This window comes from Lontra canadensis, unplaced genomic scaffold (genome assembly GCF_010015895.1).
Source record: "Lontra canadensis isolate GAN:19392208 unplaced genomic scaffold, GSC_riverotter_1.0 scaffold51, whole genome shotgun sequence".
In the NCBI taxonomy this organism is placed as follows: domain Eukaryota; kingdom Metazoa; phylum Chordata; class Mammalia; order Carnivora; family Mustelidae; genus Lontra; species Lontra canadensis.
The window spans coordinates 12209497-12353675 of record NW_022631045.1 but is presented as its reverse complement, the minus strand read 5'-3'; the positions used below and the strand labels follow the sequence as shown (position 1 = coordinate 12353675).

Sequence of the window (144179 nt, the reverse complement as noted above, 5' to 3'; positions counted from 1 at the left end):
AAACGCTGAATTTCTCCTCTTTAGGTCCCTGTGAGCAAAAAGAAAAATCCCGAACTATTTGAGAGGAGAGGGAACTTGTAAATGGGAGTAGAGCACCATCACTGAACGTGATGAGCCAAAAAAGCAAAGAAAGAAATTAGAAAGGAATCAGAAGAAAGGAAAGGAAAGAACATGCAAAGCAAAACCTCCGTTGCCGTGGATCAAAGGAACCGAAAACATCACCCATTTTGTGAGGGTTATGCAAACACTGTGGCTTATATTGACCATTGATAAAGGCTGAGTTAGACTAGCGGCTTACACGTGTTACAATGGGTACGGTGTAACTGAGTTAAAAAAAAAAAAAATGAGAAAGGAGTTGACAACCAGATTGGGAAAGGAGAAGAGGAGGATAGACCTAGGAGCTCCAGCAGGCAGGTAAATCATCAAAAATCCAGTTCCTGCAACTAATGAAAAAACCAATCTCACTGTAGTCCAGGGAAAATGGTTCTCTGACGCAAGCCTGATGGTGAGTCTATCTGTCGTGTTTCTTTTCCGGACTATCAAAAAACTTATTTCGAGAATCAGCCAAATGTTTTGACTGGGAGACAGAAAACGGGACGAAGCGTTTCCTGCTGTAACGCCCGGGCCGCAAAGCGGCCCAGCGCAGAGCGCGCCGGGAGTCGCGCGCTTCCCGCCCGGGGCTGCTCAGTACGGACGCTCCCCCGCGCGCTGGGAGAACCGAGCCCTAGGTCAGCTGGCGGAGCTGTTCGGGTCCCACGTGGGACCTGCACTTCAGCCTTCCTTTGGAGGAAAACTCCTTTAGTTTTCTTCTGGAAGGGGAAATGGGCGCAGCTCTTCAAGAACTATCAAGATTCCCAGTCGCCTGACAAACTTGGAAATTGTGGGAAGTTCTAAACTGAACTTCCCCCATTCCCTGAGTCCCTTTCTGTCTACTTTACCGGGACTAAACGGCTGCTTGCCGAGGGGTTGCTCTTTCAGATGAGTTTTTCCACGTAGACTGGAGAAGGGCCGCCGCCCGCTCCGAAGGCTACTGGTCGACCTCAGAGCCCCGGGCTCGGCGCGGCGCACCGCCAGCCTCCCTGAGCCAGCCCAGCCCCGCTCGCGGAGAGAGCCCGAGGGGGGGAGTATCTTCTCCGCGGGTCAGAGCTCCATGCCAGAGAGGTCTCCTGACATAATGCTGTCCAGAGGGGCCAAGACGTGCACTAACCAGTGTTTGGCTCTTCGGCTACCGGGCCCATCCCCATTACCGCCCGCATCTTCCTTGAAACCAGCCCCCAATTGCAGAAACCCTCCCCTCACACCCCCCTCCTTGGTCCCCGCTTTCCCGGCCCTTTCCGGGATCCCACACCCCTACCCCGCTTCTCCCGCCCGTCGGGGCCCGAACACAGGCACCACTCCCCACGCCCACCCCGCCGCGCCATTTAACCCCTTACAGGTTTCCGCAGTCGAGGGAGCGCTAAAAAGAGAATGCTCAACCTCCACACCTCACCCCAACCCCACCTCCTACCCTACCCCCACTTCGCCTGGGTCCCCGCCTAACGCAACCTGAAGGGAGGGGATTATGAAATGAACCAGTGCGGGGCGGAGGTGGGGGACATGCCACTTCTGGATTCTCGAAACTTTGGCAAAGTCCGGGGAACACTTGTGCTCCCCCAGGACGGTCTTCTTTGCCTCGCGTGCAGCGCGGGGTGTCCGAGTTCTTTGGCACTAGCTGCGAAGAGCCTCTTCCTTTTCCCAGCCCCTTTAAGGACATCTGATCTCACCCTCAAGCTTTCTCCTGCAGTCTAAAAGCTTCGTCCGCCGCCGAGAGCGACCCCAGGCGAAGCCGGGAAGGGAGAGCCCTAGTGTGGGGTTAACCCAAACCAGGGCGCCCAGAGGTTGGCTGAGGCTCTGCGGGTCAAGGCCCCGCGCACTGTTTGCTGGAGGGAGCCCCCAGGGATCCGCACGGGGCATGTTGCCACGCCTGAAGCAGGCGTTCCCTTTTCCAGATCATATTCCCCATAAAATCTAAAGCCAGATGCATCGCTTGGGCAAGTTCCCATTTCACCGCGAAAAGCACAGATTTGTTTCCAAACTGGACTCCAAATCGAGGTTTCTGGTGCGGGTTCCAGTGGAGTAGGCAAGGTTGGGCTTTCGATGGCTCAGGGAACTGCCCGGGCCGATAACGTTTTAGGTGCTGCAGTTTCAACCTAGAGCAGGAAATGTATTATTTGGGTGTGAGGAGATTTAAAAGAAAAAAAAAAAAAAAAAAAGGAGGATGGCGGAATAAAGATAACTAGGGCTTTCAAAGCCGTGCATGTACTTTTTTATTTAAGTAGAGGTGTAGATTAGACCAACTTCATAATTACAGACGCCCAGGTAAGCAAGATAACCTGATGGAACCTCTGTTTCACAACAATAAGTTACGAGAGGAAAAAAACTTGCAAGACAGTGAGAACAGTGGCCAGGTATGAAGCCAAAGGGCGAACATGGTGAAAGACATTTTTATCAGTCTGTTGAGTCAAAAACAGCTTCTGATGAATATTTTTTTAAAGAAATAGATGACTCTTTACAAAAGGGTAGCCTAAGGGCCGATAAACCTAAGGGTCTATCTCACCTGTAGCTCGCTTCTCAACATTGTATAAAGAAATTTGGGTGGAGTAGGCCGTCTTTTTTTTTTTTTTTTTACAGTTACAACTTTCTGGTATTTGCACTTGTGGTGAAAAATGAAGGAACAAAAAACGAACTGCTGGTCTGGGATTGAGTACTGCCTGTTACCAGCAAAACACTAGCAAGAAACCAAAATTGCCTTCCCGAGGCTCTCCCAAGCGAACTCAGTTTTGCATCTTTAAAAATTACAGCTGTTTTAAAGTCACTTTGGTGAAATGAATAACCAGCAGTGCAGGATCTAAAAGACGCAAACAAATACACAATTCCAAGTCTCTCTATTTAAAGAGCGAAAAAGCGCTATGCGAAAGCGTCTCTGAACAGCTAGAGATGTAACAGTGGTGGGCTGTACCGTGCACTAGGTGCCGGTGAGAGAAAGCACAGACCCAAATCCTCGCACAGAAAACTGTGTTTCCACATTCGACTCATTTAGGATCAAATGATTTTTTAACACTTGCCAGAACTCACAGATATTGCTACAACAAATGCACCATTAAATAGAATAAAGTTAGTGGTTTATTAGGGTAAGGTGGTGCTTTTCTGCCGTTTGGCATTACATGTATGTACCGGAGTGACAGAGCAAGCCTCTAGTAGGCCAGTCTTCCAGTGTTGGTTCACTGCGGGGATGGATGGGGAAGCGAGGACTTAATTTGGGACCGGCTGCCAACCCTGAGAGAGGGCTGTGGGGGATTACCTTCACCTTGTGAAGATATTCTCAAGCCTCCACTTAACTGAAAAAGTCTGCGGCGGGTAAGGCCGCCCACACTGGCCGCGCCTCATCCCAATCTGCGCAGGCCGCCTTTGTCCCCGCGGTGACTACCGCCAGGGAGGAGGGCGGGAGCAGAGGATGTCACCAAAGTTTCCTGAAATCTTTTCACCACGCAGAACTCTGGTATTTGCGGGGAGTCTGGGTGTTTATCCAACGTCAGTGGATCAACAATTCTGTGGGCCTCTGCGGCCTCTGTGCGCACTCGCTCGCCCAGGCCTCTCCCCGGGATCCGCCTCCAGGGGCCAACGCTCGCCTCCGCGCCACACTCCTTGGCCTCCGCGTCCTCTCCGCACAGCCCTAATCAGTCTCGAATTTCAACTCCAGACCCAGGCCAAACTTTCCCTTCTGGACTGGCATGCGCTTCTCCCAGGGGAAGAAAGAGCGCTAGGGCTCATGGCAGCCCCCGGACGCCCTCCGGAGACCACCCCCGACCGGGTTTCCGCACAACTCTGGCGCCCACCCTCGCCTTCCCCACCCTCGCCTTCCCCACCCCAGACCTTGGCCTCCCGCGGCCGCGCTCAGGGAAACCCAGGGAAGCCGCTGCGACTGATGCGCCCGGGTGCTTTCGTTTTACTTTCGCTCCCCTCTCTCCGCAGCTGAAAAGACTGCGGAAGAACAAAGTGGGGGTGAAAGGCACGTGTCCCGATAAAGTGGCGGGGACACCGCGGTTTGGTCTGAAACGCGAAGGGGGAAGGAAGGCTAAGGCTCCGGCCTGGACACCCCGGTCATTTACAGGGGCGGGAAGGACCAGGAGGCCCTGGCTTATTTTCTTCCTGCAAAGAAACGTGGTTTGTAGGTATGGATCCAACAAAATTGGCGCGGAAACGAATTCGCCTTCATAGGCAGGCTGTCTTTTTCAAATACAGAAGACAAGGCAGACTAGAAAGGCAGGAAGAGGGGTGGCCTGGACCTTTCACTAACTCAGAAGAGAGAGGAGGCACGAAAGCCATAACATCAAGAGTGAGTTCCCCCACCAGACTCGAAGACCCGTCAGGTGTCAAGGGACCTACACGTCGTCCAATTTGCAGAGGGTCTGCTGAGCTCTGTTCTTTGCAAATCCTGCAGCTACTGTACAAGTTTGCTTTATTTCTTCTCACCTCTCTTTATGGCGAGCCAAGCGCACGTTGCTAAATTGATGAACCCATATCCCAAGTTCTCCCCCTTAAAACAAACAAACAAGGCCCAAACCAGGAACGGTCAGTCAAATAGAGGCATACTTATTGTTGTCCCCTGTGGCCCGCGCGAAAGCGCTCCTAGGTTTGGACAAGCAAGAGTGCACCGCCAGGAAGCGTAGGTCGCGGGCGCGGGCGGGTACAGAGGTCTCGCCCCCACTCCCCTGGTCCGCACTTGAGCCAGAACGAGACTGAACGCACGTGTACAGTCTCTCCAAACTCCTCAGAAAATAACGTAACCCTTCCAGACTGTTTACCACACTGTCCAGCTGCCCGGAAAGGTCCAACGCATTTCCTGCACTCGTCCCAGCTCAGCCTGGGCTTTCCTTCATCCGTGATCTGATGGGCTAAAATATTTTACTCCGACTCAGTAAAGTTAAACCGCGATCTAAATAAATAAGTTAAGGAAGAGGCCAAAATGTGAGAAGGTAAATTACACTCAAACTAGCTATTTGCACTTGGTATTGTTCTAAGGCCTTCTTCTCGTATTTACCGCCCTCCTTGTTTACATCGAGCTCAGAAACAGAGGCTTTAGGCCGGCGGGGAGTTCAGTTTCATTTCGGGGATATGGCGGGGCCCATCATTTCATCAGGTTTTGAAGGAAAGTTCCAATGTTTGTGTCACATATCTAACTTCCAGTACCTACTTAAAAACCATATTCCCCCACCGACTGCAGCTTAGGTCTGCAAACCGGTCGGTCCCTAGTTGTCCGGGAAGCGGTAAGTGAATTCGCTCAATGCCTCGTTGCACCTGCGGAGTAGAGAGTGCGTCTCCGTGCGTCCTGAAACGGCCGCACCGCGCTTCCCGCGCTCTGCGGACCAGCTTGAGAGCCGCGGCGAGCCAGCTCCGCAAGTCTCAATCCCCCGCCCTCAACCTATCGTGCCGGGGAAGGTGGGGGCGGGCATCCCAACGTCTGGGGACGCGGCTGGGCGAGGGACAAGTCAGGCCCATGACTCCGAGGCGAGGCCCGAACGCGCGCACACTTCGCGACCAGGGCGGTGGCGCTCCCAAATGGGGGGGGGTGGCAAGGGGGGGAGAGGGAGGGGTGCTTGTGAAGGGCGGAAACGCCGGACGTTTGTGAGCACACCCTGGAGCCGCGGACCAGGGGTCCTCGCTCGGCGGCTAAGACGCGGGTGCCCACGCTGTGCGCGACGCTCGGGCTTCAGCCGGACCCCACGAGCTGGGCGCACAGCTGAGCCGAGCAGCCGCGGCCGCCACGGAGCCTGGCGGGCAGCGGGGAGCCCCGGGGAGCTGGTTTTCCCGGGCGGGCACGTGATGGGGTTGGCAGCGCTCTGGCCCGAGCTAAGAGGAGGGGGAAGAGGCGAGCAGGAGGCCGGGGGCGGGCGGGCGGCTGGCTCGCTGTGTACTTAGGTCGTGTGCTGGGGCTTTTCTCTCCCAGGAGCCGGCGGAGGGAGGGGGAGGGGCCACCGCTCCGCCTTCTCCTTTTCGCAATGTTGACGCAATCTATAAATAGTGGAACAAAAGGACCAACTTCCTCGGAGCTTTGCTGAAACTGCACAAAAAATCGAGCCGGGGGGTTCCCTGGTCCCTGGCGACGGGGCGGGGAGCGCGGCGCCAGGGGAGGGGGCGGGCGCGGTAGCGCGGGCCCGGCCGAGGGGGGGGGGACACCTGGCTGAGGCACAGCTGCCGCCGCACCGCTCAGCGCGAACCCAGGGCTCCGGTCCCTGCGCGGGCTCGAGAGTTCGCCCCGAACCGGGGTCTTCCTTCTCCGCCGTTGACAGGTCAGTTCGTACCGCCCCTTTCTACACTGGGTTTTCTTTTCCCTCCCCCAAGCCTCTACTTTTAGAAGGGAATTGAGGGAAAAAAATAGAACAAGGCGAAGCAGTGACAGCCACCAAATCTGCAAACCCAGCAGTCCACGGCGGGGTGGCCGAGGGGGCTCAAGAAGGCGGTCAGCGCCTGGCCCCTCGTTGTACGGCCGATGCCCGTGTCGCGGCGGGAGACGAAGACAGGCAGGACTAGCGTGAGCCCAGGCAGCAAGGAGAGCGGAGGCGGGAGCGCTGCGGAGGCGCGGGTCGAAGGCTGGCTCCCGGTTGCAGCTCCCGCCCGGGGGCCGACCCCCCGGCGGAGATATGCCAGGTCCAGGAGGCCGCCGAGCGCGCCTCGCCCCCTCCGAGCTCGGACCTGGCGTCTCCGCCTCGTCCTGCGGCTGCTGTGGGAGGGTTGAGCGGAGGAGCTGTCGCCACACGCTGCTGCGCACCCTGGCTCCTGTGCCCACGCACCCAGAGTGCCAGGAACTGGGGGGCAAGGTGGGGTCAGGGAGCAAGCTCTCACTGGGAGCCCGGGACCTGTGCGCTAGCGCTCGCCGCGCCGCCGTGGCGGTTACTCAGGGAGCGGGGGAGGGGGCGGAGCTGGCGCTGTTGACAGCAATGCTGGAGCAGGGAGGGCGAAAGTTGGGGAGAAGGGGCGGGGGAGAGGTGGGAGTCGGAGCTGGGGGAGGGAGGCGCGCGCGGGATTTGGCGGGGAGGGGGGAGCTGGGTCACGTGATGGACAGACGCCCCCGCTACAGGTTAACTGTAGGGGGTGACGTCACCATCCCCTGACTGCAGGGGGTGGCACTTCCGCTCCCTCCCCCATCTCTTCTTCTCCAGCTTCCAGTTAACTGCGGCTGCAGCCATTTCGAAGCGTGGGAGTGGGCGGAGGGTGGACAGGGGTTTTCCTCACTGCCCTAGCCCCTGGCTGCTTCCCCCGCAATCCAGAGTCCCGGGCCTGGACCGGAGTAGGAGCCGTGGCCACCCCCTCCCGACGCGTCCCATTGTGTGAGCCGCCGGCGCTGGGCGGAGGCTGGTGCCGGCCCCCCACGGCTCCCAGCTCCGGAGGGGGCGGGGCGGCCCCGGAGCAGTCAAGGCCAAGTCCCGCTGCGTCCCGAGAGCGCCGTCCGAGCGCCCGAGGTCCCACACTTTCGACTCCGGGTTGGGAATTTGGCAGCCTTGCCCGCGTTCACGGGGCGCCCAGTGGTTGGGGACCCGCTCACTGGCGCGGCCCTACAGTCCTGCGGGTGTGTGGTAGGAGTCGGTCACCGTTCCAGGGGACGCGATTCCAGCAGTCGTTACAAGCTATTTGGGGAAGCTGGGGTTTTCGTGACTCAGCGCGGTAAGCGCTATTTATAAGTTGATGCGTTACTAGCAGGGCAATACACTTCACTCAGATCCGTCCGCAGGAGGAGGGCAAAGAGCTCTGTTAGAAACAATTTTAAAAAACAACTTTTTTTTTTAAAGAAAAAAAGGTTTGACTGTTAGAGCCTATGCTGTAAGGTCTCACGAGTATACTAGTCAGAACACGTTTTCTCTCAAAAAGTTGGAACATCTTCCTGAGTAGATGGACAAGTTTAGGAACACGTCGTGATGGTAGACTCTTCTGGTGCTGCGTGAACCAGGAGCCCTCCTAGCAGGTTACAAAATATCAGAACTGCATTTTTACAGGATTTCTTAAACAATACCTAGCACTGCAGTGGCTAGGCAAAAAGTAAAGGAAAATTGGATGATGCTGAAAATTCCTATACAATATTCTGTAACAGGAAGTTGTGTGTGGTATTTATCATCAAAACTGCTAACAAATATAAATTACACATTTACCATCCAATTTCTTCCTAGAGAGTACTGTAAAAATGTATATTGCAGCCTAGAGTTTTACAGTGTACAAGTGCCACAGAAACGATTATCAGTCCTTGCTTGTTTTACAGGCTTTATGGGGTTTTTTTTTTCCTTTTCTCCCATCCCCCCCCAACTACTCGCACCCAAGTTCTGAAATCCAGAGGGTAAATGCTAAAAAAAGAGCAATTGCTAGGCCACACAGTTTTCTCTAGGTAGCGTGATCTGAGGTGTTTCTTGAAAGAAAGAATATGGTCTTCTGGATGGTCAGGCTAGCTAGGAAATGAAGGGGATTCCTAAACTGAGAAAGCAAAGCAGAATATATAAAGGCCTGGAACCACAGAGAGAGAAGTACAGCACAAGAAGGAAGTAAAGACATGTGAGAAAGGAACCTGGACAAAAGGCCAGAGGAGTCTGAACTTTATCCTGAGAGGTACATGTTTTTAATCTTTTTGTAGACAAGATACCCTTTTGAGAACCTATAGGAAGCAATGTGGCCTCTCTCCAGAAAAATGTGCCTACAGATCTATACTACAGTTTTACATACATTTTCAGGGGGGTTGTGAGTAAAGGACTAATGGGCCTCAGGATTAAACCTATAGGAAAGGGAAAACCAAGAAAGGATTTTTTAATAAAAATGCGTGATCCGGTGTGAAAAGATTACAGGTCTTTAAAAAGATGACATTGGCTGGGGTCCTAGAGACTCCAAGATGGAATGTAAAACAACCTGTATTCCAAGTAAGAATGGATTGGGACCACTGCTGTGTACCTAATGACAGTGGGGATAGAGAGAAGAGGGAATCAAGAAAAGTAATTAAAATGATTTGGTGGAATGGAAAACTGATTGGTTTTATGAGCAAGGGCAGGAGATCCCCAGGTTTCTGGTCCAGTGCATGGATTGGGATGAGTGCGCCTTAGATCCAGGAGGAAGAACCAACTCTATTCTGTTCTGTGGAATTTGAGCTATCAGAGAACTGGCCCAGGAGCATTGGAAGTAAAGTCTGGCTCTCTAGAGTCAATAAAATGTAGGTGGTACCTAAAGTATAAGATGAACCACAAAGTACAAAAAGTGAGAAGAGGTCTGAGAAGAGAACCCTGGGGAGTGCCCACATGTAGGGGAAGGGGAGCCAGAGGAACCTTTCAAGGACACTGATGAAAGTACAGGACACTGATGAGTAACTAAAGCCAGAATGGTGTCCTTAGTGTGTAACTTTGGGTCAGTAAATCCTGCTTCCTTGATCAGGAATGAAAATATGTTGCAGGTTTGGTCCCTTCATGAGATTGAAAAGTCTGTATTCTTTTAGGGGAGTAGGGGGAGCACCCTTCCAAAGATTTGAATTCAGAAGAGATGAGGGCAGGAGATGATTAAATCTTGCTTTCCCCTCTTTTTTGAAACTAGGGATACCTAGGGGAGAAGAAAAGGGGAAATAGACTCAAGCTTTCTCTTTTCCCTGCTCAGAGGCGAAGCCTCCGAGGAAAAGAAGTTTAGATAGGTCCCCATTATGGTATTTTTTTGGCCCCCGATGGCACTTCAAAACCATACTTAATCACCAATAGTTAATATTAGTAGGTGCTAAGGTCCCAGTGTGGCTAAGAAAACAAGGAAAAGTGGAGGGAAAGCATTTTCTTTTGCTTCCTCCATCTCCTTCCTACTTGTTACACCTAACCTGAGCTAGAACTAGTCCCTGCAAACAGGAACTCAAGTACAGAACAAACTACCCCAGAACCTATTCATTATTTTACTTGAATATGCAATCTGGGTGGGGCTCTGCAGGGATAGCTTGTTTCTAATCCCCTTGACCGCCTCTGGAGCAGCCCATAGGCTGGAAGCTGGTATCATCCAAAGGCTTGTTCACTTAACGTATCTAGTGATTAGTACTCACTGATGACTGGGACCTTAGCTGGGACTATCAGGTCAGAACACCTTCACAAAAACCTCTCTTTCTTAAGGTTTGGGCTTTCTTACAACAGGCTTGCTGGGTTCCAAGTGTCCAAAGACTGAGAGCCAAGTAAAGCTGTATCACCTTCTATGACATAATCTTAGAAATCATGCAGCATCATATCCATCACATTCTGTTTGTTACAGAGAAAAATCACTAATGCCATACATATTCTAGAGAGGGGAATTACACTCCTCTTTTAATGGAAGGAGTGTCAAAGAATTTGCAATGTGTTTAAAATCACCATACCTATTAACTTCAGATAAATAGATTTATAAACAAAATACTGTATATTAAAAATGTTTAAACATAAGAAACCAAACATCCTCTTTTGATATCAGAATGAGATACAAAAACCCAAACATTCCATTGTTACGGCAAAGCTAATTCTAAACCAATCCAAGTAGGCAGTTTGTCTCATCTTTTCCTCCTTCTTTTCTTTCCTGACCATTCTCCCCACTCCAGGTCAGGTCTCCTATACACAGATACCCCCTCTCTCCTAAACCAAGTAGGATCCCCACAGTGGCTATACCTTAAAGATAATCAAGTCCTAAAAGTTTTTTCTGTTCCTTCTCTGAATTATCCCTGATTTTGTACCTCACCAGATCATTGGGAAGGCCATCAATGACATGTCTTTACTTCTCAGAGTTAAAAAGCAAAATGCTATAAGGGGACTATTCCAATAAAAATTTTATAACAAATTTCATGTTACATAATTAAAATGACACTTCTTTAAAAGAGCTATGTAAGTCAGGATCTTGACTTAGGCTTGTTTATTCATAAAACTCAGTGATTCTAAAAGGAATGGTTGAGATTTTATGTATTTTATAAGAATTTGTATGTTGCCTTGAAGATGATATACCACTTGATTATTAAAATACAAAATTTAAAATGACCCTTCTTCCATGTTTACAATGCACATTACATTATTTTTCTTTAAAACCAGTACACAGGGGTGCCTGCGTGGCTCTCAGTGGGTTAAAGCCTCTGCCTTCAGCTCAGGTCATGATCCCAGGGTCCTGGGATCGAGCCCCACATCGGGCTCTCTGCTCCATAGGGAGCCTGCTTCCTCCTCTCTCTGCCTACTACTTGTGATCTCTGTCTGTCAAATAAATAAATAAATAATCTTTAAAAAAATTAAAAATAAAACCAGTACACATAATTATTTGGTTGGTAAAAAGGCTCAAGAGTTCTCTTAGGAACTGAAAATACTACCTTTCTTTGAGTAATCACAATAAAACAATCTTTTCTTATAACCTGATATCTTTTTAAATTCTCCTAAAACTGGTATTATTATAATTTACACATCTTCGATGTTCTCTTAGAAAGATTTCATTTATGACTTAGAAATAGTGCTTTCTTGGCTTAGAAATAGAATTTTAATAATTTGTACTTTCCTAAAGGCTAATACCTCTACACATTTTGGTCATTTTGCATAATCATTTATAATTATATTGAGTCAAAATCATACTGTGAATCCATAGTATGGAATACAAGTTTAAAAAATGAGTACATCTAAAAGAGGAGCAAACACACATTTATGAGCCCTTTGAGTATTTCTTAATGATTTTTGAAGAAGCATATGTGTTTTAAAAAATAAAATGAATTAAGTATATCTTTGTTTTTAAAGGTTCTTATATAGCAGTGATAAAAAAAACTTGACAGAGCATTCACATTAAACTAATAGACTTTGTTATCAGGCCCTAAACTGTTCCTAATTCTGTGACTTCATAGCTACCATGGAGGCAGCCCAAAGGAGCTTAAGTAAACACTTTTAAATTACATAATGAAGTTCTGAGGGAGGAACAGCCCCAACCAAGATGTGCCATATAGTTTCACAGATGCTATTTTTCTGCATGCCAGAATGCTTATTACCCTATCTATAGAATGACTTCATAGTAATGATAACATGAAAGAAAATTAAAGTAGGCAAGTCTGTTTCTACGCACTGGGAATGAAAGCAGAGTTGAGGCAATTATTTCAAAGTAGTTACCTAGTGAATGTTTTTCTTAACCTTATAAAAACTAATAAGCATTTAGGAAACATTTTGGAAAGTGCTATCACGAAAATGGCACATTAAGCAATAAATTCAATATGATTTCAATAAATTCAATAAATAAATATGGTATTGCTAGCTTATTGTAATAATGCTCTATTTACCACAACATTACGAATGATATACAATCTTGGGGCACCTGGGTGGCTCAGTGGGTTAAGCCTCTACCTTGGGCTCAGGTCATGATCTCAGGGTCCTGGGATCGAGCCCCTCATCGGGCTCTCTGCTCAGCGGGGAGCCTGCTTCCCCCTCTCTCTGCCTGCCTCTCTGCCTACTTGTGATCTCTCTCTCTCTATCAAATAAATAAATAAAAGAAATCTTAAAAAAGAATGATACACAATCTTACCTTTTTTTACTAAGTAAAATAATTTGGATCCTTCCTTATGCTATTTTTCTTCACCTTTATATGTGTTCAAAATATAATTTATTTTAAAAGAAAGACTGCCAAAGTCAATAAAAAATACATTTCTTAACTAGCTGAGTAAGCATCATAGAGAAGACAAAGAATATTAAGTCCTTGAGGTAGTAAAGTTATTAATATGAGTATACATGCAAAAATGCAATTTTATCAAATTAAATTACACAGGAGTCTCCCCATCAGATTGACAAAGATTGAAAATAAGTGTTAATAGCTAGTGTTGCTAAGAATGTGTTCACATTTATAATCACATTTAATATTTAATACTGTATTACCTTTCTGGGGTCTTAAAAATGTCCAAATCTTTGATACAGTAGTTCCACTTCCAGGAACCAATCCTAAAGAAATAAATACGAAGTCAAGATTTTTTTTTTTTTTAATTTAAAGATTTCATGTATTTATCCGACAGACAGAGATCACAAGCAGGCAGAGAGGCAGGCAGAGATGAGATCGGGGGAAGCAGGCTCCCTGCTGAGCAGAGAGCCTGATATGAGGCTTGATCCCAGGATCCTGAGACCATGACCTGAGCCGAAGGCAAAGGCTTTAACCCAGAGCCACCCAGGTGCCCAAAGTCAAGATTTATATATATACTCACTACAGTATCTATACAGAGGAAACAACCTGAATATTCAACAGTAGAGCAGTGGTTAAATGGTACATCAATCAAATGGAATATGATGTGATATCTAAAAGTACTTAATGCCACAGAAAAATATTAATAGTAATTTAATGCACAGTTAAATTTTTTAGGTTATAAAACTATTTCTCCTCATTTATTTGAAAATGCACCTATTTATATGCATAGACAAAGGATGGGGAAAAATATATCAAAGTGTGTTATATGTGGTTATGATAATTTTTGCTTTTTCTTTTTTAAAATGAGCCAAACTGGGTGCCTGGGTGACTCAGTCATGGGATCGTGCCCCACACTGAACCCTGCATCAGGTTCCCTGCTCTGCAGGGAGCCTGTTTCTCCCTCTCCCTCTGCCTTGCTGCTCCCCCTGCTTGTGCTAGCTATCTGTCAAATAAATAAATAAAACCTTTTAAAAAAATGAGCACAAATTATCTTAACAATCAGAAAAAAAAAACCCACTAAAATTCAAAGATCTCCTCCTAAATATGTAAGTCAAATGACATATATTTACATTTTTACACTAGGATATTTCATAAAGTAACACATCATTTAAGTTATTCTTTGTAAGTACTTTTTTCATTTTGTATATTTGTAATAATGCCTACCAGTGAATAATCTCTGCTTTCTAAAATTAAATTAGATTTTTATAACAGTATGTTTAAAATTTTTTATTTTAAATTGTAGTAAAAAACACGTAGCATAAAATTTACCATCTTAGCTATTTTTAAAAGTATAGTTCAGTAGTACTAAGTATATTTACATTGTTGTGTATAATAGTGTTTTTATAAAAATAACAAATGTTCATAAAAGTAATACATGTTCACTTACAAATATTTTAAACAATATAGAAAGTTACAGGAACGTTTTAAAATCTCAGATCCTAGATCTTACCCTCAGTTTTAAATGAACATCATGATAGGCATTTCTACGCATTTATACAAATAAGATAATCTTATTTAAGATCAGAATGTGTACATTACACTTAAGTTAAAAAGTATTAAATTTAAATTTATTTTAATTTGGTAGTGGTAAGATAACTGAAGGAATTGCTGAACTTTTAGGAAAATGTTTCTTTACCACAAGAGATCTTATTTTCTAAAATACCTGAAATTTAAATAGGAGTTTGGAGACTTTTTTTTTAATCTATGTTTCAAACTTAGAAATGCTAACAGACTCTGCCATGAAAAATGTATTTTTACATCATCATTTTTACAAAGTAAAGGTTTTAATGTTTACTTCTGATTTATAATTCTAATTTCTTTGAACACTTGGTCTTGATCTGTATCTTAATGCAGTACTCACAACATGGCTTGATTCTCAATATCCTAGTTATTAATTTTGATTGATCAGTTATCTGCTCTTCACTAATTTTTTGTTTTTTGCTTTTTTCTACATGGATCCATGGATGCTGTGTTTGCCTTTTTCATCAGTTCTCAAATGACACTTACTCAAATATAATAGTTTGGGATCATGCTGGCTTTGCCTCAAAACTGTACAGACGTTTTTCCTTTGTTTTCTTGCTTTGAATATTGCTTAGAGGAAGTCTAAGGCCAGCATGATTTCCTCCCTCTTGATAAGTTATTTAGTTTTCTGCCTGGAGGTCTGAGAAGTTTTTCCTTCATTCTTTACGGTTAGTAGCTTAACCAGGATATGCCTCAGTTACTGAATATTAGGTGTCCATTATTTTTCTGCAGGTTCAGTTCTTTCGTTATTTTGTGGAAATTCTCTTCTGTTACATCTTTATGTGCTTTTTCTGATTCATTTGTTGTATTATGTACTCAGGAAGATGAATCAGGTTTATTGTGTTATCTTTGTCTCACTTACATGATTTTCTTTGCAATTACTTTGGTCTACTTTTCTCCTACATTCACTGCAATTTATTAAATTTATTTGTCACCTGGAATTTATTGAGTACCAGCACAGTGGTAAATAAGATATTCTGCCTTGATGAAGCTTTTAGTTAACAATAGGGGAGGGAGAAATAAATAAACTTGTAACAATGTCAGGTAGTAATATAAAGAACCCCAGGTAAGAAAGTGGAAGGGTGGGGGAAGGAATTGTGCATTTTAGATGGAACATGAGAGCAGGCCTCTCTCTGTGTAAAATGACACCTGAGAAGAGATCTGAATGAAGCCAGGAAAAGACCTGGGCAATCCAGACGCAGAAAAGAGTAAATACAAAGGTCTTGTAGTGGGAAAGTGATGTGTTCAAGACAGAATCATTAGAGCCAAATGAGTAACCAAAAAGTGGCGAGAGACGAGACTAGAGAATGGATAGATCAGATCACAAAAAGGGTTGTGAGGCGATTGAATTTAAAAAGTGTAATGAGGGTGCCTGGGTGGCTCAGTGGGTTAAGCCGCTGCCTTCAGCTCAGGTCATGATCTCAGGGTCCTGGGATTGAGTCCCGCTTCGGGCTCTCTGCTCAGCGGAGAGCCTGCTTCCCTCTCTCTCTCTGCCTGCCTCTCTGTCTACTTGTAATCTCTCTCTGTCAAATAAATAAATAAAATCTTTAAAAAAAAAAAAAGTGTAATGAGAAGCAGGGAGATGATGTATGCTTCAGAGGAGTAATTCAGGTTGCCCCTAAGTATTTCAGTAGCAATAACCGGGTATAAAGAATGGTCAGATAAGTGCTGTAGAACAGAAAATGCAAAAAGGGAGCACTAAAATAAGATAGTAACTTCAAGAAGCAGCCACTAAACCTAAAACTCGATAAACACAAGGGAGGCCTGGAGTTTTTAGAACCCAGAAGCTAGAAGGGGAGACTCAGCAGAGCTGGAACCCTGGCCTCAGAAGACAGGTTGCTGCCCATTTGCTGCTGATACCTCTGACAGGGTACGTTGGGTATGCTGGAGCTGGTTCTAGGAGAGGGAAATATTTGAAATTTGGAGCTGACTGCCACTGTGAGGATGAAGGTCCATAACTGGGAAACCCTGACATGTGCAGAAAGATAACAAGGAGAGAGTTCTTCCCCCCTCTCTTCTTGACTTTCAGTCTTTCTCTGCTACACCTTATTAACAGAATGCGGCAAGGATTCAGCTGCCAGAATAGAAATGTAGTTTGCAGAATCCCATCCTATCAGGACAAAAGGTTATGAGTGTGGAAGGGTTTATAATTAAGAGATAACACCTTAGTAACTGGCACAGAAAGGAATTAAGGATGACTTCTAGATTTTTGTCTCGAGCAAAGGGATGAAAATAATGTCATTTATTGACCCAGGGGAAAACCTGGAGAGAAGTAAATTGATGGTGAGAAGAAAATTAAGAGATTGGTTTTGAATGTGTTAACTTTGAAGTCCTCGCTGGACATCTGAGTGCAGTTAGTTCCTACGTTGGCAAATGGGCATAAGTTCAGAGTTCGACAGAGATATGAAGGATAGAATACAAATTTTAGAACATCTGCAACATTAAAAAAGGAAAAAAAAAAACTTGATGAGATGACCCAAGGGAAAATAAATGTTGATAGAGAAGGAAAAAAGTAGTGAGGAATATGCCTGCGGTCCCAAACATTTGAGAAGAGGAAAATGATGTGACAAGAAGTTAATCGGTGATTTCAATAAGCCCAGTTTAGGTGGGACTGTGGAAACAGTAATCCTAATTGAAATGGACTGAAGGGATGATGTAAAGCAAGGAATTGGAAACTGCAAGCACAGTCTTTAAAAAGCTTTATATAAAGGGAAGTAGAAAAATGGGCTCACTCAGTAAGTAGAGGGGGAAAAGGTGGTGATGGTATATTTAGAATGGGAAACATTATAGTATGTTTACTGATTAGAATAATCCAGTAAAGAGAGAGAAAATGAGGATGCAGGAAATGGAGGAAATAATCACAGGAACACAATCCTTGAGTTTACAAGATAACACAGAATGGGGACACAGCTAGGGGGTATGCCTTATTTCAGAGAATAGTTGATCCTTCATAAAGGAAAACAGTATTAAGTACAGAAGAAGAGAGGTTGGTAAACAAGGTGTAAGAAAGATGAGTTTTTCTTGTGACTGCTTCTATTTAACAGTAGCACAAGAGTTTGGGGGAAAGAGGGGGTAAATAGAGATTTAGTAGAAGAGATGAGGTGTAATCATTTAGAATAGAAGAATGAATTGACTAGGGGAATGTGTTGGGATTGTCAGTCTTCCCTTTTGCTAAGAATTTGATTTCCAGGCATATTTCATTTCTTGGTATTCAAATGTATTGGTTTTGAAATAATAGTATTATTTTGGTCTTCACCGGCTTAGGTTATAGACATTTTTTGTTTTTAAAGGAATTTTTATTGTTGTTTGCTTTTCCTATATTGTAAGTTTTTTGTTTTGTTTTGTTTAAAGATTCTATTTATTTGACAGAGAGAGAGATCACAGTGTCAGAGAGAGAGGAGGAAGCAGGCTCCCCGCCGAGCAGAGAGCCTGATGTAGGGCTCGATCCCAGGACCCTGGGATTATGTCCTGAGCCGAAGGCAGAGGCTTTAACCCACTGAGCCACCCAGGTGCCCCTATTGTAAGATATTTGAAGAGGAAGACTTTGTGGTCTGCCTTTACTCCCCATCTTTATCTGGAAGTCTAGAATGTTTTTAAATAGCTTGCACTTCATATTTTTTCAGCTCACCCTATATATAGGAATATACAATAAGATGTCACAGTAGTATTATATAGTATTATAAGAGCCACCATTTACCGAATGCCTGTGTGCAGTGCATGCTAGGAACTTTACATACATGACCTCTAACACTTACCACAAGCCTACAAGGTAAGTACTATTGCTAGTTATTTCCACAAGAAACCTTTTTGCTAGTGACATCAGATCACAGAATCTTACCTGAAGCTCACAGCTGACCAAAATAAACAAGGTAAGAACAAATTTTTCTCTTTTGTGTTTTTAATAAATTAGCACATAAGAGACCCTTCTTTTTGAAGTACAACATAATAGTTTGCAAAAGTGCACCACACAAACTAAGAAGAATTTTAGGGACAGCTTTTTGACATTGTAATATATCATCAAACCCTTGGTGGAAGAGGTGCTACCTGACAGATTCAAGGAACTTGATAAATTAATTGAGGTGCCCTTACTCTAACCATCTTCATCATTCGTGAACATATTGAGAAGCTACTATGTTAAAATCATTACTAAACTATATTAAACCATTATAATTTTACAATTTATAGGAGATATATCAGTATTTGTTTTGGATACTCCATAACCAGTAGTTCTTTTATTTACATGCAACTGACTGTTGAGGTTGACATATTTCCATGTAGTTTTTTAAGCTTAAGAGATTTAAACTACTTGAGTACACTGCCTTTTTTCATAACAATATACCAGAAATGTTTCCTCAAGTTATTTAAAAGTCCTCAAAAACATTTTCAATGGCTGCATAACATTATGTTTTTGAGTAGTATTTCCAGCTCATTTAAGCTGTTTTCCTTAGTTTCTTATAAGTAATGCTGCTATGAACTTTTTTATGCTTAAGTCTGTTTTAGCATTTCACGTTATTTCCTAAGTTAGGACAAATTCCTAGAAATGAGCTTAAAAGGCCAATATTTTCTAAGATTCTTCATCTGGTAAAAATTTTGCTATAAAAAATCTTTTAATTTTCTACACCTTTTATACTGAAAATAAGTCTCAGGAGAAAAATTTACCTTTTAAAACTGAGACTAATATTTAAGTTTGGGTTCAGTGTTTCGGTTTTCATTTTAATATCTTACCTTTAAGGAAAAACCCACTCTTCAAAATATTTACTTGTTTTTGTCAGGTTCAAAAGTTACGCTTACTTTGAGGATGTAAGTTTAAATATATACTTATTTCAGCCTAAGGTATCATCATCTCTCTTTTCCTATTTTCAGAAATGCTCACCTAACAGTGTTGTCTCCCGACTCATCATCAGTTTAATCTCACATGTACACCACTAATTCATGGTACAGATGTACACATTCATCTGTGCTTGGAAATCTAAATAAAATTGCAGGCCAAGGTTATTTCCAAACCGCAGATTTGGCACAAGAGTTTTAAGAATGCCTAAACTAATACTATAAAACAGTTCTGTTTTAACAGTTAACTTTAAACAGTTAACAGTTTAAACAATTCTAGGCTGAAATACAGAGCATATGAACAAAGCAGTTTCATCTAATTCTAAAATTAATTTAGACTGGTGATGGAACTGCAAAGCTTGAGAAACTATCCAGAAGAAATCTAGTCTAAGTTAATACAGGATTACTGCTTCTTAGTAGCTATGATTCATTCACTCACCAAATACTTCGTGATTTGTGTGTCAAACACTTGCTGGGCACTGCAGTCAACAGAAAAAAGATATAGGCCCGTCCTTCTGGAAGATATATTCTAGTGGAAGAGGCAGACAAAAGCAGATGAAAAAATGAATAGTCCTAAACTGTAATCTAGGCACTTCCATTACCAGTATTACATGAGACAAAGAAATGATTTGGGTTCTACACCAAGAGTTTTTCAAGTTGTATTAAGCGTAGGCCTTCAGCTCAGGTCATGATCCTAGGGTCCTGGGATCAAGCCCTGCACCTGGCTCTCTGCTCAGCAGGAAGCCTGCTTTTCCCTCTACCACTCCCCCTGCTTGTGTTCCCTCTCTTGCTGTGTCTCTCTCTCTGTCAAATAAATTAATAAAAATCTTAAAAAAAAAAAAAGATTTAGAATCCTAAATTTCTAATTTCCTAATTAGAATCCTAATTTCCTGTATTAGGAAATACAGATATCTCTCTACATAGATACCTCTACAATCTTTTATGAATGATCATTATCATCCCCTTCTGCTCTGTACTCCCCCTCCAAAAGAAAGGATAGACGGGCACCTGGGTGGCTCAGTGGGTTAAGCCTCTGCCTTCCGCTCAGGTCATGATCTCAGGGTCCTGGGATGGAGCCCCTCATCGGGCTCTCTGCTCAGCAGGGAGCCTGCTTCCTCCTCTCTCTGCCTGCCTCTCTGCCTACTTGTGATCTCTGTCTGTCAAATAAATAAATAAAATCTTTAAAAAAAAATAAAAAAGAAAGGATAGACTAGGATATCTAGACTTTGGCCTTCCCTTCATTACTCTCTCTACTGTGTCTGACCCCATCTCTGATGTAGCATGTTATAGTAGAAAGTAAAATATTCCAAGTATGGGGAGTTAAGAAAACCTGTTACAGCAACTGGAAGTGCTAAAGGGATTGAAACCTTAGGTGAGACATTTCATTCTCCAGAGTATCAGTTTCCTTCGCAAGATGATGGATTTTGTCTAAATGAACTCTAAAAATCACTTTAGGTTTTGAAATTCACTGTCTATGCATCTTTCTGTTAAACATCTCTTTCATTATGCTCCTATTTATATGGAGGATGAAAAGGAATAAGATTGAATCCTGTTTAATAGGGATAAAGGATTTATAGTTTTTAATGACCATTTTTCATGTTATTGAATATTTTTACAACATGCTTTTCACATCCATATATTGGAATGCACAGCATTCCAATATATGGATATACCAAAATGTACTTATCCATGCCCTTATTTTAAAGATTTTTTTCCCCAATTTCTGCAGTATTGTAAAGGATATCTTAGAATCTATACTTATCTACTCAAAATACTACTATAGGCTTTCTCTTTTGTTTTATTCCTTTTGTTTGGAAAAGAAAATCACTGTGATTCTTTCTTAGCTACTCCAGCCTCTACATGGCTTTTTATTAATATAAGAACTCCACTTTGGACAATGTTATAAGAGCCTGTCCTTTCTCCTTTCTAAAACAGCATCATCCCAGAGTAAGGTCCATATTTCCGCAGCTTCCTGCAGTAAAAGAATGTGAAATAAAGCCAAGTCCATGCCAGCATCAAGTCTGGATAATGTATAGTTTAGCTTTAACCAAAGTTGAAATCCATGAGATTAAAACCCCAACTGCAGACAAATTAGCAAAGATTCACTTCTGTTAGCTATACCAAAAATGTGATTTAGTGTGCTAATTATGACAAAGGTAACTACGACTTCAGTGATTTTGCCATAATCCTGAACTTGCTATATTAGCTGTTGGTACATTGAAACATTGGAGCATAAATATACGATTAGGAGAAATAAAATTTAAGGTTTTAACTACTAAATTCAGTGAATAACTATATACTCTACTATTTAATTTTTTACTTTTTTTCAATATATGATATGATATATTATTTCAATAGATACCATATTCTGCATTAGCATTGGTACTTTTCCACCCATGAGCACAGAAATCAAAGAGGTGACACCCACTTTAAAATTACCCTAAAAAATATGAGTTAGATACCTTTTCTAATTTCCTAATTAGAATCCTAATTTCCTATATTAGGAAATTATTTAGGAAAAGAATGGAACCTCTCTTGTGCCTCTTTCATTATGAATTGGTGTAAGTTAAATACCTTTTTAAAAAACTTCCAGGAGGGGGGCGCCTGGGTGGCTCAGTGGGTTAAGCCTCTGCCTTTGGCTCGGGCCATGATCCCAGGGTCCTGGGATGGAGCCCTGCGTCGGGTTCTTTGCTCAGCGGGGAGCCTGCTTCCTCCTCTCTCTCTGCCTGCCTCTCTGCCTACTTGTGATCTCGGTCTGTCAAATAAATAAATAAAATCTTTAAAAAAAAAAAAAAAAAAAAACTTCCAGGAGGGGCACCTGGGTGGTTCAGTGGGTTAAGCCTCTGACTTCAGCTCAGGTCATGATCTCAGGGTCCTGGGATTGAGCCCTGCATCAGGCTCTCTGCTCAGTGGGGAGCCTGCTTCCCCCCCACCCCTGCCTTCCTCTCTGCCTACTTGTGATTTCTCTTTCTGTGTCAAATATTTGACCTCTATAGAATCAATTTGGAATCCAAAGGAACACTCACATTAACAATTATTTCTACCAATAGCTCCATAGCTATTGACATATCAATTATGTCAACTGATATTATATCAGTGACATTATAGCAGAATTTTAGTGATGGGATCTTTGAGGTCACATAACCCAACTCTCATCTTATAGATGAGGAAAGCAAAATTTTGTGTGATTTTTTTTTTTGAGTAATTTTTATCATTCACAGCAGTAAGCTTGGAGTGGGTGAAGGCAGATGAGGGATCCTAACACACTCTTTCAGCCTAACGCATACCAGACGGTATTAGGTTATAAGTATAGTAGGTAGCTAACAGATGAACAAATCTAAAAAGAAATTCTGATTTGTATCCTAAATACACATTTTCCCCTTAAGATTCTTGTTGGATGATGCATTCCACCTCAGTTTATTAGCACAGATACAAAATTATACAAACTGATGCTTGTGTGCAATAAAAACCAGGAGGGTAGCTGGAGTTAGTTTGGTAGAACTACATTGTTGCATAACTCCTGGGATAAAGATTTAGGTATATCCATATGTATACATACCTGTAGCTTCTTAATCCTGCTTCAGGAAATGCCATTTATATACATTACAATGTAAATAATGCCCAATGGAGTTGTGCATCATAGGGACACTGCAAATACAAGTTTTGTATATTAAATTAATTAGGGTAAGCTAATTGCCATACAGATCAATCCCAGAATGTATAATAGCTCAAATTATATTTGCTATAATCAAGTTTCTTGCTAAAATAAACAAGAAGTTCAGTACTTAGTTTCCAAGGTGTTCTGTTACCTAGGCTTTCAGTACCAGACTTCCAAGGTCTCCTGTGGGGTCTTGTCTATTCCAGTCCATTAGAAGAGGAATTTTTAGGAGACTCAAAAGCAGTGCATATAACTGCCATTCTTTTTTTTTTTTTTTTTTAAGATTTTATTTATTTATTTGACAGAGAGATCACAAGCAGGCAGGGAGGCAGGCAGAGAGAGGAGGAAGCAGGCTCTCCGTAGAGCAGAGAGCCCGATGCGGGGTTCGATCCCCAGATGCTGGGATCATGACCTGAGCCGAAGGCAGAGGCTTTAACCCACTGAGCCACCCAGGAGCCCCTATAACTGCCATTCTTATTCCACTGGCTCTAACTTGGTCACATGCTCACATAGATAATAAATAAGTTTATCTATGTGGCCAAAAAGAAAGGAGAACATGGATTTGGATGTCTGACTAAGAGTTATTGCTCACTTGGCTGCTCTCTCTTTCTCTACACACACACACACCCACACAAAATCTGAAGTGGACACCAAAAATTAAACTCACATTATTATGCTTCAGATAGAACAAATAAAGAGGCTTTTATTTAAGAATTGCATTCACCTCCACCTTTTCCCTCCTTCAGGTGGGACTGTTAATTAATGCATAACAATAACCAACTGGTAATTGACATCTGAAAAGGAGGGAAAAAAGCAAATTTTTTCAAGTATTACCCTTACATACATTATATATGTGTATGCGTGTGTGTGTGTATGTGTGTGTGTGTGTGTGTGTGTGTTTCAGGGACACAAGACTACCAAGTTCCCCTTTCTAACTACACTATTAGTAAATGATGTTTGAAAAATATTCAACAAAGATAGCAATTCCACCAATGAAGGCAGTAGTAAGTTTAGTGTCCCCCCCCACCTTGGATAAGTTGTCATTGTAATCCTCACACTGTTCTCAGTCACTCAATTTTTAATAGAAGCACTGCATGGCTGCACTTCTGAAATCATAAACAGGAAGTGTGATATATAAATGTCAGTAAAACTAAAACTCAATTCTGTGGCTTGATATTTTCATGTTAATGTTGATTTTGTATGTACTTAAAATGATTACATGAAGGCAAATAGTAATATTACTTGATAAGTTTTCTTTGGCAACCTAACACTTTGGGGTTTGGGGGAAATATATAGAGTAACCCATGTGTTGTAGACTTTCACAGAGAAAGAAATGGGAGTGACTCAGAAACTATTAGTTTGGCATCCTCAGAAACTGCTTTGTTATATAGGTTGCCCAACTTTATTGCCAGAAGACAGTGTAGATGGAGAAAGAAGCAGACTCTTAATCTATTCAAAAATACATTATAGAAAATAGTCTTAGACTTTGTATATTCTTATTCTGACACCTCAGTAGTTCCTTCAATGTGTTCTACTACATTAATTCCTTCATGAGACAACTAAGGAGTAGATTAAGTACTGTAAAACTCAGGATATCTCTGTTTCCTCTCTGAAAAAATTAGGGGTCTTTTTAGGATTGGTGATATTTTCTACAGAATACTATTTCAATTTCTTTGCTGCATGGACATCTCTGTGGAAATGACAAGAAGAGATGCAGTGCTCGCTTCAGCAGCACATGTACTAAAGCTGGAACAATACAGAGAACATTAGCATGACCCCTGTGCAAGGATGACAGGTAAATTCATGAAGCGTTCCATAACAAAAAAAATAAAAAAGCAGAAGAGATTCAAACTGACCAGTCCAGAATTTTATATTACATTAAATATTTCTAGAGAAATGTACCAGCATATGGATACTTCTATAACTTTAAAATGTTTTTTCTTTAGGAAATGGTTCCTTAATTTCTCCTTAAATTGAGCACTGAAGGAATTTTACTGAAAGTCACATAATACAGGAGAAATACCAAAAACTAGAACCTTTCCAGTATCTAAACTCCCTTTCAAAGTAGATCACAGTGATCCAAGAATGTCTTAAAAGGAGGTAGCCTGCCCATCTATTGAGTATCTAGCTTTCCACAGCGCCTGAGGCACTGTTGAGCAGCATATATAATATACAAAATTTGAGTTATTTTTTTTAATTATTATTTTAAGATTTATTTATTTTAGAGAGAGAGGCTGCATTTGAGTGCAAGCAGTAGGGTGGGGGAGGCAAAGGGAGAGGGAGAGAATCTCAAGCAGACACCCTGCTGAGCACAGAACATGATATTGAGTTCAATCTCAGGACCCAGAAATCATGACCTAAGCCAAAATCAAGAGTTGAATGCTCAACTGACTGAACCACCCGCGTGCCCCAAGAATTTTAGGTATTTTTTGAAAATACAGCATATGTAAAAAGGACTTGGAAGTATTTAAAAAGTAACATAATAAAGAGTATCTTAATCAAATACAAATTATAAGTAATTGCTAAGAGGAAGTGGAAAATGAAGTGATTTAAAACTAGATTGATAATGGATAGAAGTTTACTGGAATAGGCATATTTTCTGACAATTTTTTAAAGTAGTAATGGATTTTGCCAGAGAGAAAAGAACCATTCATTCGTCAAAGATTTATTGAGTGTTCACTATGTGCCGTGTGCTAGACGCTGTTCAAGGCACTAGAGATAAGGCAATACACAAAAACTATTGCAGAGCAGGAATAGATATTTCATTGCCCAGGAGGCTTTGATAATTTGATAGGAACAGAAAACACAAATATGACAGTAGAGAGAAATGAAAGAGAAAGGAGAAGAACTGGTAATGGGCTTGTAGTAGAAGACCTTCTAAATGGGAGTAAGATGTTTGGTCTGAATTGAACTCCTTTGGTCACTGCAGTCAGAATAGACTACCTTTTTTTCCACCTACTGTCAGTCAGCTCACCTAGCCTTTTAGATAACTTTGTAATAACGAGGATAACACAAAATATATGCTGCACATATAAAGATTCCCAGCTGAAGTATGTGGAAGGCAAAAAGGGAAAGAATGGGTGGCAAAGTTGAATTTTATGTCTCCTTTTATCTTTCCAATGGCTATTATATATTATCAGTCCCTTTCTAGCAAGTCTTGTGATTCAATCCCTGAAGGTTCTGCTCTTCTTCTTTCCTTCAAGGTAGAATCACTGAAAGGAAAGGAGATTCTATTTAAATTCCCTTTTTCTAGTAAATCAGGAGTTCCTTATTCACCTAGCAATACTTATCTATAGAGTGTGTGAAGAGAAGTATTTTGTGTTTTGTGTAGGATGGTGAGAAAAGGATAAGACAAGATGAGGGCTAGGGAGAATACCAAATGCAATATAATATAACAGCCTAGAATACAAACTTGATAATTAAAAGCGTGGGTTAAATGGGCAGTTTTAAAAATGAAAAGAGACATATCTGAAGCACACAATAAAGAACAACTATAACAAGTTTAACCCCTGTTTACCTATGGGAGGATAAGAAAATAAGGAAATGAATGTAAGATTTTAAGTTTGAAGGTCTGAAAATTTGTGTTGTCAATAAGAATAGCCAAGAAATTTGAAAGAAATAGCTTGAAGGAAAAAAATGAACTTAATGTCAGATCTAAATGAGATGTCACCAGAATATAGAGGACTTAGACTTTCTTGATAAGCTACTGGACCTATTGATGTACACGTGTAAGTTGGTACCATATAGAAACTGATTGAAACTCTATGGATTAATGAGGAAATACAATGAAGAAGATCAAATGGCTATGTATGAACTTTGTAAGGTGAGGTATCAATTTCAAAGAAGGTAATCTAGCTTTGGAACTCTTTCCTTCAGGTCAAACAAAGCTGTCTTTTATTAAACATCATCTCTTCATTTTGACTGACCCCTTAGTAAGTGAGAATAACAAAACAAATGAATAAAATTGAAAGACTAATTTTTTTGGATTATCTCACTGGAAGTTCTGGATTTTTTTTGTTGTTAAAGATTTATTATCTGAGAGAGAGGGCAAACACACAAGAGAGTGGGGGTGGGAATGGCAGGGGTGGGGAGGCAGAGGGAGAGGGAGAGAGAGAATTTAAAGCAGACTCCCAGCTGAGTGGGAGCCTGATTCCGGGCTCTATCTCAGGACTCCAAGATCATGACCTAAGACAAAATCAAAGTCAACACTTAACCAATTGATCCACCCAAGCACCCCTGGAAGTTTTGATTTTTAATTGAATGTCCTCCTAGCCAATTCATATGAATTATGTGCCTTAAGATACAACAAGCAAAACAAATATCTGCAACTTTTCTTTGACTGTATACTTTCCTATGAAGGCTATGGCTTAAAAAATATAGAATTTTTTCTATAATTTAATTTATAAAATTAATATTATAAATTATACAATTTTATTATAATTATATTTTATTATTATATATTAATATAATTATATTCTATTATAATTATTAATATTATCATAAATTATATGATTATATTATAAATTATAAGAATAATAAAATTTACATCAGCATAAATCATTCAAACTAGTTAGCTGTTAAATATGGAGTTTGTTTTATATAAAACTGTCAGAGTGAACATGAATTTCCAATCCCAAAGCAAATCTCAGTTATGGAACCACATAAATAGAAATTTACCTTTAAAGAAGATTCAATTATAAAATGCACTCAGCTACATATTTCTTTGAATAGGAAAGGATCAAGCTTGATACTCCCTGAACTAACAGTTTTTAGAATCTATTTGATATTTTCTGTACACAGATCACATGAAAATAATTTCAGCATTTCATGATTATCTAAACTGGCTTTAGATTTCTCTATTTATGTAGAAGTACCTTCATAGTAGCTAGCAGTGGAACATTTAGTAGAGTACTTTCTATATGTTTTACACTATGTTAAGTGCTCCAATATTTACTATCTCATTTAATTAACATTCACAACTCAATTAAATATTACTAACCCATTTCACAGATGGGCAAAACTGAACCCCAAGTTATATCTGCAACGTAACATAGCTGGTAAGTGGGCAGAGCTAGGATTTGAGTTCAGATGTATCTTGATTCCAATGTCACTTTTCTTAATACCCTTTGCCCCCAAAATTCACCTAAAAACATTTTTATTATAAAAGTTTTATGTCTGTTGAATTCATTCAGTATAAGGGAATACCTTTTTTCCTTTTTTTTTTTTTTTTTTGGCAATTTGGAAATGTTTCTGTGTTCTTGTTTACTCTCATGACTTTAACCAAGAAAATCTTCTTGGGTGCCACTTGGACCACATATCAAACCATATCTCCCAGATTAGTAACCATAATCTAACACACACACACTCACAGGAAAGGAAGATTTCATGGAAAAGTTAAAAAAAAAAATCCTCCTGTTCAATTTTAGGGATATAGGAACACATCTATTTAATTCTACTTATAGAAGTACATAGATAAATTACTGGCTTTAATATTAGCCTGAAAAAATCCTCCAAAGTCACAGATTCAGTTTCCTAGTTTCAACAGACACAGCTCTACTATGAATACTGAAAAGAGAATTGTCAAGACAAAGCAACAAATAATTTTTGAGTTCTTACTTGCTCATCAGTGTAAAACATATTCTAATCTATAGTCAACAAACGTGCCAGACAGCTCTATTAAGTGGTAAAAGGCATATGGAAGAAGTGGACCACATAGTCTGAGATCTTAGTTATCTGTAGTATTATACCATCAGTCCTGCTATTGAACCACTGAATGGAAGCAATCTAGTATAGAAGAGTGTATATTTTGGAGTAGAACAAATCTGAGTTTAAATCTTGACATTACTTATAAATTCTGTGATCCAGAAAAAGTTACTGCCTTTGTGGGTCATAATTCTTTCATTTTGTAACCTGGAACTAAAACTCTGTAGCCAAATGGATGTCATAAAGATCTATCAAAAGAAGAGACTTCCCAGGTTAAAATCTCAACTCCGTTGTGCAGAAGTTGTGACTTAATACCTCCTTTTCCTCATCTGTAAAATGAGGGTAATAAAAGTCCCCATACCTCAAAGAGTTGCAAGGATTTAACACCTTAAAATATTTAAAGTACATGTAACAGAGCTTGGCACATAGGAAATGATATATTTACATATACTGTAATTCTTACTTAAAGTATCTACCTAGTTCTTGCCCCTTGGTATATTTCTAATAAATGTTAATTCCTTTTTATATTTCAACTGAAATTATTTTCCTTTCTTTTCTAAGATTTTATTTTTCAGTAATCTCTATACCCAATGTGGGGCTCAAACTTACAACCCCAAAATCAAGAGTCATATGCTCTACTGATTGAGCCAGCCAGGCACCCCTCCTTTATTTTCTAGATACATTTTTCAGTGTATTAAGCTAAGGTATAACTAATATTCAACAAACTGCATATATATAAGGTGTATAATTGATAACTTTAAACATGTATAGAATTGATTGAGTATACAATTGATAAATGTTAACATGTATATACCTGTCAAACCATCACCAGAATAAGAAGTGAATATATCTATCAACCCTAAGAATTTCCCCTGCCATTTTATAATCCTCCCCCGGCACTTCTCTCTCCAGACAACCAATGGTCTGTCAGCCCTTTGTCCCAATAGATCTGTTTGCATTTTCTAGAATTTTATATTTTCTTTCTTCACTCACAATATTGTTTTGAAATTAATCATGCTGGTGCACAGAATAGTTCATTACCTTTTTATTGCTGAGTAGTATTCCATTATATGAATATATCACAATTTATCCATTTATCTGTTGGTGACGTTTGAGTTGTTTCAAATTGGAGACTGTTAAATATAAAGCTACTATGAATATTCATGTACAGATCTCTGTAGAAACATGCTGTCTTTTCTTGTGGAATTACCTACAATGAAATGGATCATATATTGGTGTAAGTTTAACTTTTCAAGAAACTGCAAAACTGTTTCCAAACTGATTGTATTATTTTAGATTCCTATTAGGAGTGTATAAAGTTCTAATTTCTCCAAATCCTTAACAACACTTTTCATTTTAGATGTTCTAATAGATGTGTCTATTTTTTTTTTTTTGGTATATGGATATCCACTTATTCCATCATGGTTTTACAGTATGTTTCCCTAAAGACCAATGAGGTTAATAAAGTTGAACAGCTTTTCATATGCTTATTGGCTATATGGGTTATCTTCCTATTGAAATCACTATTCAAGTCTTTTGCCTATTTTTTGAGACTTTTGTTTTCTCATTGTTGAGTTTTGAGAGTTTGTTACATTCTTTTATTTTTTAATCTTTATTTATTTTTTACATGATCTCTATACCCAATGTGAGGCTTGAACTCATGACCCCCAAGATCAAGTGTCACATGCTCTAGCAACTCAGACAACCAGGCACCGTGAGAGTATGTTACATTCTCTATCAAGAATCCTTTCTATCAAATCCTTTATTACATGTTTCTGTCAGGCTGGAGCTTGTCTTCTTTAGCAGTATATTTTAAAAAACAGAAGTTTGTAAAAATTTGATTAAGTCCAATTTCTCAATTTGTTCATTTATGGATTGTACTTTTGATGTCACATCTAAGAAATCTTTGTCTTAATTCAGAGTCACAAAAATTTTCTTACATTTTCTCTAGAAGTTTAATAGTAATGTCAGGTTTTACATTTAGGTCTGTGATCAATTTTGAGTACATTTTTGTACATTGATTTATGAATCAAATTCCTATTTTTATAGGTGGAAATCTAGTTCTTCCAAGTACAATGTATTTAAAAAAAAAACAAAATTATTCTTTCTTCACTGAATTATCTTTGCACTTTGTCAAAAATCTGTTATCATTATATATGTGTGTCTATGTCCAGACTCTATATTCTGTTCCATCAATTTGTCTGTTCTTTTTTTATATAAACATTTTTTAAGATTTTGTTTATTTATTTGAGAGAGAGTGAGAGAAAGAGCACAAGAGCAGGGTGAGGGGCAGGAGAAGCAGACTCCCCACTGAGCAAGACGCCCAACGTGTGGCTCGATCCCAGGACTCTGGGATCATGATCAGGACCTGAGCAGAAGGCAGACACTTAACAGACTGAGCCACCCAAGTGCCCCTATTTGTCTATTCTTAATTAATACCACTCCGTTTTGATTACTGTAGATATTTAATAAGTCTTGAAATCAGATAATATCAGCCCTCCAACTTTGTTCTTCTTGTCAAAGTTAATTATTCTGGCTATTACAGGTCTTCACATTTCTATACGAAATTTAGAATCAGCTTATCTTTCTTTTTCTTTTTTTTTTTTTTTAACTTACTGGGATTTTGGGTTGTGTTGAACCTATAAATCAATTTAAGGAGAGCTGGCATGTTAATAATATGAATGCAATGAGCCAGGTAAATCTCTCGGTTATTTAAGTTGTTTTTACATCCTCTCAACACTATGCTGTTTTTAGTGTACAGATCTTTCATGCCTTTTATCAGATTTATTCCTAAATATTTCATATTTTTATGCTATTGTAAGTGCTGCATTTTCGGTTGTTTGTTGCTAGAACATAGAAATACAGATGATTATTGTATATTGATCTTGTATCCTGCAGTTTTGCTAAATTCACCTGTTAGTTCTAGTAGCTTTTTGTAGATTCCACCAAGTGGAACAGATGGATAATTATGTCAGTTTTATTTCTTCCTTTCCAATCTGAATGTATTTTTTTTCTTTTCTTGCCTGACTATACTGGCAGAACCTCCAATGTTGAATAAAAGCAGTAAGAGCATGGGCACCTGGGTGACTCAATTTTTCTGTCCAAGTCTTGATTTCAACTCAGGTCATGATCTCAGAGTTACGGGATCCAGCCTAGTGTTGAGCTCTGTGCTCAGCATGAAGTCTGCTTGGGATCCTCCCTCTCCCTGTGCCCCTCATCCCACTCACACTCTAGATGAATGGATGGATGGATGGATGAAAGAAATCTTAAAAAACAAAGTGGTAAGAGCAGGCATCATTGTGTTGTTCCTGATCTTTGGGGGCAAGCATGAAGTCTTTTACCAGTAGGTATGAGATTATCTGTAGGTTTTCTGTAGATGTACTTTATCTGGTTGAAGTACCCTTCCATTCCCAGTTTGCTGAGTTTTTAAATAGAGAATGAATATCGGGTTTTGTCAGATGCTTTTTCTGCATCTATTGAGATGATCAGCTTTTCTTTTTTAGATTAATTTGGTGAGTTACAATGATTAATTTTTGAATGTTAAACCAGTCCTGTATTCTTGGGATAAATAGCACCCAATAAATAATATTATCTTTTATGTATACTTGGATTTGATCTGATAAAATTTCGTCTAGAATTTTTTACATCTGTGTTCATAAGGGAAACTGGCCTGAGTTTTCTTTTCTTGGGTATCAGGGCAGTGCTGGCCTCAAAGAACAAACTTGAAAGTATTCTTCTCTTCGCTTTTCTGGAAGAGTTTGTGCGATTGGTATTTTTTTCTCTAAATGTTGGAAGGATTCACCAGTTAAATCCTGTGGACCAGAACTTTTCTTTATGGGAATGTTTTAAACTAAAAATTCAATTTTTTTGCTGGGGCACCTGGATGGCTCCGTTGATTAAGCGTCTGCCTTCGGCTCAAGTCATATCTCAGGGTCCTGGGATCAAGCCCTGCATCAGGGTCCTTGCTCAGCAGGGAGCCTGCTTCTCCCTCTCCCACTCCCCCTGCTTGCTCTCACTCTCTTTCTCTGTCTTACAAATGGATAAATAAAATCTTAAAAATAAAAAATAAATAGAAATTCAGTTTTTTAGAAATGGGTATGTGACCATTCAGTTTATCTATTTCTTCTTGAGTTAGCTTTGGTAATTTCTGTCTTCCAAGGAACTTGGTCATTTCATCTGAGTTGTTAAAATTTTTGCCTAAAGTTGTTCATAATATTCCCTTATTATCCTTGAAGTATCTGTAGAATTTGTAATGATGTCACCTCTCTCATTCCTGATATTGGTCTTCCTGATAAGTATCTTCTCTCTCTCTTTTTTTTTTTCCTAACCAGACTGGCTAAAGGCTTATCAATTTTGCTTATCCCAAACAACCAGGTTTTGATAACATATTCTCAATTGATCTTTGCTTTCTATTTCATTGATTTCCACTTTGACCTTTATTTCATTTCTTTTGGTTGTGTTTAATTTGCTTTTCTGTTCTAATTTCTTAATGTGGAAGTTGAGGTCATTGCTTTGAGACTTTTTGTATTTTTTAACATAGGCATTTTGTTTATGTGAATTCTGATATATTGTATTTTTATTTTCCCTCAGATCAAAATACTTTGTAATTTCACTTTGGATTTCTTCTTTAATCAGTGGGTTATGTAGAAGCATGTGATTTTGTTTCCAGATATTCAGGGATTTTCCAATTAGGTTTGTTATTGATTTCTAATTTAATTCCACTGTGGTCAGAAGACATACTCCTCATGACTTAAATCCTCCAAAATGTACTGAGACATATTTTATAGTCTAAAACAGAGACTGGCAAACTTCTTTAAAGGGTCAGACAGTAAATATTTTAAGCTTTGTGGGTCACATACAGTTTCTCCTGTCACATATTTTTTCCCTTTTTTTAAGAAACCTCTCAAAATGCAAAAACCATCTTTAGTTTATAGGCCATAAAAAACCAGGCTAGATTTGGCCCCACAATCAATAGTTTGCTAACCCCGGCCAAGAATATGGTGCCTCTGGGTAAAAGTTTCATGTACTCTTTAAAGAGAAAGTGTATTCTACCATTAGTGGAATGTTATGAAAGTTGGGTAATATTGGTGGATGGTGTTGAGTTTACTATATCCTTGCTCTGTTTCAACTTATCCTAGCAACTACTGAAGGGGGAGTATTAAAATCTCTGACTATAATTATAGATGTGTCTGTTTCTCCTTACAGTTCTATCAGATCTTGCTCTACATATTTTGGACCTTTTTATTTGGGGCATAAACATTTAGGATTGTTATATCCTCCTGATTAACTGATTCCTTTATTTATAAAATGACCTTCTTTTACCCTGGTAATATTCTTTGCTCTGAAATCTTACTTTGTTTCTGTTATGTTAATACAACCCCACTAGTTTCTTTTGACTAATGTCAGCATCAGCATGGTATATCTTTTTCCATCCTTTCATTCTTAACATTCTTAAAGTGTGTTGAGTCTTGCTTTCTAGCCAATCTGACAATCTCTACCCTTTGATTAGGGTTTTTTAGGTCATTCACATTTAATGTGATTATTGATATAATTAGATTTAAGTGTCTCATCTTGCTATTTTCTATTTGTTCATTTGTTCTGTGTTCCCTCTATTTGTTGTTCCTTTTTTTCTTTTTCGGCCTTCTTTTGGATTATTTTATTATTCCATTCTTTTCTTCTCTGTTGGCTTATTACCTATAACAGTTGTTTTATTATTCTACTGGTTGCTTTAGGGTTTATAGTCTACATAGTTATCACAGTCTGCTTTCAAGTGAATTTATGCCACTTAAGATATAATAAAAGAACCTTATAATATCTTATTTCTATTTTTCTCCTCCTGGTCTTCATGCTATTGTTGGCATATATTTACTAATGCATGTTGTAAACCCCATAATACATTGCTATTATTTTTGTTTAAACAGTTGATTAGCTTAAAAGAGAATTAAATGTAAAAAGAGCTTAAACATTTACCCTGCAATTACCTTTTCCAGTGTTCATCATTCCTTTATGTAGATCTGTATTTCCATCTGATATCATTTCCCTTCCGTCTGGATTACTTTCTTTAACATCTTTTGTATTGCAGTCTATTGGCAATGATATTAAATTTTCACTTCAGAGTCTTTGAAACACTCTCAGGTTCAAAGTAAGTAATCATCAATTAATCTACTCCCTACCATACACTACTATAAATAGCCTGGGCTAAAGTGTAAAAGAGAAAACTGAAAAGGAGCATACTGTACAACCATCAAATAGCCTAGAACTTTGCTCTAAAAGTCCAGTTTGAGACAAAGGAAACTTAGTATGCCAGGGTGCTAAAAGCTACTGAATAAAACATGAGGCATCTTCTTAGATATTAATTTTACTCAGGGATTTTAGAAAAAATTTATAAGTATTGTATTTATACTAAATATAGGACTATTATATATAATGCAACATTTATATTAAATTTCAGACAAAACAAGAAACTTAAGAAAATCCCAGTTTGGGGGATACCTGGGTGGCTCAGTTGGTTGGGCAGCTGCCTTCGGCTCAGGTCATGATCCCAGCGTCCTGGGATCAAGTCCCACATCCGGCTCCTTGCTCAGCAGGGAGCCTGCTTCTCCCTCTGCCTCTGCCTGTGCTCATTCTCTCTGACAAATAAATAAATAAAATCTTAAAAAAAAAAAAGAAAGAAAGAAAAAGAAAACCCTAGTTTGGGATCAAGCTTCTAGGGCACTTTTTTCACTTTTCTGTAGTATGAACCACACTTTTGTGAAAAAGTTCGAGAAGCCATGAACTTGATGATTATTCATGATTTACTAAAACCTCCCCTAAAATTGGATGCTGTCACAAATGTAGGTTATTCATAGAATTTTTTAATTTAATTATAATATGCATTTATGAACTGACCACTATATCCTATTATTCAGGTTATGAATCATTTCTTATTGTGCTCATGAAAACTACACTTAATTCCAAGTTTTTTAAATACCCATCATTATTCTTATAAAGGGCTTTTACTTACCAATTCTCACTTTGTGGCTATCAGCATGCCTACATCATTAAGTACCTACAATACTGTCCAATTTTCTGATTCCCATGCAGGACAGAATAGGAATACACATTAATAAGCCTGTTAGAAATTAGCCAAAAACAAGAAAAATAGGCTGGCTATAAGATCCTACTGGAAGTGCTCGCTTCGGCAGCACATATACTAAAATTGGAAAGATCCTACTGGAAAATCCACTTGTAAGTCTGCATCCTAAGGAAAAAAAGCAAAAATGTAGTTATTAGATTATCCCATTTACAAACAGAAAAACATATATATAATGTACCCCCAATAAGAAACTGCTTAAATTATGGTATGTACTTATTCTATTTGGAATACCTACTCAGCCATTAAAGGATATTATAGCTGAATATTTATTACTAGGATGAACAACAAACAGGTATGAAAATGTAATAAAAGGGGGTTAATAGTGGTTATTTCTGGGTTTGGATTTTTTTTTTTAAGATTTTATTTATTTATTTGACAGACACAGATTACAAGTAGGCAGAGAGGCAGGCAGAGAGAGAGGGAGAAGCAGGCTCCCCGCTGAGCAGAGAGCCTGATGTGGGGCTCGATCCCAGGACCCTGGGATCATGACCCGAGCCGAAGGCAGAGGCTTTAACCCACTGAGCCACCCAGGCGCCCCCTGGGTTTTGATTATTAATTTTTTTCTACATCTTGTTCATCTTGTTGTATATTCTTTAGTAGCAACTGCATATAACAACAAACACCCAAAGTTTCCAAAAATACTAATTCAATATGAATACTTACTCAAAATGAAGAGGTCATCATTTGTCTATCTATTAATCAACAATTATTTGCAGTATTAAATAAGGCAAGTCCTTGTTCTCGTGACACTTGATTTGTGAGGGCAAAAAGGGCATATTCAGCAATCTTGGAATTCATTATTCCTCTTTTTCATTCTCATAACTTAATTGCCCAGTCATTCCCTCCCTTATTTATAGAGGACTTTGGCACCCGACTTCCAGTATCTGCATTTCCTGCCATCGTGTGCCACTTCAGTGTCCACATGGACAACCCATCCAACAACCTTGAACTCTGACTCCACCAGCTTACAATCACTTCATTCAGTGATCCATACCCAGACCCATATTCTCAACCTTTGATCACTAGGAAATTGTTCCACAGCCTTAGACTTCAATACTATTGATCTCAGACCACAATCACTTATTGTTCCAATTTTTTCACTCCCTTATTCCTTTAACACCTGCTTTCTTATTTTAGCCTCTATTCCTAAACTATTCCCTTTTCTTTTTTTCAAACCACGATCTTCAGCATGACTTCATATCTTTTCCTGTCTAGCTTAGTCTCTCTTAATAACTTTGCCCCCTGGCTAATTCCCTCTCCCATTCCTTAGAGCATATATTTTTATGCCACTTTACTACAATTCAAACGTGCTACTTCACCTATGCCCTTTTCTTTAACACCTTCTTTATTAGAAAAAAAAAAAAAAGTCAAAACTGTAAGCTGTGAACCTCCTAACCTTCTTGTTCCACATTTACAAGTTATACATGTAACTATCTTTACTTACTTTCTTCTCATCTCAGGGAGGAGTATCCTATCTCTTTTTCCAGGTCAATTTCTTTACTGCTCCCTTGATCCCACATTCCCTCATCTCCTACAGATCTTTCTTTATCTTTATCCCTCTTCTCTTTAATCTCTTTTCTTCCTCTTCTGCTATCTCTGCCCACATTTTATAAATAGTAAACTTTCTTCACTGGAGAATCTCCTCCTCAATTCTACAAACTATTCTCTATAGTGATCTGTTATTCCTGTTTTGAAGAAGAAGTAAAAAGCCTTGAAATAATATAAATCTATTGTAACTTTTCTCAATTTAAAGTACTTTTCGGGATGCCTGGGTGGCTCAGTTGGTTAAGCATCTGCCTTTGGCTCACAGGATCCCAGGGTCCTGGGATCGAGTCAGTCATCGGGCTCCCTGCTAGGGAGCCCCCTTCTCCCTTCTTGCCTGCTGCTTCTTCTGCTTGTAAACTCTCTTGCAGGCAAATAAATAAATAAATAAATAAATAAATAAATAAGATCTTTTTAAAAATAAATATAATACTTTTCAACCCAACACAGAATTCTGCCATCATCAACACAATGAAAATATTCTAGCAAACATTACAATGACAAAATTGCCAAATCCTATTATCTTTTTCAATTTACTTGACCTATCTGTATCTTCTGATCCTCCTGACTCCTTTTTTCCTGAGTCCTCCCATTGGCTTCTAGAACACTGAGCTCTGTTGGTGCTCCCTTCCACCCTTCTGTGATTTACTCTTAATTTTTTTTTTTCTGCCTTCTGTTACTTTGCCCATTTACTAATGCTGGTTTTCATTTCCTCTCACTATATTCAGTTTCTATGAGCAACAGCATCCAATTCCCCAAAAATTTCAACTACTACCTTTTTAGTGATATCTGCTTCAAGCTCCAACCTTTCTCCCAAGCCTCAGATGCACATGATGAGCTCCCTACTGAACTTCTCTATATGGATATCCCAGTGACAATTTTCCATATTCAATATGTCTTTATTGAGTTTCTCATCTCCTTCCCCTTTCCCAGTTTTCTATTCCACATCCTTATACACACATACTCATAAGCCAAAATCCCTGTTCTCCATTTGCCTCTGTCCTGGTTAATTTTACCCCTATTGTACTCTATAACCAAGACAGGAACTAGAAAGTCATTCTAGATTCTTCCTCATCTCTATCCCATCCATTACTACCCTAGTCCAAAATCATCTTATTTGCCCCCATGACTGTAAAACCATGTGAAACTACTTCCATTTACTTAAGTAATAATTATTACTATATATAATAATATGTGATGATAATAATAGAGCATATTTTACATTTCCCCTAGGATTTAAATTAAGAAATTACAACCATGTTACCATATTAACAAACCATAAAGGCTTACACAGAAACATAAATAGCCTCCACTATTCCCAGAGTTCAGAAGCCTTGTTTATACCCCCATGCCAAAGTTTTTATCACACAGCAGTTACTGCTTTACTATCTGTTCACTTTTAAATAAGGTAAACGTGGCACACTTAAAGGTAACCATAATAATCATTAAGCTGCATATTAAAAGTTAAATAAATAGTAGGATTCATATTAAGTTTATATAACAAGACATAACTTTATACCTTGTTAGTTCACCAGAATTTCTTTAAAACATATACCACACACATACCTATAAACATATATCACATTAGGAATTAGATAAAATAACAAACTGAGTTTTCCCTATAAATTGAGCTTCCTTTCATATCCTATTCTACTGTTTTAAACAGCACTCAACCTATCCATGCTTCCAAAATTATGAAAGTGAACGCACCCCCATAGCCACCCTTGTAGTAAAGTTAGTGTGGCACAGGTAGAACAGAGGGGTCCCACTGCCTCCCCAAATCTTTTCCACTTTGCTTTCTGATGCCTGGAAGATGGAACCACCTATTCCACAAGATACAAACTGCAATTTTCCCGAAGAAGGAAAACCAAGTATAATATATAATAATGCTAAATGAATAAAATTCAATAATACCAAGAAACGAAAGAGTCTTCCTTTGTCAGTTGGGAAAAGAGAGTAAAGTGGGATATTGTTAAGGGGCCTTCAGAAACAATGCCTCCCAAATCATTCCTGATTTTTTTCAATATTGTTTAATGCCCAAGTATTTTATAACTGGGGGGATGTTCAAAAGTGAGTCCACAGACTCAGACACAGGTCTAGTGTCAAGGGCAAATAGAAGTATTTTTACATCAAGTGATTTATAAGAAGCTTTGAACTCTATCATAATTAACAACTGTATTAACTAACATTTTTTATATCTAAAGGGTTAAATTTTAGGAAATTTCAATTTTACATTCCTTTCCTTTTAAAGGAAATATGTGTATAAATAAAGGTCAATGAGAGGATTATTAGGTTTGGTCACATGCTAAAATAATTTCTTGTCAGGGGGCATCTGGGTGGCTCAGTGGGTTAAAGCCTCTGCCTTCAGCTCAGGTCATGATCCCAGAGTCCTGAAATCGAGCCCCACATTGGGCTCTCTGCTCAGCGGAGAGCCTGCTTCCCTTCCTTTCTCTCTGCCTGCCTGTCTGCCTACTTGTGATCTCTGTCTGTCAAATAAATAAATAAAATCTTTAAAAAAAAAAAAATTTCTTGTCAGGAAAAGTTTTGTATCCACCGTAATATATTAGTAGTTTTGCAGTTTATTAAAAATATTGCAGTTAAGTCACATGAGCTTTTGGTTGTTTCCCTAATGGCATAAATATCTAATTTTTTTTTTTTTTTTTTTAAAGCAGAGAGCCTGATGTGGGGCTCGATCCCAGGACTCTGGGATCATGACCCGAGCTGAAGGCAGAGGCTTTAACCCATTGAGCCACCCAGGCGCCCCAAATATCTAATTGTTAAAGAAAACCCTATGCTTATAAAATACATTCTCCCAAAAGGGGAAAAAATTAGTATGTATGATACTTCAAACCACTTCTTTTTCTTTAAGAGTTTCCTTAAAATTATGTATATGTATTGTATATACCGTCCTGGGCTCAGTGGATCAAAAGTTAATAGAATAGGGTCATCAAGTAAATTACATGTTAACAGCAAAAATTAAAGAACTTAAATTAAAAACATAGGGCCTAATCCTATGATGAAGAAAAAGTGAGGAAAAAGTGTTCCCACAAGAGCCGTAAACTGTTCACCTATTTAAAATAAATTACTTCTTCAGAGCTGCCTTAAAAAGTTAATTTGTTTTAAACACATAAGCATTTCTATGCCAGAAAAGAATGTGTTACATTTTATTCTCATTTCCCTATAGATTTGTGCTACAAGGAAGAAATAATTTTTTACACATGAAGAATTGAAATATAGCATGAAGTTCAACTGTCATAGAGAACTCATCACACATTAACTCATCACACATAGTCGTATCTCCTAGAGACCAGAGGGTCTCAATTTTACTTCTGTTTACTAAAAATAAATAAGAAATGAATGATAATAGATTCCTGGTTCATTGTCCTCAACTTTCAGGACAAGGCTTGCCCCAAGTCGTCAAAGTCTCTGAGAAGGTCATGAGTTAAAACTTTTAAAAGTTTTTACTCAATGTGAAGTTTATTATATTAAAACCCTTCAATTTTCTTTTGATAAAGGATCAATAGAGATCCATTTCTATTATTTTCCAGTCCTTTTTATTATCTTAAACTGTTCCCCAAATACAAACATTTTAATGGCTAGGACAGAAAGTTAACTAACACTGGGTATATTTCAGACCATATATGGTATATGATTTACTGTTCTGGGTGTGTCACTTTTTGAGAGGGGGCCCTATTAAAATGGCGCATAACCAGAAGAAAGCCAAGATGGTGAAGGGTTTAACATCATAGAGCCAGTAAGGATGTTTGGGGGGCAAGGACTCAGCTGCCTTCATGGTTGAAGATAATAGTAATCTTATTTATTTATTTATTAAAATATTTTATTTATTTATTTGACAGAGAGAAACACAGTGAGAGAGGGAACACAAGCAAGGGAAATGGGCAAGGGAGAAGCAGGCCTCCCGCTGAGCAGGGAGCCCAATGTGGGATCAATCCCAGGGCTCTGGGATCAAGACCTGAGCAGAAGGCAGAGGCTTAATGACTGAGCCACCCAGGTGCCCCCATATTTATGTTTTTAACCTTCTTTATTTTTTTAGTAATCTCTACACCTAACATGTAGAACTCACAATCCTGAGATCAAGAGTCTTGTACTCTTCCAACTGAGCCAGCCAGGTGCCCAAATAGTGGTCGTATTTAAAAGGTTATCACACATAGATGGGAATGAATTTATTCTCAGTAGCTGCATGGGGTATTTTGAAAATGGGTAGCAGTTACAAAGGACATGTTTTAACTACTAAGATTCTATGACTCCAAACCTATTATTTTTAAAAACATTCCAAAACATTGTATTCAATATTTCATCTAAAGACAGCATGTTCACGAATTCTTTAGAAAGTAGATAACTGCAATCAGTTGGTTTATCCTTTTCCAGGTATCCTTATTGGTAAAGAGAGTGAGGGGAACTCATACTTCTTCAATAAATATTAACCATTATTAACTGTAATTGAATTTTAGATCAGCCTTATAATCTGTGCTCAAGACTATAGAAGTAAAACTGTTCTTCATATGGGGAGAAAATCCTTTATACTTCTCTAACCTTAAATCAGAGTTGAAAATGCTATGTATGAATCTGTTCTGACTGCTTCCATAATACTCACTCATAATACTATTTTTTAATTGAAATAAATTGATATTTGCCTAATTTTCTTAAACATTACAAGAACTTAAAGTATATAGATCATTCCTACCTAAGCTGTAATAGGATATGTCTGATTTGCTAAATCATTCTACATTTAATTTGTATCTTTTTGGGGCTAAAACTCTGACTTCCTGGTAAAAAATGCCAACTCAAGCAAGTTAGAGTTACCATGCCAGGCACTGAAGTTAATTATCAGAGCCCCCCAAAAGAGGTGATCTTACAGACATATAACCCAGATTCAAATTACACATAACTTAATTCTTCCATGTACCACTAAGATTATAGCTAATTTTCATCACTACTTAGTTCATTTTGCATATCTCTGGATACCTTAAGATCATACAGTTGGATTTTCCATATCTCTCAAGTTCTACAACTAAAGTCATGCTAACAACTGGGATCTAATTTTTTATGAACGAGAGAAACAAATACTTTAAAAAATAGATTTATAAGAATTATGTGATCCATCAGTCCATCAACACCCTCCAGTCTCTCTTTTTTTTTAACATCCTCCAGTCTCTTAACAAGGTCCTCAATTACTGATTTTAAAAAGTAAATTGGTAAAAATGAGATAGATGGTGAAAACTTAAAATTACTTTCACTTTCAGGTTTTGCTTTTTCAAATATTCATTAATTTTTTAATGTATTTGTTTCCCTTCTTTTGTTAACTGTGTATTTGTTAATTGTTCTATTTTTCTTATAGACTTATCTCTTTGTACATTGAGTATATTAACCCATTATCTGCTTTATAAGTTAAAAAATATTTTTCAGTTTGTCATGTATCTTTTGTATTAATAGTGAACTTTTTCCTGTGTATTTATTTTTTGTGTAGCTACCAGACAATGTTCTCTGAGATTTTGTGTTGAACGTCTTTATCACTCCACATACCTTGGTGACCTCATCCAAGCCCATAGTTTAAATGACCATCTATAATTGGTCAACTAGTAAATCTATAGACAACATGCAAACCAGACCTTTCTCCTAAATTCCAGACTTGTAAATCAAAATCCAATCCTGCTATCTAGTTATCTGTAAGTAAGGATGGGAAGATGTACTTAACCCACCAGGCATCTCAAAACCAATATATCAAACCTGTTCTAGTTTCTGTATCTCAGGAAATGGCATCCATCGCCACTCAGTTGCCCACACCAGAAACCTAGGAGTCCTGTGACATATCTCCTCCTCTCTTCTCCATAAACAAAGCCTCCTAAACCTTCTCTGTAGTCTAACCTTCCAACTTTTTCCATCTTTACTTACTCCGCTCTAGCCACATGGGCAATGAATTTACCAGTCCTTCCTGCTCAGGATGATAATATACACTCTTTGCTTAGAATGTTCTTCCTTTCTTTTTGGCCTAGCTAATTCCTAAGTCTCAGCTTAACCATTCCACCTTAGGAAGGCCTTAGTTAAACCTCCAGTGTTAGGTCTCCATAGTGTATGCTTTCAATGCATCTGTGTTCTTCTAGTACAGTACTTACCACAGTTGTAAACTGTAAAACTATTAACTTAAACATTGTTTCTCTCATGAGACTATACCACAACAGGAGGAGCCATGACTAATATGCTCAATACCTTGAACAATACCTGACACTTTGTGCTAGTTACCTGGAAATACCTACATATTAATATTGAGTAAATTCAATCCCTTTGTACTTGATTTCACTCCCATTTCTACTTCTTTAGTTCAAGCACTCTTTATTGTTAGTCTGGATAACTACAATAGCCTCTGAAGGACTCAACCATTACTCTCACATTTTTTCATCTATTCTTCAGTATCCTCGGATTTTTGGGGGGTTTTTTGTTGTTGCTGTTTTTGTTGTTAAGATTTTAGTTATTTATTTGTCACAGAGAGAGAGAGAGAGAGCACAACCAAGGTGAGTTACAGGCAGAGGGAGAAGCAGGCTCCCTGCTGAGCAAGGAGCCGAATTCAGGACTTGATCCCAGGACCCTGGGAACATGAGTGGAGCCGAAGGCATATGTTTAACCAACTGAGCCACCCCAGCATTCCTCCAGCATCCAGTATCTTACTCACTGGTTTGAGATTTTTCAAGTGCATTTTATAAAGGTGACATCCAAGACCCTTCATTGGTTACTTCTATCCACTTGATTAGGCCAAACCTCCTCAACTCCTCCAAAGTCATGTAGCAACAAATCATATAAACTACCTGAATTTTCTTGAACATGCAGGTTCTTCCTGACTTCTGTCTTCTTACAGTGCAACGATTATATTTAAAATGCTTTCATTGGCCTATGTCTACTCTCTTTCACACTCGAATAACCTTAGTCCCTTTAGGTTCCATCAAGATACCTCTCAAGATACAGCTCTACTGGGGTGCCTGGGTGGCTCAGTGGGTTAAGCCTCTGCCTTCGGCTCAGTTCATGATCTCAGGGTCCTGGGATTGAGCCCTACATCAGGCTCTCTGCTTGGCGGGGAGCCTAATTCTCCCTCTCTGCCTGCCTGCCTCTCTGCCTACTTGTGATCCCTCTCTCTGTGTCAAATAAATAAATAAAATCTTAAAAAACAAAAAAAGAGATATAGCTCTAGTCCTAAAAAGCTTTTCTGAGCCACTTATTCCTAATCTGGTTTAAATGCTCTTTGTCTATTATTTCTCTAATTGTCATTTTTAGAGAATTTATCTATCTTTCATTGGACTTTCAGTTTCTTCCCAGCAGGGACTACATATTTTTCATCTCTATATATCCAACCCTGGTTTGGGCTTTGGTAACTGTTTGATTAAATGTGTTTGCCAAAACATATCAAACCCATCAAAACATACCTACCTGTGGGAACTGGTATTCCCACCTCTGGGAAATCTTCTAATAAATAAGCAAATAAATAAGAAAGTCAGTTAGAAAAGGTATATGTATAAAAATGTTCACTTCAGAATTATTTTTAATAGCAAAATATTGGAAACAACCTAAATGTCCAGCAATAGAAGAATGGTAGAATCTGCTGAATGACATGTAGCATGTTTAGCAATTTAGAATGAAGATTATAAAATGATACAGTAACTCACAGATGCTAACAACATGTTAAGTGGAAAAAGATAAAACTGATTTCACACTATGACCCTTTAAAATTTATATGTATAGATATTGACTAAAAGAGAACATGAAAATTGTATGAGTGGTTTGTGTGGATTGTGATTTTATTGCCTTTATTAAGAATTTTGTAAATTGCTATGGCATCTTCTCAGTTATAATTATAATGAAGATAATGTAAAATGAAGCCCATGTCATTAATATATGTGTGTAAGTGTATGCACATTTGTTTGTATGTACATTTTTGTTTGTATATATAATATTCTGTATGTATGTATATATTTCTTAGTGCAGTCATATGAAAGATCCAAGAAGCAGAAACACTTCATTAGCATGAGCATACCTATCCTTGGTCTCTAGTACCATTCTGTACTAAAAGGAAACAGGACTCCTTAGAGAAAAGGCTAATTCCAGGGCTGGCGCAGAGTAAGGACAAGATGAACATGGAACATCTTATTATACCAGAAAATAAGGAAGTGCTCAAAAAAAAAGGAAATGATGTAGGCATATCACAAAGACACAGTACCCAAACTAAAAGTGCTCCCACTAGCTTAATCTGGGACAATTTAAATACCAAAATAATTAAATACAGACTTAAATATTTAGAGGTGAAAGGTCATGACATAACAACTTACCTTCAAATGACTGATTTTAAAAAAGTGTACAGGGGCACCAGGGTGGCTGAGTCATTGGGCATCTGCCTTTGGCTCAGGTCATGATCCCAGGGTCCTGGGATTGAGCCCCACATCAGGCTCCCTGCTCTCCAGGAACCTGCTTCTCCCTCTCCTACTCTACCTGCTTGTATTACCTCTCTCGCTGTCTCTCTCTGTCAAACAAATAAAATCTTTAAAATAAATAAATAAATAAGTGTACAAAATTATAGCTAGAACTCAAGAAAACAAAAACAAATACACAATGGAAAAACAGGAATTCATAAGTTAATGCAGATAATAAACAGAGAAGAAAGGGCTCTTTGTTCACAGTGGAATGCTGTGGACTACTTGGTAGATGTGGAGAGAGTATTAGATTTGTTGAACCATTTTGCAATCATTATGGCAAAATTATATCAGCAATAATCAATGCTAAATTTAAACGGGGATTTTGATGATGAGCAGGATGTATCTTCAAATCTCTCCCCACAATTTGTTTTTTTTAATACCAGGAAGAAAAAAAAAAAAAAGAGTAACTATACAATGGAAAATTTGGGCCACATATGGACCAGGTGATCAAAGTAGTATCACCAAGGAGGGACAGATGGATCATGTGCTTCCGGAAGTGATACACTACACAGGACACAGTATCACCTGTGCAATACTCCAGTTGAGAGTATATATAACCCCACTTTAATCATGAGGAAACACCAGACAAAAACAAAATAAGGAACGTTTTATTAAAAAGAGTGGTGGAGGCGTGCCCAGGTGGATCCCACAGTTAATCCAGCTCAGGTCATGGTCTCAGGGTTGTAAGATTATCAGCCTTGGGCTCCATGCTCAGTGGGAGTCTGCTTCTTTTCTTCTCCCTCTGCCCCTCCTCCCACTCAGGCACTCCCCCCGCTCTCCCAAATAAATAAATCTTTAAAAAAAAAAAAGAAAGAAAGAAAAAGTCCAATGGAGTAAAAAGCTATATTCTTTAAAAAGGTCAAGATCATAAAAGATAAAGGCTGGAAATGTGCCAAAATAAAGGAAGCTAAAGAGTCATGACATCTAAATGTATTCCCTGACCCCAGAGTGACTCCTGTACTGGAGGGGGAAATGCTAGTAAGGATCAAGCTACAAAACTGGAATATAGTGGTAGACTGAAGTATTATTTCAATGTAAATTTAACCCTAACCCTAGCCCTAATTGGTAGGAAATACTCTTAAGTGTTCAAGGGTGACAGGCCAAAAGGTATGTAACTTAACCTCAAATGGTTCAGAAAAAAATGTACGAAAGTATACATGTATGTGGTAAGAGAGGGACCTTACACAAGAGCAAGCAAATGATAAGGAAGTTCTTTGAACTATATTAATTTTTGCATTTTTTTATAAACTTTAAGTTATTTCCTTTTTTATTTATTTGAGAGAGAGAGAAATGTGCAAGTGTGGAGGGAGGGGCAAAGGGAGAGAATCTCAAGTAGACTCCCCATTGGATCCCAGGATCCATGAGATCATGACCCTAGCCAAAATCATGAATGGGACTCTTAACCAACCAAGTCAATTTAAAATTATTTCTAAGTCAAAAAGTTTTTTAAGAATTAAGTCCACCTTGGAGAAACAAGACCAATAAGAAATGGGTTACTTTAAAACCCATCAAAGCAAACTGTCTTTTTTTTTTTTAAGATTTTATTTATTTATTTGACAAAGAGAGAGAGCACAAGTAAGCAGAGAGGCAGGCGGAGAGGGGGGGCCTAGCAGGGAGCCTGACCTATGTGGGGCTCGATCCCAGGACCCTGGGATCGTGACCCAAGCCAAAGGCAGAGGTTTAACCAGCTGAGCCACCCAGGCGCCCAAACAAACTGTCTTTAAAACATTCTCCCATGTATACTAAGTTTTCAAGTTACTGTTCAAAATGTTTTCTTCAAGAGTCTTCACTCTTTTGTAAAAGATGAACAGACCTATAGCTTTCACAGTTTTATCTAAATAAGTTAGTATGTTGAAGCCAACATTTCATCAGTTGTAGCTTACTCATTAGAAACAGCAAGAAGGCAAGAAAGCATTGAAATTACAAAACCTCTGTTCTCCACACTACCCGTATTTACCATTCATTAGCTGGTGATTGCATTCCAGTCTCCAGGTAAAACCTCAGATTTTAAATTATAACTTCAGTTCTGTTGTTATGACAAGTAAAGTATGCAGAGACACAAATGGGGTAAGGAGTGGGGCTAGGGCTAATGAACTCTTCCCCATGTTGAAGATGAAAGAAAGCTGAAAACTTCTGCCCTAATTGAGTACCTAAATAACTGACTTATTCATTAAGTACATAAATATGTGGAGTATTAAAGTTTGGGGGAGGTATTCTTACTAGTTTTTACCTGTGAATTTGATAATTTGAAGTAAAAAGCACTTTTTTTCCCTTTAAAATTCAGCTCAATTATTTGCACCCCCTTGTGGTCAAATATAAACTGGGTTTTCAAAACATTTTTCCAACTGGGCTTTTTGTTCAGGCATGGCAACCATGTTACTTGATTTTGTTTTCTCCCATTTTGGTGAATTGAGAAGATTTATGAAGGGTTTTTGGTTTGTTGAATTGTATTTTAAACCAAACACGGCTTAAATCTTCTAAAAGTAACCACCATATAAACTTTAGTCTGCAAAATGGAGATGAATACACCAGCCCCAAGTGTTATTATGAGGTTGAATTCAAGGGGAAATGCATATACATGCTTAGCTGACACATAGTAGGAACTCAGTAAATGTTACTTACCAACAACATCACCATTTTAGAATTCTCCTGACAGAATATATCTAAAAGGGGGCTAGATCAAAAATTTACCAGTTCATTTAATTCAAGTACAATCGTGCAAATAAGTTCCTCAAATATACTTATTCCAGACTACCTCTAGCCAATTCTCACCACAGATACGTTTTTAAGGAACAAAGAATATGTATTTATGTCTGGATGATAGAAATTTGGACAGTCTTTACTTTATATTTTACTTCATATTTTAGACTGGACTGATTTTCCCCTCCCCCCTTAATTTTAATAATTAGAAAAAGCAAAACTATTCCATTTCCGTATGATACTCTTATGAAATGATAAGACAAATTAACATTCTTACTCATCTGGCAGAAACCATTACTCATATTTGGCAAAAATAATTTGTCAGGCTGATTTGTCATTTTAAGGGACTTTTGTTCTTTGTTTTTGTTTTTTTTTAAGAAATATTTTATTTATTTATTTAACAGAGAGAGGCCCAGCAAGAAAGGGAACAAAGTAGGGAGAGTGGGAGAGGGAGAAGCAGGCTTCCTGCTGAGCAGGGAGTCTGATGTGGGGCTTGATCCCAGGACCAAGGCAAAGGCAGACGCTTAAGGACTGAGCCACCCAGGCGCCCCTTTAAGGGACTTTTGAACACAACAGCTTAACTCCTAATGGCGCTAACTTAAAACTTTTTAAAACACAAGAAGCTATTTTAAAAGATCAGTGTTAATGGCGCACAATAACATTTACCAATACACCAAACACTGTTCAAATGCCTTTACTACATATTAGCTCATTAACTTCCTTACAACAACCTCATGAAATGGTTACTCCTTTTCAAAAGATCAAAGTGAGAAAAAGTAACTCACAGAGGGTCACAAAGCTAGTTAGTAAGAGAGCTGAGTTCCAAATCAAGGCAGTTTGGTTCCAGAGTCCACACACCTAACCAATGCACAAAAGTACTATAGAGATGTAAGACAAACACTACTCTGCAATGTTACTTCTTGATGATCTCAAATTACTAAAGTCCTTTTCTTTTCTAATTCTACTTCAGTAATGCAAATTATGCTAGCCTTCTCCCATTTCCTTACTTAGTAAGTCACTTTGAATATCCATAGTCTTCTTTAACCCTCATAATATGTTTTTATATACTCCTACAGTTAAGGTTCATCACAAGTTTTGCAACAAAAACTGGAAAAAAATGTAGCAAGACCCCAGATTTCAAATTGTTGGATTCTTTAGAAAATGTATTTTAACTTGGGATCAGGAAAAAAGTAACCAAAAATAAATTTAAAATGTCATGATTTAGAATCAATGGCAGTGGTATTGTTTTCATTTTCATCTTAACTAGCCTGGTGGCGGGTAGGATAACGCTCCCAAGCATATGAATGATTCAAAGACGTTTTTAAGGAAGGTGTTAAAATACTGCCTATTTTATTATCATTTATTGTCCTGTCTTAGCGTCCAGTTTTTGAAGGTGAGCACAGATCTGTCTAGGTCTTGTGCTTCTACTTACTAGTTATAAGATTTAGGGCCAAATTTCTTAATCTGAGTCTCGGATGCCTCATGTGTAAAATGACGATAATACCTTCTTAATGGGGTTGTTGTGAGCAGCAAACAGGATCAGTCCGTAAAGCATTTATTTACTACCGTGCCCAGCCAGAGTACAGTCAGTACGTGATCTCTATCTATTATTTTATTAATGTGTCGCACAGTGGAACCCCGTCTTTGATAGTTTCAGTTCCTTTTACCACCCTTAAAATACACACAAACACACTCACACACACAAAGTGATGGCCAAAGACTGCTCATTTACCCAAAACAGAGCAAAACGTTTAAGAACAAGTGAGGCTGTAAGAGAAACTGGACTGGATGAAAGCACCGACTCAACAGGCAGTCTAGAACCGGGAAGTAGAGCTCCAACACACTTAAATAATCCTGAACGCCGGACGCGCGCGCACGCATACACCGCACACATCTCTCTCTCTCTCTCTCAAATTCTCAAACACACACACACACACACACACACACACACACACACAGTTGTTGAGCAGGGGAAACCACGCCTGTGTGAGCTCAGGTTGCATGGCACAGCGGGATACAAAGTGGCCCAAGTTCCAGAATCTGACAGATGGGGACTCATCCACGTGCTTGCTGCCTGTGTCTCCTAAGGCAAATTACTTAGAAGTCTCTGAGCCTTGCTTTCCTGGTCTGCAAACCGATAATAATAACTGTACCTACCTCATAAAGTTGTTCTGAGGCTTAGGTGCAATAACTCCCGTAAAGCGTTGACATACAGCAAGTGTCTACACACACACCGGGCTGTTTTAAGTACACGTGTATCCATACACAATTCCGTTGTTTAGGAGTTCAGACACTGGCAATAAAACGTGTTTCTTTTCGTCTAAGCTGCACCCTTATTTGTTTTCCTCGAACAGTAGAATAAATACCTACCGACTGACATGTCATCTATGGACCCCCGGCCCACAACCGCACGGTTCCTCCACGTCTGCGGCTGAGCAAAGGAGTTGCACGCACGCGCAAGAAAGGAGGCCGGAGGAGTGAGACTGAGGAAAAGAAGTGAGAGCGGCGAACAGCGACGATTCTGCGCATGTTCAAGGCGCGGATATTGGGGTAGGAGTTTGCGCATGAGCAGAAGTGTAGGGAAAGCTGGAGAAGGGTTTGGAGGCGGTATTGACAGCTGTGTAGGCAGCCCGCGTTCCCGGCATGCCCTGGGGCGGCGGGGTTGGCTCTAACGAATTTGAATGAGGAGCCTCAGCGCTTTCGGCGCCATTTTCGAGTGATGCCTGATCTCATCAATCTAGCGGGAGAGACGGGATAACCTGTCCGAGATTATAGCGCTACTAGGACTCCGCCGAAAAATCTCTAAAAAAATCGCCAAAAATTACTTCGACCAAAGGGCAGTCCGTGGGGCTTCGCCAGGGTTGCCGCAGACGGTAAGAACCTGAAGAAGTAATAGCGGGACCTGGGAGGTGGCAGTGGTGGGACCGTCAGGCGTTGGGGGGGTGCTGGGAGTGGGCACTGCGTCCGCCCTCATTTTAATTGCTAAAAATGCGAGGAGATGGGTTGGGGGTAATTGGGTGTCTGGGAGTGGGCGGCGGCGGGCGGAATGTGGCGGGAGCGCGGAGAGACGGGGGCGTGGGGGGAGGGGAGTTGCAGTTTGAGCGGGACGCGGACGGGCTGCAGCGGAGCAGCCGCCGCCCAGCGGATCTGTCAGCCGGACCCCCCGCCCGGGGCCGGGCCCGGGGCGCGACGGGGCTCCGCAGGCCGCGGCCCCTTGACAGGAGAAGGGGGACCAGCGTCCCCTCCCCCATTTGCCGAACCGAGCCGTCTTTTATCGCAGTTTCCCCGGCCGGGGCTGAGTGCCGCGTTCTCGTGACATGAAACTTAAGGTCGGCAGAAAATTAAGAACCCGGAGTGGCGGGTGCCTCCAGTCCGTCGTGTGGACCTACCTTCTGCAGGACCCAGCACTGTATATTGTGCTTGACGCCAAAGCGTGGGGTGCCCTAGGAATGTTGAGTTTCACAGCGTAGCCCTCCGGCTCCGCGCTCCTGGGTCCGGACAGGGGTAACCCTGACGATGTCTGGCTTTTCCAATTTGGGTAAGATAGGGCGGAGGCAGACTTTTGAGGTTTTAGCGGGCTCCTAGGAAGGATGCTGGGCTTTCGCTTTTTGCTCGGGATTTTTGTCATTTGCTCTCACGGTGTTGGTTTTTTCGGGGGCGGGGGGAGACAGGGCTTCGAGCTTGCAATTTCCTTCACCCAGTTGCACTTTTCTTAGAAGACTTTTTCCTTCTCCAGTCTTTGAAACATGTCGCAAGGATAAAAGCAATCTGTGAAACTATTGATGTTTTCCTCCCGAAAAGTCTTAGCCCGGACAACTTAACGGTAATTTTGTAATCCCCACCTTTTCTCGGGAACTCTCTTGACTCTGAGGCGGAGGGAAGAGGGCTGTTATTTGTCTTTCCCTTTAGTGGTTTTTTTATCCTCGTAGTTTCTACCAATTCTTAGCCGACAACTCTTGAATGATTTGGGCCGGTGACGGCTTTAACTTTAAGTAGTACTTTATAAATAATGGCATTTGTAAAAATTCCTCATTAAAGATATATTAGGTTTTGAGTCTTTTTCTGCGCTGAAGGCACCACTGATTAACCCTTTGCTGGTGTGGTGTTTTGCGTGTGGGGCGCGCGGCTCTGGGTTGCGAATATGCAGGAGATGGGTTTTGCAGCAGCAGTTCAATTGTTCGCAAAGAGGAATAACGCTTTCTGGGAACCCGCAATCTTACATTCTTTAGGACCACCTGCCTAAAGTGTTTTTCCTCCTGGAATTGTTGTAACGATTGATCGATTTCTTATTTCTATTAAGACTAGAGGACCCGCCCTCATTTAGAATCTATCCCCGAGGAGAATAGGAGAGCGCAATGTGATGTTTTTCAAAATGTATCTAACGGAGTTCCCAAAACACCACCGGACTTGTCACCCCCCTGATTGGCTGGAAGAGAGCGGGACTGGGGGGTTTGAATGTTGAACACTAGATTACAATTCTCGACTTTCCGAAAAATTATACTTTTAGAGAACACGGAAATAGGAAACGTTAAGACGTCCCCGTTGGTGGGGGGGGGTGAGCTGGAGTTTAATATTTTTTTCTTCCATAAAGGACTTTCGAATGGTTCTGAAATGTATATTAAAAAGTAAAACTGAGGAGTCACTTTTCTTAAAAATTTTAATTCTGCTGGCTGAAATTGCAAGACTTTAACGTATTTGCCCCCGTTCTTTTTTGGTTAAAAACTGACTGTACGATCTAGGTTTTTTATTTCTTTGACAGAAATTTTTCAACTTAAGCTACATATTCGATGGAGATTACGGGAGAATAGTTTCTTTTATTTTGATGAAAAGAAACTTTAATTTTCTTAGGAATGAGCTTCTCCACATTCTGCATAAAAATTGGATGTATTTAAATTTTTTTCACATCTAACTTAAAATACATGGATTTTGCTAATTCAGCCATTGCTGTGGACTTAAAACTTTATTTATAAGAAATTTATCTTGCATAATTTAAACAGTACAACAGGTAAGTATGCACAGGTGCCCATGTATGATTTCATTCCTTTGATAAATTCACTGTGAAGAAATATAATGCATACAACAGTGTGGGTGTGTTGTGTCTTACTTGGTTGGTTTTCAGTTGATTTTTGTTTAATGTTGCTTGAGACAGCCGTCAATATATTTCTATTTATTACCAAGCTTGTCATTCCGTTTAATTGCATCTTGATAAAAGGCGGGTGTGGTTTTCAAAGAAAATCGGTAAACTCAGTGATAAACAAAATAGCTGCAGATGCTTTTTTAAATATTTTTTTGAATTTAATAGAAATCAATGTTGTTTTATGAATAGGGGTTGAAATTTTGAAACTTACAGTTTATGGTTTCATATTAGGTCAAATATGCATTGTTAGAAAATACTCAAATGAAAAGATTCCACGACTTTTATAAATCTCTGTAGGGTTATAAATATAATTTATATTGAGATATTGAGTGGAATAGCTGAGTTTGTAAATCATACTATTGTGTATTGCCTTTATAACAGGAATTGCAATTACAGAATCTTTGTTCATTACCTTTTTTCAAAGCTGTTTATTTTGAATCATCTCATGAAAATTTCATGAAAGGTGCTAATTATCCTTTCTATAAAATTTGACTTAATGAAGTTGTAGGAGACCCCATTTCTATTGTAAATGTAATTTTATCTATGATACCAGGTCTAGCAGGTTTTGCTTTTTTAATTTTTATTTGGGGTTTTGTGTTTTAATTTTCATTCAAATTATTATGTGACTTGCAGAGTTCTGAGGGTGGGGTGGGAAAAGACTTTAAATTCCACCAGCCTGGTTAAATTTAACCCTACTTTTTTAGTGCTTTGGTTTATGGGATTTTTTTGTTTTGAGGGGTGATGGTGAAGAATTGTTTTGTTTAATAAGCCATTTTTAAAAGAAGTGAAGGATTCCTTTATTTAAAATACTACACTTAAAGTTTGAGAATGCACTAGCACCTAAATAAAATCCACAGCGTTCAAGATATTTTCCCTTGTGATGCTAGATAAGAGGAAGATTTGGGTTTTTAGATTTGTGGGCATGTAGGTATGACAGCCAACAGTTGTATTTTTTTATTGTTATGTGTATTACACATATTACTCTGGAAATTGATAATTCTAATTTATTTTCTATTGTGAGGACTAGAAAAGTCATATATTATCACTGGAAAATAATGATGGGGAAAGGTGTTGCTACAGTAGCTCTTCTCTTTTTAAAAGCTAAGTTTATATAATGTGAGGGAGAGGGAACTAGAGGAGGTAAGGTGTTTGTCTTCCGGGTAGCACTGATTTTCATTTGTTTGCCTTTCATAGTATTTTTAAAACTCCAAATAAAAGTGCAATTTAGTCTTTGTTTTAATGCTGCTAATTTGTCTTAGTTGTACATTTACAAAATGCAGCCTCAGGTGTTTACATGTAGCACCACATTTTTTTTCTGATCAAATTAATATCACTTTTAACGTTATCAAGAACTGGAACTAAGGATGAAAATTTCAAAATAGCTTTCGTATTCTGGATTCCCTGTTTCATCATGCTTTGTGTACTACATTTTTGTCTGGTTTTTGTTTTGTGAAAACGTGTGTAAATATACATTTCTGTTTATTGGTATGCAGTTACTATTCAGAATGTCACAGTGTACTTCATCTAGAAATACTGATATTGGTCAGTTAATTTGGTTTACTAAAAGAAAAAATAAATGCCCAGAGACTATTAGATATCTCTTCTACATGATACGTAAGTTTTCTCCAATTAAAAAGAATCAGACACAATATTTTGAAATTTTATTCTATAAAAATTTATCTCATTTCAAAAAATTAATGGCCTTAAATTTGCTCTTGCCTTTTTTTTCCTTTTGTTTAGTGAAGCTTAGTAATTCCCACAGTGATTTTTTTTTTTTTTTAACCCTTTTTGGGAAGAAACAGGTTATTTGGTCTTACAACTAGAAAACACTTCTTCGAATTGTCATACTATTCATTTACATGTAGTTTTATTTCTTATTATTAATTTTTACTCAGCAAACTTAGAAACACTGGCCAGGCAACTAATTCTGGCATGTTATTAGGCTCAGACTATGACTTGCTGAAATTTGGTATCCCCAAATCTCTTTAAGACCAAAGGAAATCAGTAATAACCAACACTTTCTTTCAAATAAGTGTCAAAAATTAGATTAAGCCATTTTTGCTTAAATTTTTACAAGTGACAGTATTAGAACTTTAAAGTTGTGATTGTCTTAATATTTTAAGAGTAACATCAATTTTAGAATATCACATTACTAATACATGTTTGTATATTTGTCTGTTTGCATATACAAATAATTGTAAAGCCTTCCTATAAATATTGCTTTCGTATAGGGAAATGATTTTCTTTTGCCTTTTTTTCTCCTCTTCTCTGTCTCCTTTTAGGATCTCCTTTTAGAAAGACAAGTTTCAAATACTGGAATTGAAATTATGTATATAATTCTTAACATTTTTTATCAAATTATGAGAAGTTTAATATACTTTGGTTTATTCCAGTCTTATTTCACTAAAAAATCTTTGCACTGAAAAGACTTTGCCCTGGGTTCTAAGTTAAATAATAAACTGTATTTTGTAATAGATTTGGCATTGAGTTATACTATTTCAGGGGGTTTTTTTACATCTTTTTCTCTTACACACATTTGGTTTAATATTTGTCTTACATTCAAACGTCTTTTGTTCTTTATTATCTAGTATTTGCTGTTTCTCTGCTATTTAAAAACTTAACATTTGGCATGGAGTACATACTGGTTTCTACTATTTTTCTGTGATTTTTAAAGTTACGATACCTTAATTTTCAGAGTGCTCAAATACAGAAAACTTTGTGTCTTTTGAGGAAGACTGTGTGGAAGTGACTTTAATTTTTAAAAGTGTCATGGTATTTGGATTGGTATTTGTCAGTTACATTTGTGTAGCTTTTGTCATTAAACAGTCAACTATTTGGCGGCAGAGGAATAAAGTTTTTTTGGTTTTCGTATCTTTTCCTAAGCTATCCTTAAATAAAAGTAGAAAGCTCTGAGCATTATGGTTAACATATAGTATGTTACAAGCCTTTGGTAATTTAACTAAACTTTGTATTTTTAGATGGTTGATTGCCGCTATATCATTGAGATTCAGGTGGAACAAATGAAGAAGCTTCTTGAATACATTTGATTACACCACATTTATTTGGAAATATTAAAAAAACCATTGGCCCAGTAGCCATCCACTTTTACTAATAAATATTTTGCTTAAAAATTTAATTGTAAATTTTGTTCTGTTAGAACCATAGTGTCTTAAAATATTCAGAAATATCAGTATAATTTGTTCACACAGGCAAGGCAAAAGACTAAAACTTAGTAATGGTAATTTCTGTCATCATTAAAATATTCGATGATTTGGGGAGAAAGGTAGTTTAAAATCTATCCTTTGAATAGTTTTTTTTAACTATGGATTTTATGAGTTTTGGAGGCACAAACTGTATTTCTGATATATTCTTTATGGAGTCCCCTTTAAATGTCCTCCAATACTTACCTACACACACACACACACACACACACACACACGCACAACTTTGAAAATGAATGCCCTAAAGAGAAATGAAAGCAGAAACATATTAATCTGATTTGCTTGAAGAGGCTTCAGATGATAAAGCATATCACAGGTGTTTCTAATCAAGTTATTTCTACTTAAGAAACATTATTTTCAAGTTAGGTTTTCTTTGAACACGGGCAAGATTGGGGTCATTTTGAAGATTTTACCTCAGTGTTCAGGAATCAATTGTGGAGCTTCAGGAGGCGGAAATCTGTTGAGTGTCTTCATGCTATAATACATGACATTTTTATTGCAGGTTTTGACCTTTAGGAGAGAGCCAATTCTGGAGAACAACCTAACTTCTTTGATTGAACACTCACATAATGCATTGGAACATGATAGGAGATTAAGGTATACTAACGAATTTTAAAAGGGTAATATTTTATATCTTTGCAATATAATTGGACTAGACAGTAAAGCTAGAACTTTTTTAAGTGATCTAAAATCAATAAAGATTTATTAATAGAAATCTGTGAAGTGGCTCAAGTGGACTTCTCTTGCTTATTAAAACTCCACATTTTTAAATATAATGGATAGTCTCACTATGTTTTATTAGGTCCAATTCCAATTGAAGTTATTCTAAAAATAAGTACATAGAGTGATTTTTCTTTTTTCTTAAGGTTATATATATATGTGTGAATTAAATAGGACTTTCCGTCTCAAAATGGGAGGTTTAAATCAAATAGAATTTGGTTCTCAACTCTTTGGCAGGTATAGTGATAGATAAAGCCTGTAAGATTAGATAAGATTAGACTATTTTAAGAGAATTTAGAGTATTCCAAATACCATCCTAACCAAAAGTGGCATTTTGGTTGAAACTGAAAAACCCACTTTCTTAAGCAGAAACTACTATCTTACTCATAAATACTCTGAGTAAAATATTTAAATTATTAATATGAAAAATTGCAACTCTAAAAATGTAAACTGCCAAAACTTCCAGTAACTTATTTTTACCTCCAAAATACTTTATCAGAAGAGCCACTTTTCTAGTTTATTTATTTTCGTTTTTATAGTTTTAGTTGAAAGTTTCAGATACTTACCTAATAAAAATTTTGATTGCTAAATAGTGATCTAATATAATATAAATGAATTTATTGAACAATATTACTAAGTATTGATTAATTTTTCCATGTTAAAAATATTAGTCTCATGATAAAGTACTAACCATAATTTTAAAAAAAAACTATTTGCTAAAGTGAGGTCTTCTAAAATAGAGCATACTACAGTTTTTTCTTTAAATTTTTTTTCACCTAAAAATATTTACTTTATACATATTAGATATGGGAGATAAAGATTTATTTTCATAGAAAAATGTAATTTAGTCTTAAGAACGAAGTGTAATTGTGGTCACAGAACTGCTTGTATCTTTAAACAACGTTCAGTTTTTTCCAAATTCTCTAATGTGTGTTTGAACATTGAGATATATACCAAAATATTAAAAACTAATATTTGATATTTATTATTAGATATTAGATAATCCAGGAATATGAATCCACTAACAGTTAATGTTACATAAAATGTTAAAATTTAATAGAAATCAGTTTAATGTAAGGGTGACGTTCAGGTATTGATGTCATCATACTGTAAAGTGTCACTATATTGCTCGAGATAAATACAAGGTATAGAATATCTTTATAACTTAGACTTGAGAATGTTATGAAAAAGCAGCTTAGTTTGAATAGGATCAAATCGAATACAACCCCCCCCCCCCCGATTTAACCAGTGATTTTCAGATTAGACAACATTAAGATGAAAAGTGAAAAATACGGTTTCTGAGTGTCTGGGGAAAAAAAAAAAAAACTAGATACAGTTTATCACTTTCAATCCAGATATCTTTTACACACAGCCTACTATTAAAGGGAGGAATAAACATAGCTTTTGAATTCATATTTTAAATAAAGACATAAATCCACAGAGTTCTTTCTGATTTAGAGTGTTAATGATTTGAGATCTTCAAAATTGTCAAAACTTACTGTTTGAACACAGACATTTAGCATCATAAAATCATCCCTCTATAGCTATATATTGGCTTATAAACTTCCAGATTTTTAGCTTCCTAAATAATTTAACATCTAAGAGACTTGATGCAAATATTAATAGTTTTCTTGTATTTGGTCAGCTCTTACAGAGTAAGAAACTTTAACCTAATTAGTAGTGTATGTTATTTTAGGAGACAAGTTAATAAAGGCTTTTACTGCTATGCGTGATTGGCTAGCCTTTACCCCTTAAAGGACATTTTCTAAGGATTTTGAGTGTTTTAAATTTGCAAACCTGATTATATCTAGCTAAGCCTTGATAAGTAGTTTATTATGTCACGATTTGGAGGAAAGGTTTTACTATGTTATTTTTTTTTTTTCACTGATAGACTTCTTTTTTGTGCAGCAGTTACATTTTTGGTTAAATGCACTTTCTGGGTTAAATGACATTCATTTTCTCAAGAAAAAATTCTTAATTGTTCCTAAAATATAGCTATACTGTCAGTGTTCCTGTTTTGTTGAAATAGTTACTCTTGGGGGAAAAGAATATTTTGGATAAACTAGAACAGAAGTAATTTAACATGTCTACATGTGAAGGGACTTGAAATTATTCATTATTAGTCATTGATGCATAATTCTAGTTTATAAGGACAACATATTTGCAGTTTCTCAGCTGTAACAGCTTCCTTTATTGAGATTTTCTAATGTTGCTGAGAATCATTAAAGAATAGACAATTAACTTTCTTAAAATGTTTTTAAATGTTTGAAGCAATTTTGTATATATTTGGGGTTATTTTCTGACCAACAAATAAAATATATACTTAATCTATTTTTTCTTTTCAGAATTTTATTTTTTAAGCATCTTCAAACTGTGTTATTTAATTAATGAGATGATTTAAATTTTTCATTAAATATTTTGAAGTAGAATTTCAGTCCTTAGCACCCCAAATCACACTTGGTATTTCATTAACATACATGATTTGACTTAGTTTTGCTTTCTTGTTTCATGATGAGAGTCACTTGGAAGAGAAACTTGCAGTGTGTTTCAAATGTAGTTCCTGAGACTGATTAATCTGCTAGTTAATAGTTTATTAATTTATTACTGTTTTATAAATGTCTTAATTTTTAAAAATTCTTTTTTGATATTTGCTGTCAGTTTTTTCCATTCTCTGGCTTTCATAATAAAAATATTTAGTACTTTTGTTATCCTGTAATCCTCAGAATTATTTATTTTATTTTTATTAGCATTATTTGGTTTTGGACTGCTGCTAAGCAGACCAATTGTTTTTGTAATTTTTATAAAAATAAAATATTTTCCCCTTTTTCCCAAAATATTTTGATCTGAATTTTCAATATTACTGTATTTGATACTTCTATTTTAAAAAATCCCAAATCTAGCCTTCTTGACTAGATCTTATTTAGACTTATCAGCCAATTCTAGTGTTTTAAAAATAATTTATAGATTCCTAATTTTTCTGACTTCTTAAATATTTTTCAAAATCAAAAATTGCCTAAGGTATTAAAGGATAAAGATTGCATTTAAAATTGAAGTTATAAATCTATAATTAATATCACATTTAAATTTAAAGATAATTTGACAGAATAAATATTTCTCTGTTACTCATCATTGATCTTATGTACTTATACTCAGTTTTTAGCTTTGTAGTACACATTTAAAGTAGATAAATTACAAGAAGGAATTTTTTTAAAGGTTGGAGTTTTTGTTAAATATTTATGGACTAAAATCTTACTTCTTTGTTAATAGGATCTGATGTCAAACATATGGTGATGATTAGATATGTGGAACTTGGGAGCCTGGAACTTTTTATAAGCAAAATATAATTTCATTTCTTGATTAAAGTTTAGGTACTTATTTTCCAGTAGAGTGGATAGGAAAGATAATACAGATTTATGAATTCATGCCAAACCTTGTTAAAACTCTTCTGAGAATGTTGATAATTGAGTTAAATCTAAACTAGGAGCTGAAGATCATTACAAGTGTCATTAATTTTTTTCCTTAGATACAGTATAGGTTCCCTTTCTGATCAGAACATTCATTTTGTCTTTTCTTCTTCTCTTCCCATCCTAATTTTTAAAGAAAAAATTTCTCTTTAAGCAATTTTATCATAGAATGATGAAAGCTGACCAGTTAGGTAGGTTGGACTAGAGTCATTTTTGTCTTCTGTGTCAGTTGCATATGCTTTTCTTAACTTGCTGCTTCAGTAGCAGCAGCAACAACAATGAATAAACAAGTATCACCACAGCCCTTGTTCTTGTCCCTTACAGCTGGGAACAGGGACTGGGAGATTGCTACTGCTTGTCAGCTGTTGCATAGAATAGCATCAGTATGCAATAATGGTGGCCAAAGGAGCCTGCAGGAGCTTTTACAGACCAGGTAGGAAGGGCCCAACTGTCATTATAACCCATATATAGTATAATGAATATATTCTTTGACAAAAAGTTACTTTCTTCCAAGCTGCATAAAGGAAACTTAGTTTTCTGCTTATAGCTCATAGACTTACATTATTTTCTATTATGTACTGTGTGGTTTTAGTTCATTTAATTTTTATCAGTTAATTCCATCTGTTTGAATGGAAAATCCTCTTGTTTCTGGAAGTATGTTTGGTGTGTTTCGTGTTTTTCACTTTTAAGCTGGTAGATTGAAAAAAAATTATTAGTTACTGGATAGCACAAGTTAGGTGTTATATTAAGGAAAGAAAAGTTGACTGTGGCCACACAGGAGTGTTTCTTTCACTTTGGATCCATATTCTGGGCCTATATTATCTTTGTTTTGTAGCCTAGTCTAAACAAGGCCAAATTCTTGTTGATTTCACTATAACTAAAAAAGAATACCCCATACTGCTTAGTGTTTAATTTAATCACAAAGCAGGCTACAGCTGGAAACTCAGTAAGTCTTCACATTTTCTATTAAAATGTTGTATATCTGAACTTTATATCTAGAAATAAAGATTATTCTAAATCTTCTGGAAATAAGGCTTTGTAATATAAATAGGGTTTTTTTTATTTTTACAATTTGAATTTGCACATATTTGCATAACCTAAATATCTGTGCATTTTTCTCATCTTGTACCTGAATAAAATTACAATAGGTCGTAGTTACAGGGAAGTGAATATTAAATTGCTATTAAAGTTCCAATTTTATTTGTAGCATTCTAGGTGGAAAACTACAAATGACATTTTTAGTGTATAAACCTAATGTCCCACTTTAAAGTCTTGACATTTGCAGTAGCATTCTTTTAAAAAGGTAATCATTGTTTTTCCTTGGTTACCTTCATTAAAATCACAACTAATCACACCCACTCTTAATGTTTTCCATTTCCAATAACAGTAAATTCAGAATATGAATTTTCTCCTAATACTATCAAAACAAGCTTTGTTGTAGTATGTGCTTACCTGAAATAATAAATGAGCCTAAAACCTGGTCTAACATGAAGTGTCAAACATACTCAACCATAACTTTTTTTTTTTTTTTTGCTATTACCAGGATGTTTGATGTAATTCATGTTGATGTAATTTAACAGGTAACATTTTAATTAGTTACCTCTCTTAATTAAAAAGTGAGTTACAAAATCCTTTATATTTAAAACACCTTGTTTTTACTATGAATTACTAAAGTGTCTGTGGACCAGAATAACTTAGAAGAACAAAGCATTTTATCAGACCTGCTGAATCAGAGTCTCTGGAGCCCTAGGACTCAGGAATTTGTATTTTTTACAAGCTCCAAGTGAGTTTTTTAAGAAGCACCACATGTGAGGAGCACTGCCCAAAATGAAATGGGGGAGGATTCTTCACAATAATTAACCATTTATATTTTCTGCTCCCCCTACCCTCTTTGGTCATTGCGGATCTAAGCTTAGTAACTAATGCTGAATCTTATCATTTCTACCACAGTAGTTCTAGATGAAGTCTTGGTATTTCCTCAGTCATATGAGGAAAATCTCTATCATGAAAGCTTTATTTTTGTGCAGGTACCTTAGGGCAAATTTTAGTCTCTTTTGTTTAAAACATTTAGTATACCTATGTTAGACCTACACTTGATAAAAACAGAAGGATTTGATCACTTAAGAATTTTGAAAATACTCCTCTAGATAGTGGCTCTTTTTCTTAAATGTACTTCGAGATCTTGGAGAAAATGAACTTTTCATATGCTCCTTGTGGGAGCATCTGACAATATCTTAGTAAAATTGAGTATACATAGGCTTGAACCTAACAATTCCATTTCGTAGATGTTCTAGATAAACTGAGACATGTATGACAAAGTCTTATTACTTTTATTTTTAATAGAAAAAAAATCAAAAGCACTGTAAACATTAAGCAACAGGAGAATGGTGAATTGTGGCATAGTCATATGATGAACTGTTTATTATACTGCTATTAAAGTGAGCTCTGTGTATGATCATGAATGAATGTCTTCAGCAAAAACAAACTACAAAAGGATATGTATTATATAATAACATTTATAGAATGTGTATATATGATATTACATTTTAATAAACCTTGAAAACAATGATATGTTTTAAGTACTTGAATTTATAATAGTAGTAGTATAAAAGCGTGCATTGGAAATAAATTCCAAATTCAAGATTGTGATTTTATGTTAGGAAGGTTAATGGGATCAGGGGATGGTACAGAAAGGACTCAACTATATGTATTGTCTTTTTTTCTTTAAAAAAAGACACATAAAACAAAATAAGCATGGTACTATATTAGAATTCAGTCAGCAGGCCACGGGTAGAATGTGGGGATTCATTTTGGTATTGGCTTGATTTTTCTGTGGATTTGAAGATTTTTAGGATTTTAGATTGTTTAGATTGAAGATTTGTGGATTTTAGATTGTTAGGTTCAAGCCTATGTATACTCAATTTTACTAAGATATTTTTTACTAAGATATTTTTTCAAATATATCCAAAAATTGTACTGTCTTTATTTTGGTGAAGATATTCTACAATAAGATGTGTACTTAGAATGCTCTATTAAAAGCATAGATGAGTTTATTTTACTTACTCTATTGTGTATCTTGTAGTAAGTGCTTAAGCATTAATTAGTGTAAGAACTACAAGTTATAGTCATGGCCCACAGAAAGTAAACATTCTAGCCAGTTTAAATTAGTATATTTTTCAATTTTTTCAATTTTAAAGATAAGCTGTAATGTTTCCTTTCTTTGCATACTGGCTTTTAATACTTCCTGCTCTTGTAAATAAAGAACAACCTTGGAAACAATTTTTCTTATCACTACTCCTGCATTTTTTCATGTAATTTCATAATAGTATTTTCTATTGCTATGGCTATAGATCATAACATTATTTTCCAACATATCTTTAAGCATTTGAAACCCCAATTTAAGCTCTGTATTTATACTGTTTCACAGTAGAATTCTTGGGCAATATATGGATTTTTAGATTTTGCAATTGTGTACATGTGTGTATGTATATGCCTGAGAGAAAGACTGGTCAGTCTTGAGGTATGATCTTGAATTTATCTTAAAATATCTGCAATTGTGTGATGTCCTCTAGAAGCTCAGTGTGATCCAAGTTAGACATTGAAGTATGAGCTTTAGTTGCATTTACATATTTGACTTTTAAACTTTGAGAAGGTAATAGTAATGGAGAAAAGAAATTAAGAGCTCAGTGTGCTCCATGTTAGACATTGAAGTATGAGTTTTAGTTGCATTTACATATTTGACTTTTTTAAACTTTGAGAAGGTAATAGCTATTACTATTAAGAAGCTATTAAGAAGAGAAATTAAGAAATTAAGCTGCTCTGGACTAAAATATACAAATGCTGCTGGGTGTTTATAATCTGTGGTTGTGCTGTATAAGGATCAGAAAATCATGATTATCAACCCCATTGAAAATTTTCTAACTTTCATAATGTAATCAAATTTTTAAAGTCTTCACTCTTATTTTTTTCCTAGATTTGATATTGATAAAATGAAGACCATAATAAAACAGTCCCCTACTTAGCCCAGCAGTTCTTATCTTGTAAGTATTAACTCTCAATTAATATTTAGTATTAACCTCAACCATTTTTATAAAAAGTTAGTGTTTGGTTACAGGTTTTGCTTTATTTCTGAATTTTTTTCCTACTAGCCTAGATTAACAACTTTTTTTTTTAGAGCAAGTGGGGTGGGGGGCAAGTGCAGAGGGAGAGAGAGAATCTTAAACAGGCCCCATGTGTTCAGTCTGATGCAAGACTCGACCTCATGACCCTTAGATCATTACCTGAGCCGAAATCAAGAGTGGGACACTTAATCAACTGCGCCACCCAGGCACCCCTAGATTGACAACTTTCTTACTCCCCTTACCCCCTACACATTGAAGTTTGGTATTGATTTAACCCAATTTAGAGCAAGAATAATGTCATTGCTTTGGGTAAGTTTCGATTTTGAGAAGTATTTTACAGCCAGGCCCTATCATCTCTGAATCTGAGAATCACAATCTTAAACACTTTCCTTCAAAGGACTTTATATATGACTAATTATCTTTTTTATTATCATCATGAATCAGGTTTACTAACAATTATTTAATGGCTTTATAAATTATAAATATTCACTTGAGAAATAGTTTTTTCATTTATTTTTGCATTTCACTAGATTGCACTGTAGACTTTTTTGTGAGATACCTAAAATTTAACTTTTAAACTTCAGAAGGTAGGAAAAATAGGAAGGCAGTCACTTTTCCTTCCTTTGATATATGCATGTACACACCTTTCTGAGAATAAGAAATGTTCTTACCCTGATTGATTTAAGTTTTGAGAAACAGATTTTTTTTTTTTAGGCTTTTATTTATTAGAGAGTGAGAAAGAGTGAGCATGAGCAGAGGAAGGAGCAGAAGGAGAGAGAAGCAAACTCCCCACTGAGCAGGGAGCCCTGTTGGGGCTTGATCCTGGACCCTGAGATCATGACCTGAGCAGAAGGCAGACGCTTAACCACCAACTGAGCTATGCAGGTGCCCCTAGAAACTTAAAAATTCTAACAGGTTAGCTGAAATCAATGTCATACCCCTAGAAAAACTCTAAAATCAAGGTCATGGTAACTGTACAAGATAACTGTTTTCCTGGTAATCAGTAACCAAAAAGATTCATTTCTATCTCTTCCTTGAGCTAATTCTATATCTCTAAATAAACTCACGTGCATCTGTTTTCTGTCCTTGGTGTTGAGGGATCGCCCATTGAAGTGAAAACCAGTGCATCAGATTCTTCTCCTATCTCATCTAATACCATTATATTAGTGACTTGGTAAATAATGTATATGTGTTGAGGAGTGACCTTGTGATCATAGAAGATCAGCCATTGAACTCAGTAGTAGTTTTTAGGGTAGAAATCAATTAAATATTGAAAACCTTTATTAATGAGCCAGTTGGAAGAGTAGTAGCCAAATACCACAGGTCACTTCTTTCTCCGATTTTTTCCTTTTTATATTTTTGTCTCTGGAAAACTAGAATGGAAACATTTACAAATCCCCAAAGAATCCTATATAGCTTAGGCATAAGTTCCTTAATTGGTCCCTTGGAAGCCAGCTCAGTTTTACTTTAGCTTAAATCTTAGAAAAAGAAATCTTTTTGATTGGTATTGAACTCCCAACTGTATATACTGGAGAACAGTCAGCTTTTCAAAAAGAAATAGGTATCATTTAACTTCTAACAGATTTATAAGCATAGATAACGTCACATTCCTAATCTTATTTCATCTCCTTTATAAATTTCTAAGCAAATAACCTTTCTTGCATATTGTCCAGCATCTTTTAAAGATAGGTCATTTGCTATATTTTATAATTGCAATGTTTTCTGGTTGTTCTAGGTAGTATGTGTGGAGTTCTCTTTAATCTTAGTTATTAAAATGGTGATTTTTCCAATTAAACGGTGCCTAGAAAAATGGGTACATAGTGACAGTATTCAGTAATTTTATATGATTATGTGGGTATATCCCCTCATCTGTCATTCTCTTATGTTTGTTTAATGCCATTCTTTCTTCAAGAAAGGGGTATTTTTTTAAACTATTCAGAATGTGGATATTCCAGAATTTATAGAATATTGGTGTTTCATTATATCTAATGCTGTCAGAATTAAATAATAGCAGTGTTTCAGGTTCATTTTTACATATTTTTGGTTCATTTTTATATTTATTGCTTAACATAAAACGTTCAGAAATAATCATATTTCTTTCCTTAATTTCCCACTTTTTCTTTTTTGAGCAGTATTTTGCTTTTTTACGTTGCAGTTTGGGGTACATATGCTTAAATTACATATTTCCGTTGTATAAACTTAAAATAACTAGGTATGTCATTTGGTGCTAAATGAAATAACACCTTTAGGTACACTGTCAGCAGTTAAGATCATTGCTTCTTTCTAATCTATTACAGCAGAAATTTTAAGACACTGACTTTTTAAATAAGAAACAGAAGATAAAGCAGAAAATTCATTCAGGGCTGTCATTGTTAGTCCTATAAAAAAATTTAAAAAAAGGTCATGGAAACAAGTGACCTTGTAATTTAGGAGACTGATTATTTTCCTGTTATAGAGAACTAGTCTAATATAAATATAAATGACAAAAATTATTTCTCACATTGGACTGAGTAGGTAAGTTTTTAGAAATGTTATCAAAGTTAAGAGAATAGCAATGGCATGCAATTATACCATATTAGAAAAAAATTGTCATTTCTTGAATTATAAATAATGTAGGAAGACTTAGGTGGCTCAGGCAGTTAAGCATCTGCCTTCAGCTCAGTCATGATCCCAGAGTCCTGGGATCAAGGGCCCCGGAGTACAACCCCACCGCCACCCCCACCTCCACCCCGCCCAGCTTTCCTGTTCAGCAAAGACTCTAATTCCCTTCCCCCCTCCTCCATGTTCTCTCTCACAAATAAGTAAGTAAAATCTTTACAAAAAGTAATGTAAATGTGGGGCTGACTAAAAGTACTGTAAGTAAAATCAGAATGTTAGTAGGGCAGTAAGTAATTAATATTGCAACTGATATAAATTCTGTTGTATTTTCAATGAAAATGTAATGCTTTTGGTATGAGTTACTAAATATAGCTGAATAGTCTATTTTTACATATTTGTGATTGAAATTTACTTTTCTATAAATTGCTATCTACCTGTGGCACTCATGAGGAAATTTTAATTATCTTGAATAATTTTATAATGTGAATGTTTCTGGGAGAAAGATTTGTGACAAAAGAGATAAAAAAAGAACAGATTGCTCTTTCGGCACTTTGATTAGTGGTAAGCAGTGTTTACAATCAAAAATTTACAAGGGTGCTAGGTACTGTCAGCATTTAGTAGTAAAGAAGGCTTGCAAATACCATTTGATATTAATTTAGTTAAATATATCAAGTCTAAGCTCTTACAAGGGTAAGTCCTAAGGTTATGAGCATAGAGAAAATTTACAATGTGCTACAACCGTTTTTCAGTCATTGGTCAAATAACTGCTCTTTTTGAGAATTAGATAATGTTTAATTAAATGTCAATTGTTCCTGTCTTTAAGATCTTAAATGTTTGACATATATGTGTTCAACAGAGTAATTTAAATTAATAAAATCTGATCTTTTGTCTATGCAAGGCTGTTTCTGCTGTCAACAAAGTGGTAGCCATAAAATTTGAGTTTTAGTGCCAATATTACAGAAAGGAGTTGGAGTCATTATTTACCCTTCCTGAGCAACTTCTCAGTTCAAGATGGATGAGTCAAAGAATATTGAGAGGGAATTTCTTATTTATGAAGTTACTTTTGATGTTTTCTTAGGAAAATGAAAACAAGGGAAAATTTAATAGCACAGGCCTTAATTAAAATAGGAAATAAACATACACATATGATAAATTCTGCTGTAATAGGGATTTCAAGTTTAAGCGTACATACTACATAGGTAACAGTCCTAGACTATTCAGTGCAGTCTTGCCCTTTGACACTATCTTTTTGACTAAAATTGAGTTTTCAAGGTAATTTCTGTATGAAACAGGAATAAATTGAATGCAGAATTGAAACAGATACATGTCAGGTTGTCAGTAGTCACACCTGACTTTTTAGTCTAGACTGCTAGTTTCAGTCTTCCTGGTACATACAGTAAATAAATTTCTTAAAATTTTTTTCGGTTTCATTTTCATTTAATTTTCTCCTCAAGTTATTTCTTTATGCCCCTTATAGTTAATGCCCTATTGTCAGAACTTAAATGCAGATTGTTCTTCAAATCCTTAATAAGACAGCTTGAAATTTTCTAAAAGTCAGTTTTTTTAAATTTTATTTACTTGAGAGAGAGAGCACACAGAGGGGCAGAAGGAAAGGGAGAGGAAGAGCATCTTAAGCAGACTCCCCACTAAGCACAGAGGCCCACACAGGGCTTGATCTCACAACCCCAAGATCATGACCTGAGTTTTTGTTTTGTTTTGTTTTGTTTTGTTTTGTTTTGTTTTGTTTTTAAGATTTTATTTATTTATTTGACAGAGAGATCATAAGTAGGCAGAGAGGCAGGCAGAGAGAGAGGGGGAAGCAGGCTCCCCGCTGAGCAGAGAGCCCGATGCGGGGCTCAATCCCAGGCCCCTGAGACCATGACCTGAGCCGAAGGCAGAGGCTTAACCCACTGAGCCACCCAGGCGCCCCATGACCTGAGTTGTAACCGGATCTCAGGCTGCTTACCTGACTGAGCCACCTAGAAGGCCATAAAAGTCCTTTTTTTTTTTTTTTTTTTTTGACACAGAGAGAGAGATCACAAGTAGGCAGAGAGAAAGGAAGGGAAGCAGGCTCCCCGCTGAGCAGAGAGCCCGATGCGGGGTTCCATCCCAGGACCCTGAGATCATGACCTGAGCCAAAGGCAGAGGCTTTAACCCACTGAGCCACCCAGGTGCTCCTAAAATTCAAATTTTTAATTGATCTATAGTCATTTTATTTTAATCCTCAGAGTTTTAGAATTAGAACCATAATAGATAAGCTTTTTTCCTTAATGGTATAAATTAAGTCATTTGTAATAATTGATAAAAAAATAAAATTCTCATAAGAGAGATTTCAGTTCATTATATAATTTCATCCTTTGGCCCTAGATAGGTCTTCTAAAAATAGTTTTTCTGTCTTTTCTCTAGGCTGAGCATACCTAAGTCTTTCCACTGGTTCTCATAGTATGAATTCTAGATCACTAGTATCCTGCATATTCCACTTTTGGATCCACTACGTTTTGTCAGTATTCCTTCAAAAATATTGCATACAGAACTGAGTGTTCTCTGTGTGGTTTGAGGTACACAGTACAGTATTTCTCTTATGAATAAGATCTGTTAGTGCACCCTGCCTTATTCCACTAACTTTCTCTTTGTCATCAGCACTGTTGGTTCATGTTCAATCACAGTCCACTGAAACCCTGTTTGTCCAAAGTATGTTGCAAACCCTATGAAGTTACATTCAGCAGTCACTTATTAAATACCTGTTCACTACTAGATGTGTTCATAAAAGTTTAAATTTGTACAGTTTTAACAGGGCTATGAACTGGGCATTACTAACCCATTTTACAAAAAGGAAACTCAAGGTTCCATGTATTGAAATAACTTACTGAAGATAAGGATTCATGAAGGGTAAAGCCAGGATTCCATCTTGGGTCTCCCAGATTGAAATTCACTGTTCTGTATCTTTGCTGCCTCAGTAAACTATTTCTGCTGTTTATTATATTGATAAAATTGGAAATGCAGAAATTTACTATTAAACTCTTTTGCACTCAGGATGATTTTAGAGCCTAGGAGAGATACCTAGAATTTTTTATGTTTTTGTTAAGTGCAGTAATGCCTTATATAAACTAGATTAACTGAAATTACAGCAGCATTAAGATAGAAAGTAGATATGCCCAAACAAAAATGTTAATGGAATCAAAATTGGAGTGACAAATCATTTACAAGGAGATGAGGGGTGAAAACCATTAATGCATATAAAATTTGTAGCTTTTTTATTGTGTTTTAAGTTTTTATTAAATTTTTTACCTAATATGAAAACTAAGGTATTTAAAGATTTCTGTGTACTCAGATTCATCTTCAAGTTGACTTCTTAAGCTGTCTAACCTTTCAAAATGACTGTTTTTTTCCTTAGAAGATCATAGAAATGAAAAGTTGATATATATCAAAAGCTAATAAAGATAATTAAAAGCCTACAAGCCAGAATATAAACCACCACACTTGGAACTAGGACTTTGATAAAGGTAAAGGACAAGAACTGAATGGTACTGTTTTCTAATTTTTTTTAATAGCTCTTTGTTTGGTTCTGCATCTAACCAGTAAGGCTCTTCCCATATCTAGTTAAGGAATGTGGCTTTTCTTTTAGCCAGCAAAATGGAAAGCACAGTTTACGGAATGGAGGTACTATAATGTTTTTAGTGGACTAAGGTATAAAAGTAGAAAAATGGTGTGGACCATACCAGGAAGCATTGGTAGGTGTATAGGTTGTCCAGTTTGAATAGATTGAATGGATGATAGATATAAAATAATTAAGCCAGTTATTTGCTCAACACAGTACTCAGAATTGAGAATAATTTTCTCTATTCAGAAGTTCTTATAAATGGGCAATTCAGTATCATCCAGAAAGGTTGACGTAAGAATGCACTAGAGAGAATACACTTAAGTTGTCCTCAAAGTAGGAATAAATAGAAAGGGGATTAGGAGTATTTTAGCCTCCAGCAGCAGCTTCAGTGAAGATTCAGAGAGCAGGTGGGAATATATAGCTTAGGAGAATAAAGAACTGAAAACAATTTATTAAAAGCATGATAAGTAATTTTATTCCATTTGCTATTTACCTGGTGGCCACAGCACATGCCTGATCAGTTTTTGTCCACTTATAAATACTTTCTATGCTTCTCTAACTTACAGGAATCTTTTCCCTAAATGTATAGCCACCAATACTTATAATAATAAAATGAATAATAATCCCTTACTGTAATAACATTTAGTTTCTCTTGAAATTCCTGATTATTTTAGAAAGGTCCACATACCGTATTGGGTTGTCATGTCTCTTAAAAGAGACTTTTTAACTGGAGTGGTAGAGGGTTCTAATCGGAAAGAAGTAGGAAATACTGGATAGGTCCTAATTACACAAACCTTGATATTTTGGGTGTTTATCTGTCTGTATTAAGCAACTGAGCCACCAAAGCTCCCCAAAACTTTCAGTTTCTTAATAGGGTAATAAAAAATTATTACGTTAAATAAAATTGTCACGCAGTTTAGTTAAACCCCATAACTTGGGCCTATTCTTGAAGATATTACAGCATGACTAATTTTAAATTTTCTCCAGGTAAGTAATCAACATTTCATACCATGAGTGTAGTATTCCATTGGCCTGAGCAAGTATAGTCATTCTGTGACCCAGGGACTATGTAGCCAGCTCCTTACCAGGTTTATGTTGCAGGATTTGAAGCATACTTGAAGAAAGTAGTTATTACAAATAGTCTTGATACCAGATTAAAAGTGAAGTTAAATATTTAAAAAACCCAGTGCAATGTACTAATACATAGTGGGTATGTCCAAACAAAAGAGCAAAAATATTTTCATGGCATGTATTAATATCTGAATATCTCTATCATGTGATGAAGCCCTCTGTAGATTCAAAGAAATTTATAGTTTAAAATAACCCCTTCTTGGGGCGCCTGGGTGGCTCAAGTCAGTTAAGCATCTGCCTTTGGCTCAGGTCATGATCTCAGGGTCCTGGGATTGAGTTCCACATCTGGTTCCCTGCTCAGTGGGGATTCTGCTCTTCCTCTACCCCTACCCCTCCCCCCTTGCTCACTCCCTCCCTCCCTCTCTCTCTCTCTGAAATAAATAAAATCTTTAAAAAAAAAAACCTCCTTGAAATGATAATATAAAACCTACTTTAGAAGGTCATTATAAGTGGAAAGGAAGACTCAAAACTTACTAGACTGGGAGATTATTGTTGTTTTATTGTTAAACACAGGTAAAGGGAGATTTATCTGGCTGGAACTCCTCTACTGGAATTATTCAATTTATTCATACATTTAAATCAAGAATTTCCATATTTTTCTTGAATGTGAAAGGTACTTTTGCTAATAGCTTAAATCTATCAGGCTTTCAAATAGAAAGCAGTTCTTTTTTATTATCTCCGTTAAAAGTAGAAATAAAAATAGGAAAATATCTTCCCCTGAGGGTGTTTATTAAAACATCAGTGATAAAATTGCAGTAACCTCTAAGAGATGATATTAAGATGAGAGAAATTATAGTGGGTTTTTTAGTGGTAAGAATGATCCAGTAGAAAAACTAAAGATGCAGGGGAGAGTGCCAAAGGAATATCCTTAAGTGAGCAAGAGAGGATAAAATATAGTATATAAGAGAAGGTTTGTATCTTAAGAACAGTGATTGCTTATCCATTATACAGAGAAGGAAGAGTTATATCAGCATATATATATATATATATATGTAAGTAGATGTAGTAGAAATTGACAAAAATTTTCTTTTAATAGCTTCTGTTTCCTGGGTGAAAATGAGGAGGAAAGGAGAGAGAGTATGGAAATTTGAAGGGAGAGAAGAGACCTCTCTCATGGTTTTCTAGAAGAATGAAAAATATCCTGTATTCATGTTTTGGGAGTCTTGGTATTGTTAAGATGACAGTATTATCCAAATGATCTACAGATTCAATGCAATCCCTGTCAAAATCCCAATGACATTTTTGTAGAAATAGAAAAACTGCTCTAAAATGTATACAGAAGCTCTCAAGGGACAACAAATGGCCAAAACAATGTTGAAAAAACAGATTTGGAGATCTCACACTTCTGATTTCAAAAGTTCATGCAAGGTCCTGGTAATCAAACAGTATGGTACTAGCATAAAGACAGACATATAGACCAATGGAATAGACTAGAGGGCCTTAGAAATAAACCCTCACATATATGATGAAATGATTTTTAATATGTGTGCCAAGACCATTCAGCTGGTTCAGTTGGTAGAACATGTGACTCTTGATCTCAGGGGTATGATTTTAAGTTCCACATTTGGCACAGCTTACTTTAAAAAAAAAAATTCAATGGGAAAAGGACTGGATATCAACATATAAAGTAATACCTTATACCATACGTAAAAATTAAAATGGATCAAAGACTTAAATGTAAGAACTAAAACTAAAACTCTTAGAAGAAAACTATAGGGAAAACCTGATGACATTGGACTTGGTAGCAATTTATAGTGCACCACAGGCAGCAACAACACAAAGGTAAATTGGACTCCATCAAAACTTAAAACTTTTGTGCATCAAAGATACTATCAACAGTGAAAAAGCAGCCTAGAGAATGGAAGAAAATGCTTGAAAATCATATATCTGATAGGTAACTTATATCCAGAATACATAAAGAACTTTTATAATTCAACAACAACAACAAAACCAAACAACCCAGTTAAAAAGTGAGCAAAGGACTTGAATAGACATTTCACTAAGGAAGATATACAGATGACCAATAAACAGAAGATGCTCAAAAGACTACTCATTACGGAAGTAAAAAATCAAAACCACACAAAGATACTACTTCATATCCATAAGGGTGGCTATTATTTTTAAAAGAAAATAAATGTTAGCAAGGATGTGGAGAAATTGGAACTCTTGCATTTCTGATGGCGGTGTAAAGTGATAGAGCCTACTATGGAAGACAGTGTGGCAGTTTTTCAAAAAATGAAAAATAGAGTTAAGTGCCATGTAATCCTGGGGTTTAGACCCAAAAGAATTGAAAGCAGGATTCAAAATAGATATTTGTGTACCATGTTTATAACAGCAAGTTAATCATAATAGCCAAAAGAGCAAAGCAGCTTAAATGTCCATAGACAGATAAATGGACAAACAAAATGTATATATACACAATTGAATGCTACTCAGGTATAAAAAGGAAAGTCTGATATATGCAACAGCACTGATGAACCTTGATAAAGGTTATCTTAAGTAAAATAAGCCAGACTCAAAAAAATACTTTATGATTCCATTTATATAAAGTACCTAAAGTAAGCAAGTTCATCAAAACAGAAAGTAGAATTGTGGTGTCCAGGGGCTGAGGGGATGAAGGCATGGACAGTATTCAATGGGTACAGTTTCAGTTGGTGTAGATGAAAAGGTTCTGGAGATGGAATGTGGTAATAGTTACACAACAGCGTAACTGGACTTCATGCCACACAATTGTATAAAATGGTAAAATTTATGTGTATTATAGCCACAATTTAAAAAAAAAAAAAAGACGATATTCTTACTGTGAAGTTTAAAAAAATTTATGAAAGTGACTTTCATTTTGTAATATTCACATTTATTTCTTTCAAGATTGTCACCTTTGACTTTGTTTAAAATATATAGACTTAGCAAAAAAGAAAAGAAAGAAGATTGAAGAAGTGACCAATGGATTTCTTCTTGATTTTGAAATTATCATGCGTTATTATTATCATGTATATGTATACATGAGTTAATGTATACATATACTATGGGGAGCAAGAACAATATATAGTCTTGAATAGTTGTTTAATGATTTTGTATCTTATAATTTAAATGATTTTAAATTCTTTCTGAGAAGGGACTGTGCCTGTATACTAGTGTACTAACTAGTGTAACAACTGGGACAGTGACTGGCACATAGTAGGTGTTCAGTAAGATATTTATTAAATGAAAAAATGTACATATATAAATTTTGTATATTTGAAAAAGCATGTTTGTATTTTTTGTTTGGAAAGTGGGTTTATGGGAGAGAAAGCCTGAAGAACTGTTCCTTAATTGATAAATGCAAGTGTATATTGTGTATTTCTCAAAGTCATTCCAAACAGATTTATTTTGATTACATACTAAAAAATTGTGCAGAAATTTGAGACAGGAGTGGTGGTTCAGTTGGTTAAGCAACTGCCTTCAGCTCAGATCATGATCCGAGTCCCAGGATTGAGTCCTGCATCAGGCTCTGTGCTCATTGCAGGGTCTACTTCTACTTCTCTCTCATCCTCCCCCCCCCCACCCATGCATGCGCGTGCTCTCTCTCTCTCTCTCTCTCACTCAAATAAAATCTTTTTAAAAAAGGAAATTTGAGACAGTAATAGAGCAGAGTAGTATATGAAATAGAGGTTGCTCGGGAGATTCCTACGTATATTTTTTAATGGGAAGATGCTCACAAAAAATGTAGAGTGTAGGACAGTTGTGCTTTTGTAAACAATTAGATATGAGAAGATGTACATTTCACTGTACATCCCCTTATTCCATTCCTCTATACCATAGCTTTAGCATGGCCATTTTAATGGTGAGAAAACTGGAGCAAAGGTTGTCAAGGCTTGAACTAGAATGATGGTAGTTTTATAGTCTCTTTTAGAGAAGTAATTGCATTTCCTACATCTGAGTAAGTGGAAACTGTTTAGGAGTATACTTCCTTGCCTAGTGAAGAGAGGAGGCAGGTAGGATATAGGAAGATTTAAAGCCACAAGATTCCAGTTTATTTCTCATCTCTGAATACGAAGTTAACTCATCTTTCCAAGGCTTCATAATCTGGAATTACCTTTGCGGGAGGAGATTGGTATCGGGGAGAGGAAGAGATAGAATCTTAAGATCTTAAGCAAGTTTTTCCTTTAAAAATGTATTTGGGGGCACCTGGGTGGCTCAGTTGGTTAAGCATCTGACTCTTGATTTTGGCTCAGGTCATCATCTCATGGTCATGAGATGGAACCCTGTGGGCTCCATGCTCAACATGGATCCCAATTAAGATTCTCTTGTCTGCCTGTGCCTCTCACCCACCACCACCCCTACTCACAGTCATGCATGCATTCTGGCTCAAAATGGATTAGATAGATCTAAATAAAAGTATATTTGCATTTGCCCACTTAAGTTTATTGAAACTGAGTGTTTGTATGTCATTTCTTATTTTTCCCTTGACATGAAGTCTTAACCTACTTGATGAAGAGGTCTTTTGAAAGGTGTACTGCAAGGGATGCAATGCTGTCTGTAAATTAACACTTACGAAGGTAAACACCAAATTTTATTAATTCACTTTGTGTTTATAAAAGGAAAAAATAATTTCTATATATTATAACATTCAAAAATTTAATCAAATATTTAATGGTATTGGCTTATTAAGTTGACAAAGGATGAAAAATGCTTTTCATATCCATATATTACACATCTTTGTGTTCCTAACCTATAGCAATGTGCTTTGCACATAGTAGGCTTTTCTTAAACATTTGATGTAGAAATAAACTTTATTACGCTATTCTGAAGCTTTTCATCAGTTTTAATCTTTAAATATAGGTTTCTTAATGTATTCTCTTCTAAAAGAAAAAAATCTTTTATATCTTTAGGTGCAATTGTGTATTTAAAAAAACAAAAACCTTGGAGTAAAGTAGCAGCACATAATGGTTTGTGGATTTTGAAAAGGTGCAGGCCATATTGTGCTGCCTCAAAAATACAAGGATCTGATCTTCTGAAGAAAATATATTTCTTTTTATTCATGGCTCTTATGATAGTGATGTCAGCAGTGCCTTAGCAGCACGTAAATATTGGCGTTAAGATTCTAAAATTATCTCCAGTATTAACTGTGCTGCTGAAGTAAGGTTGGCCATACTCTACAATCTAATGTTTTACAGTTTAATATGTCTTAATATGTATTGATATTGCTGATATATCTTCAGTTTTGATAATGTATTTTTACTATTATTTATAATCTTGTTATATTTAGAATGATTCTATAAAAATAAGTGCTAACTTTTCCGATGTATTGTATGTGTATTAAAGTAATATATAATTGTGGGGCACCTGGCTGGCTCAGTCAGAGGAGCATGCAACTCTTGATCTCAGAGTCATTAGTTCGAGCCCCATGTTGGGTGTAGAAATTACATATAAACATTTAAAAAAATGAAATAAAATCTTTTTAAAAATAGACTAAAATAAAATAATATAATTGAAATTTAATAATTGCGTTGAATGCCATCAAGAGTTTATTGAAAGAGCTTATACAGAATCAAACTTACTTTAATGCTATTTGTATTCAATGTAAATACTGAAGTTTTTACTTAAATATTAGTTTTCCCTTTGTTTCTCTAGTAAAATGAAATTTAAGATATTTGCTTATCTCACAGATAAGTGTACATTATAAAATATACATTAACAGTACTTAGAAGACAGTTTTTAGTAATGTTTCTAAATATTTCCTTATAAAGGAAGGGGGCACTATCAAAACATGTAAATTAAATTCCTGAAATCCCGGGTCTTAAAATACTCCTAATCATAACTTCAAAGTTAGGAAAGACCTTACAGATGACCAGCCTATTTGTTGGGTAGCTCAGGAAACAGAAACTCAAATTAAGTAATTTACCCCATATGACAGATTATGATCTTAATCCTATGCCTTCTAACTGTATATATATGATATTTTTTCCTCCTTTTTATTAAATGTTTTTCTGAATTCTTAGGCTGAAGATTTTTGACAAGTCGAAAATATGAAGTCCTTATTTGTTTTTTTATATCCAATATTTAACTTCAGAGTAAAAGTAAAAATTATTATATAGCTATTTTATAGATGGAAACACAGTCAAAATTTTTAACAAGATTTGAAGGAAAATGTTTTCTTCTTTTTTTTGTTTCTTAAGATTTTATTTATTTGAGAGAGAGAGTACAAGCAGGGAGGAGGATCAGAGGGAAAGGGAGAAGCAGACTCCACACTGAAGGAGCGTATGCAGGGCTGTGTCCCAGGACCTTGAGATCATGACCTGAGCCAGAGGCAGCCAGCCACTTAATCAACTGAGCCACCCAAGCGCCCCAGGAAAATATTTTCTTTACCTTCTTTTTCTTACTTTGTTACTTTATTAAGTTTTATTAAGTCATTAAACTAAAAATTAATGTTCAGGATAAGACAGGCGTGTTTGTGTAATATACACACTTCTGGTCTTCTTTTCTGCAAGGAGTATCCTAACCGTTTCAACTGTAACCAAGCAGAAAATCTATAAAATGAAAGCAGTTCTTAATGAATCATTTCCAATTATTGTCTCTCTTAGAAACTCTAAAAGTATTTCAGATGTAATTTTAGGAATTGTATTTGAGGATCTTTTGTTTAAATTCTAATTTGAAGGTAAAGAAAGTATATAAGATAAAGCATTCGTTTTTAAGAACAGCTTTTCTCCTGCAAAATTTTTACCCCAAATAAGGAAGCAGCATACTATATATGTGGCAGCTAGAATTAAATGCCAGCATTTACATGGAAATAAGTATTGCCTTGGTGCTTTAAAAAATCATCATCAAGCTCTTAACCTGTTTTCCTTTATTTCATTTCAACTATTTTAAGTTTGTCTAATATTTTCCAGAACTCAGGAATTAGATTTTCTTTTTCTGTTCTTATTTTCCTAAGTATATTTTGACTTAATTTTAGAAAATTATATTTAGTTTTATCTGCTTTCTAAATGACAGAAAGAAAACCTGGATTTTACATTTACTAGGTGAATCTTTATATCTAGATCCTCCAGATGTGAAGAAGGAACATTTGGGGCTATTATAACTAAATGAAAACTTTTCTTGTTTTAATCCTGAGAATGAATTAAAGAAAAATTGAAATATTGGCAAAGTGAGAAACTATAGAAAAACTGTTAAATTGAAATTTATCATAACAGCATACAGCTTCTTTCCAGTCTCTTACTAAAGAAGAGGAAATGGCCTGTCAGTACCTAATGAAGCACACATTTTAGGTAATTCAGCGAAACTGGGAAGTTTTATTTGTATGAGTTAACACTTCCATCCTTGTATAATTTTGAGCACATAAAGTGCAAATAGTAAAATAAAAGTTATACCCTTTAATGACCTTAATTTGGTTATTTTACAAAGAAAAATAACTATGGGTGTGTATTAAATTCATTTTTTCCATCTTCTTTGGAAAAAAAATCCTCATTTTTTTTCATTCAGTTTCTTTTAAGTTGATGCCATATAATTTCAAAATTGAACATCTAAAATCTCTTAAATGGAATATGGATTGAGTTTGGAACTAACTCAGAGGATTCAGGCAAGTATCCAGGAAGTAGCAAGAACAATATTTTATTAGTTGACTAAGTCAGTTTACATTCCATATTTACATGTAGATCTCTTAAGATCACACATATGGATATGTGATGGTAGGTGTGAAAATTTGGCCTTAGACTAAATTCTATACTCAACTGCAAAGATTTTCTTTAATCAATTGTATATCCTTTTGGTTGTTATAGAATTACATGTTGTTTGTAAGCCACTAAGTATCATTATGGATACATGCCCAGGTTAGCCATAATTGGATTAGCAAGATTAAACTTTCCTAAACTGTGATCTCTAAGTTAATAATTTATTTCAAAGTTGACATTCTAAATCAATTTTTTTTCCTTTTGCAGGTGGATATTACTATCCCTTATTCATCGAAAACGTTTTAATTAATTCTAAGTGTATTTTCTCATTGAGTATTAACAAAATGGACAAAAATTAGTGTCCCAAACTTTTGAGATAGATTTGGCTATAGTAAGTATTTAGACTTATTATTTGCATATCTAGGAGAAGAAATGAGACCATCATCATTTCCAGCCAAAATTGTTTTTTCTTACCTCTGTAAAAGGATTTCTTGCAATTTATGTTTTATTACTAATAGCTTGAGCCCCTTTAATGAAGAACTAACTCACCAGAAATGTGAGAGTATATGTTCTTGCTTTGTTTGTTTATAAATATATCTCACAGATTTCTGATGTCTTTTTTTGAGCTATATACAATGAAGAAAATGTTGACAAAATAAACAAGTTTAAACTTTTTATGTTAAAGTTACTGTGCATGGTGACAAGTGAGTTGCTTTTTTTTTTTTGTCTTTTTTATTACTGAAATTAAATTCAACGTTTATCATTTTTATTTGGGTCTATTTCTTGATTACTAATACATGGAATTCATTCAAAGTCTTTATGCGTAAAATACTTAAATTAGCATATTAATGATTATAGGTCCCCATTAATTCTGTAGAACTTTGAATAATATGATATTTATTGTATTCTTGTGATTGAACTTTTGTGTTTTGAAGAAATATAAACTACCTGGAAAATGGTGTTATTGTTTCTATTTATCATATGCTATAGGGTTAGATTTTAAGAAATTATGCTGAGAAAGAAGAACTTTTAAGCTACATTTACACAAAACGTTACTCAATATGATTAACATATTATTTAAAGGTATTTTTTTATATCTTTGTTTTATAATTTAACCACCTACCATGGGTTAGTCTATTAAAGAATCTTCAGGAAGTAGTAGAAATTCTGAATCACCCCAGAGTTTGCTTATTTCCACATTTCATCATTTTATAATCTTTGGGAATGCTTATAGCATTTCAGGTTTTTAAGTTCTTATAGGGCCACTAAAACTTTTTTCTTTTTTGGGGAAAAAAAAAATGCATATGATAGTAAATTATAGTTTTTTTAGGTTTCCCTGTCATCATTTAAAAATGCCATTTTAGTATGAAACAAGCAATGAAGAAGAAAGGTATTTGTTGTCCTGTAGTTTAAGTCAAGAAAGTTTAAGTACATTATTTAAGAGAATTTTTTTAAATTTTAAAATAGTTAATGCATATATATTAATATATATGTATAGTATATTAATTTGTTTATACTTTCATGGATATCTTTTGTGGCAGTGTGAAAATTCTGTGTTTGACAGGGAGCGTTAAAAATAGATTTGAAACAGTTATATAGAGGAGGTACAAATTAATTCTATTTAAATGCTGAGTATCCACACTGAACGAAACAAATTTCCACCCTCATAGAGCTTACAGTCTTGAGAATGAGACATAGGTAATAGAATAGACCAAAAAAATGGATAGGTACTATATGTGATATGTCAAATGGTGATAATTTCAATGTAGAAAAATAATGCAAGGGAGGGGAAAGGATGAAGTAAAGGTGTTTAGAAGTCAGGAGAGAGATGTTTTTAAATATTATGGTCAGAAAATGCCTCACAGAGATGATATTTAGTAAGACAAAGATTTTTAAAATGATAAGGAGCAGACCATTAGGTATCTGAGAAGACAGCCTTTCAGGCAGATGAAATAATAACTACAAAGATTTTGAGGCTGAAGGATTTTTGCTGTGTACAAGGAACAGTAGGGAGGTTTGGGTGGCCATGATTAAATATACAAGAGGGATACTCATAGCTCATGGGATGGAAGAGTTTATAGGGGCTAGATTTTATGGCTGTTGAAGCTTTTAGCTTGCTCTACAGATTTAATTTTTCATACTTCAAGAGAACCTTGACGATGGTATGGCCTTCAGCCTACTTGACCTTTGTAGGTAGAACAGCATTTACAAATCTGACTCAAGATTAGAACCTCCATCTGACACAATTTATAATATAAACAAAATGTTTAAATAGTTGGTTAATATGTACATGTATGGTGATCAGGTTTTTACAAATTGTGCTTTCATGGCTTTGAAGTTTTCCACTTGATCGGTTTAGCTTGTCAATGCTAATGGCTCCAAGAGACAGTGACCTTACTCATGTGTCATTTACCTAAACAATCACTGCCATCTTTGACTCCTCCCTTCTGGAATTGCTGCTATAATAATAATAAGTATAATAAATAATATAATAAGTATTTCATTATTTCTTACCCATTCTGTAACATCTTACCTGAGGAGTTCTTTGCCTGTAATTGCTTCATTCGTTATGGTATATATCCCACTAACTTAATCTTCCTAAAACACTAACTTTTGCTTATTGGATAAAATTTAAACTCCTTAGTTTGCCTCATGATCTTGCCCTGGCTTTAAGTTTTTCCACTTTTCTTTAAGTGAACTAGTCTTGATCCATCCATTTTTTTCTCTTTGCCTTTATTTATGCCATTTCTCCCACCACAACTCTCTCCCAACTAATTCTTTTGTTTAAGATTTTATTTATTCATTTGACAGAGAGCTAGAGAGCACAAGCAAGGTGATCTGCAGGCAGAGGGAGAGGGAGAAGCAGGCTTCCTGCTGAGCAGGGAGCCCGGTGTAGGGCTTGATCCCAGGACCCCGGGATCCTGACTCGAGCTGAAAGCAGACGCCTAACGATTGAGCCACTCAGGCGCCCCTCTCCCAACTAATTCTTATACATGCTTAAAAATGGGCCAGACCTCTGTGTGTGGTAAACGTTTCCTTACTTTAACATTTGACATTATCCCTCCTTGTGGTATGAGCAATTTATATCTGTAGTTCTTAGCCTTTTTCTCTAACGTAACACACCCGAGGGACAACACTTCCTCATTAATTGTGCCTCATTTGTTAACACATATTAACCTTTTAAATGTATTAGCCATATGAATAAAAATTTAAAATTTTATAAACAGAATGAAGGAAAGCAAGTGGACTAAGATGCCCAGAACTTGAAAACATCAGCGAAAGTTCAGGTTCCAAAGTTTAAATTTTATGCTGATCAATGTTATAGTTGATTTTTTTCCTGTTGTATGAAAAGTGCCTCCCCTCCCTCCCTGCCTTCGGCCCCCTCTCTCTCCTTTCTATCCCCCCTTCCCTCTCTTTCTTTCTCTCTCTCTCACCTATAATTGAGTATGGACCAATCATATACATTTCTAGGATTTTAGCATATTTAAAAGAATAATAAATTCTCTATTTTAATTTTTTAATATTGTAAAAGCAGTTAATAAATATACTCCTTTAAGATGTAATCCATGTGTTTGTTATAGTGTTGTTTATGATATTAAAAATTTGAAAGCGTTTTTAAAGTGTCCAGTAATAAAAGGCTAATTAACATGCTGGGTGAAATATTATACAGCCATTTAAAATAATGTAATGAATATTTAATCAGCTAGAATATTGTTCATGATTAAGTAAAGATATGTCAGATATTATAAACAGACTCCTCAAAAGAATACATTTGCTAAACTGTTAATACTGGTTTACTGCAGGTATGAGACAAATCTTATTAGGGTTAAGGTGGGTTGGATCTTATTTTCATGATTACAAATAAGCATGTATGATTTTGTGACTCAGGGAAAGGAAAGTTTGTTTTCTGAAAAGGAATACAGAAATCCTTGAAAAATAAAAATTATTTGAAGCAGACTTATAACTGCATAATCAATCCCCTTTGGAAATCTGTGAATGGAAATCCTACTGGGTTCAGGAACTTTAGAAGTGACATTGAAGAATTAACTATCAGGGAAGAACAGAACAGGTAATTTCAAAAATCAGATAATTTTAAAATCAGCTGTAGGAGAGCAATCTATATTTTCTCAAAGGAGTGTTGAAAAGAATTCAAGAATTTGTTGAGTGGTTTTGCTGTCATTTCTCCACTCTCCAGCCCCCAAAACCTCAAAAGGTAAGTATAAAAAAGAAGTAGATGAATCTATTATAATTCTGAAACCATATTAATGAACTATATAAAGAAAAATCAGTTTATTTCATAGATATAAATATTTAACAGCAATGAAACTGACTTAGATCTAAAAATTAAGAATTTTCCTGTTTGGGGGCACCTGGCTTGCTTAGTCAGTAGACCATGTGACTTGATCTTGGAGTCATGAGTTCAAGCCCCACTTCAGGTGTAGAGCTTACTTTAAAAAAAACTTTTTTGTGGAGCGCCTGGGTGGCTCAGTGGTTTAAGGCTTCTGCCTTCGGCTCGGGTTGTGATCCCAGGGTCCTCGGATCGAGCCCCACGTTGGGCTCTCTCCTCGGTGGGGAGCCTGCTTTCTCCTCTCTGCCTGCCTCTGCCTGCTTGTGATCTGTCTGTCAAGTGAATAAATAAAATCTTAAAAATAAATTATTTAATAAGAAAAAGGAAAAAAACGAATTTTCCTATTTAAAAAGATTTGTCTTAATGTCTCCTAGCATGAAAGTAATACAGAAGCATAGAAACTTTGGAAAAGGCAAAAAATTCTATTTAAAAATCACATTTTTACCATCTAGTAGCAGCTACTATTATTAGCCTTATTCCCTTCTAGTTGCATAGTTGGATTAGCGAATTTTTATTTCTTAATCCAATTCATAACTATGCCAGGGATAGCAATTTCTGTAATATTTTACTGTAAAAATGCTTAAAAATTTAGTAACTTTTTTCTCAATATTAGTAAACTTGAACATATGAGAAGGTACATCTTAATTGACCCTGTGGGTTCCTCTACCACCTTCATGCCAGCCCCAAGGGTACCTTTCCGTAATGTGAAAGCATTCTGAGCAAGGGAAGTCATTGAAGTTTTTTTAGCAGGAGAGTAAGAAAAATAACTACTGAAGTATGTGTAGTAATTCAAGATTTTCTCAAAGAGAAATCTAAGACTGGTATATTAAATTATGAGTTTCTTTTATATCTCTACTGCCCTATCAAATTTATCAAAAAGCTGAGCTATTCTGAAATTGTGAAATTTGTATTTGATATTCAAAAATCATTTATTATGGACATTTCAGTTCAAAACATGGCTAAATGTAAATATGACACAAGTTATGAATTCATAGTGTATGACCTTTCTGTTACTTTGACCCAGTTAAAATGTAAGCAAAAATGTTGTCTCAACTTGTTTTTCTCACATGCAAATATTTTAGAACTTAACTAAAACTCTTAAGTACAGTAGTAATTTAGAAAGGTTTAGAACCTGAAAACAACTTGGCTAATAGAATAAAGAAAATTTTTTTTTTTTAATCTAAAAATCTTCGTATGTGGGAGGGATTTTTGTCAGCAAAACAGGCTTGTGGTACAGATTTCAAGTCAGATTCCCTGTTGTGCCACTTTTGTCAGCATTAATGGTTTATTGTATCCTTTGGAAGAATAGGAAAAATGCCTAAAAGTAAAGCTATTATTTATTATGGTCCATAATAAATAAGCTACTGTACCATTCTTTTAAATTAGTGGTTCTTAGGGACGCCTGGGTGGCTCAGTTGGTTGGACAACTGCCTTCGGCTCAGGTCATGATCCCGGGGTCCCGGAATTGAGTCCCACATCGGGCTCCCAGCTCCATGGGGAGTCTGCTTCTCCCTCTGACCTTCTCCTCACTCATGCTGTCTCTCACTGTCTCGCTCTCAAATAAATAAAATCTTAAAAAAATTAGTGATTCTTAGATACATTTACCTCTAAAACTCAAGGAATTGGGACCTTTAAAATGTGATGACTTACTCATTTTAGAAAGTGCTACACAGTTATGCTCTTCAGGGAACATGGTGGTTTTACTATGCTTCCTATATTCATTATGAAACTAAATCCCCCCACCGCAAAAAAAAAAAAAAAAAAGGAATTCCTTTAATGTACTTTTTTTTTTTTTTGAGATTTTATTTATTTATTTGACCGAGACAACACAAGTAGGGGGAACAGCAGGAAGAGGGAGAAACAGGCTCCCCCCTGAGCCGGGAGCCCCATGTGGGGCTCTATCCTAGGACCACAGGATTATGACCTGAGCCGAAGGCAGATGCTTAATGACTGAGCCACCCAGACACCCTTAATGTACTCTCTTTTCCATAATACCAGATGTTCTTGGTCTCTGGATAGCCAGGTTGGATGATGTAATTTGGAATTTAGGTAAAGTTTGAACAAATTTCAAAACTAGCATGAAAATTCATTTATTTAGGTTAACCTATTATGCTAATAAACACTAGTTCCGCAAACCATTGTTGATTAGAAGTCTTATAAACTATGGATGTGAACTGACTAGAGTGCATTCAGAGAATTGAGAAATATGGGGTGTTCAAATGTCATAAGGAATGGTTGAAGGTATTGAGAAGCTTCCTTGAAAAAAGACATAACAAATCTTGAGGCTTGTGTATTTTGTTTTGCACTGGAGGGCAAAAGCAGGGAGAACAAGTTTCAGGGATGCAAAAACATCTTAAATCTACTGACTTTGGATGCGTGCATTGTGGAAGTGAACTGCTTTACCAGGGGCCTCAAAAGTAAAATGGGGATGGGGATAGTAAGATTTAAAGATACGATTTGAAATGACAATGAATACATCATATTAAATCCTTGCCATTAAAATGTAAGGTCATTTGTACTAATAGGACAATTTTTGACTAAAGGAAATTACAGGGAAACATGGATATTTTTTGTTTTGCTTTTGGACAGTTTTTATTGATAAAACATTTTTTTAATCGATCTAACACTAAGGAAAGTGCTCTAAGAAGTTCAAGATCAAGTATTCCAGAAACATGTCACTTGTCTGAGAACTATGAAATAAATGAAAATGTTAACTTATTAAATACTGGAGTTGGAACATAATATTTAAATACTAAAAGCTTTTAGTTGGAATTTATTTTCAAGGATTGCTTTTTTGAAGGCTATTGGACAAATCCAGTATAGAACTAGATCATTAAGTTTTCATTTTCCTCTTAAGACTTCAAAGGAGGAGTGCCTGGGTGGCTCAGTGGGTTAGGCCTCTGCCTTCCACTCAGGTCGTGGTCTCAGGGTCCTGGGATCGGGCCCTGCATCAGGCTCTGCTCAGCAGGGAGCCTGCTTCCCCATCTCTCTGCCTGCCTCTCTGCCTACTTGTGATCTCTATCTGTCAAATAAATAATCTTAGGAAGAAAAAAAAAAAAGACTTCAAAGGAGAGTAAAGTTAAAGAAAAATTAGAAAAACCGACAAATCAATTCTACACAAATTCTTAATTGTACAGTTTTGGTTTGAGAGGATTTATAGTGTCAATGGGGACATTCTTTGATGTTTATATTTTGTGGTATTTGGATGTCAATAAGACTGAAAGGCCATAGCTTGGACTTAGAATTACACTCTTGAGATTCCCTTTTTGTAGTTAAATATAGGGGAATCCAGCTTCAACTGGAGCTTTTCCTCTTGCCAGGCACATAGTAGGTGCTCAGTTACTTACTAGATGGAGTATTCCCAGAAGGATCAGTATCACTCTGAAATTGGCAATGTGGTCTAGTTGATTCTGGCATCAGGTATGCAGGAAATAATTTTGTAGTATCTTTGCCAGTTCTTTTGAGCCCAAATCATTTTTGGGCTCACAATTAAACAATGTTACGGCTTGGCTAAGAAGATAATTCTTATAACATCTCTTAATGCAGGCTTCTTATTAGTTCTTACAGTTAAGTACTTTTTCAAACCACTCTGGTTCTCTTCCAAATAAGAGATTATGAATATGAGATAATTGTAAATACAATAATGAACATCAGCCGTGGCACAGTTTTTAAGGTGTATTTGCCCCTTTGGGAAATCCAGTAATTTTTTTAATTATTTAAATGGTAGTTTTAGTGAAAATGACCCAAATCTATCAAATTATTTTAATACCTTCTAGGATTAATTTTTTTAAGTGCATATAAAAACCACTCAAGCTTTAGGTACTGCTATTAGTGCTAGAAATAACTGCATGGTTATCCTTTGCCAGAAACTTTTACATTTTGTAACCCATTTAAGTCTCATAACCAACCGGTGAGAGAGGTATATATCCCTGTGTTATAAGTAAAGAAATTGACTTGAAGGGAAATAGTATGCCTAAAGCCACATAACTTGTTAGAGGGCAGGGGCTGTCAGTTATTCAAGCTTAGGTGGTTTGATTGCAGATATCATTCCCTTAGTAATTATATTTACAGCCTGTGTCCCATAGCTAATAGGAGGCAGAGGAGACAAAATTAACAAATATTAAGCCCTAAAATGCTAAAAATAATACTGATACCTTAAAAATAGGTTTGTATGTGGAAATATTCTACCAAACACAAATTATCTTCTCAAATATTCCATTATGGTACTACTGTCCAACTGAAAGGAAACATACTTTTAGAAGTGTATTTTGGTATATTTGACATGGGGTGTGCTTATGTATCCATGTCCTTTTGTTTCTGGGTCCATGGATATACATGAAGATACATGAATTCAGACAGCTTTAGTGTAATCGTGTAGTCCTCCCCTGAGAAAACTGTTCCCACCTAACTGTCCAGAGTAAAGACTACACAATCTTTATGTTGCACTTAGTTGTATTATTTTTAAGGCATTAAAGCATCAAACATCATTGTCATCCCAAACAGTGTGTCTGAAAGCTCATCAAAATCTAAGAAAAACAGACCTTTTGTAACTAAAAGGCTGCAAACTATACAATATAAATTGTGACTTGTTTTGGAGATTACCTGTAAGCTATCACACATTCTATTTTCTTATTATTTCCTATCAATTTAAAGAATTGGATTTCTGGAAGGGCTTAATAATAAACTTCCTTCTGTCTCAGAGCAATTCCCCGCAGTATAGCAAATCCTTACTTAGCATTTAGAAACATTCTCAGGTATTACCTCAGAAGGGCAACCTCTTCCCAGCCTGTCCATGTACATGCACAGAAAATTAGTAACTCCCTTTTCTGTACCATCATCATTATAATAGTTTTATTATTGCTTATGTTACGCCATACTGTAATTATTTCCTTATTTCTCTGCTGTTGGGCTAAAAGCCTAACGTGCTTGAGCCCAGAGACTATATATCTTAACTCTGCTCATTTATGACTGGTATAAATAAAATTGATGACTTCACATAGCACTAAATATGTTAGTTCCTTTCCTTATTATATAATACATTGATACCAATATTAATATGGCTGCTCAAAGCAACTCACTAGTCAGCTAGACATTAGATCTTGCTTTTCAGTGAAATTCTCCCAAGCTCAATTAGGTCAAATCTATTTATAGATCACAAGTATCATAATTTCACTAAAGGATCAGAAGGAAAAGATAAGTTAGAAACATGAAATAGTGTTTGCCAGGTAATAATACTTTTATGTGTGAAATAAAGTCTGTGTAAGGGCTCTTTATTTCTCATTGCGATGATGTACTCGTTAGGAATAAAGAATTTCACAGAACAGATTTTATCTCCTAGGTAACAGGCAAGAAAATTTTGACAACATATCTGATGTTAAGTCTTAAGAAAAATTGTCCCTAGAAGGTTGAAATGGATTCTTAGATGTTCTTTCTCAGATTGTACAAGAAAGCACAATGGAGGTCAGGATTTTGGTTAGCTTTTCTACCATCTAAAGATTCAGAGTTTTGTTTTTGTTTTTTTTTTTTAAGATTTTATTTATTTGACAGAGATCAAAAATAGAGAAAGAGAGAGGAGGAAGCAGGCTCCCTGCCTAGCAGAGAGCCCGATGCGGGACTCGATCCCATGACCCTGAGATCATGACCTGAGCTGAAGGCAGAGGCTTAACCCACTGAGCCACCCAGGCAGCCCTCAAGATTTAGAGTTTTAAGTATTAAGTACTTTAAAAGTATTAAAATTATTTAATGGCTGTTTTTCTACTTCATTGATATCTGATTGACCCTATAGCTGGTTGCTTAAGACAGCTTCAAAATCCAAGTCAGCCTTGCTTAAGCCAATGAATTCATACAAGCTTGTATGTAAGAATCCAACCAAAACAGCTCTTTGTAACTCTACCACATCAAGAAACAGATGTTTTCACCTGAATCTTTACTTGAGATCTGGGTGTGACTCCTTTACCTAGCACTGGATTTGTGTTTTTGCTGATCTCCCAAACCCTGCTTGCCTGAACCACAGTACCCAGCCTCTGAATCTTGTCTACCTGAAACTATGACATTCAGTTGCTTTGCTCTGTATTTGGAAATCTGGCTTCTGGCCTCTCCTTTGTTTGGGGGAACCCAAGTATATTCCCAAACTACCGAATACCTCATAATACCTTGCTTGCTGTGTACGTAACCTATTGAATGTATTTCACATGGTAGTTTCTGCTGCTCTTCATACTTAAGTCCTCCCAAACTAGACCTACCTTGTCAAATATTTGGGTGTTTTATAGTTAACAAATGAATTCCTTGATAATTTACCTGACACATATGCTACTCTAAAATTAATTTTTATTTTAATAACTTTTCTAAAATTAACTGCTCACTTCCAGAGAATACACAGTATCCTCATTTTTAGACAAGTAAAAGCCTGAGATATCATTGTGTTAGAATAGGGTTTTGATATCAAGGTTCTAGATACAACACATGGCACCTTGTCTTCAATACAGGCCTGCATATAGTAGTCCCACCTTATTCGTGGGGGATATGTTCCAAGACTCCCAGTGGATGTGTGAAACCACAGATAGTACTGAACCCTATATATAGTATGTTTTTCCTATACATACTGTTTTTCATACACACACACATCCATGGTAGGGTTTAATTTCTAAATTAGGTACAGTAAGAGATTAATAACAATAGCTACTAATAAAATGAAGTATAACAATTGCTATAATAAAGTTATGTGAATGTGGTCTCAAAATACCTTGTATTGTACTCACTTTTGTGATTATGTGAGATGATAAAATCCCTATGTGATGAGATGAAGTAAGGTAAATGATGTAGACATTGTGATGTAGCATTAGGCTACGGTAGATTTGATGGTTCATTAGAAGAGGGATCATCTTCTGGACTGATTGACAGCAGATAACAAACCATGGAAAGCAAAACCAAGGACAAGGGAGACTACTGTAATTATTAGCCATGGAGAGGTCTAAAGTGGTTGATAACTACTTTTTCTGGCTAAGTGTACTTTTCATCTTGTTTCATTTCCTGTCTTAGTATAATAATCTTTTTATATGAAATTATACTGTTTGTATTTTTGTAATTTTAATTTATTCACACATGGACTGTAGTTTTACAATTTGTGATATCTGATGTTATTTCAAGTTACAAAATTTCCATACACATGTAAGAATAACATTAAATTTAAGCTGAGGGGCGCCTGGGTGGCTCAGTGGGTTAAGCCTCTGCCTTCGGCTCAGGTCATGATCTCAGGGTCCTGGGATCAAGCCCCGCATCAGGCTCTCTGCTCAGCGGGGAGCCTGCTTCCTCCTCTCTCTCTCTGCCTGTCTCTCTGCCTACTTGTGATTTCTGTCAAGTAAATAAATAAAATCTTTTTTTTTTTTAATTAAGCTGAGGGGCACCTGAGTGGCTCAGTGGGTTAAGCCTCTGCTTTCAGCTCAGGTCATGATCTCAGGGTCCTAGGATCGAGCCCCTCATTGGGCTCTCTGCTCAGCCGGGAGCCTGGTTCCCTGCTCTCTCTCTCTGCCTGCCTCTCTGCCTACTCGTGATCTCTGTGTGTCAAATAAATAAAATCTTTTAAAAAATAAAATAAAATAAAAAATAAAAATTAAAAAAATTAAGCTGAAAATACATCTCACATAGTAGATATCTAGTAAGCATTTAATTAATATTGCATAATTCTGAGTTATTTCTCATGGGGGTTTTTAAAGGTAAGTCAGAATTTTTAGAATTCTTTTATCAACAAATCATCTTATAACTTTAGAACCTTCTCTGTACTTTCGAAGTTTTTACTTTTAATAGTATTTTTGTATTTAATTTCTCACGGTTGAAAAGATGAAATGTCTCTTGGAAATAGAAAAATGAATTTTTTAAATTAAATAATTCTTTTTAGACTATGCTTTTGGTTCTGTTACTTGCTCCTATAGAAAATAATATAAGCATCCCTTAAGAAATAACTTAGAATTGGTATTCATTCAAGAATTCATATAAGAATTAGGAATAATGTGGAAAACCAGGTAATAGAAATTAAAATTTTCATTACATTACTTTGAGGATTCTAGATATGCAAATCTGCAGGTTATTTTCCATGATTTTGTCCTTATCTTTAAGGTCTTAGACACTAAAACTTCCATCAGTTCATTCTCATTCAGTAATGTATGTATAGTTATTCATTGATTTAACAAGTCACTTTGTTCAAAGGCACTTGCCTCTATACCAGTCTTTTCAATGTCATCGAAATGCCATTTTATTCATATAACAGTTCAGCATGTAAAGAAGCTAAAGTTTCCCACTGGTTTAGAAGACCATGAAATGAAGCAGAGCAAAAGGTTGTAATGCAGTAGAATAAATTCATATTTGTGAATATTATGCTAAAGAGGTATTTGGGTAGCTTGGACAATTTGCCAGGGGATTGACAATGTAAACAAAAGCTTAAACTCTTCCTATCCAAGAGACGTTAAGTGTGGTCATATTCAAATTAAAAAATTGGCTGTGGTACTACGCGTTAGTTATGTCACCTTATGTAAGATGCTATCTCTCTCCAGTCCTCCATTTAAAATTGTAAGAGATTGAATTTGGCTCTGTCTTGTACCATATTTTTAAAATCTAAACAAAGTCAGCCTCCAGTATACCCACTGCAAATAATTCTTTATACTGACATATTACAAAAGCAAAGGAAAAAAGTTAAATCTTGTAGGTTTGTGTGGAAAGTTTAATATCACCTTAGAATTTGGGGAATTAAGGGAAATTATGTTTAATTTTGCCATTGTAGAAAAAGTTGTTAGATTTGTTTCTCCTACCCTTTGTCAAACTGACACCTTGACTGTGAGATACAGTAAAAAAAAATAAAAGAAAGAAAAACATTCCCTCCTGGAACTTGGAGAAGCGCTTGCGGTACTGTAAATGAAAAATAATAATAAAATTTTTAAAGTTTACCAGATAAAGCATTAAATTGAATTAATAGGACAATATGGAGTACTAGATGATTTAGTTAACTGAAGTTTACGATTACCCTAAACTTTTGTTTGAATATTTTCTAAAACATAAAAAGTTACACTATTTCAGTATATTATCTTAATACTGTTAAATTTTATGAGTAAGGAATCATTATCAAGTCATATAAAATATTCTGTAATAATAGGTATAGAAGTTTTAAGAATTATCTTCAATGTGTTTTAAGTCATATATACCAGAGGGTATTTGATTACAGGTTTTTTTGTGAAGTATAGTACAAAAGACTAATTCAGATTAACTAAGGAGTTGATTTGAAGAATTTCAATTTCCTCTAGGCAAAATTTCACTTTATTTTCAAGTTGAACATTACTATATTGGTATTCATGATTTGACAACACACTTAAAGACGTACATTCTAAAGGATTTGAATTATAAAACTTTCCGTTATAATCTGTTGCTTATAAGCAAGGCCATGTACTTGTATATTTCTCCTACTATCAGAAATTGGATCAGAAGGGATTAGATTACAAGAATGGCCACTGGTTTTGATCATGATTATGTATATGTGGTAGAGTGGAACAGTTTTACTAATACACAAATCTATTTTTGGATAGTGTGAAAATCTGAGTTGGTTGTAATTTGAGGCCTCAAATTCTGTGCATGAGAATAAATATAATTTTAAGTCATCAAAAATAGTTACTAGGGCACCTGGGTGGCTCAGTGGGTTAGGGCCTCTGCTTTCAGCTCAGGTCATGATCCCAGGGTCCTGGGATCGAGCCCCACATCGGGCTCTCTGCTCTGCAGGGAGCCTGCTTCCTCCTCTCTCTCTGCCTGCCTCTCTGCCTACTTGTGATCTCTGTCTGTAAAATAAATAAATGAAATCTTTAAAAAAAAAAAGTTACTAAATGCAACTTTAAAATTTTTTAAAAGTTGAGGTGCCTCGCTGGTTGAGTCAGTACAGCATGCAAATCTTAATCTTGGAGTCATAAGTTCAAGCCCCACATGTGGCACTGTGTTTACTTTAAAATTTTTTTAAATTTGTTTGTATTTTTTGAGTAATTTTTAAGGGCCTATTCAATGCCCACTCTAGTCCTAAAAAGATTGTCACTGTCAACAAAGAACTTATAGCCTAGAGGGAAATAATATATTAACATACAAGAAACATCTAGAAAATAGTGTAGTGTAAATTCTGTCATGCAGACGAAGTTCAGTAGAAGCTCAAAGAAAATGTGGACTTAGACTCATCAAAGAAGACTTCTTAGGTGGGAGATGACCTGGCCTTAAAGAAAAGGTAGAAGTAAATCAGTGAAATGAAGAAATCAGAGACTTCAAGTATAAGAAACATGAGTCCGTGTATCATCAAATAGGAAAGAATAACACATACTACATCAAAAACAGAGATTGGTATTGGGGAATAGATAGGGAAATGAATGCAACCATGTTTGAGATTCCTTTTTTGTTGAAGATTCTATTTATTTGACAGAGAGATAACACAAGTAGGCAGAGTGGCAGACGGAGAGGGAGAAGCAGGCTCTCCACTGAGCAGGGAGCCTCATGTGGAGCTCGATTCTAGGACCCCAGGATCATGACCCAAGCCAAAGGCAGATGCTTAACCAACTGAGCCGCCCAGGTGCCCCTGAGATTCTTTTCTTTTGCCTAAAGTGCCCTAATTTCTAATAGAAGAAAACAAGAGTATTTGAATTCCCTGCAACCCTGTGAGCCAAAATGTGATGACTTGAAGGGGGGGAAAAACACAATTGGAAGGAAATCTAGAATTAAATTAGACAAGTGTACCCTAAATATTAGGCAGTCTGTGGATTTTTACTCAGCAAATCAAGTGAGAACTCTTGAGAGGAAAGGATTTCATAGCCAATATTTTATTACCAGGGATATTTTTTTGCTGTAGATAAGAGTAATATTAATGCTATGAATTAAGCTATGCTATGAATGATTGTGAATTAATACCAAAGTACTGTTAAGCCAAATAGAAATACTCCTTTTCCAAATTCCTCTCTAATTTGCAACTAAGCCTTAGCTCAGGTTGTTTATTCAAGAGTGTCATTTCCCTCATCTTCACCTGTCTAAATCTTCTCAGGCTACCTACTCTGTGCATTAAATTTTCCCAGTTCATTTTTCCTCCTCAGCCGGACATGCCTTTTCTCTTTTTTGTGCTCATTCATATACCTGACTTAGAACAATTAATATATCGTGCTTTATGGACATGGATTATCTTAACTCTGTATTGTATACTCCACAAAATTAACATAGTGGTTGCTTGATGAATAGCAGTTGGTTGCTGAAAATCAGCAATAATATCTTTATAATAAATTTATTCTGAAAAGGCTGAATACCAGCTAGATAAATACAGAAATGCCTAGGCTCCTTCCTGGTAATATAAAAAGTTCTTCATCTTTTACTATGTTTACAGAGCTCCTTTGATTCTGTGTTAACCTACTAACACTCATGCCTCAAGTCTTATTGATCGTAAAATGTTGTCTTTAAAAATTTTTGTAATCAAAGCCAAAACCTGTGGGTAGGTTTATGAACAGTTAGAAGGCCCCTGCAATTTCAGTATCCCTCTGGAGAGCCATTGGTAATCCAATTGATAATCTAAAGCTTGTCAATGAAGTATAGTATAACTGTTTTCTGTTGGCCTTTATTTGTATGTCTCTGAGGAGATGGGAGATGATAGAATGGAAAGTACTTACATTAAAAAATACTTCTCAAGAAACACCATTACCATAATCATAAAAAAACAAATGTATTGAGCACCTGCTGCAATTCTTTGAAGTGTGTCTTTAAAGTAAATTATATCCTTCTGAATCCCTCTGCTTACTGGAACCACCTTATTGAGTGAAATAAGTTTTCTAATTTTCTTGGACAGTTGTGTAATTATCCACATCACACCAATGAAAGCTTTTTTTTTTTTTTTTTTTTAAGCGCTACTACACCCATCATGGGGCTTGAACTCAGACCCTGGGATCAAGAGTCTTGTGTTCTACCAACTGAGTTAGCCAAGCGCACCCCAAAGAAAGCTTTTAGAAATCTAAGACTAGGGCGCTTGGTTGCTCAGATGGCTAAGTATCTGCCTTGAGCTTGGGTCATGATCCCAAGGTCCTGGGACTGATTCCTGCCTTGGGTTCCCTGCTCAGGGGGGAGTCTGCTTCTCCCTCTCTCCCTGCCTCTCCCCCTGCTTGTGTTCTGTCTCCTTTTCTCTCAAATGAATAAATAAAATATTTTTTTTTAATCTAAAATGAAACTGTGGCTCAAATATTTAGCATTTGTTTTCCACTAGGACATTTAAATCGTATTTATAATGTGATAAGAATTTATTTTATATACCCTTAGAGCTTTTATATAAAATCTGTATGACATTTATGTCTTTTTCAGAAACCTATATGTAAATTACATTTTTTTGAAGGATCTGTTGTTGCTATTGAGTTTGATTTAGCTTTGAGGGTCGTTGACTTGTTGTATTTAACATTTAACCAAAAGCCAGAATTTCAACCAGCAATTAAGTAATGGTTTATATGGCAAAGCAATTTCCCCTCTATTGATTTGCTTTATGACCTGTTTCTAGGCATGTATTTTGATACCACCACCGCCTCCCCTCCAAAGGTGAGAACTGACTATTCCATGTGTACCTAGACCATGTGGAGAAAGGACTGAGACTGAAAACAGAAAACAGACATTGTCCGTATAGAGCAGAGTACCTCACAACAGCTCACTCCAGCAAAGGGCAATAAATGCCACACCAGATGATCTCTCATCACAAAACTGTAAGTAAATTTGAGGAAGCACAGGGGAATTAGACCGTTGTCCCTACTGACTCAAAAACTGTCTTCATTTTATAATTTGTGGCCTGTATGCCATAAATTAAGATGTACTGAACTGTTAAATAGTGGACTTTCCTAGTTTGTGAATAAGAATTTAAGGTAAAAGAAAGTGCAATATTCCCTGAAAAAGGAACTGGGAACCTTTGCCTTAAGACCTGAAAGGAAGGTTACATGAATTTGGATAACTGGGTTAAAACTACATAAATGGACCTTTGCCTAGAAAAAAAAATTAGAGAACTTCAGTCTTGATATAGCATAGAATAGGGAGACATTATGGCCTCTTCCAACAAAACAATGGAAGTTGACAAAGTAATGGAATTTTTGGAAATTAAATATAGCAGTACTATATAATATATAGAAGGATTCTGAGATATAAACTCCAGTGGCAAAGAAACTGGGCATGTGTAACTGTTGTAGTAATCTAGGAGTAAAGAAAACCTGAATAGAATAATATCACTGAGAATGGAGATGAAATAATAAATTTAAGATATTTTAAAGAAATCTGTAGAACATCATCATGAGTTGGATAAAAGGATGGTGTCAAAAAGTATGTTTTTGATACTGGAAGACAACAGCAGTATCACTGAAAGAGGACAGTTAAAAGAAGCTAGTGTGAGATAGATGCGTCCCATTTTGGTAATACTGAATTTAAGATGATATCCAGGCATTCCATTTGAAATCCTTTAATTAAAGATCACTGAATATAAAGAAGGGGAATTCTATGTAAAAGTCAACCTTGAAAGGTAAATTTATCAGTTATCCTCATAAAGCTGGTAAGAGTAGATCAGCTAACTGAAACTATTAAGGATAGTAGATCCCTTTCTTTTATTTCTTTTTTCTTTTTTTTTTCTTTTCTTTTTAAAGATTTATTAGGGGCGCCTGGGTGGCTCCGTTGGTTAAGTATCTGCCTTTGGCTTAGGTCATAATCCCAGGCTCCTGGGATCCAGCACCATATCGGGCCCCCCTGATGAGCAAGAAGCCTGTTTCTCCCTCTGCCTGCCCCTCCCTCTGCTTGTCCTCTCTCTTTCTCTCTATGACAAATAAATAAAATATTTTTTTAAAAAAAGATTTAGTAGCACACATGCACTTGCGAGTGTGCAAGCAGGGGGCAGTGGCAGTGAGAGAGAATCTCAAGAAGACTCTCCACCAAGCATGAGCCCCGTTCAGGGCTTGATCTCAAAACCCTGAGATCATGACCTGAGCTGAAATCAAAAGTCTAACACTCTACTGACTGAGCTACCCAGGCACCCCAATCCCTTTCTTTTAAAAAGAAATACGTAACACATAAATTTACATAAAGAAATTATTTCATTAGGTATATAATCTTAAATAAACATTCCCAAAAATCAACTCTCTTTTTGCCTAAAACTGTCATATTCCAAGCTTATGCCTGTAAGAAAATCCCTACACTTACATTAGTTATGAGAATTAATAACTAATGTGTGTTAATATTCTTGAACCTTACCTTCATGTCTATTAATAAAACAGAGATCTTTCCCAGTATTAGATTGAGGGAATGAAACTGAGAACTTAAAGTTCAAATAAGTGAGTCAGTTAAAACTTTATAAAATTGACATGGCTTTAATTTCTCAAATGGAAAGACAGGTAATTGAATTGTGGGAAATGTGCTGGTCTCCAGTTTCAAGAAACAGTAAAGCACAAAGACCTGGCATTCTGGCTGAAGAGCTATAATAATAAACAGAAATTTGAAAACCAGGAAGACAAGTTTTCCAAATGTGCAGTTTTGGCATTTCAAAGGAGATATAAGAAATTCCAGAAGATGGCCAAAAATAGGTTTAGATAACTGAGATTCCTTATATGAATACTTGTTTTTGATGGAGAAACACAGTTAAGTAGAAATGAAGGTTCTAAGAGGCTGTGACTTTCTTCTCACCCTAAATCAGGTTTGCTTCTGAAAAAAGGTGTTAGCCAGTACAAATCCAACAGGGATTCAGTAAATTGTAGCCAGGAATTTAAAAGTGACCAAAGGGGGAAAAAATTTAATTGAAAGAAAATATTTTGCTTTTCTAGGAGCTAAACAGTGTGTTGTAGGATTTCTACTTAGAGTATCAAAGTATCTTGTTCTGTTTACCTAGTTACTACTTGTTGTGAAAAGCAGCCACCTTCATCAGACAGAAATTCCACATTATTCTACATCTTGAATTGATTTTTTAATATATATACCATTTTAATGATATGTAAGGAACCCTAAAATGTTAATCAGTAATATGTCTTCTGGATATGTCAGCATCTTTTAGACCATTTCACCTCAACCTTTGAATCATTTGACTAATTCAAGTTCAATAAACCTAGGACTTCAAATCAGGTTATATAGAACTGGGAACATTTTTTTCTGTTTCTTTCCTAGTTACATCTGACTTACATGCCTGGTCTGATGACTTCTTTTTATGACTCCTAAATTGTGGAGGTAAGTCAAGATTTAATATCAATTATGGTCATATAACATTCATTCTGAACTTGTATTCCCTTAACATTTCTTTAATTACAAAGCATTCTTATAGCATTGCATTTTTATTAGCAAATTATGTATGTTCCAATTTTGCCTGGACTGTTCTACTCTGATTAAATGTGTAATTTTGTGTAACTTTCAACTTGTTAGTATTCCTATATACATCTGTATTTTCATTTCATTGGGTATGCTATTACCCAAGTAAACTTTTTTTTTTAAGATTTTATTTATTTGAGAGAGAGAGAGAGAAAGCACAAGCAAAAGTGGGGCAGAGGGAGAGGAAGAGGGAGAAGCAGACTTCCCACTGAGCAGGGAACCTAGTCATAGGGCTTGATCCCAGGACCCTGAGATCATCACCTGAGTTGAAGGCAGATACTTAATATACCGAGCCACCCACACATCCTACCCAAATAAACTTTTAATAGAAAAATACTATGGGATTTTTTCCTGTAGTCTTTAGCTTGAATCAGTTCCTTCAGACTCTTTTTACATAAAGTGTCATCCGTCTTTGAATCTACTATAATACTTGTTTTTCCAAGTGCCTATTCAGTGAGATACAGTGTTCCAAATTTTTCAGTTCAGTTGAGACCATTAAATGTCCAGCATTGTGGGGGAGTATAAAGATCAGTATAAAGCACAATCCCAGTCCTCATCTTAAAAGAATTCGTGGAGGGGCGCCTGGGTGGCTTAGTGGGTTAAATAAAGCCTCTGCTTTCGGCTCAGGTCATGATCCCAGGGTCCTGGGATCAAGCCCCACATAGGGCTCTCTGCTCAGCAGGGAGCCTGCTTCCCCCTCTCTTTCTCTGCCTGCCTCTCTGCCTACTTGTGATCTCTGTCAAATAAATAAATAAAATCTTTTAAAAAAAAAATTCGTGGAAGCTCATTGCAGCCAGACTTCTTGGGGGTGTCTTACTACAAGGAGAGTAAGCAAACCTCTCCTGTTTGGCTTCCAACTTGGGAACCCAAAGAAATTCAGATTCTTGCTGGAGTGTGAAGTAGTGGAAAGTAATATGAAATAGGAACACTTGGTTTTGGGTGTGTTTTACTCAACTGTTAAGAATAAAAAGCACTTTAAAATAAGGATCTCTGGGGGACCTGGGTGTCTCAGTCAGTTAAGTGTCTGCCTTGGGCTCAGGTCGTGATCTCAGGGTCCTGGGATCCAGCCTCACCAGGCTCCCTGCTCAGGGAGCCTGTTTCTCCCTTTCCTTCTGCTGCTCCCCCTGCTTGTGCTCTCTCTCACTCACTCTCTCTCTCTCTCAAATAAGTAAATAAAATCTTAAAAATATATATATAATTATTTCTGGATTTGAGATGTTGGTATGAAATGTGAAGGTACAGAATGCTGCCTACGTAAAATTTCTGTGTAATGAGACAAATCCTAAGCACATTTTAGTTCAGGGAGCAAAATCCTATTTATTTTGCTGCATGTTGTTGCTCTTTTACTCTGTGCCATGCTTAATACTTACTTCCATTTACCATGTAAGGTGTTAACTTTCTTTCCATTAAAAGATTTTTGTGGTTGGATCTATCTCATAGTTTAGGTAAATATTAAGACATTTCCTAAGCTTAATATTAATGACATAATGAGTTTTTTGGTGAAATTTTTACATAAAATTTCACCTCTAATAGGTCTGATAGAAGGCCTAATAATTCTTGAAGTGTAGTTCTGTGGCAAAGCTAGTGAGTAATTATGGCTTTTACTAGGTCATTGGTAGTCCAGAAATCTTAAGTATTTTTAGTAATGTATTCTCATGTCAACTCTATTTCTTGAACTTTGTTTGAAACACTAAGTTTGATATCACATTTCTCTTTCATGGGTTCTTTGGCGCCAGGAAGGTGATAAAATTTCCTAAATTTATTTTTTAAAAAATTCTCCCATAGTAGCTCTTCTATATTGCTAAACTTGCTGGTAAGGAGTCAACTCCCCCAGCACAGAGGAAAAATAAAGTAGAATATGGGAGGTTTAGAGTGCTCTAAGCAAGTCTTTCGTTATCTCAGCAATGTTTCTGGTGATGACCATTTCTATTATTTGTGATAGAGAACCAATACAAAAACTTACAAAGCAAAACTGAAGTTTGTCAGTTGTAAGCAGTATAGAAGATAAATTTGAAATATCTTATGATTCCCTAAAACATGTATTATTGCTCTAGCTGCTTTCCTTTGACCATTTTATGTCATTTCAGGCTCCTGATTTCAGATATATTTTGGAAGCACCCCAAATTAATTCCAACTTTACCATAACCTAAGAACTCTTTGTAATTGTGATTTGTATATTAAATTCAAGAGTAAATTTCAACATTAGATCTCCTTTTTAGAAAATCTTTTTAGGAACATCTTCCAATCACTTATAAGGTAAAATTATTGAGGTTCAAGAATAAGCTATTTAGGGGTGCCTGGGTGGCTCAGTGGGTTAAAGCCTCTGCCTTCGGCTCAGGTCATGGTCCCAGGATTCTGGGATCAAGCCCAGCATCTGGCTCTCTGCTCAGCGGGGAGCCTGCTTCCTCCTCTCTCTCTGCCTGCCTCTCTGCCTACTTGTGATCTCTTGTCTGTCAAATAAATAAATAAAATCTTAAAAAAAAAAAAGGATAAGCTATTTAGTACCTTATCCAAAATAAAGCCATGGATGATGGAGAGAAGCTAAAATAAACATAACAGAAGTAGGAGAATAGGGTAGACCCAACTACTAATGGTCCTGTTAAGGACTGACAGAACTTACTGTATCATTGTGATAATTCATGTTTATATATGAGATGGATTGATAGGTATGTATGATTTGATAAGTTTTCAGCATCATTTGCCCAAGACAAGCTTCTGCCATTATTTTCTTATAATTTAAATTAACACTGACAAGTCAGTTCAGTCAAGAAGTTAAGAGTTAAGTGGTATCTGTATGAAAATGTTGAAGTTTTTTTCTTTTCTAAAGCAGGTAAGAGTTTTTAATTTGCCTGTGGTGCATCTAATATATCCCTGTTTTCTTCATACTGTATTTGCCTGCCTCCCTTTCTAAAATGAGACTCTATTTTTTACATATCTTGATATCCCAGTGACAGTGTCCCATTCTATTTTAGAATAAACACAAAAGGCTTACTGAAATGATCTTGACAGATGTGTCTCCAGATGCGATAATCTCTAAAATATTTATCAAAATAACTCAATCTACTATTTTCCTAATGAATAACATATTTTTCCTACACTTTTCCTAATGAATAATATATTTTTTTAAATTGAAATAGTCTATCTCCTAAAAACCTCTGCATTGTGAATTCATAACTTTTGAGAAGTTGTTAATAATGCTTGTTATTCTTAATAATAATGCTTGTTATTCTGATTAAACCCATTGTCAATGTTATGAATTGTTTTTGTGAAAAAACTCTAGAAGGGAAGGCATTGTTTTGTTCCCTGTAGTATCTCCGATGCCTAAAATAGTATCTGGCACACAGAAGGTGTCAGTAAATATTTACTGAATGAATGAATGAATGTCATATATATTGTGTCTCCATAGATAGTATGTTTCTATTAGCATGTTAAAAAGAATATTTTATTTCTCAACTCAGAGTAGTTTTCTGCAAATGTGAATGACTGAGAACATATTAACAGTAATTTTTTAAAAGATATTTATTTGAGAGAAAGAGAGAGTGTGAGAGAGAGCATGAGCACTCGCGGCAGGCAGAGAGAGAAGCAAGCTGATGCTTAACCAACTGAGCCACCTAGGCATCCCCTAACAGTAGTTTAAACATTTCCTGTCTTATTATTTGCCAACCTTTTAAAATATTTTTTGTTTCAGTATTTTTTAACCAGTTATCAGTTTTTTAATGCTCTTATCAGCAAAGCTCTATACAGAATTAAACAGTGTTGTATATATAAACATGCCAACTGCATCCAACTAGTTAAGTCACAAAATGTCGGAAACTTACCAGAATAAAAATATTGTGCCCTAGAATATGGTGCTAGCAAGGAAACCAAATACATCATCCCCAAAATTAAGATGACACAGTAAAACAACTAAATTGACTTTTTTGCCAAAAAGAGGGGATAGGTGCCACCAAAACCAAAATACTTATTCATGGGGCTTATTCTCTTATTTGGGTCATTATTTTCAACTGCTAACCTTGATGTTACTAATCTCGAAGTATTTTTCACTTCTACATTATACATAACCTGTTGAGATACTGTTAGGAAATTATAAAAGTATTTCTTCTCTACAATCTAGTACACAAATCTATAATTGGTAGAAATTTCAGGAATGCAATTCTTTACTAGGAAAGGTAGTATAAACATTTGTATCAGTATAAGATAATGGGCTGTACTATGCCATTATAGTCCCCCTAAAATTCTTTTCTCCACACACACATACATGTTTCAGGTATATCTTCTTCCTTTTTTTTTTTTTTAAATAGATAATACATCTTCATGATCTGGTTAAAGTAGGTCTTCCTTCCACACCTAAACCCCACTAACCCTGTTCCCTTCTACATAGGTGTCCCCTATCTTTGCTGAAAATTCTATACATGTATAAGAAAATGAGAATGTTTCCACAGATGGAAACTACACACACACACACACATACACACACACACACACACACATACAATAGAAATATATTTTCCCCTTTATACATCATTCTGCACCTTGCATTTTTTCCACTTACAGATATTTGATGATCTTTCCTTAATTTGTAAACTGTTGCCCTATTCTTTTTAAGGCTACATAGTATTTCATGGTGTGGACCATAATTTACCCATTCCCATTGATGAACTGAGTTTATTTCTTATCTTTTGCTATTATGATGATGTACTTTCTCTCTTGAATATGAGCTCTTTGAGGATAAGAACTTTTGTCTTACTCATTTTTTAATCCTGAAAACCTACTAGGATGTCTAACAAATGTTTAACATACGTCTTTGAACGAATTAATTGTACTTTTTAAAAAGGTACTCAACTGCTTCCATGCAGGTTTTTAAGCTTGCTGTGTGTTTGGTGCTCTTTGAGTTAATGTTTCCTTTTCTAGATGTTTATCCTAGGGTTCAAAATGACACATATATATATGAAGAATTCCTACAAGAGGAATCACTAAGTCATGGTATATGGATATTTTAAATGTAAGGAGAGGTTATTCAGAAGCTTTTCACCAAATGTAGGTGCTAATTAGTAACAGTTTATTCCTCTCACCAAATGTTTAATAATGCTTTACACACAGTAGTGTTAAAACTATTGAGTTGATTGAGCTCACATTCAAGTGAAAAAAGTTTGTTTTTATGATGGTCATATAAGTCTGTACAGAGGAAAGGTCTGATTAATATGCCTGGGAAAGAGGAAAAACAAGGCCTCACAGAAGAGGTACAATTGAAAGTAGGCCACCAGTCTTCATTTTATTTTCTTTATTTTTTTTAAAAGATTTTTATTTATTTATTTGTCAGAGAGAGAGAAAGCACGCACAAGCAGGCAGAGTGGCAGGGAGAGGCAGCGAGAGAAGCAGGCTCCCTGCTGAACAAGGAGCCCGATGCGGGGCTCGATCCCAGGACCCTGGGATCATGACCTGAGCTGAAGGCAGCAGCTTAACCCGCTGAGCCACCCAGGTGACCCCAGTCTTCATTTTCTTCATCATCATCATTGCTGTCACTAATAGTTACTTAGTGTCTACCATGTGCCAGACAGTGTGTTGAGTACTTTGCATTATCTCCTTTTATTTTCATATATCCTATAAGGAGATACATTATCCCCATTTGATAGATGAAGATGCTGAAGCAGAGAGAGCTTAAATAATTTGCCCAAGTCATATAGGAAGTAACTGATTAAGCTGAGATTTGAAATCAAGCAGTCTGATTCCGGAACCCACTCTTGAGAGCTTCTTTTCATGAAGAAAAGAAAGGGAAAGGGGCATTGAAGGTAGAAGGAACATGTGCCAAAGCACCAAGTGGACAGTGTTATTTAGAGAGCAGCAAGCAGTTAGTGTGGCATAAGCACCGTTGAGGTATAGTTGCCCAAGATGGCATACTAGGAGATAAGACCAAGAAGTTAGGATGAGTACGTATGTGACTAACACACATGCCATAAATACGGAATTTCCAAACAAGAAAATGGCAATTTCTCTTTACTCTAAAAAAGAACAGAGATCTTCATTTCTTTTTCTGAGATTGCTCTGACATGATGGTAATCTCTGATTTCAATGTTTTGTTCATGGCGAGAGCTTCAGGCCTTTGTATCCTTTCGAAGCTATAGCATTCACTTTTGTCTTCAGAGGATAATGTTCTAGTGCTGACTAGGTGGAAGCCTTCCATTAATAAAGTGTCGATTAGTAAGCCGAGGACATTAGTTCCGTTGGCCAATTTTCGGTTATCTGGTTTTATAGAAACATACCTAGAACACACAACAGATGTTTGATTATAAAGCATTCCCTTAATAACCAGCAAAATTAAACGTACCAATTTGATTTAAAACCTCAAATAAAGTCATCATACCATTTTTGATCAGTTTTTTTGAGACTTCCTTTATAAATCCAAATTAGTAATTGCAGGGTACTGAAAATAGAGACCTTTGTGTGATCTCCAAAGTCACTTAAATCCACATTTAGGAATATAACCAACATTGATGAATTTTCATTGAGAAATTATTTTCTGGAGCAATTTGTCCAAACAAATTAGCTTAATCTTTTAATATAATTTAACTATTTCTAATTTCATTTCAACTTAATGTTATTTTAATCATCTTAATGAATTGATTCAATCATTTTAATGAATATTTTAATACATTTGGTTGCCCCCCCCAGATCTAATTCTACCCATTAAAAGCACTGACCTTACAGATTTTTACTTTTGTAACTTATTTCTATCAAATGCATTTTTTCAGGTACAATTTTGCAGATTAAAAATGTCAATATTTTATTGTCAATTTTTACTCAGTAACTATCCATTGTTAAAGAGTAAAGCACAGGGTCAAAAGGCCTCTGGAGTCAAAAATGACAAAATTTTATATTTCCTAGGAAATTCTATGGAACCAATATGCACAGTTCAAGAAAAAAACCAACCTGAACTTTTCAGATTGGCTGTATGTTAGTTTTAATAATGTCAGCGTAACATGTCCACATTGATATAGCTGTATTACCCTTTTAAATACTATCAAGGTTATTTTTATGTCTTTGAGTCCTCTCAGCATTTGTTTATTTGACTCGAGGGGCACCTGGGTAGATCAGTGGGTTAAGTCTCTGCTTTCGGCTCAGGTCATGATCTCAGGGTCCTGGGATTGAGCCCAGCATCGAACTCTCTGCTCAGCAGGGAGCCTGCTTCCCCCCCTCTCTTTCTGCCTACCTCTCTGCCTTCTTGTGATCTCTCTCTCTCTCTGTCAAATAAATAAATAAAATCTTTTAGAAAACAACAACAACAAAAAAACACTTTGAGATAAAGATGGGGTCTTAATTTCTCTTCACAATCAACCTATTAATTTAACTGGCTCCCTTTTCCCAAAGTGACATTTCAACCTTTCGTGGGAGGGCAGGAAATTATTAAGTGTACTAACTGAAGAATTGTCATATTGCCCAGTGTTCTTCAGTTGGTAAGTAGAACAAAGGAGTGTGTTGTGGGAGAGGCAAACTGCTAAAGTCAAGAAAATATTCCTAAACTATGTGTACCTTTTCTCCCCCCCCAAAAAAAAAAAAAAATTTAAGTAGTATCAGTAAAGACCATATGCAGACTACTTTTTTCCCTCCTGAAAATTAAAGCCAGCTTTCAGTTACTAAAACAATGGTGGGACAGTTACTAAAACATTAAGACATTTTTAAGAAGAAAAAAAAGTGTCCCTGACAGCAGAGTAGAAATCAGCCTTAGTGTTCAGCCAAGAACAACAGGGGAAGAAAGTGAATAATTGACTCAGGAGCAACTATCCTTAACATACTGACAGCCTATCCCAATATTTTGAGTTGTCTCAGAGTGCCAAAGATATAATGGATACCAAATTTGCTATGGGATATATCTGCCATAATGGTGTTTAAAAGTAAAGTGAGATGGAGGAAAATCAATAGTCAAATCATAAGGACTAAAAGAACAAATATATGTAGAGTGTAAGGAAATCAAGAGAAACTACTGAGACTTTCCTATATGCCAACCACTAAAAGAATCTTCTGGGGGGAAAAAAGGCGTTGTCTCTCTCAGTCCTAAGCCAAATTCACTAACAATGAATCTATAATCTATATCTATAAAATAATCTATAAAATTATCATATAATTTTCTATAAAATTATTTCTATAATCTATAAAATTATTTTATAATTTTATAAATTATTATATAATAATCTATAAAATTATTTCCTCTTAAAACTTGAATGACCATGGTTCCAATTTTCCCTAGACAGTCTTGGTTTATTCCTATTGTCCTACATAGTAACAATACCCTTTTTCCCTCTGAAAAATAGCCGTTTGGACAATAATTATCTGATCATTCTACCCAACTCTACTTATTACCTCCAAAGCATTTGAGTAATAATTTTTTCCAAGAAAAGTTTCAGCCATGAGAAACTTGCAGTTTTGAGGGGAAACATCAGGAACTCATATTAGAAGAGAGATACTTCAAAGTACAAAATACCTGACTCCAGTTTGGTTATCAGTAATGCTGTCAGAGCCACATTGGAAAACCAGGTCATGGTAAGAAGGTCTTTGTGGAGGCAGTGGAAGTAAGGTCATCTGAGGAGGGAAGGAGTTACTACTCCAGGTCAGTGCTGAAGGTTGCTCTATAAACATTGTAATCCTCCCAGTTAGCATCTCAATTGTTTTGCTGCAAGAGCCAAACACTCTGAAAAATGCTTGAGTGTTTTGGCTTAGGAAATGCACCTCCACAAGAGCAGGTCTTGGCTGTAGCAGGTGTTCTTGGTTTAAGAGATCAACCAGAGGATCCAGTTCATAGAAAAGAGCCTCTCTCTGAAGCCTAAGATGGTCTGAAAAGTCGGTGGGTAATAAAAGCTGGTGCGTTCTCAAAAAATCCAAGATGAAACTAAATAGAACACCATCTCTGTCCACAAAAATCTGGCCACCAATCATCTTGAATTCTTGGTCTCTGCCATCTATCATTCGTGTCAACCGAGAAGCAGGAAACTGCTTTATGGTAGAAAACTTTGTTGTGAATATCTTCCCTCCCACATTCAAAGTGACCAGTTCCTGACTACTCATCCTTTTCTTGCTTCAAACTAGAGGCTATACAGACTTAGGAACCTGCAAATCAACCTCTAGCCATAAATGTTGCTAGTTATATATGATTAAGAAACGAATGGGTGGGGAAAATAACAAAAGAGAACTAGATTCCCATATAACTACTCTAAAGCAAATAGTGTATCCATAGCTGTGTTTGCAAATTTGAGTTGCTTGGGAACTTGCAGTATACAAAATGAAAAAGCAACAGATGAGGAACTGGAGTGTTTAAGAAAAACGGCTAATATTTCTAAGGATAGATGTCAACTAGATCCCTTTCCTGTATCCCATTAAGAAAAAATTATCCATGGGGGCACCTAGGTGGCTCAGTGGGTTGAAGCCTCTGCCTTTGGCTCAGATCCTAATCCCAGGTCCTGGGATCAAGCCCCGCATCAGGCTTTCTGCTAGGCAGGGAGCCTGCCTCTTCTTCTCTCGCTGCCTGCCTCTTTGCATACTTGTGATCTGTCAAATAAATAAATAAAATCTTTAAAAAAAAAAATTATCCATGAAAACCTATTGTAAATCTCTATTTTAAAAAAAGTACTGGGAGGGATGCCTGGGTGGCTCAGTGGGTTAAATGTCTGCCTTCAGCTCAGGTCATGATCCAGGGGTTCTGGGATCGAGCCCCACATTGGGCTTCCTGCTCAGTGGGGAGTCTGCTTCTCCTTCTCCCTCTCCCTCTGCCCCTTCCCCTGCTCATGCTCTTTCTCTCTTGCTCCCTCTCTCAAATAATCTTTTATAAAAAAGATTTAAAGATTTTAAAAATCTTAAAAAAAAATGCTGAGAGAAGAAAAGCATTCCCCTTTCCCCAGATCTCTTTATCTATAATAAGTTGTCATGGCAGAAGATTTACAGAGAAACATTATCGTAATTTATAAACCCTTTAGCAATTTAGGGGCTAAATCATGAATTATCAGTTATGGATGAGGCAGCCATTACCTCAACTAGCAGCTTAATTTGACTCTTATTCCCATTGCTGGATTCTTTTGTACTTTAAATTTAGTTGCTTCCTCTCAACCAAATTAAAGAACAGGGTAGACACTCTGGGCTTTCCAAGGATTATCTTGTTCCATGACAGAAATAGGGGACTAGAGAGCAGTTCTAAGATCACTTCTTGTTTTCATCTGGATTCTATGCAAGATGAGTACATGAAGTATTTTTAATCTACGGGAGGTAGGAGGCACCTGGGTGGCTCAGTCCATTAAGCATCAGCCTTCAGCTCAAATCATGATCCCAGGGTCCTGGGATTGAGCCCTGCATCAGGCTTCCTACTCAGCGGAGTCTCCTTCTCCCTCTGCCTCTCCTCCTTGCTCTTGGCTCTATCGCTCTCAAATAAATTTAAAAACAAACAAACAAAAAGAAACTGTGGGAGGTAGGACATCTTTATCTCATGTGAGCATTAGGGTTTTAATTCCCCCCTAGTAGTGTATGTATGTATGTATTGCTATTTTATTTTTATTTAAATCCTAGTTAGTTAACAAATACGTTTTTAGCTGATTACTTTGTTGTACCTTATAATAGCTGAAAGATTGTTCCATCTATTGTTAAATTAATCTTACTACTCTTTGAAAAGATGTTAAACGGTGGATTGGTTTCATTGCACAGTTGCCATGATACTTTGGAATAGCATAACACTTAGCTGCCAGTAAAAAGACTTTCCCATTTCCTGTTCTTACCATGTGTTAAGCTTTTTTTTTTTTTTAAATATAACCTACACCTTTGCTTGCACAGCCACCTAACATTTCCTTTGAATTCCTTTGGTGATAAATTCACAAAACCAAAGTAGGAAAAAGGCAAGCAGAAATCTCCACCCTCCTAAAAATGTAAACTTAATAGAAGAAAAATGCCACTTTTTGTTCACCTGAAATTTGCATTTTAACAAAAAAGTAAAATTTAGAAATTCAAATCTAGAAAAATGTGAAATCCAACTCACCCATATCTTCTTTCCTTTTTTAAAAGAATGTCCCGTCTCCAAAAAAGTTACTTTACAAGAATAGTCTTTATTACTTGCTTAAATGAACAATCACTGTTAAACTACCTCATTTACACAATATTAGATCATGTGCTTTCACCTCTTTTCCATAGCATAAACACAACCAATACTGGGGATAGGAGGCATATTACAAAAGCACTATTTAAAAAGGGAAGAGGGGTCAGGACTTACTATTAAATCTCACATTTATCTTTATTCTACATGAACAACATGTAGAAGACATTATTTTTGAAAGGAATATTTTTGCAGGAAAATATCTGACTGAAATCTTGACCAAATCTGAACTACCACTCAGCTCTCTAACAAATTTCTAACAAAAGACAGAGAACTATACACTTGCAACAGATTTTATAATAGTTTATATTTGCACACAAATTCTGCCACATTGTTCAGCACCACCAAAGTAAAATTCTTAAATCTTTCACTGAAAATGAAAAACCCATCCATCACCTGTTCCCAGTAAAACATTGATTCTTCTACAAAATCAGCTGATTTAGTCAGATAGGAACTGAAGTTTGAGAGATGGTCTTTCCAACTTGTGAATTCATCAAATAAAGACCCTTCTAGGAATATAGTGGGACCAAAGAAAATAAGAAGGCTAAGCAGAATGACTACCACAAATAACTGATAAAAGCTCCAGGGAATCTTGCTAATGAATGTGCCAGTGTCTTGAGGCAAAGAAAGTTTATCCACATCTACTAATTTTATGTCTTCCCACTGACTGGTATCAAAGTTCTTCATTAAAGGGCTTGTGGGCAAATTAGAAGGAGGTAAAGGAGTTTCCTTGATTACTTTTATTTTCTCTCTGAACTCCTGCATTTGTTGCAGAAATATGATGGGTTCTGACACATCTTTGAAAGCCTCAGCAATGTTAAAGGCCATTCGTTGTTCCTGCAAGATGGTGTTGAGTTTGTTGATCTCTGGGTCATAGGCTTGCATAACTGCAAGTTTCATGGTCTCAAAGTCAGACAGGATTTCATTCTTTTTTTGATCTAATGTATGTTGTAACTTCTCAAAAAACTCCTTTACTTTATCTGAATCTTTAGTCAGTAACTGTAGAGATTTCCTTTTGCTAGTTTCCAGGGTATCCAAGCGAGAAAGAGCATCTCCTCGACGCCAGGTCTCAAAGCTCTGGAAGAGGGACTCAAAGGCATCTCTTTCCTGAGCATAGGCATCTTCAATAGAACAGAAGACATGCTTGGTGTGGTCACCACGAGTAGCACAGATCCCACAAATCAGCTGCATATCAGTCAGGCAGAAAATGTTGAGAGGCTGCCCTAAGTGTCCTTTGCACACTGGCATTTTGGGAGAGATCTTGATCTTGTTATACTTCTCCACAATACCCTTCAGGGAGTAATTAACCTGTAGGCTATTAACTCCAGTAGCTGAAGTTTCCTTACGGCAAGTAGGGCACTTGAACGGAGAGGATCTCCACAGGGAATTCCGCACAGTCCCTTCTAAGATCCCTTCTAAGCATTTTTTGCAAAAGTTGTGTGAGCAGGGCAAAACTCGAGGATCATCAAACAGACTGCAACAAATTGGGCATGTGAGATCTTCTTCAAGCAGCTCCATCACATCCTACCACAGAGAAAGAAACATTTTACTCCAGTAATCCCCTCCACTCAGACTATGTAATAATCAGAAGAAACCATCTTCAGAAGCATTAAAAAATGATCTCTAACAGAAATAACCAGGCAAACAAAGGAAATGAGTGAGAAATTTGGGAAGGGAATGCACACCAAAGCAGATTTAATCAGCTGGGACTAGAACACACTCCTTATTAGCAGGACTCCCTGTACACAAGGCCTTTGTGTGGGCTTTCCAACAACAGTCTTTGGCTGAGATAGGGTTAGGTCTAGGACAACTGCAAGTTGAGCCAGCAGGACCTAACTGATTGTTTTAAAACAGAAAGCTGACTACTAGCTGTCAGAAACAAAGCTACTCAGTGTCTGAATAGAATGAGCTCTTTAGTCTGGGCCCACAATTATAAAATGGTATGCTATTTAAAAGAAAGAAGCACAGAAATATAAATTCAAGCATGCATCTCATGCAGGCTTTTATTAAAAACTGGCAAATTTTTCTATTTCAGAGGCAAGATTATAATTACTCAAATTGTAAGTAAAAACATGAGAGTTGCGATTCATTCTTCAGAGAATTAAATGAAGTTTTCTTTTAAACCACCACAACTGTCTAATGTGCATCAATTCTCAAAATGTGAGCAGAGATCTGGTGTTCCTAAGACTCTTTCAAGTCATTTGTGAAGGTCAATACTTTTTTCACAATAATACTGAGATGATATTTGCTTTTGGCACCATGTTGACAATTGTACTGTAAAAGCAATGGTGAGTAGACACTGCTGGAGGCTTAGTGGGAATCAAACAAGGCAAAAGGCAGTACCCAAACTGTACTACCAGTTATTGTACTCTTCATTACCACACACCCATGGTATGGGTGGGAGTAGCCAGCTTCATTTAAGAATGTTCTTTATGAAGCAGCAAAAATTACTCATTTTATTAAATCCTGATCAGTGTGTACATGCCTTTTTAATATTTTCAGTGACAAAAAAGGAAGTAAACAAAGCATTTCTGCTGTACCCAACAGATATTGTCTGGAGAAAAAGCACTTTCATGACTGAGTCGCAATCTGAACCAGCTGTTTTTTTATGGAACACAATTTTATTTGAAAAATGAATGACAAACTGGCTATTTAGACTTAGGTAAAGCATCTACTCAGAAATGAACAAAATAAGCCCTTCACTTCAAGGAAAACATGGTATTTCTGGCCAATGATTAAAGTTAAGTTTTTGAGTGAAAATTAGAATTTTGGAAAACATTTGGCCACGTAAGTGCTTACTTCCCATTATTTTCTAATGAAATAAGTGGTAAATTTAACAAGTGTGGGCTTTTACTCTATTAGGGGGGACATTACTGTATAATAAAATGTTAACATTTGGAGATCTGCATTACACAATTAACTAATTAGTTCAGATCATCAATGCATGTTACAAATCATGCAAATCAGGCAAAAGATCCAAAGACCAACACCTTCAATAATATGATTTCAGATTCATATTGCAACTTTTTAAGAAATTACCACTTTTGAGTTTTGGTATAGTATCAAAGAAGATCCACAATTATCAGAAAAGGCTATTAAAGTATTCTTCCCTTCACCAACTATTTATCTGTGTAAGGCCAAATATGATCTTTGTATCTTTCAACCAAAATAACTTATTTTAACAGGTGTAATGCAGGGACAGATAAAAGACTCGTTATAATCTATTAATAACAATTCATTAAAGAGATCTATAAATATGTAAAGCAATGCCAGTCTTCTCACAACTTTTGAAAATGTTATTTTTCACAAATTATGTTAACATGTAATAGGTTTATCTCTATCTATCTATATATATGGATTCTCAGTTTTGAAGAGTATAGTCATCCAGAGACAAAAAAAAAATTTGAGAATCCTGATCTAGATACCACTTCTCAGCTTATTTATTTATTTATTTATTTATTTTTAAAGATTTTATTTATTTATTTGACAGACAAAGATCACAAGTAGGCAGAGAGGCAGGCAGAGAGAGGAGGAAGCAGGCTCCCTGCTGAGCAGAGAGCCAGATGCGGGGCTCGATCCCAGGACCCCCGGATCGTGACCTGAGCTGAAGGCAGAGGCTTAACCCACTGAGCCACCCAGGCGCCCCTCATTTATTATTTTTAAATGTACATTTTAAAACTTCTATCTTTAAAGTTTTAAATCCAAATATAGTGCTGTGTCCTCATTCAGCTTACTAAGGGACAAATTATGTCACATTACCACCAAACTAATAAATAAAAGAGGGTCTAATAATCTACAGATCATCTTATAATGAAAAATAAGTAAATAAATTTTAGCAGTAATTTTAAGTCACAATCAGAGCTATACTCTAGAAGATAAATTCTATTTAAAAGATTAGCTGATGGGGCGCCTGGGTGGCTCAGTGGGTTAAGCCGCTGCCTTCAGCTCAGGTCATGATCTCAGGGTCCTGGGATCGAGTCCCGCATCGGGCTCTCTGCTCAGCAAGAAGCCTGCTTGCTTCCCTCTCTCTCTCTGCCTGACTCTCCGTCTACTTGTGATCTCTGTCTGTCAAATAAATAAATAAAATCTTAAAATAAAATAAAATAAAATAAAAGATTAGCTGAGTTTGTGAGGATAATTAATTAGTTTAGGGCTTTACATTAAGTTTTGAGAGACAGATGTATAATTAATTATAATAAAATTATATGCAGAATTAAAACAAAGAATATTCTGTCAAATTTAATGTCAAAAGGCAAAAATATGTGATGAGCTTATTTTTCAGAACAATCTTTTGTGACATAAGAAATCATAAAACCTTTTAAAAGCATTGGGAGGAGAATGGCTATACAGACTGGATGGAGTTAGTGTTCTAAGAGAAGTTATGAAGCAGTTATAAAACATTCTGCCTCAGGGCGCCTGGGTGGCTCAGTGGGTTAAAGCCTCTGCCTTCGGCTCAGGTCATGATCCCAGGGTCTTGGTATCGCCCCGCATTGGGCTCTCTGCTCAGCGGGAAGCCTGCTTCCCCCTCTCTGTCTCTGCCTGTCTAGCTGCCTACTTGTGATCTCTGTCAAATAAATAAATAAAAATATTTTTAAAAAAAAATTCTGCCTCTGGGGATGCCTGGGTGGGTCTGTTAGTTAAGTGTCTGCCTTCAGCTCAGGTCATGATCCCAGGGTCTTGGAATTGAACCCTGTATCAAGCCCCACATCAGGCTCCCGGTTCAGTGGAGAGTCTGCTGCTCCTCCCTCTGCTGCTGCCCGTGCTTGTGCTTGCTCTCTCTGTCAAATAAAATTTAAAAATTCTGACTCTAGAAGAGAGAAAGAAAACATTTGCTGATCCTGCTACCTTAGTTCTGTTTTATATTTTTATCATCTCCACTGTTCTTTGTCTTCTTTCACCTAAGAATTCCATGCTAAAACTAGAGTTTGGAGAAGGTAGTAGAAACAGGAAAGTAACAGGGGGCAGCATTCAATAAACTAAACTCAAAAAACTAATTTACTCATTCTTGCAAGGTTAATATTCCCAGAGAATTTTATACAATCATATTAAATGAGAGGAAAAATAAAGAATACCAAGTGGCTGGGATGCAGTGGGAAAAAAATGGGCACCCAAGGCAAACAGAAACTTTGAGGAAAACTAAATAAGATACTGCAATAGGGGCCAGAAAGAATTTTAAGGCAATCAAGTATGAAAAAATAAACAGGAAAATGTCATACAGTCATCACAAAGCCATAATCACCTTATAGCTCTGAAAATTAATCAAAGGAAAAGAGCAAAAAAACGACTTAGAAAGCCCCTTTCTAAAAATCTGCATCAAGGGCCACCTGGGTGGTTCAGTTGCTTAAGCAACTGACCCTTGATTTCTGCTCAGATCATGATCTCAGAGTCCTGAGATCAAGACCCCCATGAGGCTCCTTCCTCAGTAGGAAGTCTTTTTGTCTCCCTCTTCCTCTGCTCCTCCTCTAGCATTCTTTCTCTCTCAAATGTTTTATTTTATTTTATTTTATTTTATTTTATTTATTTGACAGAGAGAGACAGTGAGAGAGGGAATACAAGCAGGGAAAGCAGGAGAGGGAGAGGCAGGCTTCCCCGGAGCAGGGAGTCCAATGCAGGGCTCCATGTGAGGCTCGGATGCTGGGATCATGACCCGAGCCGAAGGCAAGCACTTAACGACTAAACCACCCAGGCACCCCTCAAATCTTTTTTAAAAAATAAAAATTACATCAAAATTCTGGTGGATCCAGTTCTAATTTTTAGTGATGTAGCTTACAAATTTTGGTTTATAATTTAAAGATTCTTATTTCTGTTGACTTTAAAGCTAAACATTTTCTTTTCTTCTCTTTATACTCAAAACTTTCTCTGTGAAATTAATGTGACCACTCCCACACCCAACTTTTAGAGAAAACTGAAACAGCCGAATCCAAAAAACCATAGAAAGTTTGTTGCCTCAAAAGTTTTAAAGGAAAATATGTCACTAATAAGGTTTTTAGGCTCACTAAGTGAAGAGTATACTTTGCAATAAAGGAACTTACAGATCCTTTTCTTAAAGTGTGGCTAACGTTGGGGGTATGGAGACGGTGGTTGAGTTATGGACATTGGGAAGGGTATGTGCTATGGTGAGTGCTGTGAAATATGTAAGCCTGACGATTCACAGACCTATACCCCTGGGGCAAATAATACATTATATGTTAACAAAAATAAAAAAATTTTTTAAAAGTGTGGCTAACATAAAAATCTGGAGAAGTCAATAAAACATACTCCTTTGTAGGAACTAAGGTACATATCCCCTCTTTTCTATAGCTAATTTTCTTTACCAGTATAGAAGTCAAGAAACTATGTAAACAGAATTATTCCTCTCCAGTAATAAAAATTTCAACTTAAGCACTGTCAAGTTCAGTGTACAATAGCTAACACATTTCCAAGATTATTTTTTTCCTTTGAATGTGTTTCTGAAAACCAAGAAAGTCTAAATTTTGAAGCACAGAAATCCATTTTACCCACTAATTAGAAATTTCCCAAGTTTTATACCAACGAAGTAGCAAATACATAATTATATACCACCTCTCATTTTAACCTCATTTTCCTGCCATATGTGTATTTTTAAATATACTTTTAATTTACATACAATAAAATTCACTCTTTGGTATACAGTTCTGTGAGTTTTGACAAATGCATGATTGTATAACACCACCGCAGATTTATTTTTAGGTAAATATTCATGATATCTGCACTCAAGGTAGACTATGAAAACTATTCTACCTTGAATGGGTATATAGCAACATGTCTCTACAAATGAAAATTGAAACATGATAACCAGAATATTAAAAATGGAAAAGTCAATACTTAAAAAGGGAAGTAGTCTTAAAATAAAAAGCAAAACCTATATATGTGTATTGGACTTCTCTCTCCTAGAAGTCCCTTGCTATTAAATGATCAACTCAAAAAGACTATAATGCAAAAAGTGCTCATTTGTTCAAAGTTAATTTTAATAAACTCGTCAAAGAAATTTCCCTATTAAGCCACTGAATTTAATAGTAAGAATATAAAGTTGTTCAAGATATTACCCATGATTTCCTTCCAAATCCCATTAGAGAACAAAAAGAAAAGTTAATAATACTTTGTATCTTAAGGATTTAAATCAAATTTCCATCCTGCTTTGAGGCATCTCTGGATTCAGGAATTCCAAAGTAGATACCTAATAAGAAACTACAGGGCAGGGGCGCCTGGGTGGCTCAGAGGGTTAAGCTTCTGCCTTTGGCTCAGGTCATGACCTCAGGGTCCTGGGATAGAGCCCTACATCCAGCTCTCTGCCTGCCTCTCTGCCTACTTGTGATCTCTGTGTGTTAAACAAATAAAAATCAAAAAGAAAAAAAAAAAAAAAAAAAAGAAACTACATAGCAAATATTGAAACATACCTCATAGACAAAACTAAATTATGCAAACCTCTACTAAACTGGGAGCCATCGATCCTTCCTGAAACAATGCTTGGAATAAAAGGATTGCTTTTTTTTTTTTAAGCATTTCCTCTCAGCATATTAATTTTTCAAGTAGTATACTGTATTTTGCTAGTATGAGATCCACTAGTAATGCTTTCTTGAAACTTAGGGTCAAGTTACTGAATCTAGATAGAGGATGTAAGGATATTTATTGTAGTTATTTTAAAAATTTTCTGTATATTTGAAAATTTTCACAAAAAATTCTTTTCTTCTTTAGGAAAAAACTAAAAAGGGAGACCAATTATAAGAAAACCATACTGAACTTAAAAAGTAAAACTTCAGGGGCGCCTGAGTGGCTCAGTGGGTTAAGCCTCTGCCTTCCGCTCGGGTCATGATCTCGGGGTCCTGGGATCGAGCCCTGCATGGGGCTCTCTGCTCAGCAGGGAGCCTGTTTCCCATCTCTCTCTGCCTGCTTCTCTACCTGCTTATGATCTCTCTCTCTCTGTCAAATAAATAAAGTCTTAAAAAAAAAGTAAAACTTCAGAAGCATTAGCTAAGTATGATTAAGCTTTAAAGAGCTTGATCTGCTACAGTATTGTTTTCTTTTATAAAATAATGTATTACAAGAATCTCAATCCAGGCCTGAGGCTGACATACTCATCTGATCTTAGACAGTGGCCTTTGACAAACCACATAGACATACTGCAGTTTCTCTCCTCATTATACAACTGTTTTGAAAGTCAATAATCTATGAAAATTACTTACAAAATATTTAAGTGTTCTGTATCGATATGTTATTATACTTTATTTTGGCTTTTAGAGACTGTTCCATAATTTACATGATCAAAACAGGATAAAGTGAGTTTAAGAATCTCAAAAAAGGATTATGGAAGATATAGTGTCTAAAATAGCCTGATTCTTATGCAGCTCCTGCAAACACAACATAAAAGTTACTTATGTGTAAGGAATGTAAGACAGTAAGAAACTTCTGTTTTTTGGCATTATCCTAGAATTAGTAGTTCCTAGGGTATTTCTAGTAGTAAAACGTTTTAGACTATGATAACATTCTCGGAAATATAAAAACCAGGTCATTATCCTTACTACTTAATCCAGACCACTCAAAAAAGTTTTTTTTTTTTCCTTTCCTTCATTCTCTTTTCTGAACCACTATTTTGCCTTGACTCTTTCCTTTGTTTATTCTCTTAACTCATCATACTGCCCATGTCAAGGTGTATAGTCTTTTGATTTCCTCCTATTCTTTCCTTATCTCCTACCTGCCTCTTCACCTTACTTACCTTTCTTTCCCTTTTATCTTTGCCTTGTGTCTCTTGCTAATTATCCCAGCTATTATTCCGTAAACCACAGCATTATATCAATAGGATTTTAGGACAATAGCTCCATCAGATATCCCTATCCCACCTCTGTACAACTGTCAAGAAATCTGGAGGAGGATGCCTGGCTGGTTTGGTCAGTAGAGCATGCATCCTTGATCTCAGGATCATAAATTTGACCCCATGTTGGATGTTATAATTATTTAAAAAAATTTTTAATTTAGCAACAAAAAATCCCCACAGAAGTCTGTGATTTCCACACAGTGTTGAAGGCTATTCTCTCCCACCCATTTTAGGGCACTGGAAATCCATTTGATTCAATCACCAGGTGAAATCCATTTGAATACGTCTGAATTTAAGGAAAACATATATATAGACTAAGTTATTTTCCTACTCTGGTACCAAACAGATTCAGATCTTTATCTTTACCCGTTAAAGAGTTCCAGTTAAGTTGGAACTAATGACTTCTGGAAAGGTCAAACCAGAAATGTCTGGTCTCTTTTCCCCTAAATAAATACAAGTGAGTTTAATTAAGATGGAAAATTTTTACCCCTAAAACAGCTTCTTATTTTACGACTATAAATTTGGCAATCACTACTGGTTGGTATCTAATAAAAAGTCTCCATCATCTAAATCTGTATTTCAGGTTAATGCCAGCTTTCAGAAGTACTATTAAAGTCTATCATTTGGTAGGTAGCTACCTGGATTTATCTAGATAAAACTGAGGTTACTTACGTCATATGTAATACCATAGAAGGGAAAAGAGGTATTTTGTAGATAAATGATAAGCACTACTTATCAACTAATAAGAACTTACTTCTGAGATGCCTGTTGGAAATGTAATTAGTTTAAACAAAGGTCCTTTTGCTCAGTGTATTATTATGTATACATCTCATTCTAAAGTAAATGTGGGCTACAGAATATATCAAGGAGAAAGCCAATTATGCTAAACTTGAGCAATTTTTAGGTTGGCTATATTATATATACTATGTTGGCACTCCTCGCTCATATTCAATACCACAAATATGCAGGGTGAATAAAAAAGCTCCTAATGGAGTTACAATGGGGAACCTGGCTATTGCAGCAGAATATACTTGTGGCACTAATAACACAGGAAAGACAATAATTTAAACTGTCAACAAAAAACTTGCAGTTCAACTCTTCCTTAGTATTAGTAGTATGTCTTCATCTATAATGGAAATTAATTTATTTTTAAAAAGTTTATAGGAAATTGCTTTATAGAAGGCTTAATGGATTCTGTATGTCAAAGGATGCCTATATTAGGCTAACTACTATGAGAAGTGGGGATAGCACTCTATTCTTCAGTACCATTCTAGTATCCAGAGTTCAAGGCCAAGGTAATGAAGATGGCAGTGTCTTTGTTGAGTAAAAAGAATGAATAATCTAATGACCTAATGATATTTAAAAAGATGAAATATAAGCCAAAACTCAATTCCTGCCCTAAATTCAGAAGTAACAGTACATTTACAAAGATATTATTCCTGTAAAAGGTATGATAAATGCCTTGTAAAACGGACACAGAAAGTTGACACCATACTTAAGTTAGAGAGGTTATCCAAGCAACCAACTTTTATTTTTTTCTTAAACTATAAAAGTAATTTATGAGTATAGAAAATTCAGAAAATACAGGGGAGAAATCACCTATAATCACATCAGCAAGGAATAACCATTATTACTTTTTTATTTTTTCCAATCTTGTGTGTGTTGTGTTTGTGTACATACCTATTTTAACAAAACTGGTAGCTTCACACCATTTTGTATCCACCATTTTTCACTTTATTACTTATATTTCCCCTATTGTTACATATTCTTCTAAAATGTGATAGTCCATCTTATGGATATGCTCTTACTGGCTTATATGTCTTTTTGGGTTCTAACATTTAAATGAACATCTTGCAGAAAAGGTCTACAGCTTTGATTATTTCCTTAGACGGTTCCTATAAGTGTACTGTTAGGTGTGTCAATGAGAAGAATTTTAAGGACCTTGAAAAGATTACCAGGTTTCTCTCAAGAACGGGTATACCAATTTATGAACTCTAACCAATGACGTATGATTGCCCCACTTCTCCATGCAGTTCCTGATCTTACAACAGAACCTACTTTTATAGTTTTAAAAAAAAAAAACAAAAAACAAAACAAAACAAAAAAAAACAAGAATAAGGCATACGTTTTTACCATACCTACCCAAATTTAAAATATAAAAGTTTATGGCAGTTAATATGTATTTAGGATTACCAATATGTATAGGGAATATATGATAATAAAAGTTATGGAGTAGGAATAAAATAGAAGTACTGAGTCTAGGGGCACCTGGGTGGCCCAGTGGGTTAAAGTTTTGCCATCGGCTCAGGTCATGGTCCCAGGGTCCTGGGATGGAGCCCCACATTGGGCTCTCTGCTCAGCAGGGAGCCTGCTTCCCTTCCTCTCTCTCTGCCTGCCTCTCTGCCTACTTGTGATCTCTGTCAAATAAATAAATAAAATCCTAAAAAAAAAAAAAAAAAAAAAAAAAAGTACTGGGTCTAAAAGTATCTTAGAGACTACCTAGAAAAGACCTAACTTTATAACTGAAAAAACTGAACCGCCCCCCCCTCCAAAAATGGAGCTTTCCCAATTATACACAGCAAGCTAGGCATAGGACCTGAGTTTCCCAATTCTTAGGCTTTTAGCACAATCCAGAAAGTGGATCAAAAATTCAGCGTTCTCATTCATAAAATGGATGTTTTTTTTTTTTTCTTTTAAGATTTTATTGGGACGCCTGGGTGGCTCAGTTGGTTGGACGACTGCCTTCGGCTCAGGTCATGATCCTGGAGTCCCGGGATCGAGTCCCGCATCGGGCTCCCAGCTCCACGGGGAGTCTGCTTCTCCTTCTGACCTTCTTCTCGCTCATGCTCTCTCTCACTGCCTCTCTCTCAAATAAATAAATAAAAAAAAAATCTTTAAAAAAAAAAAAAAAAAGATTTTATTTATTTGACAGAGAGAGATCACAAGTAGAGAGAGAGAGAGAGGAGGAAGCAGGCTCCCTGCCTAGCAGAGAGCCCGATGCGGGACTCGATCCCAGGACCCCGAGATCATGACCCGAGCGGAAGGCAGAGGCTTAACCCACTGAGCCACCCAGGCAGCCCAAAACGGAGTTTAATCATGGCTCTCTAAATTCCCTTCTAAAATTTTGTGATTTTTACAAATTAGGCTATAACAGGCTCTCTAGTAGAGGAAATAGAGCACTGAACCTGTCTCTGAATATCTAACTTCAAGCAAGAGTTTTAGCCTCCATAGAATGAGGATTTTTACATTATCGGCCTCATCCTCATCATAGAAGATTAAGTAATGAGTGCCAGTTTTGTAAACTGCTAAACTATATAAGATGGATGGATTACAGTTATGAACAAATACACAAAATGTAAATTCACATTTAAAGTGTTATTTTAGGGGCGCCTGGGTGGCTCAGTGGGTTAAGCCTCTGCCTTTGGCTCAGGTCATGATCCCAGGGTCCTGGGATCGAGCCCCCCATTGGGCTCTCTGCTCAGCAGGGAGCCTGCTTCCTCCTCTCTCTCTCTCTCTGCCTGCCTCTCTGCCTACTTGTGATCTCTGCCTGTCAAATAAGTAAATAAAATCTTAAAAAAAATAAAAAATAAAAAATAAAGTGTTATTTTAGAGCATGAGTATATTAACCAAGAAAGGTCCTGAAAGAGAACTGGACTCTTGAACTACAATTTCATGAAAAGGTAAAGCCATTATATTGGATACCACATACAAAGCACTTTCACAGAAATGGGCATATCTGAACATAGCTGTGGTACAAGTTAAGACCAGGTAACATAATTACAAGTTAAGACCAGATACATAAATGTACAGAACGGAAAGAATAACCTGGTGTTATGTAAGGACTTACCAGGGAGGCTTAGTATCTCAGCTAGTACAAAAAAGATGGTGTTTTTAAGAAAAAGAGAGCCTTAAGAAATGTCTCTTCTCATTGCCTAAGACAAATATAACCAGTTAATCAACAGCTCCATCAAGTTCTACCAGGAGGAGTGGCTATGTAAATAAAATTCTGCTTTTAAAATACCTATTGTATAAAAGTCTCTAGAGTTAGAAAACTCAGTATTTGTACAAGCCCTAGCAGCATAGTATGGAAGAAGGAAAAAAAAATCTAAAAAAAAAAAAAAAAATGCTACCGAGGCATCTCTTTTCCTTTTCATTATAAATCAGTGTACTGTAATATTTGTAGAAAAACTGCTACATAAAAATTTTCCAAATACTGAATCTATTCTTCTGAGTTTTGAAAAAATATGAAAAGGACAGAGACCACCCATGAGGACGGAACACATATATTCTACACTTAGTTGAATTTTGCATAGTTCTCGGCCTTAAAAAAAAAAAAACCTGGGTGCTTTTTGGTTTCTTAATGTAGGGAGAAGTATTGTAGTTTACCTCTGTCCCCTGCGAGCAGGTGTATTCGTCAGCGTTACTATTTCCCAGGACAAAGCAATCAGGTTTGGGTTTTTTTCTCACGTTTTGATCGACAATCAAACGAGACTACTGCAAAGAAAGAACAAAGAAGACAGTAATATGCATTTATTTACACAGGACCCTTAGTCTTGATCCTCAATTTTTTCAGTCGTCCCCCACAAATAAAGCCAGCGTGCTAGGTAGGACGTGGTGAAAAGGCCAGGAGCATGGCTGGAGATCTTTGTGCAGTACTAAGCAGCTTCCCGGTTAGGGCGCCCTCCCCCGACGCCAGGCACCTCCCCAGCTTCGGTGCCAGAAAGTGGCTGAGCGCTCCGATTTAGGATTCATGGTCGCCTTTTCTTTCGTAGGCGATTCCGAGGCTCTGGCCGTGAAGCCGGGCATAATCGGTAGCGGAGCAGGTTTTCTGGAGCACAGACCCACTGCACCCGCCCAGCGGACGCCCCCTGCACGCCGCTCCAATTCACGCCTTGTTCCAGTGCCCAGCTGGCTTCCGCTGTGCATCTGGGAGTGCAGCTCAAACTGAGCTCTCCGCCAGCCCCCCACCCACGCAGTTCGCTGTCCTGCCAGGGCAAGTCCCCATCCTCGCAGCAGCCCCGAGGATCACCCCCCCCCCTCCCTGAGAGGGACCCGGCGGGTACTTATCTCGGACCTCGGGGGCCGCGGGAGGGGCCAGCCCGGAGCACTGCGGTCGTCTGTCCTCCACCCGCGGGGAGCACGCGTTACCGGCTGGGCACGGCTGCAAAATGGACTCTCGGCGCAAGCCGTGCCCCGCCCCAGCGCCCTCCTCTCCCGGCACCTCGGCCCGCCTCCTCGGCCGGGCTTTGCCTTTGTTCCGTCTCCCGAGTTTCGCCTTTACCCGGGGTGGGGGTGGGGGTGGGGAGGGGCAGTGGGTGAGGTGAGGCGGGAGTCCTTCCGGTGTCAACAACTGTCACCAATAACTGGCGCCGCCCGGGGTGCGGCTGGAAGAGGGGAGGGTCCCGGGCTGCTGGCTTTTCTTCCTTGCAGAGAGGCGGCGCGGAGCGCGGTACCGGGATCCGGCGGAGCCTGGCCGCTGGGTGCCTGACGGAGCGCGGGCGACCAGAGGCGGTGCCACCCGGGAAGAAAGCTGGCGCGCAACAAGATGGTTGGGTTTGGATTGTTGTACTTTTTTTTTTGTTCGTTGCATTTTTAGGAACAAAAAAAAAAGCCCAACCCTTCACACCACTTCATCTGCATCTCTCAAGACCAGAAACCCAGCCACAGTGGCTTGGAGGGATGGAGACAGCTTTCTGCCTGACAGCTCACAACTCGGGTTGGGTGGGATGGGCATTCCTCCTGGGACCAACGCCCAGGCTCTAGTTATGGGCCCTACCAGAGCGCATTCAAAGTAAGGTTAATTATCCTCCTCCCCAACCTTGCACCTAATTTCTTTGGAGGCTTTAGGCTGAACGCTAGAGATCCAATTCAAATTAAGATTTTCTTTTAGGAAAAACACCACTGTTCTTTCCTTTGGAGAGAAGGAAGTGTTAGGTCCCCCCAATAATGGGTCCGTGATTAAAAGAGCGAGACTGATACAAAGCGAAGGTCAAGCAAAGCTTGATTTCAAGCCAAGCATCAAGAGTCAAACGGAAGGTTTGGGGCCACGCCTCTTACAGAGAGGGCGACCTCTCTCTGCTTCACAGACTAGCTTTTAAGGGCAAAGGCCATGTGGTTGGGCCAGGCCTCGTACAGGTGGCCAATGAAATTGTAACACAGAGAAAGCTGCGGTCATGTTAGGTCACACGTAAGTGACCAACTGAATTACAATTTACCCCAGTAGATATTTGAACCAGGCTACCTTGGTCGGAATTGGCGCCCAAAAGGTGTCCAAAGGGCGGGGCCCATACTCCTTGGTAGCTAGGGAGACAGTATGTGCCCCCCAACTGATTGGATGTCTCCACCTGGCCTGATCCACCCTTGTATTTGGGCTTTGTTACCTGGGACTGGTTTCCGGGACTTGTTTTTAAGTAAGTCGCCTGGGGGAGGGGGGGGCAGGGAGAGTTTAAGTTTTAAACAACAAAATTATTGTTTAACCGGATGGAAGCGCTCTGGCTAAATAGGTCCTTACAGGAAGAACTTAAAATTGGCTTTAACTTAAATGCTGCTAATGGTTATTCAGTTGCTAATCTGACTCACTGTTCTGTATGGGGACTTTGTCTAATATTGAGCACATTAAGCACTTACACTAATGATCTGTTTGGTTCCCAGGAGGATACAAAGATGAAGGAATGGCTTCTCCAAAATTTCCAGTCTTGGGGAAAGGGCAACAAGGACAAAAATCACAAAACATGCCCCTGGGGTTGAGTTCACCCCCAATAGGGAAGTCTAGTCTTTGGAAGTAGAATTTCAGGGAGAGGTATTCTAGGCCTACCATACATAGTACTTGGGCTCTGTGACAAATAATGCTTAGTTCAAACTCCATAAAAAGCCCCTCCCCAATTCCCCCTGAGTAAAGTTCCTTGCCATGCTCCTATCCCTTAAACCCAATTTTGCCTCTGTAGAACAGCTCCTATGTGCCAAATAGTCTTCATAAAAAACACTGTGGGATGGGAATTATGATTCCCTTCCTGTAGATGAGTGAGTAAATGAAGTGATTTGTCCAAGATAAAAATCAAGAGGCAGAGCCTAGACTCTATAAAGTTAGATTCCAGGTATAGGTTCTTTCTATAGCACCATAACTGTCAACGCCATTGAAAACTGCATCCCAGTCTCCTACTAAATTAGTATTATTTTTTTAAACCAAAAAAATCTGATTTATAAAAGCATTTTAAATACCTAATAGTAAAAATGATGCAAGAGTGAAAGGTTATTGACTCATAAACACAAAGTATCCTTAATGTAATTATATAATACATATTTATATAGTTAGATCTGTTTGGTGGCAAATACTTGTTAATAAACTTCTGCCCAACTCAATGTAAAACATTGGTTAAATCAGCATAGAAATCTTTAGACTCTTAGGTTACCAAGAGAACATTATATGGTAAACTCTCGAGTGTAGAAAAATATAGAAGAATAGCCTCTCTCCTCCCATGGCCCTAATAAAACAGCAGTGGGAATTGCCACATACAGTATAACTAAAGTAAGAGTAACGGCCTGATTGAAACCTACATCCACAGCTACATCCTTCCTGAAAGTTCACCATGTAACTAGATTTCGTTAGAGATAATACTGAGGGACTGTCAAAATTCTTGTCACACTGGAATTTCCTTCTATTGACTTTTTCAAATAAGTGAACTAACAGCTGAAGATTAAAATTCATCTGTCAGAACAAGAAGAGTACATAGTCTTATTTAAGTTTGTCTTCTGTGGTCTATTACAGGGAGAATTTCTAAAATACATAAGAAATACATGTATATATATTCGTATATTGCTGTGTTGATTTCATTCTATTGTTTTTGTCTTGAGCCTTGACAAAGGTAAAAACTGCCAGCTCTCCTTCCACCTACCAAGACATGGGATCAGATATTCCATTACAAAAGGGACAGTGCCAAATTTGGTGTAAACTGTAATGTAAATTGTCAGAATGGGGAACAACTAAATAAGACTGGAGCAAATGTGTGCAGGAGAGGAGTGCTGGTGAGCCTCCTCAAACACGTTGAAACATTTTATTATTATTCTGTCCTTCCCAATAGCCACCAAAGTCATCAGTACAAGCCCCAACATTCCCCAAGTAGAATTCCTGGCAATACACAGTACCAACATTGCAAGGGGTAGTGAAAACAGCAGAGACTTTAGAATTCGTTCTGCATCCAAACTTCAGCTGTGCCACTTACTAGTTGTTCCAATTACTTAACATCTCTAAGCCTCAGTTTTCTCTTCTGTAAAATGAGAATCACGATTCCCTTAATTATGATAATTATGTGATAGATGAAGCAATCAACATTGTATCTGACATATAGGAGGAGATTAATAAATGGTCGCTACAGTTATATGGTGGAAGAGAACCATGATGGTTTGGGATTACAGCTGCCTTGGATTTGTAGATGTGAAGCTCCAGCATAACGATTTTAAGCAGAGCAAAGCTGTCTGTGCAGTAGAGGAAGCTAGGACCATAATTTATGCTTTTCTACACCCAGCCCAGTGTGGCCTTTTAAAAAGCATATATCCTACCACTTCTATACCCCCTTCCCTCTGCTCAGTTAGAGAAAGGACAGGAAAAAGGAAAAAAAATCACGCTCAGTGGAAGGAAAAACTTGGCAGCTATTTTAAAACTCTATCATGTCAGAGAAATTGCTTGAACATCCAAAATAGTCCATTAAAAGAAAAAGAAAAATCTGGGGTGCCTGGGTGGCTCAGATGGTTAAGCATCTGCCTTCGTTCACTTCAGGTCATGATATCCAGGTCCTGGTATTGAGTTCCATGTCAGGCTCCCAGCTCAGTAGGGAGTCTGCTGCTCCCTCTTCCTCTTCCTCTCCCCTTGCTTGTGCTGTCAGTCTTTATCTCTTGCAAATGATTTTTTTTTAAGTCTTCAAAAAAATAAAAGGAGGGGCGCCTGGGTGGCTCAGTGGGTTAAGCCTCTGCCTTTGGCTCGGGTCATGATACCGGGGTCCTGGGATTGGAGCCCCACATCGGGCTCTCTGCTCAGCAGGGAGCCTGCTTCCCTTCCTCTCTCTTTGCCTGCCTCTCTGCCTACTTGATCTCTCTCTGTCAAATAAATAAATAAAAATCTAAAAAAATAAATAAAAATAAATAAATAAAAGGAAAAAATCTATCTGTAAATACATATTTATCACAAAAGACAGAAACTTACTTAAGACTTGATGAAATTAAAGGTGTTAGCCCCTGGTTTGAAGAAAATTCCAGATTCCATGTATTTTAGTTGCGCAGTGAATTTCATGCACTAAATGGAGCAAATAGCAAAGTCAGTTGGCTTCTGAAGAGAACGACACTATAGCAGCAGTAAACTTGGGCTTTAGTTGTGCTGTTTCTGTAGATGGAAAGAAAAATTGTAAGAATAAAATGTCAGAAGTAATTAAGATGATACTAGCATGTACTTATATACTCAGGATTGTGCTAGGCACCACAGGCACTAATCAAGGAATTTCCCATTTGGGTGAAGAGACAAGTCTTAAAAACAGGAACTAGTTCGGTAACAGTCCATGAGAGTGGCTATTTAAAAGCCAACATGAGTGTTAAAGATAAGATTAGAGGAAGGCATCAGAAACATTAGGGAAATTTTCACAGGGGAAGTGGGAGTCAAATGGAACATTTAAAGATCATAGGGTTTGGGTACCTGGCTGGCTCAGTCAGTAGAACATGTGACTCATGATTTCACGGTTGTGAGTTCAAGCCCCACATGGAGTGTGGAGCCTACTGAATAAATAAATAAACAAGCAAGCAAACCAACCAACCAAAGGATTTGAAGATGAAAAAGTGCAACATTGAAGTGAGGAACACAGCTCAGGGTTGGAATGATTAGCCTATGCTAATACTGAGTCAGTGAAGAGCATGGCCTGGTTTGAAAATAAAGTTTGAGGTCAAAGCATGGAATATCTTGAATGCCAGAATAAAGAGCTGAACTTTATTCTGTAGAAAATGGGAGCCACTGAATAATTATTTATGTGGCACTAATAAGATGAAAGAATTTTAGGAAGATTAATCTGATTACAGGATCCAAGATTTAAGGGAGAAGAAATATAATACTTCTGAGGTTTGTTGTTGAAAATTATAGATTTTCAAAAATGCAATAATGTATATAAAGGACAGCATGTATGGGTAAGTCCTACTGAACCACTTAATACCAAATAATTATTCATTAAGTTCTTAACTTGTAAATAAAATACAATATAGAATTAACTATGACACATATTTTCCTAAAATCCTATAAGAGAAAATTATATGTGTTTATATATATCGATTTATTTATACATCAATCATATCCATAACTTATTTTTCTATAATCTTAACTACATTTATGACTAATACATTATTACCACATTGCTTAGCTACATTTTAAAGTGTGTCTCACTAGGGGTGCCTGCGTGGCTCAGTGGGTTAAAGCCTCTGCCTTCGGCGCAGGTCATGATTCCAGGGTCCTGGGATCGAGCCCCGCATCGGGCTTTCTGCTCAGCGGGGAGCCTGCTTCCTCCTCTCTCTGCCTACTTGTGATCTCTGTCTGTCAAATAAATAAATAGAATCTTTAAAAAAAAAAAAAGTGTGTCTCACTAGAGCTTTAAAAAGCACTACATATATATACTCAAATGTACTGCTCGGTTTTGATATTTTAATAATGATTAATTACATTCAATTATGTTAACTAAATTTTTTCTGAATTTAATTCCCATTCATGTAGAATTTTATTCTTGATGAAGAGTAACTTTGTGAGAGCCTTGAGAATTTTTAATTCAGGTAAAGCTACATATACTATCTATTTACAGTTGTTTAAGAGAATTAAATTTGTGGAAACTTTATTTTGGAATCTTTCTGTTGAGTTCATTAATCATTATGTGCTCTGTTTTTATCTTGGAAAATGTCAGTTTTGATAATAAAGTCTTATAATTGCAACTTAGAAAATGACTTTCATCCTGTTCTATGGGACATTTTTCAGAATACTTCTTCCACAAATAAAGATACACCAGGGGTGGGGTTCTGCAGTTTTCAGTAGCTGATTCCTGTACCTTCAACAGTCTATGTTAAATAAAGGCAATAGTACATTTCATAGAGCTTTGGTTCTAAAGACCTAGATTTATCAGATACCTATCTTTACAGCACTGCACAAGAAATACATGCTTCATGGTTTTTGATGTGAGCCCACTTGAGTCTCTCTGATATTAAAGCATGTGGTAATAAATACCTTGTCAAAAATGTGTTTATCTTATACTTGTCTTGTTTATTACATCATGCTGGTTGTTGCTAGAATGAGGTGGGGTCTCTAGGAGCTTCTGCTGGATCTAACCCAGCCACACCAGCTCCCAATCAGGCAAAAGACACAATTCAGAAGATGCATGGGACTTCTTAAACAGTATCAGCACAGTTTAGGCATTTTGCAGAAGTCACTACTTCAGCTCCTCGTTTTCCTTGATCTCTTAGCAGTACTCAACTGCGTCCTCCTTAAAAGGCCTTCTTTTCCTGGACTTTAGTAAGGTCTTGTTCATTCCTGGCTTTTCCTTTCCCAACTCAGGAGCACTTGCTGGGTCATTGTCTTCTACCCAGCATTCAAATTCTGGAATTCTTTGAAGACGCTGCTGTTTCAGAACTCTTTCAGGAATTCAGTTACCGTTCAGTGATCTCACATTCCCTGTAAAGCAGGGATCACAAACCGATAGCCTGTAGTCATACCATTTATTTTTCTTTTTTAAAGATTTTATTTTTAAGTAATCTCTACACTCAGCATGGGGCTTAAATTTATGGCCCCACTATTAAGAGCTGCACGCTCCACTGACTGAGCCAGCCAGGGGCACCCCCATCATACCATTTGTAGATGACGAAAAACTGTTTGAATTTAAATACTTCAGCAGAAGCATGCTTCTTCCTCTCCCACAGCCTTTCTTCTCTGTAGGCAGTTGAGTTAGCCCTCTGTTGCCCAAGGTTTGAGCTCCTTCCGACTGGCTTCAGGGTTTCTCCCCCGGAAATGTACCCTCCCCCTGCCACCAAACCCCACATCTCCACCCTAGTCCCCCAACTCCTGCACTGTTGACACATCAAAAGTTAGCTTTCCAAAATCTTCCAGGCCTGGGGCAGATCCCTCTGAATTCTGTCCTCTACTCTTCTTCCATTGCACACACTGCAGTTCGTTTTTATATATTAACTTGTATGATTATTTGAATAATGTTTGTCTCCATGTGACTGGAAACTCTAAGAGCAGGAACCGTGTGTAGTGTGTGTGTGTGTGTGTGTGTGTGTGTGTGTGTGTGTATGCTCCCTTGTCATTGCATTCCTAGCACCTAACCCAGTGATCATAAATTTTTTTTATGAATGTTTCAGGGAAGTAAGAATTCTCTCTTTCAAAGACTATTGATGCATTTCAGCCTTCTAGAAATGAGCTGTTGAGACCAGCCAAAAAGGTAATGTACTCTGAATTTTATTCACTTAAAATAGAAACCTTAATCCATTTTATTTGCTCAAAACAGTGTCTTCCCCCCTTCATTTGCAAAGCAGTTTTTTAGACTCCTCCTACAGTTTCCAAAATGGGTCAACAGTCTTCACAATTTCACAGCATAGCTTGTCTCTGAAAATGAGGGTAGTTTCTTGAACAGTCCAGAGAATTCCCATAAAAAATTGAGAACCTTCTTTCTACACATAAAAGTTAAGCAATACGTCATAAAAAAGACTTAATATAATTCAGTAAAAATGTACAACTATTCATGTTTAAAACATAATATAGTCATGATAGCACACAACTATTAAAAAAGATAAGCTGGGGAGCCTGAGTGGCTCTGTTTGTTAAGCAGCTGCCTTCGGCTCAGGTCATGTTCCCAGGGTCCTGGGACTGAGCCCAGATCAGGCTCCCTGCTCAATGGGGAGTCTGCTTCTCCCTCTGCTGCTCCCCCTGCTTGTGCACAGGCCACAAGTGCATGCGGGCTCTCTCTCAGATAAATAATAAACAAAATCTTTAAAAAATAAAATGATTTTTTAAAAAGAAAATAAAGCTGTATATTTGTCAATGGGATATGTATAAGATTTAGTAAGTCAAAAATCAAGTTAGGTGGCGCCTGGGTGGCTCAGTGGGTTAAAGCCTCTGCTTTCGGCTCAGGTCATGATCCCAGGGTCCTGGGATGGAGCCCCACATCGGGCTCTCTGCTCAGCAGGGAGCCTGCTTCCTCCTCTCTCTGACTGTTTCTCTGCCTACTTGTAATCTCTGTCTGTCAAATAAATAAATAAAATCTTTAAAAAAAATCAAGTTAAATACAATAGGTATGATTCCAATTTTGAGAAGAAATGTAATTGGTAGAATATGGATAGAAAAAAAAATTTGGAGGAATATACACCAAATTATCAATTTGAGGGTATAACTTTGGAGATTTTCAGTGTTTATGTTTTGTATTATTACAATTCTCTTATATTTTTACATTGAGCATCTATTACTTTTGTAAAGATGAGAAAAATTTGTAAAAGAAAAAGACACTCGATTAGATCAAACTCTTCCAACTGAATAACGAGGCAACACTGAGATAGAAAAACAGGCCAAATACATGAAACACAGGACATTAAAAAAGGAAATACAAATGACTGATAGGCATGAGAAAAAAAATTTCATTCTCAATGATAATCAAAGAAATACCAAGCAAGCATTTATACAGTCCTTTTTAGTTCATTAAATTAGCAGAGATTTAAAACATAATGACCAATAGGCCAGCATGAGGGGACAGTCCATCTTGTTTGCTGATGGAAACCAACATAGGTGGATACAACCTTTTTAGATGACAACCTGGTAATCTGTATAAAAAACATTCAAAAATTATACATACTTAATTCAATTTCTAGGAATTTATCCTAGGAAAATAATCAAAAACACTGCAATTTATATACCAAGAATATTTGTTACATAGCTATCAGGGAAAAATTAGAATTAATGTTATTATCCACCAAAAGGATATGAATTAAATGAATCCTGGTATATTCATACAAAATAATAATATGCAGCCATTTTAAAATCATATTTTAGAAGATCATTTAACAACTCAAAAAATGCATATCTTTTATAAGTGAAGAAAAAGCAAATTTCAAAAGTATATATAACATAATGCAGATTGTGTGTGTGCACATAGTAAAAAGTGATCACAGTGTTAACAATCATTATCCATAAGTAGTATAAAGTGGGAATGATTTTTATTTTTGTCCTGGTTCTTCCCTGCATTTTTCAAAGTTTCTCTAATGGTTATATAATGTATTATCTTTACAGTCATAAAAAAAGTTCTTTTAAAAGCTGCTGGCCTATGCTTTGGAAAAAAATTTGGCAGTTCCTCTAGAAATCAAGCAGAGTTACTGTATGATCCAACATAACTACTCCTAGATATATTCCTAAGAGAACTGAAGGCATATATACCAGCAATAACATACACATGAATGTTATAGCAACATTATGCAGAATAGCTCCCCTCAAAAATAGAAATAACCCACGTGTCTGTGAACTGATGGATGGATAAGCAAAATGTCCTATGCCTATTCGATAGAATATTATTCAGCCATATAGAGGAGGATACGGATTCATGCTACAACATGGATGAAACTTGATTACATTATGCTAAATGTAAAAGGAGTTTGTCAAAGAGGCCACCTGTTGTAGGAGTCCATTCAGATGAATTGTCCAGAATAAGCAAAATCATAAAAATGGAAGGTTGGTTACTGATTGCCAGGGACTGGGGAGAGGGAAAAATGATGAGTGACTGCCAATGAGCACAGGGTTCCTTTGGGGGATGATGAAATAATTCTGGAATTAGATAGTGGTGATGGTTTGCACACAACCTTGTGAATATACTAAAACCCACTGAATTTTAATGCTTTAAAAGGGAGCGTTATTATGGTATATGAATCATATCTCAGTTTTTAAGTGTGGAAAAAATTTGGTGGCCTATCAAAGTTTTCTGGAAAAGAGAAATAGCATTTTAAGTAAATGCTACTTTATAAACATAACCTACCAAGTGGTAAGTGTTGGAGGGGTAGGAACAGAGGGAAAGCACCTGGGGGTTAGAGGAGACCTCCATTAAAACGGAGATTCTCAAACTTTTTGCAAATAATAAATAAAATTACTAATTTATTTAAAAATAGCAGTAATGGTCCATTGTGTCACTCAGTCCTCTCAATAATGACATCTTAACATAACTGCAAGACATTCTCAAAACCAAGACCTTCATATTGGCATAATACTGCTGACTACAGACATTATTCACTTTTACCAGATCTTGCAGGCAGTCACTTCTAAAAAATAATTTTTAGCTGGAAAGACTGTATGACAACATTAAAATTCTTTGAATAAATGATTAGAACTACCCATATCCCTCTAAAAGCAGTCTGATTACCTTATACAGAAATATATGAAATTTTTATTATAAAATAGTTTAAATATACAGAAAGGTTATATTAAAATATAGCTATGGGTGCCTGGTGGCTCAGTGGGTTAAAGCCTCTGCCTTCAGCGCAGGTCATGATCCCAGGGTCCTGAAATCGAGCCCCACATCAGGCTCCCTGGGAGACTGCTTCCTCCTCTCTCTCTGCCTGCCTCTCTGCCTACTTGTGATCTCTGTCTGTCAAATAAATAAATAAAAATCTTTAAAATAAATATATATAGCTATGTACCTACATTATCTCCATGTACGTCTTTATACCTTTACTACCTATGTGAATATCCGTGAAAATAAATAGTATTACTTTGCATATCTAAAACCCTTATGTACAAACTGTATCACAAAACACAAAAGAATCTATTTTTTAAAAATACAAATGTTCTATCATAGTAACACATACTGTCAAGTGCAAGTTGGAGAAGGAACTTTGTCACTCTCTGCCCACCTTTCTCAGGAAGGGGTTATAGTGGAGGTCAGAGCTGATGTTCTAGAGAGGCCTTGCCTGGACTGGAATCCAGAATCTTCTATTCACCAACAATATAACACTAGACAAATTACTTAGTATCTCTGACCCTCAGTTTCCTGATGTGTAAAACAGAGGTAATGATGGTTCCTATTTCATAAAGCGATTTGAGTATAAATTAAGGTTATGCATGGGAAGTGCTTGGATTTTAGTACAAATTAAGGTTATGCATGGGAAGTGCTCGATACAGTGATGCAGAGTACCCAGCCGCGGTCAGTGGGCTGTCATTGTCATCTCTGTTGTTGCAGATGTGAACTCAGACGTCAATCTAATGCTCTCCCCATTTTTTTTAAAGATTTTATTTATTTATTTGACAGAGAAAGAGAGATCACAAGTAGGCAGAGAGGCAGGTAGAGGGAGAGGGGGAAGCAGGCTGCCCGCTGAGCAGAGAGCCTGATGCAGGGCTCGATCCCAGGACCCTGAGACCATGACCTGAGACCATGACCTGAGACCAAGGCAGAGGCTTAACCCACTGAGCCACCCAGGTGCCCCTGCTCTCCCCATTTTATATCCAGAGCCAACTCAGAGGAAGGGAGTGTTGCATGTTCTCTAGCCATGTTTCCTGCCCTCCCCTGGTGGTGTGCTGATAAATAGTTAACATTCAACTTTGAGCAAAGGTAGGGAGTGGGAGGCCACACTTTGTAGTGTTCACCAATTTCCACCATGTAAATATTCCTGCGAGGACTAATTTCAACCTGAAGTCCGCTAAACGCAGAATTAGAAAGAGATGATCAGAATCTGCTCTCTCAAGCTTATATGAGCCTGCCCCAGCACACCCAAGAGACAATCTTTCTTCTTTGCAGCTCCTTTGTTCATTGCTGAAACCCTGCCGTCTCAGGCAGAGGACCTGGCATCTCTCTCTGACATGCTCCTTCAGAGGTAAGAGTCTATTTATGCCTGGAAGATAAAGCCAGTCTTCAGGCCTGACGCCCACAGGGGCAGTCAGGCCCAGCAAAAGGCACCTTAATTCTCATGAGTTGGTGTTCCCTGCACGTCTGCTGCCCTTGGGGGATCTTGGCTGTGGGTGTGGGTGTGGCTGTGGCTTGGGTAGGACGTCTTCAGATCACATAATGCTGTCATAATACCTTCTTAAGACCAAAAGCTCCTTACCTATTTTTAACATGTAGCATTCTCTGTGGCACTCTTTCTATTTAGGATGTTAAAGTAATCATTCCTGCATCTTTCCACAGTCTTCACGATGATACTTTATTTTTTTTATTTTTTTTAAGATTTTATTTATTTGACAGAGATCACAAGTAGGCAGAGAGGCAGGCACAGAGAGAGGAAGGAAAGCAGGCTCCCTGCTGAGCAGAGAGCCAGATGGGCCTTGATCCCAGGACCCTGGGATCATGACCTGAGCCGAAGGCAGAGGCTTTAACCCACTGAGCCATCCAGGCGCCCCTATTACTTTTTAATAACTATATAATTTCATCAGTACAACCACATGTAAGGTGTATGCAAAGGAAAAAGAACAAGGACAAACACTGGGAAAAGTGGCATAAATATGAGAAAAGAATAAGAATTTCAAGAACTGAGTATAGTCTTGAATATTGACAAAGAAGTGTACCACTGAATCTTCCAATGAGGTAACTAACAATTTTAGGAGGAGAAAGTTCATCTCTTTCTGGGGGGCAGAAGTAGGTAAAGGAAGTGAAGGAATCAAGAGCACATTTTGCTATCTACCAGGGACAATGTTTCTGGCATGACCTCATCCACAAGTCAGGGTGAGCAAACTGAGACCCAGAGTCATTCATTAACCTGCCCAGGGTTGCCCAGATCAGTTAAGAGTCAATAAGAATGAAGGCAGTGAAGACAGAAAGTATGAACAACTCTTTCTGGAATCATGATGGGGAAAGAAGACAAAGAGTGATAGAGAGATAAAGTATAAGGATATGGAATCACTGCTTTTCTAATAAAAATAAAACCCAGTTCCTCCAAGGTTGACACCAAAAAAGAGCCCCCAGGTGACTATAGAGCCAGAAGCAGAGACCACCAAACCCTAAACCCTGTCCCAGGCATTCATCTTTCTTCTGGGAATCTTGGCCTCATTATCTTTGCTCCAGCAAAGGCTCCTTGGATGCTTTCTTCCTTTCATATGAGACCCGAGCATGAGATAACAAAAGGAATTTTTTTTTTAATTGATGTACAGTTGATACAAAGTTACATACAAAAAGCATTTCTTAACATCCCATGGCACAACCAAATCAAAGCTAGAAAGTTTAAACAACTTTTCTCAGGACAAGGGCAATGTCTTCTAACTTTGTGTGGCCAGGACGCTAGCTTATTATTATCTTTAAAATTTTATTTATTTATTTATGTATTTGAGAGAGAGAGAGAGCACAAGTAGAGGAAGGGGCAGAGGGAGAGGGAGCAGCAGACTCCCCACCAAGCAGGGAGCCTGACATGGGCTTCCACCCCAGGACCCTGGGATCATGACCTGAGCCAAAGGCAGATGCTTAGCCAGCTGAGCCACTCAGGTGTCCCCAGGATGCTAGTTTAAACAGACAGAATGTCAAGAGATTTGGATTCAGAGGTCTACAGTGGCAATCTGAAAATAGGTGTTTTAAAGTAATGTCAGTTTATCCTTAAATTCCTGCAAATTTGGGTACCACTGTACTGGCAAATAGCAGAGAAATAAGCACAGTAGCATAAATGCATGTGGTCTGACTCCCAAGAAAAGGCATACTTATAACCATGCTGGGGTCTTCACCCTAACCCTATAGGTTTTATGCTCTCTTGGCACATGTCGGCTATTTTAGACTCCAGCCCAGTCTGGGCCCAACAGAGGGAAGGCCTCTGCCAAATCATATGATGGCAAGGGAGGGGGAAAAGAGGGTTTCTCTTCTTTTTTTTTCTTTTTCTTTCTTTCTTTCTCTCTCTCTCTTTTTTTTTTTTTTTTTACTTTATTTGTTTATTTGACAGAAAGAGAGAGTACAAGCAGAGGGAAGAGTAGGCAGAAGAGGAAGGAGAAACAGGCTCCCATCAGGAAGCCCGATGTGGGGCTGGATCCCAGGACCCTGAGCCGAAGGCAGACACACCAGCCACACTGGCTTCTTCTACTCTTAACATTTTCCAAACACTGGGTCATTGGTTCCTAACTAGCTTACCAATACAGGCAAAGCCCACCTTTCCCCAAGCTCTCCCCCTTTTACTTGTCATCTCTCCAGCAGAAGGGATGACGACAGCCAGCTCTCTCCTACTGGCTCTTGTCTCACCAGGAGTTAAGTCTTTGGCAAGGTGACCACACATCCAGGTGGGGCTGGGGTTAGTCCTAACCTACTCCTGGAAGCCCAGAGTCCACTCTGGTTTGCTGTACTCTTTCATTCTCAAAAGGTCTCAGTTTGGATGATAAATTAGATAGTCACGCCGCCGTCTATGAACAACAGATCTAGAACAAAAACGTGAGTGCACAAAAGCAAGCAGTAGTCTGCCAGCAATTTACATAATAACTTCCATTTATCGAGCAAATCAGTCTGCAACAAGATACACACCCTCTCAATTAACCCTCACAGCAACCCCAGGAGGGAGTTTTCAGGAGCAAGAAGTTTACAAATGAAGGAAGTAACAGGGTTAAAACGCCTTGACCAAAGTCACCTGACTATGAGGAGAAGAACAGAATTCAAACACCCATCTGCATGACCCCCACTTCTGCCCTGAAGGGGGCCTGGCTGCCTCTTCAAGGCCTGCGGACACCGCACCCCCCAATTCCTGACTGTGAAGAAACAACCTTACCAAGAAAGTTGGTTTGTTTCAACACTAAAGGAGTACTCTCAATATTCCCTTTTTCATCTTACATTTGAAAGGAGAAATCTGTTTCTGCAGCTGTCTGTGTAATTCAGCTCTTGTTTCTGTAACCTAATTTGAAAGAACACTTCCAAAAGAAGCAACCAAGTCTACAAAAGCACAGTTTGACTCAAGTGGATCCAACCAGTTCGCAAATGGAAAATAACACCCAGGAGTGAGTTTTGCATCACAAGCGTCGCTGCTCTGAGTCATTCCCAATGACACCTTGAAGATGTCCATCCAGAAAATGGATGGTTTAAAATCTTTGCATGGCTTAATCTTCTAACCCCATTGCTCTCCCAGAAAAGGTGACTTAAGTTTTAGACTTTCCTCTCATCACCAGTTAGTCTGCAGTGTTCTTTTTTCTCCCTTTTTAAAAAAAAGAGGGTATTTTTTTTGCATTTTCATTTTTAATTCCAAAAACATTCCCTTAATGCATTCTCTTACACACACACACACACACACACACACACATAATGCTTAAGTGACCTTTGATCAATACCCCAATCTCATACCTGTACAATGTTATTGATTTGTTTTGTGTCCTTCTAGAGCATTTTCTATCCAGGAAATTATTTTTCTTCTTCTACTTTCTGCCTTTTCCAATACCAGTATAACTGTTTTTCCCTTCCTCCCCTCAAACTCCATCATGGGGAAGCAACCAAAATCTCAGAGGTTAAAATCTCCCTTGGAGGTACAGCCTTCTGCCTCTCCCTCTGTCTAGCTCCTCCTTCACCTTCACCTTCAGTCCTATGAGTGCCTAAGAGCAAAAGCTCTAGAGTCAGACTTCTGGGTGGGAATCTTGGCTCCATTACTTACTACTTGAGTGAACTTGAGCCAGTTTATTCATTCACTATTCATTTAGCAAATGTTTATTGAGTACCCATTATTATGTGTTAGAGATAAAATGGTGTGTAAGACAATATTTCTACCCTTATGGAGCTTACATTCTAGTGGGAGACATAGAATATAAATGTATGAATGAATATAGCATCATTCTAGGAAGCAATAAATGTCATGAAGAAAAATGAAACAGAGTCAAGGGACAGACTTTTTTCAATCTGGACGATCGAACAAAACCTCCCTGAGGATGTGACATTAGAGCAGAGAGCTGAATAGACTTAGAGAACAAGCCATGAAAAGATGTGAAGAGAATGGCAAGTACAAAGGCCCTGAGGCAGAAATGAGGAACAGCAGTAAGGCAAGTGAGCTGAAATGGAGTATAGGAGAAAGAATGGTGGCACATGAAGAATTCCAATTTCCAGCCCCCCATCTTCCTAGCCCTGTAGTCCCCCAACATCAAAATTTAGCTCCATTGGATCCTACAGTAGTCCACTCCTTCCCTACCTTTTTATTGCTCCTCTCCTCCCTTATAGCCTCACTTTCATCCTTAATCAGCTTAGATCCAAAGTCCAGTGTATTAACCACTCCCTTGCATAAACTCAGCTCCCAGCTACATGTCCTCTTTCTTTCCTCAAACCTGTAACACTTCCTCCCCAGTCTTCATCTTCACTGATGTACTTCCTATCTCACTGAGAATAGCAGCAAAGCAATCAAGGACATCCACAAGCTCCCAGCTGCACCTGTACCCCACCCTCACCCTCCATCCTGTGGGTGCCAGGGCTGAAGGCCTTCTGGCAGGTATGCACGCTCCATCCCTCCAGCCTTCTCTAGCAAGTGTCCTTCTTTCTCCTTTGTGATACCACCGCATAAGGAACTGCAGTACTTTTCCTCCACTGTCACAAATTCATCTCTTGATGACCCACCACCTCAGGCTTCTGACAATCTCTACAGCATGAACACTTTTGCTCACAGTCTTTACCTCCTTCTCCCCGTTCCCTCTGGACCCTCTCCAGCAAGCTGTGGCCACCATCCCACGGAAAGGGCCTCATTTGCTAGATCTCTGCCCTTGGCACATCCAGTGCTTGATCTTCTATCCTCGTTGCCCAGACCCATGGGCAACACTGGGTCCCTCTTCCTGCATTGCCTCCCTTCTGACCTTTGCCTCCATTATTGGTCCTGCATCTGATTCCAAGCAAGTCTCTGTGCCTTTCTCCAGGATCACATCACTGCCCTGCTCACATTCCTCCCCAGCAGCCCACCTACTCAAAATCCAGGCCCCAGGAGTAGGGGTGTGGTAGGGACATATAAGTTCCTACATGGCCTGATCTTACCCCAACCCCCACCCAGGACCTCTCTGACCTCTGCTTATTCCCCTACCTTACTGTCTCTGTTCTAGCCACATCTGCCTCTTTGCTGTTCCTCAAACATGCCAAGCACACTCTTCCTCTGGGCCTTTGCACTTGCTGTTCCCCCTATCTGGAATGCTCTTCCTCCAGAATCCCCTGGGCTCACTCCTTCCTTACCTTCAGGTTTCTTTCTTTCTTTCTTTCTTTTTAATATTTTATTTATTTATTTGACAGAGAGAGACATCACAAGTAGGCAGAGAGGCAGGCAGAGAGAGGGGGAAGCAGGCTCCCCACTGAGCAGGGAGCCTGATGTAGGGTTCGATCCCAGGACCCTGAGACCATGACCTGAGCCGAAGGCAGAGGCTTCAACCCACTGAGCCACCCAGGTGCCCCTACCTTCAGGTTTCTGCTGTAGTGTCACTTTCTCAGGAAGACTTTTCTGACTATCTTCTTGGCCATCCTGGTGGACCCTCACTGCCACTCAGCACTCACTATTCTCCTTTTGTTTCTTTTTTAATTATTTTTTTTTAGTAATCTCTACATGGTAGAGCTCAAACTCACAACCCCAAAAATCAAAGGTCAGCAAGCTCTATGAGCCACCCAGGCACACCCCCATCGTCCTTTTCTACTTCACTTTTCTTCATAGAACTTATTACCACCTGATAGCCTACATATTTCTTGTGCTATTGTTTCCTCCCACTAGAATGCAAGCTCTATACAGGAATAAGATGGTATCTAGAATAGTGCCTGGCACATAGTAGGCCCTCCACAAATACTTGTTGACTGAGTGAAGAATCATCATGCAGATTACGTAGGGCCTTGTAAGTCCTGGAAAGGACTGTGAATTTTATTTTAAATGTGAAGGGAAGCCACTGGAGAGTACATGGTGTGACTTACAATTTAAAACAGACCACTCTGGGGAGATGTAGACTTCCAGTTATGGAATGAATTAGTCACAGGGATGAAAGGTAGGGCACAGGGAATAGAGTCAGTGACACTGTAATAGTTCCGCATGGGGACAGATAGTAGTCTCGCTTTGGTGAGCACAGCCTAGAGTATAGAGAAGCGGAATCAGCTATGTTGTATGCGTAAATCTAATGTAACATTGCGTCCACGACTCTCAAATAAAAACATTTTTAAAGAAATAAAAATAAAAAGACCACTCTGGCTGCTGTGTGTAGAGAAGAGAGTCCTAGGGGATAAGAGTGGCATTGGGGGCTGTTGAAGGCTAATGCAATGTTCAAGCAAGATGGATAAGGAGGGCCTGAGCTAAGTTGAAAAAATGTCAGAGTTTTGGGTCTATTTCAGAGTTATCATGGACAGACAGAACTTGTTATAAATTGGATGAGGGATCTGAGAGAAAAAGAGGAATTTGGTTTGGCGACTCAGGGACACTGTTTCTCCTAACTGTGAAATGGGGACAAATAGAGCATCTCCCTCATGGGATTGTTGCAGAAAGGGGTAGAGGACATCGAGTCTCACACAGTGTCGGGCACATGGTAAACCTTCTAATAACCGTTGGTGCCTATTACGCCCCCCAAGATGACTGCATTTCCCTGCTTCCTGGGTAAATAGGATTACAGAAATACCCACCCCACAGAGACTGAGGAAACAAAACACTTTATTTGCAGAGCGCACGCTCCCCTCCCAAGGGACAGATTTTGATTTTACTTAACAGAATACTTAACATTAGTGTTGGAGCAGTTTCCTCGCACACAGATACATAAAAGGATTCCTCACATTTCAAAAAGACTCCTACAGCCCCTTTAAGTGGTGTTTGTCCATTCAATACTTAGCAGAAGGAGTAACTAAAAGCTAAAATTACAAACCTCTGCTGATTCAAAATCAATCCAAATGTAAGAAAAGTACATCTGAAATAATAATGATTTTTTTAAAAACAGGTATTTGCTGCATTTTAATACACCAGAAGCCAAAATACCACACTGTCCGGTTCAATACAGGACACCTGGCAACGCTGTTTGTGTAACTCAGCTTTCTGCAAAGGCAACACCCAGCCCTTTTTGGCTGCCTTGGCCTGTCCTCATTTCCCCCTGGAAAACTGTTTTAAACTTAGTACAGATAATATTCTGCCGCTATTACAATTAGCAGCTTCTCTCAATGGGTCACCTGGTTTGGCAAGTGCTTCGTGGGGTAACCCAGGATCTTGTTTCAAAACCTCTCAGTGGCAGCCTCCAGGTAGCATGTGAAAAGCTGCCTGTGGGGAATTTAGGGGCTGCTTTGAGACCTTCAGGTGTTAGCATCTTCTGCCTCACCAGATCTTCTGATTACTGATTATCTCCCTTATTATTATTCCCCCACTTATGGGTAGATGGGCCATTCTTCTTCCTAGCCCCCAGGCACCTGGGAGGTTGGTGAGACCACCCTAAATCCGAGACTCCTTTCCCTCCTTGCCCCATAAATGAACTCCTCCTTAAATGCTTTTACTACCTGGGAACCTGCAGACAACCTTGAATTTGAACTGGAGCTGAATTTGCCTAGTGATTGGGTCTATGCTCCATGACCCCCAGATTCAAATGGGAGAGACCTTTGCTTCTGAAAGCAGGGTTCTGGGATCAGCAGGCTCACCAGGGAACTTGTTAGAAATGCAGAATCAGAGGCAGTATTCCATACCTCTGAATCAGAATCTGAGTTTTAACAAGGTCTCCAGGTGATTCCCATTCATCAG

General features: G+C 37.4%; 2 protein-coding genes, 4 long non-coding RNA genes and 1 other non-coding gene across 9 annotated transcripts; 4 read left to right on the top strand and 3 right to left on the bottom strand.

Moving 5' to 3' along the window:
- The first annotated feature begins 24409 nt into the window (after window positions 1–24409).
- LOC116877404 lies at window positions 24410–24516 on the top strand. Its single transcript, XR_004384636.1, has one exon. It is a non-coding gene; the product is annotated as a U6 spliceosomal RNA (small nuclear RNA).
- Window positions 24517–35599: 11083 nt separating this feature from the next.
- LOC116877378 lies at window positions 35600–50478 on the bottom strand. The gene is made up of 3 exons (XR_004384628.1): window positions 50408–50478; window positions 44507–44546; window positions 35600–35636 (listed from the first exon to the last, which is right to left on the bottom strand). It is a non-coding gene; the product is annotated as an uncharacterized LOC116877378 (long non-coding RNA).
- A 122-nt stretch (window positions 50479–50600) lies between these two features.
- Window positions 50601–124582, top strand: LOC116877377. The gene is made up of 7 exons (XR_004384627.1): window positions 50601–51123; window positions 51987–52073; window positions 57111–57205; window positions 64766–64832; window positions 96776–96974; window positions 99400–99459; window positions 124322–124582. It is a non-coding gene; the product is annotated as an uncharacterized LOC116877377 (long non-coding RNA).
- On the top strand, window positions 65788–71009 carry LOC116877379. Its single transcript, XR_004384629.1, has 3 exons — window positions 65788–65828; window positions 69918–70069; window positions 70906–71009. It is a non-coding gene; the product is annotated as an uncharacterized LOC116877379 (long non-coding RNA).
- On the bottom strand, window positions 105126–108973 carry KCNRG (potassium channel regulator). Its single transcript, XM_032874103.1, has 2 exons — window positions 108074–108973; window positions 105126–105857 (listed from the first exon to the last, which is right to left on the bottom strand). Exons 1-2 carry the CDS (start codon window positions 108652–108654, stop codon window positions 105617–105619), a joined length of 822 nt encoding a protein of 273 aa, XP_032729994.1. The 5' UTR covers window positions 108655–108973; the 3' UTR covers window positions 105126–105616.
- On the bottom strand, window positions 110655–128795 carry TRIM13 (tripartite motif containing 13). Of its 3 annotated transcripts, none has more exons than XM_032874102.1 (3): window positions 128746–128795; window positions 123936–124043; window positions 110655–112243 (listed from the first exon to the last, which is right to left on the bottom strand). In XM_032874102.1, exon 3 carries the CDS (start codon window positions 112235–112237, stop codon window positions 111014–111016), a length of 1224 nt encoding a protein of 407 aa, XP_032729993.1. In that variant the 5' UTR covers window positions 112238–112243; window positions 123936–124043; window positions 128746–128795; the 3' UTR covers window positions 110655–111013. The 3 variants fall into 3 exon arrangements, with proteins under 3 accessions (XP_032729993.1, XP_032729991.1, XP_032729992.1); XM_032874100.1 differs by lacking the exon at window positions 128746–128795 and adding an exon at window positions 124624–124940; XM_032874101.1 differs by lacking the exon at window positions 128746–128795 and having other exon boundaries at window positions 111007–112243; window positions 123936–124263.
- Window positions 125992–134602, top strand: LOC116877380. The gene is made up of 3 exons (XR_004384630.1): window positions 125992–127512; window positions 134272–134275; window positions 134592–134602. It is a non-coding gene; the product is annotated as an uncharacterized LOC116877380 (long non-coding RNA).
- Window positions 134603–144179: the final 9577 nt, after the last annotated feature.

Coding starts and splice junctions, on each gene's coding strand:
- KCNRG (XM_032874103.1), bottom strand. CDS start 108,654: ATGAGTAGTCAGGAACTGGTCACTTTGAATGTGGGAGGGAAGATATTC. Junction 105,858..108,073: donor GATAACCAAACTGGAGTCAG/GTATTTTGTACT, acceptor TGTGTGTTCTAG/GTATGTTTCTATAAAACCAG.
- TRIM13 (XM_032874102.1), bottom strand. CDS start 112,237: ATGGAGCTGCTTGAAGAAGATCTCACATGCCCAATTTGTTGCAGTCTG.